At 39.8% G+C, this 144,179-nt stretch overlaps 1 protein-coding gene across 1 annotated transcript; it reads left to right on the top strand.

The window, feature by feature from the left end:
• The first annotated feature begins 27,424 nt into the window (after positions 1–27,424).
• LOC126485144 (Krueppel homolog 1-like) lies at positions 27,425–98,240 on the top strand. The gene is made up of 7 exons (XM_050108807.1): positions 27,425–27,552; positions 56,625–56,837; positions 59,685–60,219; positions 67,669–67,989; positions 75,928–76,290; positions 86,082–86,537; positions 96,627–98,240. Exons 2-7 carry the CDS (start codon positions 56,827–56,829, stop codon positions 96,969–96,971), a joined length of 2,031 nt encoding a protein of 676 aa, XP_049964764.1. The 5' UTR covers positions 27,425–27,552; positions 56,625–56,826; the 3' UTR covers positions 96,972–98,240.
• The last annotated feature ends 45,939 nt before the right edge of the window (positions 98,241–144,179 follow it).

Below are 144,179 nucleotides of genomic sequence, written 5' to 3'. Positions count from 1 at the left end.
CACTTGTATTCACCAAGGCATTATTCCCCGGCGTCACCGACAATGTCTGCTGCGATTCTTCAACTGGGGTCTTGCAGCTGGTGTTGCCAGTTCCCTTAGGCCGTGAAGTTTTCGATGCCTTACACAACCTTGCATACACAGGCATTCGTGCCTCTACCTGGCTCATTACCGAGCACTTTACCTGGAAAGATATAAAAAGAGAATGCCACATGTAGGCCCACAATTGTATCCCTTGTCAGCACAATAAAGTCGGCCACCATACTGTTGACCCACTGGGTAAATTTTGCATTCCTCCAGGATGTTTCCGGCACATCCATATTGATCTCATCAGCCCCCTTCTGCCATCAGAAGGTTTTAGATAAACCTTGTCTTATACTGATCACTTGTCCCAATTTGTGGAAGCCATACCTTTGCCAAACATCACAGCCAAGACAGTTGCCAAAAGTTTCATCTCCTCTTGTATCATCCGGTTCGGCTGCCCAGCCACAATCACAACTGACCAATGCCAGCAATTCGAGTCATCCCTTTCACTTTGCTGTGACGCATGTGTAGTATCCACAAAATCCACGCCATCTTGTACCACCCCCAGAGCAATGGTTTGGTAGAACGGTGGCACCGCACTTTATAAAGACTGCCCTCAGATGCCATAACTGCCTTTGGTCAGAAGCTCTACCTTGGGTCCTTTTAGGGTTGAGATCAACGCACAAACCAGACATCCAGGTGGTGGTGGTTTATGGGGAAAACCCCATCCTGCCAGGTCAACTATTCCAGCCTATGGTTCAGAATGATTTCCCCCTCCCTCCCTCCTCCCAGACTTCAGTGGCCACTTGCGCACGCATTTCATGCACATATGCCTCTATCCATGGGTTAGCCACACCCCACTGATCTCCTACATGCCTACTTCTCTTTGAGACTGTTGCCACATTAAAGGATGACACCATACACCAACCTTTACAGCCCCCCTACCAGGGCCACTTCAAGGTTCTGCAACATGGGATTCAACATCCAGCATTCTTGTCAAGAACACCCTACAGTCAGTTTCACTGCATTGGGTCAAACCTGCATTTGTGGACTCTGATGCTCTGGCATCAGGCTCTCCCGACATGACTGATGACCTAGGCCCTGCCATGTTTTGGACTCCTTGAATGATATGGTACAAGTCACTCAAGCCCATGGTCCCTCACCAGTGTCCAGCCCTAGCAACTCTCGTTTTGCTGGTTTCCCAGATAGTTCAAGTGACTCTCCTTTTGCAGGTTTTCCAAACCACGCCGCCCACGCTGAGGTCAAAACTCCTAAAATCGCATTTCACGCTTCAGTTCCACCACATCGTGTACAAGACATCTCACTGATAGCAGATAACGGCCATGTCCTCATCCTTCTGATGGACTCGAACTCTCCGTTATCAGACGAGCACCTGGAAGTCGAGGTACTACAGTGTTTTGCCCTCCCTCAAAACTGCTACCCAAACCTCCTATGTGCTGTCATCTTTCCACTCGGTGAGATTCGAATTCTCTCTACACACTTAGGTTCTTCTCCATACTTCAGCCCACTGGCTTTCTCTCGAGCCGGCTGTCACCTCGCCCGATCACGCCATCTGCAGGACTTCGTGATGGACCTATGACTTCATGTTCCACCACCAACTTCATCACCGGACGTCATGTAGGTACCAATCATCCAGCTTCCGGACCCCAGGATGTCCTTGAATACGATGCAGACACTATCCCCCTCCTCCCCCCAGGACTAATCACAAGTTCTCCGTACTGTAGGGGAGGGGAGAGGAGAGAGAGTGGGTTGTGTGGCATCGATATAAGCATCAATATGCAAATGAGGACTCTCTCTCTGCTCGTGATTTCTTTGGACAAAAAGTTTGAGATGATTCAGTCTGTTTATGTGACTTGTTGTATATACACATGTAGATGATTGTACTTAAATATACAACTGTTTCGAAATATAAAGTGGAAGGGCTTGAGTTCGGGATAGTAACCCATCACATTCCTACTATCTGACTATGACGATCTTAGGGCAGTAATAAACCATCTTCATTAACCATGTTTAGTTAAAGAAGAGAGAAAGCCCAGTTAATCAGAATTGTAAATGCTGATTCAGCTATACCATTCAGATGGAATTTACTACATGAACAATGGAAGGAAGTTTATTAAGAACACACAGGAGGTGAGAGTTTAATGTCTTTCCAGAAAATTATTCTTACAATGCTAAAAAATCCACTTTTCCTTTAAAACACTCCAGAGATAACAAAAGTGAAAACATAGAAAAAGTTGCCAGCAGATTTTCAGCACTCAAAGAAATCAGGCAGAATATCATAAATCCAAAGATGTGCCTTACAAGACACTTCCATATTTTATCAAGAGTCTTTGGACTCAGGTATGTAACTTAAAATTCACATTATTGCTCATATCAACCAGTTTTTTATTCCAGAATGTAAACAGATGACAGTGATCTCTAAAATGAGTGAGGTTACATAAGTGCTTAGCATGAAGTAGTAGATAAAAACAGCAGCTGGAATTACAAAAGGGATGCAGTGATTTTTTTTTTTTTTAAAAAACCATCTACTTTTCTCCTGCAATAATTTATTATTTGTACAATTCACATAAGCAGCCTACAGTGCCTGCTTCTGGCTGCTAATGTACATCTTGACTTGGCCAGCAGAATGAGATTTATGGAACATGATGTATCAATGAACGAATAAAGACAATAACAAAAAGCACACAGAAAATTCCTTAAAATACAGCAACATAAGAAAACCAGTCACAAAATCTGCTCACATCACAGCAAGGTTTGTAGGAGCTGCAGCAGACCCAATGAACTCTGCTATGGAACTTTATATAAAAAAAAGTCTATAATCAACCAGCTATTTCCTGGCATTCTAATTATGTATCCACAAAAATAGTAATAAATAAGGATACATTAAGTGCCTTTCAAACATCACTATTAGCTGTAGAATGGCAGCCTGGATTACAGGAATCTGGTGAATTTCAAGGGTTCTTTCAGACCATTAAAACCAAATTTGACTACATATGTCCACAGAACACCAAAAAATGGCATAGAAGCATGTCACAACAGAGGTAAAATTAGTGAAAGAAAAAATGTAAAATTAAACAATGGAAAATTCCGTATGGAATAATGACAATATAATGAAAAGGAACGATTGTTACTCACCATATGGCGGAGATGGTGAGTTGCAGACAGGAACAACTAAAAGTCTACTAAACGCGTAAGCTTTCGGTCAGAAGGCCTTCTTCTGAAATCAATGACACACACACACACACACACATATTCATGCAAATGCAGCTAACACATCTGACCACTGTCTTGGGCTGTCTGGGCCAAACTGTGTACTGTGAGCAACTATGCATGATGGGAGCAGCAATCTGAGTGGTGGGGCTAGGAAGGAGGCTGTGGTAGGGAGGGGGAGAGAGATCAAGGTATGGGTGGGGGACGATAAAGTGCTGTTCGTGACAGCCTACAGAGATAAGGTGGAGAGAGGGTAGGGCAGTTAGGTGCAGTAGGGACATTAGATGGTGGGTGGTGGTGGGGAGGGAGGAGCACAAACAGGAGAAGAGTAAAAGAGACTGTAAGTCCACTTGTGGAGTTTGACAGGAAAGGGGACAAGTGGGTAAAGGACAATGACTAATGAAGGTTAAGACCAGGAGGGTTTCGGGAACATAGGATATATTGCAGGGAAAGTTCCCACTTGCACAATTCAGAAAAGCTGTTGTTGGTGGGAAGGATCCATATAGCACAGGCTATGAAGCAGTCACTGAACTGAAGGATGTCATGTTTGGCAGCGTGCTCAGCAACAGGCAGGGTGATCCACTTGTTTCTTGGCCACAGTTTGTCAGTGGCCATTCATGTGGACAGACAGCTTATTAGTTGTCATCCCCAAATAGAATGCAGCACAGCAGTTGCAGCTTAGCTTGTAGATCACACAACTGGTTTCACAGATAGCCCTGCCTTTGATGGGGCAGTTGATGTTTCTGACAGGAATGGAGTAGGTGGTGGTGAGAGGATGTATGGGTCTTGCATCTAGGTCTATTACAAGGGTATGAGCCATGAGGTAAGGGGTTGGGAGCAGGGTTTGTGTAGGGATGGACGAGTATACTGTGTAGGTTCGGTGGATGGCGGAATACCACTGTGGGAGGGGAGGGAAGGATAGGGGGCAGGACATTTTTCATTTCAGGGCATGATGAGAGATATTAAAAACCCTGGTGGAGAACATGATTCAGTTGCTCCAGTCCTCGGTGGTACATGTTATGAGGGGATTGCTCCTCTGTAGCTGGACGTTGCGACTTTCAGAATTGGTGGGTGACTGAAGTACAAGGCACAGGTTGGTTGGTTGGTTGGTTGGTTTAAAAGTGGGAGAAGGGACCAAACTACTAGGTCATTGGTCCCTTGTTCCTAATAAAACAATGCCACAAGTGTGAGAATAAAATGGACGAAAGATATAACACAAAACAGAAAGAAATGAAAAGCCACAAGAACGAAGGGAAGGCAATGAACACCAAAAGGAACAAAAGAGGACAAGAAAACAGCAGAGAGACGCTAGAAACAGAAGAGAGTAAAACATGAAAGCAGATTACAGTGGCTAGCCAAACACGAGAATAAAAAGGGAAAGCCAGCCACTCTGCAACACATTAAAACCTCCACCCTAAAAGCACTAGGGTGAAGGACACAGAGGGACAAAGGACATGCACTAAAACCTACATAGAAGTATAAAACCCACTCAGGGATAAAATGTAAAACTAAAGCTGCTGTGGAGGCATTGTCACCCATCACCAAAGGAAGGGTGCTGGGAAAGTTAAAAGTCTGTCGCACAGCGGCTAAAAGTGGGCAGTCCAGCAAGAGGTGGACAACTATCATTTGTGAGCCACAGCGACACTGAGGTGGATCCTCATGACGGAGCAGGTAACCACACATTAGCCATGTATGGCCAATGCGGAGCCAGCAGAGGACAACTGATTCCCTGCAAGAGGCCTGCATGGAAGACTTCCACACATTCATAGTCTCCTTAATGACATGCAGTTTGTTGTGTGTGCTGTTATGCCATTCTGTCTCCCAAAGCCAGAAATCCCTGCGGTGTAAGACAGAATGCAGGTCAGCTTCGGAGATGCCTACCTCTAGAAGCGGTTTCCGTGTCGCCTGTTTGGCCAGCCTGTTGGCAAGTTCGTTGCTGGGGATTCCAACATATCCTAGGATCCACACAAACACCACAGAACGGCAGGACTGTTCCAGGGCATAGATGGACTCCTTGATGGATGCTACCAAAGGGTGGCAAGGGTAGCACAGGTTGATAGCTTGTAAGCTACTCAATGAGTCAGTACACAGGAGAAATGACTTGCCAGGGCATGAGCAGATGTACTCAAGAGCACAAGATATGGCCGCCAGCTCTGCAGTGAAAACATTACAGCCAACTGGCAAGGAGTGCTTCTCAATATGTCCTCCATGAACATATGCGAAGCCTACATGACCATCAGCCATTGAGCCGTCAGTGTAAACTGCTTCAGAGACCCGGAACACGTCAAGAATCGAGAGGAAGTGACAGCGGAGAGTGACGAGGTTAACGGAATCCTTAGGGCCATGCAAAAGGGCCAGACAAAGCTGCGGCCAAGGTGTACACCATGGAGCCATACATGAACGGACAGCAAATAGAGGTGGTAAAACGAAGAACTGCAGTTCAGAGAGAAGGGACCGCACGTGAACCGCAATCATTAGCCCCGATCTGGGCCGCCGATGTGGGAGATGGACTGCTGCAGGTGGGAAAACGAGATGGTAATTCGGATGCTCAGGGGAACTATGAATGTGTGCTGCGTAACTGGCAAGCAGTTGTGAACGTCTGATCTGCAATGGAGGGACACCAGCCTCCACCAGTATACTGGTAACCGAACTCATCCTAAAAGCTCCTGTCACTAATCGAACCCCACAGTGGTGCACAGGGTCGACTAAACGCAATGCTGAAGGCACTGCCGAACCATAAACCACACTCCCACAGTCAATTCAGGATTGGAAAAGGGCTCTGTAGAGCTGCAGCAGTGTACAGCGATCTGCACCCCAATTGGTGTTGCTCAGGCAACGGAGGGCATTGAGGTGCTGCCAGCACTTCTGCTTAAGCTGATGAAAATGAGGGAACCAAGTCAATCGGGCATTGAAAACCAGCTCTAGGAACTGATATGTCTCTACTACACTGAGTGGATCGTCATCAAGGTAAAGTGCGAGTTCCGGATGAGCGGTAGGACACAAGTGCATGACACACGACTTTGCAGCTGAAAACTGGAAGCTGTGGTCTAGAGCCCATGACTGTGCCTTGTGGATGGCTCCCTGGAGGCGCTGTTCAGCAACAACAATACTGGAGCAGCAGTACGAAATGCAGAAGCCATCTGCACACAGACAAGGTTGGATGGAGGGTCTGACAGCTGCTGCTAGACCATTAATTGCCACTAAAAATAGAGAGACACTCAATACAGAGCCCTGCAGGACTCCATTCTCCTGGATATGGATGGAACTATGGGAGTCACCAACTTGGACACAGAAGGTACAGAGCGACAGAAAGTTTTGGATAGAAATCGGGAGTGGTCCCCAGAGACCCCACTCATACAATTTGGCAAGGATATGATGTCGCCAAGTTGTGTCATATGCCTTACCTAAGTTAAAAAAGACGGCAATCAGGTGTTGCCGTCTGGAAAAGGGTGTTTGGATGGCAGACTCATTGGACACAAGATTATCAGTTGTAGAGCGACCTTGGCAGAAGCTGCCCTGACATGGAGCCAGCAAGCCACGTGACTCCAGGACCTAACCCAACAGCCAACATACCATAGGATCCAGCAGCTTACAAAGAACGTTGGTGAGGCTGATGGGCCGATAGCTATCACATCAAGCAGGTTTTTACTGGGTTTGAGCACCGGAATGATGGTGCTCTCCTGCCATTGCGATGGAAAGACACCACTGGATCAGATCTGGTTGACGATGACGAGAAGATATTGCTTGTAGTCAGATGAGAGATGTTTAATCATCTGGCTGTGGATGTGATCTGGCTGTGGATGTGGCTGTGTGATGTGTCAGGGCAATGTGCAAGGGCACTGAGGAGCTCCCACTCTGTAAATGGGGTGTTATAGGATTCACTACAGCATGTAGTGAATGAGAGGACACTCCCTTCCAGCCGCCGTTTGAGTGTATGAAAGGCTGGGGGGTAATTCTCTAATGCAGAGGCTCAACCAAAGTGCTCAGCAAAGTGCTTGGCAATCACGTTTGCGTCAGTACATAACTCACCATTTATGGTAACACCAGGGACAGCTGTTGGGGCCTGGTACCTGAAAAGACGTTTGATCTTTGCCCAGACTTGGGAAGGTGATGTGTGGCACCAATGGTGGAGACGTATCTCTCCCAACACTCCTTCTTCCGCTGTTTGATAAGGTAGCGAACACGGGCACAAAGCCGTTTAAACGTTATGAGGTGCTCCAGGGAAGGGTGCTGCTTATGCCACTGTCGAGCTCACCAACATTCCTTAATTGCTTCAGCGACTTCCGGCAACCACCAAGGGACTGCCTTATGCCTTGGGCACCCTAAAGAGCAAGGGATTGCATTTTCTCCTGCAGAAACAATTGTGCTAGTAACCTGTTCAACCATCACATCGATGTTACCGTGTGGGGGAGATTCAGCGGTGACAGCAGAGGTGAAAGTTCCCCAGTCTGCCTTGTTCAAAGCCCATCTGGGCAGGCGTCTGTGTGCCTGACAGTGTGGCAGTGACAGGAAGATGGGGAAGTGGTCACTACCACACAGGTTGTCATGAGCTCTCCATTGGATAGATGGGAGAAGTCCTGGACTGCAAATTGATAAATCAATGGCTGAGTAACTACCATGAGCCACAATTAAATGTGTGGCAACCCCAGTATTTAAGAGGCAGAGGTCGAATTGCGACAGTAAAGTTTCAACATATCTGCCTTGGCCAGTAAGCATGATACCGCCCCACAAGGGGTTATGGGCATTAAAATCTCCCAGAAATAGGAAAGGTTTAGGGAGTTGATAAATCAGTGCAGCTAATACATTGAGGGGTACTGCACCATCTGGAGGAAGACATACATTGCAGACAATTATTTCCTGCGTCGTCCTTATTCTGACAGCTACAGCTTCGAGAGGGGTTTGAAGGGGCACATGTTCACTACAGACCGAGTTTAGGACATAAACGCAAACTGCACCTGACACTTGATTATAGTCACTATGGTTCCTGTAATATCCCTTATAGCCAGGGAGAGCAGGGGTCTGCATAGCTGGGAACCAGGTTTCCTGAAGGGCAATGCAGATAGCAGATGTAAAGCTTAACAGTTGCCATAGCTCAGCCAGGTGGTGGAAAAAACTGCCACAATTCCACTGAAGTATGACATCGTGAGACTGGGAAGGCATGCAACATTCGGTGAGGTAGTTTATGCCTCAGAGTCACCTGCTGCCACCAATTTATTGCCTGAGCAGCCTATATCCATTGTGTCTGAAGGTCTGGCGAGATCTAGGTGTTCAGCAGATGCCAAAATCTCCACCCCATCCTCAGCCACAGAGCTTGTAGGTAGCGGTGGTGTGGGTGCCACCGCAATTTACTTGGTCTTAGGGATTTTCTTTTTGGATTTCTCTCACTGCTTCTTGGGTTTCCCTGGCTGGGAGGACTTCACTGGCACAATCTCCAGGACTGAGGATGAGCATGAAGCTCTACGACCAGCTGCTTTTGGACTCTTCAGCCACTGGCGGATGTCATCTTTCCCACTAGAAAAAACCTGGGGAGTGACCCAAGGGACCCCTTCCTAGCGAGAGAAGCCGAAGAAGACTTATGCTTCTCCAGCTTAGAAGTGGGGATCGATGACCCCAATGCTTTGGAGGGGGGGGGGGGGGGGGGGGTTGCTCCAAAAGTAGGTGGTGCAGGAGCAACAGGGAGGGATATGGCCCCCACCATCAAGGTGTCAGATGTAGTCTTCCGGCTCTGAGAGGTGACTGGGTTGGTAGAGCTGATGGTGCCAGAACTGTTGTAGCAGCAGCGTACGATGATGTCATACGCACAGGATGCAGGCGTTCAAATTTTCTCTTAGCCTTAGTGTAGGTCAGTCGGTCCAGGGTCTTGTACTCCATGATTTTCCTTTCTTTCTGGAGAATCCTGCAGTCAGGCGAGCAAGGCGAATTGTGCTATCCGTAGTTGACACAGATGGGAGGTGGGGCTCATGGAGTATTGGGATGTGATGGGCATCCGCAATCTCGGCATGTGACGCTGGAAGTACAGCGGGATGAGATATGGCCGAACTTCCAGCACTTAAAGCACTGCATTGGGGGAGGCATATAGGGCTTTACATCACAGTGGCAGACCATCATCTTGACCTTCTCGGGCAATGTATCACCCTCAGAGGCCAAGATGAAGGCAAATTGATTGTCCTTCGGACTCTGGTGGACATGCTGGGTGAAATGTACACCTCGCTGCTCGAAATTGGCCCGCAGCTCATTGGCGGACTGCAAACGAAGGTCTCTGTGAAATATGATACCATGGACCATATTTAAGCTCTTATGGGCCATGATGGTTACAGAAACATCCCCCAGCTCGTCACAAGCAAGTAACTACCATGACTGGGCAAAGGATGCTGTTATGATCAAGACTGACCCAGATCTCATTTTGGACAAGCCCTCCACCTCCCCGAATTTGTCCTCTAAATGCTTAACAAAATACTGAGGCTTCATCGTCATGAAAGATTCCCCATCAGCTCTCGAACATACAAGGTACCGGGGCGAATAAGAACCGCTTCCATCCTTAGCCTGATGTTCCTCCCTTGGTGTGGCCTGGGAGGGGAACAATTTGGGGTCATACTTCTGTGCACTGAATTAAGCTCATGATTGCTTAGACACTGCTGGTGTTTCACCACCAGCAAAAGATGATGGACTACGCTTCATCGTGTGTCATCCACCCTGATGCCACCCACTCTGACCAGGGGCCCTCCCCACGGGTACCACCCAGCCGCATCAAAGGCCACCTGGCAGGATGGGCACTGCCGGGAGTCCTGATGCCCCAGGGGGATGGGCATCTACCCCTTGGCATGCATGGGGAGTTAATGGCACAGGCATCAGCAGAGTGATCCATGCTGGATATCAGGTGCAAAGCAGTCCACAGTCATCGTCGATGCAGAAATCGACACTGCACAGTGCATGGTGGAAAACACACCCAGGAAGGTGTCCTCACCCAAGAGATGGAGAAAGGGCAGGACTGCAATGCAATGACGAGAAAGTGGGCAAAAGATCTCAATGCACGATGGACACGATGCACCTCGTAAGGCGCCCTTCCCCAGTTGGCTTGCTCTTCAGGAAAATTTTGAAGAATGGAGGTCAAACCCTACAGGGAACGATCACATAAAGGCCAAAACGTGTGAAACTCCTTTTAGTTGCCTCGTACGACAGGCAGGAATACCTCGGATGTATTCTAAGCCCTGGATCCGCAGGGGGAAAAGGCACAGGAGATCTGTTTCTGTCCAAGATTTGGAGGCCCGATCTCTGAAGGCCTTAGTGAGAACCTTGGTATATTTTGAAAGGACTGCTTGTCACTGGAGATATGGTGGCCATGGGTGGACTTCTTTATATGGAGTAGATGGCAGATGTTGAAGTGGAGGTATTGCTGGTGGTTGGTATCGTTGATATGGACAGAGGTATTGATGTAGCCATCTTTGAGGTGGAGGTCGATATCGAGATAGGTGGTTTACTGGGTTGAGGAGTACCAGGTGAAGCAAATGGGGGTAAGGTGTTGACGTTCTGGAGGAATGTGGACAGGGTATCCTCATCATGATCATCCAGATCATGAAGATGTCATCAATGAATCTGAACCAGGTAAGGGGTTTGGTATTCTTAGTGGTTAGGAAGGATCCCTATAGAAGGTTCATGAACAGGTTGGCATAGGATGGTGCCATGAGGTGGCGCAGTGCTGTACCCTGGATTTGTTTGTTGGTGATGCATTTGAAGGAGAAGAAATTGAGGGCGAGGATGTAGCTGGTCATAGTGACCAGAAACAAGATTGTAGGTTTGGAATCTGTAGTGTATTGGGAAAGCTAGTGTTCAATAGCAGCTAAGCCATGGGTATTAGCGATGTTAGTGTAAAGGGAGGTGTCATTAATCATGACAAGCAGGACACCTTTTGGTAAAGGACCAGGAACTGTGGAGAGTTTGTGGAGGAAATGGTTGGTATATTTAATATAGGAGTATAGGTTGTGGGTGACAGGCTCAAGATGTTTTGTCTATGAGTGTAGAGATTCTCTCAGGGGGGGCACATTTACTGACCACGATGAAGTGTCTTGGGTGGTTGAGTTTATAGACTTTAGGAAGCATGCACAAGGTAGGAGTGCGGGGAGTGGTAGGGGTGAGGAGAGAGAGAGAGACTCGGGGAAGAGGTTCTAGGATGGCCTAAGGGTTTGAGGAGAGACTACAGATCCTACTGGATTTCTGGATTAGAATCACAGTAGCAGGGTTTGTAGGTGAATGAATCTGACAGCAGTTCAAAAACAACACTGGTGTAGCACTTCTCAGCAGGTAGTATAATAAGGTCAGGATCAGATTTTTAAGTGGCAGATCGTGGTTCTTTCTGTGGGTGTAATATTAGTTTGCATGTTGAGGGATTTGGAGACTGATGGTGAGGCAAGGTTCGATGATAGGAAATTCTGGAAGTTAACAGGGGGTGATTGGGTGTCTGGGGGGGGGGGGGGGGGGGGTGGATCACGGTTGGAAGAAGGAGTCAACTGAGTTAGGCAGGGTTCAACACTGGTGTTCAGTCGAGTCTGATTGGTAGGGTTGGTGGCAAAAAAGTGTTTCCATTTTAGGGACTGGGATAAGGGGAGAAGGTCTTTTACGACTGCAGCATGATTGAATTTTGGAATGGGGCAAAAAGTACGACCTTTGGAAAGGACTGATATGTTTTTTCGAGGAAAGGTTCATGACTGTTTTGGGTCTGTTTATGTTCTGGATTCTGTATGGTGGTGGGATGGAGTTTTTGAGGGTAGGATAACTATAGTAGCTCTGAGAGACAGGGAATTGTCAGTTGTGAGGGGATGTGGGGAGATGGATAGTGGTAGTCCAAGGTGGGAGTAGGAAGCAAGAGGGTGGAGAGTTTTTGAGGTGGCATAGTGCATGTTGCTCTATTTCATGGAGGGAAAGGGTTCCTATGTGTGATATGGGATCCAGGAACTTGGGATTGCAGGAGAATTTTAGAGATGAAGAGGAGGTACTGCAAGGAGATTTGGGTCTGATTGACATGGTTTTGCAGGACTATGTCGGTGAGGGTTAAGGAATGGCAGAATCTGAACAGATGAAGGTCATTGTGGAAGGAGGGGTTGCAGCTGGAAATGGGTAATTTGGTGGCAAAGCCATTTGGGGTGGGGGGGATATTCAATAAGCCAAGCGACAATGCAGGAACAGTATGTGGGACTAGGCTCTGGCTAGGGATAAGGAAAATTTTCTCTACTGATGTAGTTGAAAGGAGCAAGTATCCACTGTGGAGGATAAAAACTTGCAAAATTGCATAAATAATGCAAACATATATGCAAAAAAATGGGAAAAATCGCAAAAATACGCCAAAATACATGGGAAAAATCACAAAAAGGATGGAATATGGGGAAACAAGAAAAAATGTAGTATACTAGTGAATCGAAAAAATTAAAATGCAGTATACAGCAATCACATGATCGCTTCAAAGCACCACCTGGTTCAAGTTCAAATGAAACGTTTTACAGAAAATATTCGCAGGCAAAAGAATTTTTAGGATGGATGTAGAAGAAGCTGAGAAGCACAGCAATGATAGCTTCAGTGAAGGATTTTGCAAACAATACAAAGAAGTCAGTTCTTTAGAAGCTTTACTGGAAGATGCAAATGAAAATGAATTGTGCTTGGATGAGGCATTAACATGTTTATAGATTCCATCATGAATCTGTAGGCGCCTGGAGAAATAATTTGCACAAGAGAGGAAAACAGCGAGTCCTCTGGTTAGTACCTTAGTCTGTGACCACTACTCATAAGATGTACTTGAGGCTTTAAAAGCCAAGATAAAGTCTTTATCATGAAAGCTTTCAATAATCATATCCAAAATATCTTGTATCATCTCAAATAAGTGATGTTTATCTTCAAAATCTGGAGATGCACAGTTTTCAACAGACTTCAGTATACTTTCAGCATTATGAAAATTACTTACTTTCATAGGAAATTTGTATATATTTGACACATTATTTACTAAAGTTCCCTCATAAAAAACTAGAACTTCCAACTTTCCATTAAATACTATAGCATGACACAACTGAGGTACACATCCTGATGTGTCTACGTTAGCAAAAATTACACAAAAATTACACTATCTGTCTTGCTGATGACTGTCAGAATGAGGAAAATTTGATTTTATTCCCCCTGCTATCTGACATATACTTGAAATTTTATTTTCACTTTCACATTGATCAGTAGATTTCACACTTTCATTAATGGCTTGCTAAAGTTGTGCTCCTTCCAGATGCTTTCACTTTTCATCAGGTGTTTGTCATAAAGCCAGTTGCAATGATGGATATGCAACCAGAAAATATTGATGGAACTCGTCCTTGTTTTATCCTCGGTTATTTGAGATTGGCAATTAAAATGCATCCTGTTTTCTCGTAACAGTAGCTTGCTGTCCAAACAATACTTTCCAGTTGGAAATGCTTGTGACAAATCTGTAACAGCACAACAAAAATCACTATTACTATCTTTTGTCAAAACATTTACATTAATGACTAATACTCTACAACCAGTTTCTTACTAATCTTGTCCGTTGTGATGCACAATAAAAAACAAATGACACTGGTATTTTATACAGAGCTGATTTTAAAAATAACTGATCAATGTGGTTCAGTCAAAATAAATAACACATTACAGATTTATCACCATTTACTTACTTGATGTGAAGGTCCAAAATCCTTTTCGGGTATTGCAGCAAGCCAGTCATTTCTCAGCTTCAATTTGGAAAATTGGAACATGTGCACTTTCATTTCTTCTTGGGATTTAAAATTTTCTTGGCAGCAGGGAACACAACACTTGCATCCCATATTCAAAACAGAACAACAGGCTTATACTGTATGAAATACATCACTTTCCACACAACACACTTACAAACTGAAACTCTGCACAACAAACAGTCCACTTTCAGTGATATCATGTTCCAATATTGCCATTGTGCATTCACCTGTGTATGTGGAAGGCATCGCGGTGGACCACATGACTTGTGCACATGGCACAGAATCTGCTGTGCTGTCCACCAGAACCTCCTCTTTATAAGTGCAGTGCAGCAGGCACTCGCTCTCATACGTGTTCATAATTATTGTCAGCAACTGCTTGTATCAGTTCCTATGTTTGTGTCTATGTTCCCAGCTGTTGTTTGCTTGTATGTAAAAGAAGAGTAAACTTTGGTTTATTATGGCCATGCTGTTGTTTGTGTCTTCCAGTATCATACAGTACGTACACAAATGAGAAAAGAAAATTATAAGGTAAATTGCCGTAACTGCCAATTTTGTGTGTGCACCGCTTCATAGTTTGTGCGTGGAGTTTGTGCTTGATTTAGCCACTAGGGGCTATGCAGTCTGCTAATACAACAGCAGTTTCATACACAGCCTGCCAGCTGTCCCTCCCTGTTGGAACTAAATGCTATATAGGGTGGAGTGCAAGGCTCTGCCAGCCATGTGCGTATGGTTAATTGCATTGGACCTTGTCTTCCATGTGCTTGTACTATTCAAGCAATAAGTTACAGAGTTCTTGGGTTAGAAAATATATCTTCAGTGTTGATGGTCATGTTTATTTGATTAGCAGCTAATTGGGGCTTCTGCTATACACTGAGTGACTGTGTTAGTGTTGAGCTACAGATGAGGTACCTAACTAATTCCAAATTCATGTGACTGATTGGATAATATTGACCAGACAAGTTGACAAAATGGAGATGAGAGACAAGAGGTAGACAGAATAAAGGACATATAATAGGACAAAATATTTTAAACCATATGTCAAGTTTGTTAGTTGTCCTGCACCAATGTATTTCAGTTACTAAACACTGGAGTAGCATTGAAACTAAAAACTTAGGGCACTGAACCTACTTATTATCAGTATTCAAACCTCTCATAAGAGATGTGAAGAAGGAAGCTTGGGTGTTGCAGAACAAGTGTTTCAAGAATCGTTGCTGCTTGGTGTTGAATATATCACTTTGTTCCACTTGCACCATTACATTTGCATGAAGAGTATGTTCTAAATTTTTTCTGCAGATAGAGGTGAGTGATACAGGATGGCACGTCTGTCGATCAGATTTTCTCCTTTTATTTGAACTGTGTTCTCTTCCAATCAATGAAAGCATTCTCTGCCCAAGGTATGTGTTCAAAATTCCATTGGGGTACTGACACTTACAGCACTTTCCTCTGCTTTCAATATTATTAGTAGTGATACTTACATCTCTCACCTTTAGTGATGCAGCAATATAACAATGATAAAATTCTTAAACATACCTTCTTAAAGGACATTTGAAGCCAGAATTCAACTTTTTGGATTTTATTGCACAACTGTCCATTTTGATTCCTGTGTGGAGATGCAAATTTTCACACCATCAGCAGCCTTAATATATAACTTAAATTTGTTTGGGTTTTGAGTAAGCTCTATTATGAAAATTCTTTAAGTGTTCCATTCCTTGGATTTTGAATGGGACCTACTAAGTTAATTATTTAAGTGTTCCATTCAATGGGTTGTTGAGTGGATCCGGTATGGTAATTATGTTAAGTGTTCCATCTGATAGCAACAGTTTAGTGTTGTACCTACTGTGCAGTAACTTTGTTCTTTAAGAAATATCCTATTATTGTTTGATTATTAAGGGTCATCCTTTCACGAATCATGCACCTTGCTGTGGTGGTACGGCTTTCATTACAGTTGCACTGTTCGTACGACCACACCAGTTTCTGAAGAGAGGCTAGCCAATGTGTGGCTCCTGAAGACAGACAAACGTCTTTTCAGTAGGGGCAAGGGTAATAGTCTGGATGGTTGGTTGCCATTGCAACAACAGCCTATATGGCTATAGTATGTTGGTATGTTGCTGAACATACATTGAACATACCTGCAGACTGAAAACTGAAGACTTTTTCTAGAAAGAGAGAAATTTAAAAAGATGGACTGTGGATAAGAATTAGTAGGCAATTTCAAGGGGAACACTAGGCACTGACTGACTGATTGACTGACTGGTATAGGTGAAAAGAATATCAGTGGTTCACTTTCAAAGATGAAATAGTGAAGATAGCAGAAGAATTAGTAAGCAAAACAAAAAGACCCAGTAAAATCACTGAATAATGCATGGGATATTGAATTTTCTGATAAAAGGACAAAATATAAATATCCAACAAATAAAGCATGTAAGAGGGAATACCAATGTCTACAAAATGAGATAGACAACAAGTGCAAAAGACACAGTAGGTATTGCTAGAAGATAAATGCAAAAGTCGTAGAATCCACCATGACTAGGGGTAAAATATTAAGATGGTGCATAAATTCACACCGTTTTTGTTTTGAAAGATGGTATTCCAACTTCTAAGGGTTTATTTATCAACTGTCATTTTTTACTTGTAGTTCACTGTAGCTGTTTTGAGTTTATATACTGTCATTTGGATTTAGTGAATGGAGCTGTGAATGCCAGAAAATGGAGTGTGATGTAAAGAAATTGGAATATTTCCAACACATTCTTCTGTTTGAGTTCAATAGAGGGGTCACAGCAGTGGAGGCAGCCAGAAATATTTTTGCCATGTATGAGGAAATCCCACTAGACAGAGCATGGCAAGAAAATGGTTTTCTCTTTTTAAGGAGGATTGTTTTGACATTAGAGACTCTACACATTCATAAAGATCTTTGGGATTTGGTGATTGTTTGAACACATTAAACCACAACGAACCAACTCAGGGCACTCGAGAACTGACAAACGTGATGAACTGTGATTATTCCACCACATATGACATTTGCATGCAATGTGGAAGGTTCAAAAATCAGGTGTCTCGGCACCACATGCTCAAAGACAAAAGCACAAAAATCAGCAGGTGGCCATATGTGCATCTTTGCTTGCGTGTCATCATCAACTGGCTCATGAATGACACTGACCATTCCTATCCTGGCAACGAGAAATAACTTATGTCTGCTAACGTAAGGAAGAGGAAGGAATGGTTGAGCTCAAACAAAGCAGCAATTCCCTGTACAAAGACATGTGTGTATCCACCATGTGGTGGAACAGCAATGATGTGGTGTGCTATGAATTGCTTCTCCGAGATGTAACCTTCACTGCTGACATTTTCTATAAAACAACTAAGATGTCTTGCAGGTGCAAGCCAAGAACAGCAACCAGGAAAACTGCATGAAGTAATGCTTCTCCATGATAACACCTGCTCCCATTATGCTAGACTGACAAAAAAACACTATACAGGAGTTAGGTCATGAAGTCATTCCCCACCCATCTTATTTACTTGCTCTTGCGTTATCAATTTTTCACATTTTCTGCTCTATACTGAGCGATCTTCAAGAAACTGTCTTTGCAGAAGAAAATGCACTTCAAACATGGCTTGATGAGTTCTTCTGTCTCACAACCATGTGATTTCTCCAGTTGTGGAATCGAAAAGTTACCCCCAGCATTGGATGACTAAAGTCTCTGTTTCATACATCTGTTGTGTTTATTAAACTTATGGAAAAGCGATACAAACTTATGCACCAATCTAACAGAAGAGCTATACACTGGATATGAACTAGAAGACAGTATTATTGAAAGGGAAGAGGAATTAGATGAAAATGAGAGGGGAGATCTGATACGGCACTGAATTTGACACAGCATTGACAGACCTAAGTCAAAACAAGGCACTAGGGGTGTACACATTCCCTTAGACTTATTAACACCCTCTGGAAAACCAAGCACGATGAAATTGTTTCACTTGGTATTCAAGATATACGAAACAGGTGAAATATCACCACATTTCATGAATAATCTTGATTTCAAAGCAGCAGGTCAGTCAGCCATGGTTGCAATACACTATTGCAAATGATTTACAAAAGAACAGAAAGACTGGTAAAGCTGAACTCAGTGAGGATTAAGCCAGGTTCTGGAGAAATATAAGAACACATGAGGTTATACTTATCATATGATTTACCTTAGCAGATAGGTTTACAGGGGCCTTCAAACATTTACAGAATTTGTAGATTTAGAGAAAGATTTGACAATGTTGACTGGAATACTCTGCTTGAAATTCTGAAGGTACCAGGGATAATATAAAGGGAGTAAACGGTCATCATAAACTTTTACTTAAGTCAGACTGCAGTTGTTAAAGTGAAAGATATAAAAGGAAAGCAGTAGTTGAGAAGAGAGTAAGACAGGATTATAGTTGATCCCCAGTTTTTTTCCATCTGTACACTGAGAACAAAGTAAAAGCCACCATGGAGAAATTCTGAAAGGGAATCAAAGTTCAGGTAAATTAAATGAAAACATTAAAATTGATTACATAGTAAATAATTCTGTCACGAACTGCAGGGCTTTGATGACCAGTTGAATGGATAGTGTGTAATAAAATGGAACACCTAGAGCCATACTTATGACATTATCTATTATATGGTTACCAGTTTTGGTGCTCCGTACATCATCTTCAGGCATTAAATGACACATAGGGGGTTAATTCCAATCATATAAACAATTCATCAATGGCCAACATCTATGAACTGGCTTTTACAGACTACCTGTAATGACGACATTGTGTCTCCAACTATCAACTACCAAGTCGGTAGTCAATGGTTGAGATACAACATCATCATTACAGGTAGTCAGTGACAACCATCAACTACCAAGTTGGCAGTTGATAGCTGGAGACACAATATCATTGTTACAGGTAGTCTGCAAAAACCAGTTTACAGATGTTGGCCACTGATGAATCATCTATACAATTGGTGTTAACCCCCTCAGTTTCAGTTAATGCCTGAAAATGGTGTACTGAAGTACCAAAAATGGTAGCCATATAGTAAATAACATCATAAGGATGGCAGTAGGTGTTTCATTTTATTACATAAGTGAATGGAAGTAAGGGAATGTAGACATATTAAATCAGGTGATGCGAGGGGCTTAGATCAGAAAATGAGACACTAAAATAGTAAATGAGTGTTGCTACTTGGCAGCAAAATAACGTGATAGCAGAAGTTGAGAGAACATAAAACACAGATCAGCAGTAGCATAAAAGCATTTCAGAAAATGAGAAATTTGATAACATGAAATACAAATTTAAGTGTTAGGATGTCTATTCTGAAGGTATTTGTTGGAAAATAGCTATGTACAGAGGTGAAACATGGATCATAAATAGAATTTTTTGAAATGCAGTGCTGCAGAGGTATGTTAAAGATTAAGTGGGTAGATCGAACAACAAACAAAGTACAGAATTGAACTAGGGAGAAAAGAAATTTATATCCAACTTGCCTTAAAGATGGATCAGTTGATGATTCATTTCTGTCACCTGTCAAAACAACTACTTTATTGATTATAGTGGTGATTGTTTTTATTTTTTTTTTTAATTTCTCCAAAATAAGGTCTTCACTTACAACAAGGTTAGTGAACTGAACATTCTCAGGGCCATCATCAAAATTCTCTCTTGTATTCAGCACCCTTTGGCACATTTGTGCCCCCCCCCCCCCCTGTGTGTGTGTGTGTGTGTGTGTGTGTGTGTGAGAGAGAGAGAGAGAGAGAGAGAGAGAGAGAGAGAGAGAGAGAAAGAGAGAGAGAGAAACATAGGTGTGGAACAGAGATACATGGTTAGTAGACGTTGGTCAGTAAGTACTGTTTCCAGTCAACATATTACTGTTTTTTTGCGTACATATCAGAGTATCTATTCACAAAAGTTTGCTATCTATTACAAAAATTTTTAGATGTAAGTAAGGTGGAAAACACTATTGTTGTGATGATACCTCATAGACATGACTTGATCTATAATTCATGTGATAACAAAGAGATTCGTAAAACAAATATTAAAATCAAACAACTATGTTCCACTTATGCTAAATGCAATGTAGTGGATATTAGCAGACTTGAAAGAAATTTGCACACTGAACATGGTGAGCATCTAAATTACCATGGTAAAAAAGTTTTGTGTCAGGAGATAAACAAAGTTGTAAATGAAATACGAGCACGCAGCAACCTTGTCTTAAAAGACAGTCCCACAGGGCATGACTGTACACCTCCTTTTTTAGAGAAAACGAAATTGCGGATGAAGGAAAGTTATAAACCACATTAAGTGGAAACTGCAGCAGTCTAATTCATTCAGATAATTGTGCAACCCTAGATCATGTAGCGAAAATAAATGAAAACAGAAAGTTCTGTGAAAGTAGAATACCATTATGTAGCAGTGACAGTTTCCTCCTCCTTCATATAAATGTACAATCTCTTAGGGGTAAAATCAATTAATTACAACACTGGCTAGATAAAATCAACTGCAGTGTTCTATGCATCAATGAACACTGGATGAAAGACACTGAAATAGACTTGTGTGTTCCTCCTGGATATTCGTTAGTTACAAGCTACTGCAGAAAAAGTATTACACATGGTGGGGTTTCAACTTATGTCAAAAGTAACCTTGAATTGCATTACTCAGTTATAGACCTTAGTAGAATATGCCTTGAAGCTACAATAGAAGTAGCCGGTGTTGTAATGCACGAACAAAAAACTGTAATTGTCTCAATCTATCGAATCCCAGGCTCTGATGAGATAGTATTTATAGAAAAAATTAATACTTTAATATTGTTGTTGTCAAAATATAAACAGCATAGAATTGTAATTGTAGGTGATATTAACATAGATATAAGGGCAAAGAGAAAAAATGTAATTCATATGATTAACACTCTGAAGTCATTAAACTATTACTGTCTCAATGAAAAACGTACTAGACTGAACGCATGCCTCGATAACATAATTAGCAATGTACAAAGAGACTCCATACAATGTGATGTAATCGAATTAGGTATATCAGATCATGCAGGGCTATGGCTTCAAATAGAAAAGTCAGCCTTCAGTTCTACAGAGAGAGAAGTGACATATAGAATTCTAGGTGAATCCAATGTAAACAAAATGATAAACCAGTTAAAAGAAATTGATTGGACTCATGTAATGGATAACAAGAAAACGATTAATAAATGTTTTTCCATTTTCCTGACAGAGATCAAGCATATAGTAGAAATGACATGCCCCTTGGTAACCAAAAGGTACCAGAGTAATATTACTCATAAGCAACAAAATACTAACAAGTGGTACACCCCACAACTTAACAAACTCAGAATACTACTGATGATTATGAAAGACAAATCTCATAACAGTGATAGGGACAAGGAAAATTACATTAAAATGAGAAACCTTTACAGATTAGAAATAAAAAATGCTAAGTGCTGTGCAAATGATGAATATACTTTAAATTCTAAAAATAAATGTAAAGCTGCCTGGACTGTCATTAAAAGGGAAATTAATAATACCAATAAAGAAAGGAGTATCCCTATTGACTGCAATATTCTCAATGAATATTTTGTAAATAGCGTCACCACCCCACCCATCAATTCTGCCTCTGATGCAGAAGCATTGCTCACTTGTGCAAAACAGACAAGAAGTGAGAAGTTCACTTGGACCCAAATCACATTAAATGATATTCATAAGTCAATAAACAAATTAAGTAATTCCAAAACAGAAGATTATTATGGACTCAGTAATCTCATCATTAAATGTATAGCAAAAGAAGTTGAAATGCCACTTCTTTCACTATCAAACAGAGTACTTGATGAAGGAATATTCCCCGACTGTCTTAAGCTCACAGTTACATTGCCTGTGCATAAAAAAGGTGAAAGAAACCTCCCAAATAACTACAGACCCATTTCAATAGTACCAATCATATCCAAGTTAGTAGAAAATTGTGTGCATAAGCAGGTATACAGGTATTTTGAAACCAACAAAATTTTAAATGAACAACAGTTTGGCTTCAGGTCACACCTGTCAACTGTAAAAGCAGTAGAAGCTTTGGTAAGCAATGTTTATGAAGGGTATGAAAAAAGGGTATCGATGTCTGGAACACTTATTGACCTAAGTAAAGCTTTTGACTCGGTGTCACATGACATACTCATCAAAAAGTTAAAATACTATGGCATTGAAGATGACACACTCTGACTATTCAGATCTTATCTAAGCAATAGGTTACAACTTGTATATGCAAATAAGCAGAGGTCAGAAATACTCCCTATAGAAAGAGGAATGCCCCAAGGCTCTGTTCTTGGACCTTTTCTGTTCATTGTCTATGTTAATGACTTCTCGAATTACATACCGTGTAAGAACATACTATATGCTGATGATATGACATTAATAAGTACAGGAGAGAACTTACAGAGTGTACTGGGAAAAAATAGAGAAATGATGCAAATGGCTAATTACTGGTCTCAGGCTAACCAACTGTGCATAAATCAAACAAAAACAGAAGAAATAATATTTAATCTCAAAGTAACTAAAAATGAAAACAAAACAGTGAAATTACTTGGACTAATCATAGACGAAAAGCTCTCATGGGAAGGACACACCAATTATCTATATAGTGAACTAGCACGAGTACTTTTATTATTGTATAAATTAAGAAACAGTGTGAGCAAGCATTTGCTACTCCACTCATACTATGCCTTTTTTCATTCCCAACTGCAATATGGAAAATTGCTTTGGGGTAACTCCCCAGGGGCTGAATGTATTTTCAGAAAGCAGAAGAAAGCAATCAGGTGCATGGAGGGGTTAGCACTCAGAGAGTCCTGCAGAAATTATTTTAAATCTCTTGGTGTAATGACAGTGCCAAGCATATATATATATATATATATATATATAAAAGATGAGGTGACTTACCGATCGAAAGTGCTGGCAGGTCGATAGACACACAAACAAACATACACACAAAATTCAAGCTTTCGCAACCAACGGTTGCCCCATCAGGAAAGAGGAAAGGTGAAGGAAAGACGAAAGGATGTGGGTTTTAAGGGAGAGGGTAAGGAGTCATTCCAATCCCGGGAGCGGAAAGACTTACCTTAGGGGGAAAAAGGGACGGGTATACACTCGCACACACACACATATCCATCCACACATACAGACACAAGCAGACACATTTAAAGACAAAGAGTTTGGGCAGAGATGTCAGTCGAGGCGGAACTGTAGAGGCAAAGAAGTAGTTGAAAGACAGGTGAGGTATGAGTGGCGGCAACTTGAAATTAGCGGAGATTGAGGCCTGGCGGATAACGAGAAGAGAGGATATACTGAAGGGCAAGTTCCCATCTCCGGAGTTCGGATAGGTTGGTGTTGGTGGGAAGTATCCAGATAACCCGGACAGTGTAACACTGTGCCAAGATGTGCTGGTTGTGCACCAAGGCATGTTTACCCACAGGGTGATCCTCATTACCAACAAACACTGTCTGCCTGTGTCCATTCATGCGAATGGACAGTTTGTTGCTGGTCATTCCCACATAGAATGCATCACAGTGTAGGCAGGTCAGTTGGTAAATCACGTGGGTGCTTTCACAGGTGGCTCTGCCTTTGATCGAGTACACCTTCCGGGTTACAGGACTGGAGTAGGTGGTGGTGGGGGGGTGCATGGGACAGGTTTTGCACCGGGGGCGGTTACAAGGATAGGAGCCAGAGGGTAGGGAAGGTGGTTTGGGGATTTCATAGGGATGAACTAACAGGTTACGAAGGTTAGGTGGACGGCGGAAAGACACTCTTGGTGGAGTGGGGAGGATTTCATGAAGGATGGATCTCATTTCAGGGCAGGATTTGCTGCCTGCTGGAGAGCCACATTCAGAGTCTGGTCCAGTCCCGGAAAGTATCCTGTCACAAGTGGGGCACTTTTGTGGTTCTTCTGTGGGGGATTCTGGGTTTGAGGGGATGAGGAAGTGGCTCTGGTTATTTGCTTCTGTACCAGGTCGGGAGGGTAGTTGCGGGATGCGAAAGCTGTTGTCAGGTTGTTGGTGTAATGATTCAGGGATTCCGGACTGGAGCAGATTCGTTTGCCACGAAGACCTAGGCTGTAGGGAAGGGACCGTTTGATGTGGAATGGGTGGCAGCTGTCATAATGGAGGTACTGTTGCTTGTTGGTGGGTTTGATGTGGACGGACGTGTGAAGTTGGCCATTGGACAGGTGGAGGTCAACGTCAAGGAAAGTGGCATGGGATTTGGAGTAGGACCAGGTGAATCTGATGGAACCAAAGGAGTTGAGGTTGGAGAGGAAATTCTGGAGTTCTTCTTCACTGTGAGTCCAGAAAATGAAGATGTCATCAATAAATCTGTACCAAACTTTGGGTTGGCAGACCTGGGTAACCAAGAAGGCTTCCTCAAGCGACCCATGAATAGGTTGGCGTATGAGGGGGCCATCCTGGTACCCATGGCTGTTCCCTTTAATTGTTGGTATGTCTGGCCTTCAAAAGTGAAGAAGTTGTGGTTCAGGATGAAGCTGGCTAAGGTAATGAGGAAAGAGGTTTTAGGTAGGGTGGCAGGTGATCGGCGTGAAAGGAAATGCTCCATCACAGCGAGGCCCTGGACATGCAGAATATTTGTGTATAAGGAAGTGGCATCAATGGTTACAAGGATGGTTTCCGGGGGTAACAGATTGGGTAAGGATTCCAGGCGTTCAAGGAAGTGGTTGGTGTCTTTGATGAAAGATGGGAGACTGCATGTAATGGGTTGAAGGTGTTGATCTACGTAGGCAGAGATACGTTCTGTGGGGGCTTGGTAACCAGCTACAATGGGGCGGCCAGGGTGATCGGGTTTGTGGATTTTAGGAAGAAGGTAGAAGGTAGGGGTGCGGGGTGTCGGTGGGGTCAGGAGGTTGATGGAGTCAGGTGAAAGGTTTTGCAGGGGGCCTAAGGTTCTGAGGATTCCTTGAAGCTCCGCCTGGACATCGGGAATGGGGTTACCTTGGCAAACTTTGTATGTGGTGATGTCTGAAAGCTGACGCAGTCCCTCAGCCACATACTCCCGACGATCAAGTACCACGGTCGTGGAACCCTTGTCCGCCGGAAGAATAACGATGGATCGGTCAGCCTTCAGATCGCGGATAGCCTGGGCTTCAGCAGTGGTGATGTTGGGTGTAGGATTAAGGTTTTTTAAGAAGGATTGAGATGCAAGGCTGGAAGTCAGAAACCTAAGTTATGAAGAAAATGTTTTGATATTATATAAGCTAGTTATTTACTGTGATTCTTTTATTATGTGTGTATTTAATTACTGTATAAAACATTGTTTTACATAATGCTGAAGAAAAGATCTTTAATTCCTTTTTTCCCCTTTCTGTAACTATTTGAATAGTTTGATGAAGCCAACTGTATGAAAAATACTGAAAGGCTAATAAAAATATTCTATTCTATTCAACTTCACAGTGTCTTCATGATTCAGGTGCATGTGTTAGCTGAGCTGTATACCGTACCATGAGTTTTTCCTTAATTTATTTTGATCTTATTTGAGAGGTACCAATGCTCAGTCTTTCCACAAAGAATGTCCAGTTCCAGTACCGGCTGGGTACAATTACTTCCTTTGGTCATCAGGAACTTGTAGTGTGTGACCATCTACATCTATGTCTATTCTCTGCAAACCACTGTGAAGTGTATGGCAGGGGGTACAGCCCATTGTACCACTTATTGGGGTTTGTCCCAATCCCATTCACATATGGAATGTGGGAAGAATGACTGTTTAAATGCCTCTGCGCATGCTGTAATCAGTATAATCTTGTCCTCATGATCCCTATGTGAGCGACACATAGGAGGTTGTAGTATACTCCTTGAGTCATCATTTAAAGCCTGTTCTTGAAATTATGTAAGTAGGACGCCTCAGTATAATTTATGTCTATCTTCAAGAGTCTGCTAGTTCAGTTTCTTCAGCATCTTTGTGACACTCTCCCACAGGTCAGACCATCCTATAACCATTCATGCTGTCATTCTCTACATGTTTTCAATATCCCTTGTTATTTCCATGTGGTACGTGTCCCATATGCTTGAGCAATATTCTAGGATGGGTCTCACAAGTTATTTAGATTGATTGCATTTTCCCAGTATATTACTAATATACCCTAGCAGATCACTAGCTTTACACACGACTGGGCCTATGTGATCGTTCCATTTCATACAACTACATAGTGTGATATCAACATATTTTTAGAAGTTGGCCGATTCCCGCAGAGACTCAATGACACTATGGTCATAGGATATTATGTTTTTCCATTGTATGAAAACGTTTCTGAACATTCAAATCAAGCTTCCAGTCTTTGCACCACTTTGATAGCCTATCAAGATCTGACTGAATATTTATGCACCTTCTTTCAGATATTGCTTCATTATAGATATCTGCATCATTTGCAAAAATCTTAGGTTACTATTAATATTGTCTGCAAAGTCTTTAATATGCAACATGAACAGCAAGGCTACCGGCAAACTTCCGTGCAGCATAAAGTTACATCTACATCTTGATTTAAATCATTTACAAAACTGAGTGAAAGAGATGCACTATGGCAGATGGCAGTCCACGTTGTATGTTCTAGTTCTGAAATTTTGCTTTGGACTGAAACATTGTTTCTTAAGTACAGAACGCATCCTACTCTATAACAGTTGATTATGTAGAGATGAAGTCTTACACAAGGAAGACTAGCACAAAGTGCTTCATCTGGCCAACCTTCGGACTATAGACCACAACAGCAATGGCAATATTAAAGGATGACTACTGAAATGCGTATTACCAATTTATTTTATATTCATCAGACAAACACGTTTCGCATAGTTATATTGCATTTGCCTGTTACGAAGTTATGATTCTCGTAACTAATTGTAGAATAGCTAACAACTCTTAAGAGCTTGACTAGCGAACGTACTAATCAGGCTCTCAGATCTGTGGGTATGGCTTGTGGTATTTTAGCCTGCCGGCGATCTTTAATGTTGCCCGGACCGTTCTATTGGGAGATGTAATTTATGTCCATGGATTAAAGCTTCTTGGATACTTTGAAAACGCGTTAATTTCTGTAAACACTACAGCTCTGGAATCAACAGAACATTTAGTGTTCTACATGAATATTCAAATTCAATTCAGTTACACTAGGGATATACATCCGTCCTCTCCTTGGGAGACGTTGCATCTTTCAAAGAAACCGCCACATAAGAATCAATATCTTTGAAATAACAAGCTGTTGAAGGAAGAGACGCCATTAGAAATGTGTAACTTTTTTTACACTTCTTGCAACTCTTCTAAATATTCAGAACGAAGTTTTCGCTGCGCTGATCCAAAGATCTTTCAATTCCTGTAGGCAAAATATATCTTCTTAAAGTACAGTAGAGCATTGGTTGGCTACAGCAATCAGCTTTCTCCGGTATGTTGGTTACCCTGTGGTGTTGAAGACCGTGCCCGTTTGTCGCAGCTTCGCAACTATTTTGTTTCGATCTTCTTTTGTGCAATATATACTTCCACAAAAGACAATTGAGCATCATATCAACGTATTTATAAAAACACAAGTAAGTACATATGTGAAAAAGAGAACCCAACATGTATGTCCCGCAATTTCAGTAAGATGGGCTATTGAACAGCGCCACATCTTTAAAGTTAATTACGTTTCCTGCGATACACGTAGGAAGTAACATTCCTCTTATAATTCACCACAATGCTGAGAAGGCCCATAAATAAATTGCATTAGGACATGGAAGAGCTATTGATTCTCTACCTGCCTGATATCCAGTTTTAAAACAAAGAACGTAATGTGAACGGTATAATATGCCATGATTTTTAACGGTCAAATTCCGAAATGCAAAATAAAAAACTTGAAAGGGGGTATAAAAACGTTATATTTCAATGAACTAAGGCTAATATGATGATGTAGATAGTAAACCCAAACGTAATTTAAAACGCAGTTTGCAGGGTGATGAAATTATTTTGCATAATTCTCACTTCCACTACAGTTTGTATTTCCTCCTACAGAACAAATGACGAACATGTTTATTTGTTGGACTTGCGAATGTGTTTTGTTGCACTGGATACCGAAATGCGGCCTTTTGAAGTTTCTGAAGAACGGACATCGTTGCTGAAAAGTATTGACTGATAATAAGACTCATTATGTTTTACGTAGTGGAACGCACTGAGCGTTGCAATACTGGAAACGTGCTACCCATGGTGAACATCACTCCAAAACACTACAGCCTTTCCCTTGCATAATACGATGATTTGTTTCTGCGCACTGTTTACGGCTGAGAAAATACTTTTGACTACTGGTTTAGTTGCAACCATGGTTTAATTGATACGCCATGGTCAGCACAAAACAGCATGTCTATCATTAAATATTGATTCCGTCTTCATATTTCCACCTATAAAACCCATGATTAAACATTATAGTCTATTTGTCGCACTGATTGTTCATACTACCAATCATCGAAACTTTTAGTAACCATAAATAAAAGTTTGCATTTCAATAGCTTAAAAGACTAATCCATCGTTCCTAGTCATTAACTTATAGTCCCGTCTTGAGAAAGATATGATGTGGGAAAAGTCAGGTATGCAGCCACTACAAAACAATATAATTGAACACACTGGAAACACTAGGCAGAGACCCGGGTTCGAATTCCGGCCTTGGTGCAAATTTTCATTCGTCACTGCAGTCAGCAAATGTATACATCATAATGTCATAGATGTTTGAGACTTGAAAAGTCCTCTGGAACCATATACTTTCATTTGATTAGTTAAAAGACTGGAAAAATATGACCATACACTACTTAGACATGAGCGCCTTTGCAATTACTACTATTACCTATAATGTGATTAAATACTTTGTTAAAAGTTAGCTGTCTAGACTCCAAATATGGAGCGAAAATATGCAAGTATGCTTTTTGTGTGGAGATTTCATCAGATCGAGCAAATTATATTTTTGTCAGTAGTCAACATTGGTTCAATTCTAATGTGCTGCTCATTTGGGCATCAATACATTTTACAACTGAACTTTTATGTACTCACAGATGTGTAAATTATTAATTTGTAGTTATATAATTTGTATTGTATAGAATTGACAGTTGAGCTGTTGGCTGCAAAGCAGTTTTAAGCCTTTTGTATGACTAGTGTTACATTTCAGAAACAGTAACGCTGTCCAACAGCTAACGTGACTTTCTGAAAAGTTCAAGATCTTTTGTGTTTTATTTCTTTAAGTAAAAGAAGGGAGCATATCAGTTAACAAACCATATAGGTTCTCACTGACCAATGTTTTATTCAATTAGACATGCATGTAATCACAGTCATAAAATATGAATAGTACCGTCTTGTTTTTCATTTAGTTCAGCAAATTAATATCCCTCATAACTTCATTAGCTGAATCTACTCAAAGAATGAGCTGTAGTCACACATGAAAAAGAAGTTAAAGTGCATGGCAGTGTATGTGGTGGTGTTCTGAATTTAGAAGAGTTTGTAGTAGTCTACCATGCCCAACAATCATACTAGCTGCTGTTTAAAACAATCATGCTATAGTGGGGTGCATGTAAGGAGGCGGCAGTGTGATGCATTCTGCCCAGAGAGAGACTGAAAATACTTTGTGGCGGTGCCAGTGTGCTCTCTGTGGGCGGTGCCAGTCTGATCGCTGTGTCTTTCTCATGCCTCACACTCCAGCTGTTGCCTACCCTGATAACCTTCAATTCAGGGATGAGTGCTACACCCTGCCATTGTTTCTGCTAGCAGAATTTATCTGCTTGAAAACTATCACTGTCACTTTTTAATGCAGTATCACTTTGTAACCCAGTGGCTCAATAACCTCTCAATGCATGAACTAAAATGAACAAGTGTAAATGTTCTACATGCATCTGCATGTGCTACAAGCAGATGCAGCAGAGTGGCACTACTGGCTGGAGCATCAGGTGCTATTATGTTCGTTACCACTGCGCATTGCCCTTCCACCTGTCTTGTGTACAAACTGCTATAGCTGATATGTATTAAATCTGGTTTTACAGCAACCAGTAGGGTATTTAAATATGATATCATTGGGTTAAGTGGACTGAAAGTAGACCTGATCATGGAGGTGCCAGAATTACTGTAATTTTATTTGTTGAAAATTCTTCAACATGGGTCTGAAAACAAGATTGCACAATGAACAATATTAAATTCACACACAGAAGCTTATCAAAATTATTTGTTAGAACATACACAGGCCTAATGCTTCTTTGATAGTTAAGAATGAGCTTACAACATAAAGACTGATTCCCTGCCCTGTGTCAGATGAATGGCTGATGCAGTTGCTGTTAAACAGGTTCATATTGTCTGTTGAAAAGTTTCATAACTGACTGGTTGGGCTGTTAGGCCAGTGTCAGAATTTTTAGCTGATTAAATAAAAGTTTATGTGAATTTCATGAATTTATCACAGCAAGTACTTTCTGTAAGGCTTGCTTTTGAATTACAAGTATTCTTCATGATGTTGTAGGGCTGACACGTTCAGCTGTATTTATATGGTTTTGTTTTATAGGCAATCAATTTTGTAGTTAAATTGTACCATCTTCAGGCTCCTGAATTCAGTAAACGTATTTTGTCATAACTGTACAAAACTCACTATCAGTAGTTACTTTTAAAACTGATTGTAAATTGATTCCATTAAACTAAAACAATTCCGGTTTTAGAGTGTACAAGTGACTAGCAAAAGTGTTAAAACTTTAGCAAAACAAAAGAGCTATGTATAGTGTGTTACCAATGACAGTGCAGTGTACTCTAGGTGCTCGGTTATGAAGATATCCTTCATTTGTGGAGTGCTATGTATACAGGTTTACTCTCACTTGTTACTTGTTCACTTACTAGGTTATTGAGGTAAAGTGGGTGGAACATGGTAAATAGCTGTATGCAATCTATTACACTACAAATATTGACTTTACCACACACTGATAATTTAACTCTCTCTCTCTCTCTCTCTCTCTCTCTCTCTCTCTCTCTCTCTCTCTCTCTCTCTCTCTCTGTGTGTGTGTGTGTGTGTGTGTGTGTGTGTGTGTGTGAACTACAAAAGAAGCAAGGGTGGCAGGTAGTTGTCTCCTTTCAGCTTTCAGTTTCAACATGAAAAAGATAAATATGCACTGTACTATAACACCATTTCAGTTCTAGATTATATTTCCAAATTTAATATATTAACTCTTCACAGTACATAATACTTGGATTCTTGAGGTTAACACCTTCTCTCTTCGTTTTTATCCTCATTTATATTCATATGTCTTAATGGAAAACTAGATTCAAATTGATGTAATAATGTATTCAAAGAGGAATGGTCATGTACAATATCTGCATGCTTCGTGGATATCTCTCCACTGTATAGTAATTTTAACATATTATACCACAGTTCACGATATTTTTACGCACTTTTGATAGCAATTTTAGCATTTTATACTGCAGTTCATGATATTTTTAAGCAGTTTTCAGTATAACTGTTAATATTACATAAACAATCTGTAGTCATGGAAAATTTGAATAAAGAGTTGGGCATTTCAGCTTTTGCTTTCCTGCCTTCAATTTCAGTTCCTGTCTCATTCACTAGGCACTGGATACTAACTTTGGTGCCACTAACAGCCTTTATATACGACCACAATTTCTTTGTGTTTTGTGAAATATCATTTGACGGTATTCAGTTATGGAAGTCATTGAAGGCATTACATATTGCTCTCTTGACACCCAAACGTGTTTCAGTCACCTTCTCTTTATGTATAGTCCTACACTTGTTTTACACTTATTATGCACTAATCTCTGTTTCTTTAGAAGTTTCTTTACAATTCCTCTACACCATGGAGGATCTCTCCCATTATGAAATGTTCCGCTGGGCATATATCTGTCCAGTGCATGGTCAATAATCTTAAGACATAGTTCCTCTGCATACTCCTGCCCTGTGCTGAAAGTGTAAAATTCCTCTATGAGCTATGACACTACTGTGTTTTTTTATCTAGTTTGTTGAACATATATATATCTTTCTGCTTGTTTTAGCTGTCCTTTGTACTTTGGTAATTATTGGTGCCACAATCACGTCATGGTCACTGATCCCAGTTTCGATGTGGATGTCCTAAGAGAGGTACAATATATTTCTATCATGAGTAGGGTTCCTAACTATCTGTTCAAGGTAGGTTACAGAGTTTCACAGGATGTATTATAACACCCACCACGATCAACTACCTGGTCTAGTTAGGTAGTTTTCAAAGAAGGTATTTAGTAATGTTACACAGGATGTCTTCTCGTGCTCACCACTAACAAAACTGTAAATTTCCCCAATTAACTGTTGGATGATTAAAGTGTCCAATGGTGATAATAGTATGTTGGGGGAACTTATGTTCAAGTGAACTGAGGTTTTCTCTAAAGTTTTTGGTTACATCAGGAGATGAGTCTGGTGGGTGATGGAAGAATCCAATTATCGTTTTACGCCTATCCTCATGCTGAGTTTTGCGCAGTGTCACAGGCAGCTTCAACTTCTATCATGATGGATTTGAGTTTCCTGTCTACTGCAACAAATACACTGTCTTTGTTTCCCATTTGCCTATACTTTCGATATACACATAAATTTTTCCCAAAAATCTCACAGCTATCAAATTTCATGAGAACTTCAAACCCTGGCACTTCGTTGCGAATGCTTCAGTAGTTTCCTATTAGGATGTTAATAGTGTCAGCTGTGGGAGGCATTTCTTTTGGTCTTACACGGATACTTCTGGATTTACTACAGCTATCATTATCTGGATTGGATGGAGAGTCGCCTAATCTAAAAAAGCCTTGTGTCCACCCCACACATAGTCAGCTACCTGAGTGGCAACTGATGAGTAGTCCACACCTGACCTATTCAAGAGGACTCTACAGTTCTCCACCTTATGCCGCAAACACAGCACAGGCAAATCTTAAATATGTGAAGGACTATCAAAGTACTGTAGACAGAATGGACATTCCTGGTGTACAAGTATTTCCTGTTTGAAGCAAAGTGTCATTTTCAGGTGGTGCACACAGATTTTGGTGGTTACTATAGAGACTCCAAACTGTGTACCCTACAAGCTATTTTCTGGAACTGTTAAACAACAACACAAACTACCAAAGTTATAAAAAAACCATTCACTGAAAAACCTGTTAATAGGTATTTATCAGTGAACAGAGGGAGACAGCGCTGAGGTATTTTCTGGCATGATTTAAGTAATCTGAATTGATGTGTTCCCTCTTTCCTGATGAGGCAACAGTTTGTTGCGAAAGCTTGAATTTTGTGTGTATGTTTGTGTTTCTGTCGACCTGCCAGCAGTTTCATTTGGTAAATTATACACACACACACACACACACACACACACACAGAAAGTCTTCTCTTGTTTTTTTCCATCTTTTTTCAATTTTTTTTATTTTATTTTAATTTTTTTCCCCCCCCCAACATATGGCATGCTACATTTTCAGGGAATGTGAGATGGATACCCATTTTTTCTGAGATCCAATCAGTTTTCATAAAACACAGTAAGTCTTTCAATTTTACTGGAGGGATCGATATGGGACCTACATTTGAGATAATTTTTTCAGAGTTTTCTTCTGACCTTCCCAGAAATGGTACCAGTATACAGAACGTATGCAATTCTAGCTACGTCTTCACTGGTATCGATTAACTGTTCTTTTTCAAAGCTTCCTTTGGGTGTCTGAGTTCTAAAAGGAATTTCTCCATGATTGTTAATGATGGCCTGTAGCATAAACATGGATGGACTTCTTGCATACTAAATTTTATGATTTAAAATAGATCCATCCAAGTACAAAATTCATGAAGGAAAGAACAAGTGGGTTAGCTAGCTGTTCTCAGTGGTTTGGTTGAGCAGCGGATAGGTTCCTGGGACATTGTGTACTTTTCCGCTGTTTAGATCAAATAGGCTGCTCTACTGAATTTTATCTTTGTAGCCACCTCCTATCAGAAATCATAAAATATTTTCAATTGGGAAAAATAGAACCAATATACAGGGTGTATTAAAACACATACAATGAATTTTATTTTTTGATGAACAGGAGACCCAAAAAAATTGTGTGTGTGTGTGTGTGTGTGTGTGTGTGTGTGTGTGTGTGTGTGTGTGTGTGTGTGTTCAATATACCCCCTTTTTTGTTCTCACACCAAAGCGAGCATGTCTTGAGTTACAGCTTCCACAGCTGCTGTTATGCGATGTTGCAGTTCATTCATTGTTTTTGGTAACGAAGGCACATCAACAGTCTTTTATAAACCTCCACAAAAAATAATCACATACAGTGAGATCGGGTGACCATGGAGCCCAGTAATGTAAGGATGAATCATTTGGTCCAGTGTGACTGATCCATTGTTCAGTAATCCTTTGATTTAAAAATTCCCATACTTGCAGAGGCCAATGTGGCGGTGCCCCATGCTGGTGATAAATGAAGTCATTCAAATCAGTCTCCAACTCATATCGGCCTGTGTACTTCCTGTAACAATGTTCTCGACAAAGGGAAAAAATGGGCCATGCACCTTTTCCCATGATACTGCAGGAAACACACAATATTTTGGAGAGTCCCCTCTTGTGTTGTACAACTTCATGTGGTTGTTCTGTACCCCATATTCTCACACTATGATAGTTCACCTTTCCATTTAAATGGAATGTTGTCTCTTCACTAAATACTGAGCATGGAAGAAAACTGTCATCCTCCATCTTGCTGAGAATGGAATTACATAACTCCACACACTGTTGTTTGTCACCTCCACAAAGATCTTGCAGCTGAATTTTGTATGGTTTCATCAATGCTACACACACCAGATGGACATCGAGGGCATGTTGAGCTGCATGATGAACAGCTTTCTGTGGACTCCTTGTAAAAATATGGTGCATGCATTCGGCATCTGTGTCAGACACTTGGGGACAGCCCGGCGATTTGCTTTTACACAAACAACATGTTTGCCATTGTCTAATGCTTTGTGCTGTAGGAGGATCCACATCATAACTAATACAAACATCATGCAGAACAGTTATTACTAACCTGCACTGTGCAAAATGTAGAACGCAAAACGCTTTCTGTTGTCTCGACAACATTTTTAATAGAACTGAAGTTGACACACACTGCTGCTACCTAACAGGAACCATGTAAAACTCGAGATTTTGCTCTTTCCAACAGTACGATGTTCACGCACGTATCTCAAATAATGTAATAGTTATGATTTTTTAAAATTGGATGATTCTTTTTGATACACCCTACATGTCTGTTCAGACTGTGTAGCAGCATGGTCATAAAAATGAAAGACGTGCACAGTATTGAAAGCGTTTACTTTCTATATTCGGAACAATAAATCATTTTGGTAAGTTTCATAACTGACACAGCTTAATTCAAATATCTTTGAATTAACTGTATCAACTGGATGTTAGAGAATTTGCTGTTGCCTCCAATTTCTGGAGAATGATTGACAGTCAGCTGCTGATAAGAAAAGATACAAGCAGCAGTGTGAGATTTTAAAAATATATTATTATATAAAGTGAAATGTGGACAGTAAATAACACAGAGACGAAAATAGAAGCTTTTGAAGTGTAATGTTACAGGAGAATGCTGAAGATAAAATGGTTAGATTGTGTAATAATGGAAAAGGTATTTCATGAAATAAAGCAGATCTTTATGGCTCAAGTTGACAAAATGTTTCTGAAGAATAGTTCATTTCATTATGGAGGTAAGCCGGGGGGAGGTAAAAACTGAAGCCAGACCAAGTAAGCAGTGTATGTAAGTCGCAGAACATAATGAAGAGGTTTGCAAAGGAGGGACTAGTATTGAGTCACATCAAATGAGTGTTCTAACTGAAAAAAGACTACATCAAATAACAATTTAGTTTCCATTGAAACAAACAGAACACATTTTATTTTTTTAAATAGTGTTATTATTAAACCAACAACTATGAGTCAATCACAAGGTTTCAACTTGTTATTTTTAATGATGTTTTATATATTTAGTTTTGTGTTGGGCATTGAATATTGTAAATTATGCTCTAAATTCATTCAGTGCTTAACTTTTATTTCCACGGCTCAAATGGTTCAACCATGCAGGGCCCAAGAATTAGGAGGTAATTTTACAACTATCACTTGGAATGTTAAATTTTACAGATAAATTGGAAAAAAAGTAAGGCGTTACTGAAATAACTGTTAATTTTAATACAAATGTAATGTGATGAAATATATTTCCATTGTGACACGACTACATGGCTACTGGTGTGTTACAAAGAAAACGATCACTGCTTCGGAGTGAAGGGTACCAAAGACCATGGTAGGGATTTGCACTCATAATTCTCATTGTTAGTATATGGATATTGCTCATCCATAAATTATGAGGTATGCAGTACATTATCTCTAAGTGCCCCTCCATGCCTGCAACTCACTGTTGTGGCTAACAATCAGATGTTACATTCATTGGTCAACGGGTGCCTCTCACAGAATTGTTCATTGTCATGACTTTAAATGTATGTTCCAGTTCACACCATTTGATGTGCTGTGTGTGCGTTCTGTGTTAAGATATAGCGTTTTTCCTGCACTGTGAAGTTCAAAGTGCTGACAAGGCAATGTCGTGTGAGAGTGACTGATTTAGGAATATGATTCACATGCTCAAAAGAACAAATAACAACTACATCATGAGCAGTTCTTGAACTAATGAAAAAAGGCACTTATGAAAAGTTTCGTAGACTAACATCTCACAAATTAAGAATCAAACAGAAGTATGCTTAAATGGTGATGGCATTAATATAGCCTTTCATCATGTGTTGCTTGAGATAAAAATGAAAATTAAATAGTGAATGTGAACCTCCTGCTAGCACACATTCAGGTAGGCCTACTAGTAACAATCATGACATAATTGTTAATCATACCCAGGGTCTTGGCCTAATACATTAACATGGTTATAGATGGTAGATGAAATTGTACAGAAAGCCTTTACCAAAATTGTAAATTTTTATTATCCTTTAAATGTGAACAGAAGAAAATTGCAACTAATTTTTAAATAAGAACTTTACCAAATGGAGAAAAAAGGCATTGTGTATTCAAAATCACCTGACAAAGCTTTTTGTTATTGTTGTAAACTTTTGAGATCTCCTTGAAACGAGCTGTCAAGTGATGGACTCTATGATTGGGTTCATTTAGGAAATTGGCTTCAAGAGCATGAACAACCGTTTAATCACATAGAGTATACAAAGAATGGACAGAATGTAAGATACGGTTGAAACAAAAAAGTTAAATTGATCAATTTAACTTTGTACTATAAAAATACAAGATACATTGGCATCAGCTTCTAAAGAAAATTATAATTACCATCAGGTACCTGGCTCAATATGAACTTAAGAGGGACCAGCAACAAGATCTACCCAGATAATAATAGTAATTTCCTGGGTTTGATTGAAATGATAGCATACTTCGACCCTGTTTTGCAGGGAAAATTTTGTAAAAGAAACTAAATATCTTTCAGTCATACTTGACTGTACTCTTGACAAGCCACAATGTACAAATGATACTTATTGTTAAGTTTGTAAACTTATCAGAAGACGCAGTGACTTTCTTGACTTTCTGTGAATAACTTCGAAACCCTTTTGTTGAGACTAGACCAACTAGGTCTCGATACTCATGACTGCAGAGGCAAAAGTTATGATTATGGCACAAATGTGAAAGGTCACTGAAGCGATATTCAAGCCCAAATCCTAAAGTGTAATCCCAGAGCCTTTTGTATTCCAGGTGCTAGCCACAGTCTTAATTGTTTGTTATGAGATGCGTCAAAATCTCCGACAAAAGCAGTAATATTTTTTTGTGTAATTTAAAGAATGTACATTGTTTTTGTTGCATCCACTCAGGGATGTGATATTTTATTGAACAGGGTACCACCTTTAACAGTGAAGAAGCTTTCAGGTACTTCTTGGGAAAGTATGGTGAAGAGTGTCAAAGCTCTCAGGTACCAGGCAAGAGAAGTAAGAGATATCCTACTTGAGATAAGCAACTGCACTGTGCACTGATGAATCGAAAACAAAGAGTGAAACACACTTACTTGCTGTAGATGATAAGAAAACTTCAAGTTTATTGTAAGCATTGCCACATGGTATGATCTTCTCTTTGCCATTAACACAGCAAATGAGGCACTTCAAGCAGAAAACATGGATGTGAAAGTAGCGACTAAATCCTTCAGAGGTTTAGTGAAGTTTATTGAAAATATCTGTGAAGAAGCTTTTGTTAAAATGCAGATAACTGTGGAAAAGGTAGCTGAAAGTTTACAGATTGGGCAAAAATTTCAAGAAAACAGAATTAACAACAGGATAAAGCAATTCCATTATGAAAGTGACAACAGGGTTTGGCGGGCACAACTTCCAGAGGAGAAATACAAAATTGATTTTTTCTACACATTGTTGATACAGTATTAAAATATTTGTTTTCTTCAGAAAGTTTAAGACACATGCAGGATGAAGAACTGAAAATGCCATGTAAAAAAAACTTTGAGAAAGAGCTAAGCGTAAACCACTAGTGGTGAATGTTCAGAAGATATTGCTGCATCACAACTTTTGACAGAAATCGAAATGTTCAGATAAATGGTGCCCAAAGATACAAAAGCTTCAGTGCTAAAATTGAAATACTTAAATGAAATTAGATGCCCATTTCCTAACATTTCTACTACCTACAAAATTTTGCTAACCGTGCCAGTGATGTGATCTCTGCTGGAAGGAGCTTTGGACATTTCAAGCTGATCAAGAATTATTTCAGAGCAACATCTCACAAGAACACCCATGTTCTCTTGCCATGTTGTCAGTGAGCATGAAAAGCAGAAAAACCAGTGTCCATAACTTACAAATCATATAATTTCATTTTAATCCAAAGCACAGTGAAGTGATGAATACATTTAAGGGCTTATCCTAAACAATGTCTGTGAACCTTATTTGAATTTGAGTTTCATTAAATTCCAAGAATACTCATAGGTGAACTTTTTATTTATAATATTTTATTGATTATCATACCTATTAAGATTCCTTCCACTGAGAATATTTTTCTATCACAACAGTAGGTCTGCTGTATTAATAAGTCTTTTGATATATTGGTTGTAAGTCAACGGCGAAACTTAAAATTCTTTTATAGGCCTACGTTGCAATTGTGTTTCATCTGTGTTGGGGGAATAAATGATAGATATGGAAGAGCCCCGTGGAGAAGTCTTGCACAGGGCCCTGTGCCAGCTAAGGCCAGCTCTGGTGTACAAAATCAATATTCTTTAGGTTAATAATATATAATCACTACCAACCTTTCATTTAAATGTTACTTTTTCTTTTTTGTAAAAATCAATTTCACTATCTTAAAATATTCCTTTAGCCACTGAAAATGGTCCTATAATTTATAGTTGTTTTTCCAATCTCGATAATAGTTGTGTATAAAACTTTATAATTAATGATATGGATATAATAGAGGGAAACAATCCACGTGGGAAAAATATATCTAAAAACTTACGAAACAAAAGTGCTGGCAGGTCGATAGACACACAAACAAACACAAATATACACACAAAATTCAAGCTTTCGCAACCAACGGTTGCTTCATCAGGAAAGAAGGAAGGAGAGGGAAAGACAAAAGGATGTGGGCTTTACATCCTTTCGGTCTTTCCCTCTCCTTCCCTGTTTCCTGATGAAGCAACCATTGGTTGCGAAAGCTTGAATTTTGTGTGTATGTTTGTGTTTGTTTGTGTGTCTATCGACCTGCCAGCACTTTCGTTTGGTAAGTCACATCATCTTTGTTTTTAGATAAACTTTATAATTAATTACATTTAATGACTATTGTGACTGGATGGACAACATAATAAATAAAGGGAAAAGTAATGCTGGCCTGGAGTATTTAATAAACTAAATTGTACAATGTGTAAAACCAAAAGTGTGGCTTTACAGAAAGTTGGGATTGATCAGGCAGACCCCACTAATTCACAGCCGGTCTTGACTCTCTGTCACCTATTCAAGTAATTGGAAAAAAGGTATACTGAACAAAATATTCGAAATGTAGACTATATCATCATTAAACAGGATTTTGCTCCAGAAAATTATGCTGTGTGTGGGAGAATGGTTACAAGTGAGGACAAATTACAGGTCATTATTGCTTACTACACTTCATCCAATGTCTACTGCAAAATAGGTGATTTGTAGTCACCTGACAAACTTGTAAATTCAATGCAGAATTCAGAAGAAGGGTCTTCATCAAGACAGTGTGCTAACTCCATGGCTGTACAGTATCTACACTGATGACAATCCAGTTAAAATGAACTCAAGAGCTTCAGTTTATGTCAAAGGCACAACATTCCTGCTCAAGGAAGTATGTTTGAGGATGTGAAGAAGAAATGTTGGCTACAGCCCTCGAAGACCTGGCAGACCACCATGATAACAATCACCTAAAACCTAATCCAACCAAAACAGAGCTGTGCGTTTCACCTGAGTAATGGACAAGCTAGAAGGAAGTTGGATGTAATGTGGAGAGGAAAACAAGTGGAACATTGTGACATTCCTAAGTATTTCAAGAGTAACACAGTGCCACACATCACTTTCAAAGTCAGTATGAGAACATTAAACTCAAAGTCTGCAGCTGAAATAATATTAACAGAAGCTTACCAACAGTACACTGGCGGAACAACCAAATGTTGTATGTACATCTGCTCCAACTCAATGCTTTTCCCTGGCAGAATACAATATGTGAGAACTCCGCACATGTCATATAGGTTGACACTGCTCTCGTGAGGTAGACTGCATCTTAACAGATTGCCTATGAACAATACTAGGTTACTAACTCTACCATCTTGTACACACAGTATCACCTAATGTTAAACAATCAGTGGCAAAGCTAAATAAGAGAAAGTAGATTGATCAGCCCAGACATTCCACATTTGAAAGTGAGCACAACTTCCAACTGCATCATTTCCTTTCACTTGTTAAACAGAACTCTGGTAAAACAAGACACCTGGAAGATGTATTCAGAGCCTAAGGGAAGAGCCTGCTGCTGTTTCCAACAACCTTACCAGACGTGAAAGACCTTGAATAGCCTGTAAACCGAAATATGTCATTTCTGTGACATGTTGGGAAACATTACTCAAGATGCAATCTTTGAATGTGGAAAGCTTAAATATGTAGTACATCTATTGGTCTGTTTGAAGATACCTGTATTTTAGGAATCAAGACTTACAAATTCTGCACCTCAAAATCAATACATCATGTAGAAGCCACCTGTAAACGTATTGTAAATACTCTGTAAATAACTTTTTGTACTGTCCGGGGTACAAAAATAAACACAAAAAACTGAAAGTTTACAATCACTGTACAGTACCAGCTTTGACTTATAGCAGCAATATATCGACTTTAAATGTGGAAACCATTCAGAAACTGACAGATCCTCAGTGGCAATGGAGAGCTGCGTAATGGAAATTATTTGGGGATAGGGGAAAACAAACAAATAGATCAGAGAACAGATGAGAATGTAAGATATGATGAGGACTGTAATGCAAATGAATTGGAGATGGGTGGAATATGTAGCCAGTTAAACAGTTGGTATGTTGGTGAAGAAATTTATTTGGTGAATTCCAAGTAACAAGGGGATCCTAGGCAACAGCTTAATGGAACCAAGTTTATTCCTAGAGAAAATATTGGGGACCAGTGCGGATATGTGTAGCAGGAGAACATAATGTATGGAAAAGCATAGGGGAAGCTTGACAATCATGATCTAATAGATACTCGAGTCTTATGAATTAGTGACAATGGGGATTATTTTTAACAATAATTTACTCATAACTAAACCATTATTGAATCACTTTGATTTTTACCCCCTTCAGGAGGTAATTGCCTCCATATTGGGAACAATGTTCAGCACAATGAGTGAGTGGCAGTATTTTAGGTTATTCATAAACAATGAAGTTTCAGGCACCTCTTTAAGGAGTTAAGCACTTTAACTTCCAACCAATTTTTGGTCCATACATTCTATAATGAACTTCTTATAACTATTCCATCACAGTTCAAATGAAAGTATCCATAATTGTTGTGCTAGCTTGTTGCTCAGAAAGGTGATGTAATGTGTACTTTTTTCTTTTTAAGTTGGTCTGGGAGCTTAGTTAACTTTAAAACCAAGTTCCACAAATCAGTTAGTGCTGTTATTAAAGTAAAGTCACTTTTACTACTCTATACGAACAATGGAAAATAGTCAACATGTTTCCATGGTTGTAAAAATGGGTTATGTTCAGCAACTAGGACACTGAATCATTTCTCACCACATTACACTTTCGTACTTAAAGCAATTGGCTATGGAACATATAACTTAGATTGATGACACCTTTGTCCACTCAGAAATGTCTTTTGCTAATACCACACACAAAATATACTTTTGTAAAATGTACCATCCAATCTCACCACTATCAGTACATTTCACTGAAGGTTTATCAAAAATATAAATAAAATTAGCTTTGATTCATGAAACTGTGGCTATTGGGTCCGTTACATAATTTAAAATTTAGGCATGTCATTATTTACAACAGATGGAAAATAATTACCATTTCTATAGTCAGTTGAAATACTGAAATGTTTTAAGATGGGCACATCTTGTGTATGCAGAAAATGTCATACATGGGGCAACCACAGCTATGACTAGTCATTACAGTTTTGTATAGTTTATGAAACAAGTAAATTGTACAGATGCAATAATTTCAAGTGATCAAAGACTGATAAGATACAGGAAAAAAGTGCACACAAAGATAGAAAGAAACAATATCTTCATACAGGAAATCGTAAATGTAGATTTTGATAATTTATTTATGAATAGAGCTGTTGTACACCAGCTTAAATTTAGGAAATTATGCTTACACCAACAGAGAAGAATCGGGTCAAAATTTGACAAAGATGGGATCAGGTGCAAATGTAACTAAAAAAAAAAAAAACGAATGGAACAAACTAACAATTAAAAGGCAACTGAGGTTTGTTCAGTAAACATAAACTGGAGCATTGCAAAATATGTAAAACTGAATGCAAAAATTCTGGCCTGTGTCTGTGAGGTTCTGAGCAGGTATAATGAAAACAATAAGAATATGATTGAAACAAAATAGAGACTTACGTTTAGTAGACATCGCATTTGATACATTAAAACAGCAGGTGGTACAGTAACTAATAATGGATACAAAAGCATTTGGTGATTTCATTAAATGTTTATGTAGTGCAAGATAAAAATCAAAAACCCAGGTAATTAATAATTAAAACAATGACATTTCAGAGGAAATTGCATACGAGATGTGTAAAGCCGTTACAGGAAAGGCACCGGTGGATGATAGTGCTTCTATTAGAAATGATTAAGGATCAAGAAAAGAACAAACTAGCTTTAGAAGTGGATATAGGCCAACAGACTGTTTGCTAGTTCCAGTTAAATAGGACAGCTTGTGTGTTCTACAATACAAACACTTCAGTGCTATTCATCTTCAAGTGTTTCTAGTCTACAACATCCTGTTTCTACAACATCCTGTTCTAAATGTAAATGCTGCTATAGTTGTATATGAAATTTCTAATTTTAGGGCTATTTTAAAACAAGGAGAATCATTCCTTGTCTCTCAAGTTTGTCTTAAAAAATAGTCGAGTGAACACATTTCCTTGGTGATAAACACACAGCCAGTTGTCAAAATATCGCTGTACTATAAGATTCACGTTAATATTTGGGCAATGAATGAAAATTGTAATATGAACAGGTCAAGGTTTTTAAGTGCAAATTTAAAAGATGCTTTTGGTGAAGGTGACTGAAAGTTTCAGGTCATCTGATTGATGGTTGTTATATTTTCTTTTCTTTTAAAAAGGAAGACATCATAAGTTCTGCATGCTGTTTGAACTGACCAGATAAAGCGGTATTTTTCGTTAAAAGTACTTAAAAATTTTACCAAAATAGTTTGCAATTCTGTGGAAGTAAAAGGGGGGGGGGGGGGGGGGGTGAGGGGACAGAGTCTGCAGAACAGCATTTATTGCTGTCCAGTATTATTTATCGCAAAGTGTCGGAAAGTGATTGAATTTGATTGGCTATATAACTAATTCAGATCAATGCAACAAATGTTTTTATGCTATGTTTTTGATATTTTACTCCACAGAAAACTTTTTAACTGGGAATTTTGGAATTACTGATTCATTTCTGTGTTAAAATTATTGAAGAAACCTACAACACATCTAAGAAAACATGTAAACACATTTGTCAAAAAGTTCAATTTTTTTTTGTCAGCATATGTGGATCAACAACCCAAGAAATGTTCATGAAAGAAATCAATGGAAGTGAAGTATTATGCTGATTCACTGATGAGACTACTGACAACTCTTGGAATACAGTATATCAAAGCAAATACTGATGTTAGCTTTACAATAAAAGAATAATTCATAGACTTCGTTAGGTAAATTAATTTTATGCAGAAAGAGTGGTAGAAACTTACTGGTTTAGGCTTTGAATGGGTTCAGGCTGTTTGGTAAAAGACACAAAAGGTGCATATTTTTGTTGTGCTCCCAGCTAATAAAGATAGTATTTTGTGCTCTCACCAGTATGCCAAAAATGACGAATACTATCTAAACAACAAAGCAGGTAATCATTTTGAGGGGACAATCCCAGTGCTAAAAGGAATGAGTTCTAAACATTCCAGGTCTGAAACAAAATTATCTTAAAAATACACGACTATGTAATTGTTTTATAAAAATTGTGTACATCAAGGAACCTCAAAGTATTCTTTCCACTGACAAGAAAAACTGGAAAGAGTTACCCATAGCAACATAACCACTAATGTTCATCAGGTATGTGTATCATACCCCAATATTGTTGACATCTTGAGCAATTTGTAACTTGATTTTTTTTTCCATGTGCTCAGCGGAATCAGAAGGCAGATTTTCTGAAATTTCCAAAAAGTTTTTTTGTGGGTTGTATTCCAATGCAAAAAACGCCTGCCAAGACAAATTCTGGTTTCTAGCACATTTATGGCTGCTCCTCCTGCATACTACAGAGTAGCTTTTCATCATGATGAAATTGAAAATGTCAAAAGCCTATGTAGTAATAAAGAAGTCAAACATGAAGGGGTAATAATAATGAAGTAGTACTGACAAATATCAAGGATCGATTTGACCAAGCTCTGCATGATCTGATGGGGGAAGGGGGGAGGAGAAGATAGATATTGACAATATACTAGCAGAATTAATAAAAAATGTTTGACAAAATGTGAAGAATTCCTAGTTTAGCATTATTGTACACTATTGTGAGAAAGAAAAAATTCATGAAAACTTCTATAAGGATAAACCAATTGGCTTTCTGAACAACTGAAAAGTGATGGAATATATGTGAAAAGGGAAATGCAATGCCCAGTCTCCATAAAGGGAGGGTTAGTGAAAGAAATGGAAAAAAATAACAATATCAGGTCAGATGAACAGAGGGTAATTTCACTAACAGCAGAAATTGAGTAATGCTAGTAGAATTCATCAGAGACAGGAAAGTAGAGTAAGGGATTAAGTTACTATGAAAAGTTCAGAAAGGTAGTGTGAGTAATCCACTAAATTACAGGCCCATATTGTTAACGTCGATATGTAGCAGGATTTTGGAACATATCTTGTGTTCAAACATTTTGAATTACCTCGAAGAAAACTGACTATTGACACACAGTCAACATGGCTTTAGAAAACATTGTTCCTGTGAAACACAACTAGCTCTTTACTGACATGAAGTGTGGAGTGCTACTGACAAGGGATTTCAGATCGATTCCATATTTCTGGATTTCCAGAAGGCTTTTGACACTGTACCACACAATCGGCTCGTATTGAAATTGCGTGCTTATGGAATATCGTCTCAGTTATGTGACTGGATTTGTGATTTCCTGTCAGAGAGGTCACAGTTCGTAGTAATTGACTGAAAGTCATCGAGCAAAACAGAAGTGATTTCTGGCATTCCCCAAGGTAGTGTTATAGGTCCTTTGCTGTTCCTTACCTATAAAAACGATTTGGGAGACAATCTGAGCAGCCGTCTTCGGTTGTTTGCAGATGATGCTGTCATTTATCGACTAATAAAGTCATCAGAAGATCAAAACAAAGTGCAAAACGATTTAGAATAAATATCTGAATGGTGCGAAAAGTGGCAGTTGACCCTGAATAACGAAAAGTGTGAGGTCATCCACATGAGTGCTAAAAGGAACTCATTAAACTTTGGTTACATGATAAATCAGTCTAATCTAAAAGCTGTAAATTCAACTAAATACCTAGGTATTACAATTACAAACAACTTAAATTGGAAGGAGCACATAGAAAATGTTGTGGGGAAGGCTAACCAAAGACTGCATTTTATTGGCAGGACACTTAGAAAATGTAACAGACTTACTAAGGAGACTGCCTACACTACGCTTATCCGTCCTCTTTTAGAATACTATTGTGCGGTGTGGGATCCTTACCAGATAGGACTGACGGAGTATATCGAAAAAGTTCAAAGAAAGGCAGCACGTTTTGTATTATTGCGAAATATGGGAAAGATTGTTACATAAATGATACAGGATTTGGGCTGGAAATCGTTAAAAGAAAGGCGTTATTCATTGCGACGGAATCTTCTCACGAAATTCCAATCACCAACTTTCTCCTCCGAATGTGAAAATATTTTGTTGACACCGACCTACATAGGGAGGAACGATCACCACGATAAAATAAGGGAAATAAGAGCTCGTACGGAAAGGTATAGGTGTTCATTCTTTCTGCGTGCTATACGAGACTGGAATAATAGAGAATTGTGAAGGTGGTTCGATGAACCCTCTGCCAGGCACTTAAATGTGATTTGCAGAGTATCCATGTAGATGTAGATAGATAAGATTATTCTAATCAGAATCAACAATTTATCATCATCAGTAGTTGAGGTATTTAATGTCATAATCAGAAGATGAAGAGACAGAGAAAATATGTGGGTATATTGGTGAATAATTCTGTACGGAAAGAGAAATGATAATGTAATATTCAAGGAGCATTGGAACACGGTAGTAGAGGAAGGAAAGAAGAAAGAGATATGGGACAGTATGGGCTTTGTAGTATCTACCACAAAATATCTAGTAGCAACTATCCAGAGCAGCCTTTAGTGGAACGACCATATAAAACAAACAGTAGAAAAAGCAGATGCCAGACTGAGAGTCATTGGAAGAATTGTAAGGAAATGTAGCTAATCCATGAAGGAAGTGGCTTAAAACGTACTTGTTCAAGTGATCCTTGAGTATTGTTCGTCAATATAGGATCTTTCCCAGGAATGATAGCAGGGACAGGAAGATCCAACAGAGGGTGGTGTATTTTGTCATGGGATCATTTCGTCAGCGCAAGAGTGTTACCAACCAACCAATCAACCAACCAAGTGCCATTGGTAGATGTTACAAGACCGACATTGGGCATCACGAAGAGGTTTACTACTGAAACTTAGAGAGAGAATCTTACAGGAAGAATCAGACAGCATATTACTTACTCCCACATACATATAATGTAATGACTGCACTGAGAAAATCTGACAGCAGAGCCAATAAAGAGGCTGACTCACAATCTTTCTCCCCATGTGCCATTCACGGGTGAAAAAGGACGGGGGGATCAGTTAGTTGTGCGAGAAGTACCCTCCACCACACACTGTTAGGTGGCTTGTGGAGTGTGATGTAGTTGTAGAAAGAATGAAATACAGGATGTGCAGGGAAACTAAGATGAAATAGCTGCAGGAAAATGCAAAGAAATCAAGAAAGAAATCGTTGTTCGAAGGACTTATTCGACAAACGAGAGCATAGAGACAATGAAACAACCTTCAGTAAAATTCAAAGAAAAGGTGTCAATATGATCAATATCAAGAGTGCAAGAGGAATTCCATTGTTAAACGCAGAGGAGAGAGTAGACAGGTGAAAGGGTGTACTGAAAGCCCATGAGAGGAAGGAACTACCTACTGACGTGATAGAAGAGAAAATGGGGGTCGATATGGATGGCATAGGGGTTCCAGTGCAGAGCTTTACAGAGCTGTGGAAGGCATGCAATCAAATAAGACAGAAGGCATAGATAATACTGCTTTGAAATTTTGGAAGTCATTGGGGTATGTGGCGACAAAATGGGTATTCAAGTTGGTTTGTAGAATCTATGAGCTTGGAGGTGTATTGTCAAACTCCAGAAATTATCATCCACCCCATACTAAAGATCAAGGGCAGATAAGTGGAGCAACTATTGCACAATCAGCTTAACAGCTCATTCACCCAAGTTGCGAACGAGAATAATGTACACAAGAATTGAAAATAAAGTTGAGGATAAGCTAGGTGATGATCAGTTTTAGTAAAGGTAAAGGCACCAGAATGGCAGCCCTGAAACTTAAGAAAAAGCAAGACACAGTAGGATTTGTTGACCTCAAAAAAGTGTTTGACAGTATGAAATGGTGCAAGATGTTCAAACTTCTCATAAAATAGATTTTAGCTATACGGAAACAGAGACAATATACAATGTACAAGAACAAAGAGGAATCAATAAGAAGGAAGACCAAGAATGAGGTGCCCAAATTAAAATGATTGTACAGCAGGGGTGCAATATTTCTCCCCAACTGTTAAATCTGTGTGTCGAAGAAATGTGTTGGAAATAAGAAAAAGGTTGTGGATAGGGATTAAAATTCAGGGTGAAATGACATCAGTGACAAGATTCACTGATGACATTGCTGGAAGCAAGCAAGGAAGAATTGCAGGATGTACTGAATATAATGAACAATTTCCTGAGCACAGAATATGGATTGAGAATAAATCAAAGAAAGACAAAAGTAATGAAGAGTAGCAGAAATGAAGTCAGTGAGAAAGTTACCATCAAAATTGGGGACCATGGAGAAGATGAAGTAACTCTTCTATCTTGGAAGCAAAATAACATAACGTGAAGCAAGGATGGCATAAAAATCAGGTTGGGATGACAGATGGTGATATGGAAGAGACATGCCATTTGCTAGAAGAGGGACGCAGTAGGGGAAGTTGGAAAATCTCATACCTGCTTTGAACAAGTTGGTGAATCAGTGGGCTGCTAGTAGAAATGTAGAGAAAATACGAGGTGCATTCAAGTTCTAAGGCCTCCGATTTTTTTTCTAATTAACTACTCACCCGAAATCAATGAAACTGGTGTTACTTCTCGACGTAATCACCCTGCAGACGTACACATTTTTCACAATGCTGACGCCATGATTCCATGGCAGCGGCAAAGGCTTCTTTAGGAGTCTGTTTTGACCACTGGAAAATCGCTGAGGCAATAGCAGCACGGCTGGTGAATGCGCGGCCACGGAGAATGTCTTTCATTGTTGGAAAAAGCCAAAAGTCACTAGGAGCCAGGTCAGGTGAGTAGGGAGCATGAGAAATCACTTCAAAGTTGTTATCACGAAGAAACTGTTGCGTAACGTTAGCTCGATGTGGGGGTGCGTTGTCTTGGTGAAACAGCACATGCGCAGCCCTTCCCGGACGTTTTTGTTGCAGTGCAGGAAGGAATTTGTTCTTCAAAACATTTTCGTAGGATGCACCTGTTACCGTAGTGCCCTTTGGAATGCAGTGGGTAAGGATTACGCTCTCACTGTCCCAAAACATGGACACCATCATTTTTTCAGCACTGGTGGTTACCCGAAATTTTTTTGGTGGCGGTGAATCTGTGTGCTTCCATTGAGCTGACTGGCACTTTGTTTCTGGATTGAAAAATGGCATCCACGTCTCATCCATTGTCACAACCGACAAAAAGAAAGTCCCATTCATGCTGTCGTTGCACGTCAACATTGCTTGGCAACATGCCACACGGGCAGCCATGTGGTCGTCCGTCAGCATTCGTGGCACCCACCTGGATGACACATTTCGCATTTTCAGGTCGTCATGCAGGATTGTGTGCACAGAACCCACAGAAATGCCAACTCTGGAGGCGATCTGTTCAACAGTCATTCGGCGATCCCCCAGAACAATTCTCTCCACTTTCTCGATCATGTCATCAGACCGGCTTGTGCGAGCCCAAGGTTGTTTCGGTTTGTTGTCACACGATGTTCTGCCTTCATTAAACTGTCGCACCCACGAACGCACTTTCGGCACATCCATAACTCCATCACCACATGTCACCATTTTAAGTATTTAAAACAGTTCTCATTCTCGCCACTGGCGGTAAAATTCCATCTGCCGTACGGTGCTGCCATCTCTGGGACGTATTGACAATGAACGCGGCCTCATTTTAAAACAATGTGCATGTTTCTATCTCTTTCCAGTCCGGAGAAAAAAAAATCGGTGGCCTTAGAACTTGAATGCACCTCGTAGTACAGGACAAAGGTGGAATGGGATGGGAATGGCAAATGGCAAGAGGGAGATGGAGGACAGGCATAAGAGAAGAGATTTGTTGCAGGGAGAGGTTCCACAAGAGCAATTCAGAAAAGCTGGTCCTGAGATATTTCGTACTCCATCAGTGGAACAAACAACCACAGGACTTAAAGACAGCTGCACGTTACTTTCTCCATCTCAAAATAATGACTTTTCTCCTGCATTTCTCCTACAGAACCTTTCCTTCCGTGTTTCCCTCTTATTCCTCTCACCTTTCTCCTCTGTTTCTTCTGCAGCACACTACCTTTTCTCTGTGCATGCATCTTTTTTTTTCACACTGGAATGAACTTGTCTAATACCCTCCCCTGCTCCACCTCATGCCTATTGTAATCAATGATCCAATTCTTTTCAGAAGAGTGTTAAGTTTAAAGGTTACATTTATGCATATTATGAAAAAAAAATTCAGACACAGTATATTTCATGGATCAATGATAAAGATGACAGTTATCAGGTGAACACATTGAAGATACCACACAGAATCAGATTTCTTGGTTTACAATGAAACATCTAAGCAATGGAGACTATCAGACAGATCAGAGTTCTGATAACCACACATCTCCAAAAGCTGATGCTTTTCAAAACAATCGCTTAAAGTATATCTGGCTTTACTGTGATAAGAAAGGAGCACAAAAACAATAAAATGAAAGATCAGAAAAGTCTATAAATGGCTCACTTTAGTGGAGGTAGTTACTGACAGTGTGGAGATGGTACCACTCTATGTAGTTAGAAAAACATATTTACATATACAGTTGTTGGTCAAAATTGTGTTTACCAGTCACAGAACAGGACTGAGAACATTGCTTCAACTTGTTTTGCACTTATTCAGACACCACTAATATATAAATAGCACAATCCTCATACCATTTGAACAACAAGACCTTAGACAACTGTATGATTTTTGCCAGAAAGTCTTCATCCACTTTGAAGTCAAAATATTTTACATTAAAACATGACTACCCCAGCTGAAGGGATTAGACAGTAAGCCAGGAAACTGTAATAATCAGCAAGTGAACAACAAGTCAGGTAGTATTTGCTAAAATATTTTCTGAACCCAAACTGGAAGTGACCAAGAAGTTGCCATGATTCAAAAGACCAGACAAGACACTGGTTAACTAATCATTTCATGGTCTTTCCTACTCAGCTCTGAATGGCAACACAGCAATAATCACTTGGCAGCCCTCTGCTGATTTCAGAAAGGAAATGAGGAATGTAGTCAAAGAGATGAGGAAGGCTGTACCTCACAAGAGATTGAACATGGCAAGGAGGATTGTGTTGAATTCTCTGCAAGGTGCAGCAATGTGGTGTATCTGATTTGGTGGTGACCGGTATTATGTCATATCTACAGCAGTGCTGCTGATTCCAGTTCCCACAGAGAGAAGGAACAGTTATGTTGTTTATTGTTGCTCTAGCAAGTGTCAACTGCCCCTCTCAGCAATAGATCTGTGGTGGTGTAATGCCAAATCTTGCATATTGGTTGTGGTTTCTTCTGTGAAAGTGTGTGGTGCTCTGTAGACTTCCACTGTGCATTAAACCTATAATGGGACAACTTCCCCTTTTCTTATTACCTGATTTGAGAGGTGAAGGATGAAATGATTGATCAAATTCAGAAATCCATGTCACAATCTGTACTTATTCTGTTTATCATCTCGCTACTTGAAGGGATGCACTTGAAACCTTGCAGAGTAGGACAGCTGATGCTGATTGCTTTGTGGTGAACTTCATTTAAGCAAGGACAGGCAGTAGTATTTTTTGGTGTCCAGAAGACTCTGGACTGTGATAAATCCATTCATGGGCTGTTCAAACACAGTGATGTGGCTCTACAGCATCTAATTAACCTTTCTGTGGACACATTTTGGCAGCTTTATTTCCTTGATCTGCTTCATGTATCCAGAATGGAGAGTAGTTATGTGAATGCAAATCAACTAACTCAATTAGGCAAGCTTTCTCCCCATCTGCTCCATGCTCTATGTATGATATTTGTGCCACCTTGCTATGAAGTGGAACATGTCAGCAGGTTTACAAATAGGACAAATTTTTTTGTGAAAGGAAGACTACATGGTGATGATATATGTAGCTGCATATCTTTATGTCTTAAACTACAATAATAACTTGATAAATTAAAACCAACCACATACACTCCTGGAAATTGAAATAAGAACACCGTGAATTCATTGTCCCAGGAAGGGGAAACTTTATTGACACATTCCTGGGGTCAGATACATCACATGATCACACTGACAGAACCACAGGCACATAGACACAGGCAACAGAGCATGCACAATGTCGGCACTAGTACAGTGTATATCCACCTTTCGCAGCAATGCAGGCTGCTATTCTCCCATGGAGACGATCGTAGAGATGCTGGATGTAGTCCTGTGGAACGGCTTGCCATGCCATTTCCACCTGGCGCCTCAGTTGGACCAGCGTTCGTGCTGGATGTGCAGACCGCGTGAGACGACACTTCATCCAGTCCAAAACATGCTCAATGGGGGACAGATCCGGAGATCTTGCTGGCCGGGGTAGTTGACTTACACCTTCTAGAGCACGTTGGGTGGCACGGGATACATGTGGACGTGCATTGTCCTGTTGGAACAGCAAGTTCCCTTGCCGGTCTAGGAATGGTAGAACGATGGGTTCGATGACGGTTTGGATGTACCGTGCACTATTCAGCGTCCCCTCGACGATCACCAGTGGTGTACGGCCAGTGTAGGAGATCGCTCCCCACACCATGATGCCGGGTGTTGGCCCTGTGTGCCTCGATCGTATGCAGTCCTGATTGTGGCGCTCACCTGCACGGCGCCAAACACGCATACGACCATCATTGGCACCAAGGCAGAAGCGACTCTCATCGCTGAAGACGACACGTCTCCATTCGTCCCTCCATTCACGCCTGTCGCGACACCACTGGAGGCGGGCTGCACGATGTTGGGGCGTGAGCGGAAGACGGCCTAACGGTGTGCGGGACCATAGCCCAGCTTCATGGAGACGGTTGCGAATGGTCCTCGCCGATACCCCAGGAGCAACAGTGTCCCTAATTTGCTGGGAAGTGGCGGTGCGGTCCCCTACGGCACTGCGTAGGATCCTACGGTCTTGGCGTGCATCCGTGCGTCGCTGCGGTCCGGTCCCAGGTCGACGGGCACGTGCACCTTCCGCCGACCACTGGCGACAACATCGATGTACTGTGGAGACCTCACGCCCCACGTGTTGAGCAATTCGGCGGTACGTCCACCCGGCCTCCCGCATGCCCACTATACGCCCTCGCTCAAAGTCCGTCAGCTGCACATACGGTTCACGTCCACGCTGTCGCGGCATGCTACCAGTGTTAAAGACTGCGATGGAGCTCCGTATGCCACGGCAAACTGGCTGACACTGACGGCGGCGGTGCACAAATGCTGCGCAGCTAGCGCCATTCGACGGCCAACACCGCGGTTCCTGGTGTGTCCGCTGTGCCGTGCATGTGATCATTGCTTGTACAGCCCTCTCGCAGTGTCCGGAGCAAGTATGGTGGGTCTGACACACCGGTGTCAATGTGTTCTTTTTTCCATTTCCAGGAGTGTACATACTATCTACTTGAAAATCTATCTTTGGAGTAGGAGTTGTTAAGCAAAAATGATTCACTGTTAAAAGCTGAAGAGCACATCAGGATTTTGGTGACTAATTCCTCTGTAATGCTGAAATGTGTCTCAGCCACACATTAAGCTTACACATTTATCAGGCTGTCAGACTCTTGGGGTTGGTGGTTAATAGGGCCCCACACCACATTATTTGCCTTAAAATCCACACAAAGGAGGAGTGGAAGGAAGAGCTATTTGATGAAGCATTGCAGCAACTGCTTGCATGATTGTAATGATGAAGAGAGGTGAGGAGTAGTATATGCCTGTAATGAATATTGACACACCACCTGTAACCCTCTCCTCACTGAGAAAACCATTTCTGTCAAGGTGTAACTGCCTTTCAAATGAGGTTCTTGAATACAGACACACAAGGGTCACAGTTACTCTTCCCAAATACTAAACCCATTTATTTTCTACTGTACTAGATTAACCATCTTATTGGTGTGATTTGGTTGTGTTGTGATTCTCGTCTTTCCACCTGCCTGACATGACACTGATGATGTGTGGAGTGTTGACTGAGGGGCCATACAGTTTCTTTGGATAGACTTCAGTGTCCCTGTACCCTTTTATTTGGTCCTCATCTGATCTCACTGACACAGCCGGAGAAACATTATCAGGTGGATTTAAATCAGTCTTTTTGTTTTTATACAACTTTATAACAGATTACTCCTTCAAAGCAGATGTTGATGGCTTCATTGTGGCAGAAGCAATGCTTAGTAAGAATGTAATCTTTGGTTGTGGTGTACACCTTTTCTGTAGATTTTGCTGATTGTTTAGAGGATATTTTTTTCATTTCTGTGCACCCGTTATTGCATTTCCAGAGGCAGGTGTTCATGCCCATTTGCTAGTGTCTGTGTTGAAGAATATTTTTCGACAATATGTTTTAGGGATCTGCTGCAAATGATAACAGAAACAATAGTTTTTGTGTGATAAGTTTTTCTCTCTTCTGGATGTAGAGGGGCATGTGTGAGTTACTAAAAACCACAGACACAAGCCATATCCTTTCTCAAAACATGAGACACACATGTTTTACATGCAAATGTGACATAAATAACATGGTTACTGCAGTTAATCACAGTCTTATTATGTGATAGAACCCTAAATGTGTGTAGTTTCTTTACTGCAGTTTTCTCTTGTATCTATTATCATGTATCTGCCAGAGAAAGGTACCTATTTACATTACACATAGTAGAAGAGAGCAAGCTTGATGCTGCTAGTTAGTGAGAAGGGTAGCAAAGGCATGGAAGCAACTAGCAACGGCACAGAGTCTTCAGTGATAATATTTGAAGTTTCACATGCTATTTATCTGTGACTTGGCATGACACGTCATGGTGCTGTCAGGTGCATTTCAATACCAGCTTGAAAGAGTATACAAAGAGTATATGATGTATGTGCTGTAAACATGTCAGGAATATGAGATTGTGCTGCGGCATACATAACAGTTGAATATACAGAACTTTCATTCCTTGCTAATTGATATAAGACCACACAGTGACAGAAGTTTAACTCTCTGAAATCCACAGTGGAAATAAAATTAAATTGTGACAAATTACAATAATTTGTAATTTCAATCAATATGCATAACAGTCATGGAAAAGCCTGTCATAATATGTATGTATTTAAAGCCATTGAGTCCTCAAGAGTAGTGAGTTCACCGGTATGATTTTATTACTAGCACTAAAAGTAAGGTGAAATTGAAATTTTGTTGAGATTTGCGTTCTATTAAAAAGATTAAACCCAGCGTAATGGTTTGTTAGTGTATTAAATTATTCTAGTGATGATACAATTTCTAAGTAATTCAAAAGGAGATGTATTGCTGTCGCTTAAATAGCCCTTTATAATGACTCTCTGGAGGTATGAATATAGTCTGGGGGTACATATCACACCAATAAATGTAGAAACAGGGCTGTGACAGATTGCTGGAAAAGTTTATTCGTGACATACTTCAGTTTGAGTCTTTTGTAAACTACAGGAAAATATGTCTATCTTATGCTGAACTTCTTTTTTCGCCCTACATTTGAAGTGAGAATTGTAAAAGAACCTAACCTTGCTCCGTGATAACAGTAGCATTCAAACTCTTTTGTACATTTTTTTAAGTACAGTGGAAAATAAAAGAAAAGCAATATTAGTTATGCTTTAATATTGGTAAGAGTAAATCCCAATTCAATAAATACTTACTTATCAAGAGAGCTTCTAACGCTGTGCAAAATTATGTTCAGTATAGCTGTGGGTCGTGGTCTAAGCACCACCTCAGGCACAGCAAGCATGGTGTCCACTTGTAGGAAAGCTACATTCCCAGAAAGCATTGCTCTGAAGCTCTCTAAGTTGTGCACCACAAGCCTGGAAAAAGTATTATGTTCATCAGTGTGATAAAATATTGTTAGGGCTTATAATTAAAACAGCAACCAGCCACAAATGTGGTTTGAAAATATTTATTTGAATCAAACCAGGACCAGTTTTGGATTGCTTACAAGTCCAACTGAGGATGGATTTGTAAGAAATCCAAATCCTCTGGAAGATGGATTTGTAAGAAACCTGAAACTGGTCATGTTTTGATTCAAAGAAACTATACTTATGGGTGGTTGCTCTTTCAATCATAAAACTTATCGTATTACAGCCACTGTTCTTAAAATGTCAATTTTCGATAAAAATTGTTATTTTAGGTTCAACAAGCAGCAAGACACAGCTATGGCTCTCTCTTTTTCTTGGATGCATCACCTGAGCTGCAACTAGGATGCGAGGTGTACATCATGCTAAAATTTGCTGCTCAAATTCGTGTTTACTTACAACATAGTACTTATGTGATCAGCAACATCCCACTGCAAAACTCGTGAACAGAATAACTCCAAGCTTTGATAAGTCAAGATGTACCGAAGGTATGGTAAATAATAATATTACTCCAAAAATAATGTTACAGTTTATTTTTATCTTATTTGAATGCAAGCAAATAAATATAAGATCTATTTGAAAAGTAAGGGTTGTTTCCATATATTTAAATTTTGCCTGCTCAGAACAAAGTTCCACAAATGCATTGCCGTCTTTTGATTGTTTATAAAGCCACAGAAGTTATTTTTTTGATTCAGTAGTTATTTAATCATGGGTGAAAGGCAAACAACAATGACTTTGAAAAGGATTGCTGCTGCTAGTTGTGAAGCATGTGGTGTAATTTGATTTCTGTTAGCTAATGGAACAGTTGCTCAGATTCATTGAGAGTTGTGCCTTGTTTATGGCCATACAGCAGTTATTGAAGGGAAGGTTAGACAAAGATGTCAAGGCTTTAAAAGCAGCCACACAAATGGTTATGATTAAGAGTGGTGTGTCAGGCCTTGTATCAGGACCAATTAAATCATGCAACAGGTGGACCATAACTGTGATCTGCTCAACAATTGGTGATCTGAATTGATTGATGAATTACTTCATGTTGGACACATCACTATTTACATGATTGTCACAAAGAGCACTGATGGACACCAAGAATGCTTACAAACCAACAAAAAGAGCAAAGAATCTTTGGGAGATGAGTATTTTTGGACTGATATTGACAAGATAAAACTGATTTGTTTCCCCACATTGTTACTGGCAACAAGGTGTGAATGTTCCATGTGAATGCAGAATGAAAACAATAGTCAATTTGGAGGTGTCATTAGACTTCGCCAAAACAAATCATTTCAAGCCATGTCTTTACTCAAGTCGAAAAATAATGGCTAATACTTTCTGGGCACAAAAAGGGCATTCCTTTGCTTGATTTCAGGAGCATGAGTCAACAATTGCAGATTCAAGTGTTTTGTGAAGTGTTTCCAAACAGACGGGTTATCCATAATTGATGGGGTTGGAAATTATTGTCTGGGAGAATCCTGCATGTCAGTGTGCACCCACACACTACTGTGCTCACACAAAAGACAAGATGAAGTATTTCTGTTCCCAGCTTTACAACCATCCACACTACAGCCCCAACCTCACACCTAGTGTGTTCATTAATTTGAAACAATAGCCTGTTGGGCAACAGTTTGAAGATGACTTGGAAGTTGAGACCACTTTTGTCAACTAGTTCATTTCCCAGAGGAGAACTTGTCTGTATAGTTACTGAAGAAGCTAATGTAACTTTAAAAAGTGCGTTGAAGTGAATGAAAATTACAAGGAAAAGTCAAGTAGTTTGTAGGAAACTAAAACCACCAATAAGAACATATATTTTGGTATGACAATACAGCCTTTATTTTTCAAATTTCCCTCATAAATCACATGTTTGAGGAAGTATAGCATGTTGTTTGTTGTTGTTGTTGTCTTCAGTCCTGAGACTGGTTTGATGCAGCTCTCCATGCTACTCTATCCTGTGCAAGCTTCTTCATCTCCCAGTACTTACTGCAACCTACATCCTTCTGAATCTGCTTAGTGTATTCATCTCTTGGTCTCCCTCTACGATTTTTACCCTTCACGCTGCCCTCCAATGCTAAATTTGTGATCCCTTGATGCCTCAGAACATGTCCTACCAACCGGTCCCTTCTTCTTGTCAAGTTGTGCCACAAACTCCTCCTCTCCCCAATTCTATTCAATACCTCCTCATTAGTTATGTGATCTGCCCATCTAATCTTCAGCATTCTTCTGTAGCACCACATTTCGAAAGCTTCTATTCTCTTCTTGTCCAAACTATTTATCGTCCATGTTTCACTTCCATACATGGCTACACTCCATACAAATACTTTCAGAAACGACTTCCTGACACTTAAATCTATACCCGATGTTAATAAATTTCTCTTCTTCAGAAACGCTTTCCTTGCCATTGCCAGTCTACATTTTTTATCGTCTCTACTTCGACCATCATCAGTTATTTTGCTCCCCAAATAGCAAAACTCCTTTACTACTTTAAGTGTCTCATTTCCTAATCTAATTCCCTCTGCATCACCTGACTTAATTCAACTACATTCCATTATCCTCGTTTTGCTTTTGTTGATGTTCATCTTATATCCTCCATGGCCAAGTAAAATGCATGCCTAGTGATGAAGTTGCTGTCTTGTCTTTTGGTGTGCAAGAGGCATATCTAGTTGGGTACTCAGTTCAAATAGAACAATATCAATAACTTATCTTTGACAGTTTTATTCTACATTATCACAAAAGTGTACAAGTGTTTAAGGAAGAAAGATATTCTGCAAAGACTGAAGATACTTGTAGTAAAGTTAAGTGTTTTGTTCTTGTTGCTTTCCATCTGTTTCTGTTGCTGCATTCATGCAATTCTAATTGTTTGGCACAGTTGACGATACTGGCCTGTATAGAACACCTAGATGAAATATTACTACATTTGCTCAGGTGCACACTGTACATGATCAGACTATAAGAACAGCTGTATGGCAATTACTCCTTGCAACGATGTATGTTCTCTCAGAGTTGTTGGTGTCAACATAATTAATTTTAAGTGCTAAGATATCCTCAACGGTAGTTACTACTCTTAGGAGTAATGTGTGATTTTGCACAATTGAAGTGTGTTTAGTAATAAATTATCATTTTAGTTATCTGCAGAACTCATAAAAAAAACTCTGTAAAAACATGAAAGGAGCAGAGCTTCTCAGTTTTCTTTATAACTATTGTTTGCATTCTGCTAAGAACTTAAAACACTATTTTGCATGTGGGCATGGTATATTGTTTCCTGAGACAAGAAGAAAATAAAACAATTTATTTGTTTACCATCAACAAACCATAACTACTTTCTTTCTGTCTTTATGCATTAATAGCAGAGATGGTGTGCTGGAGCTCGTCGTGCGTGAACGAACAGTGAAGACAGAGGAAGTAGTAGCATCAGACCAATTATTCATCAAAACAGAAGATGATGTGCCATCACCGGATACTGAGGGAACACCGGGTTCTGAGCCAGAGTATACATCGTTGCAATCATCAGGTCGATACATGGGTGCACGGCGAGGTCAAATCCGATTCAAAGTGGTTAGTGAAGAGGATGTAGAAGCAGAAAGAGAAAGACAACGTCAGAATGACTCTAGAGATCCAACCACTCCTCGAACTCACTTTGTACGTTATGCCCGTGTTGGTGATAAGACTGTCAAACTTTGGGAGTGTGGCTATTGTGGGAAAGAGTTCCGTCATCAGTACACTCTAACACGTCACCTGCCAACACATACAGGTGAACGCAACTTTCGATGTGAAGCCTGTGGAAAAGCATTCCGTCAGTTGAGTACCTTGTCACAACACCGTGCCATACATACAGATGCCCGGCCATATGTTTGTGAGATGTGTGAGAAGACGTTTAACAGGGTAAGCAAGTAGTCCATAATCTTGCTAGTAACTCTTTTATTGAATTACTATCCAAATAATAGTGAAGATACCTCCACCACCCACCCCCAAATAGATTTTTTAGTTCATAATAGTTAAATGAGACCTCTGATTTGTAGGGATTATTGGTGATTGCATGTTTCTGTAGTTGACCAATTTTTTTTTAATACTTTGACAAAATCAAACAATGGAATATCCAGGGTGGAATAACATCAGATGAAAATGATATATTGCTACTCACCACATAGAGGCAGCATTGAGTCGCAGAAGTCACAATGAAAAACAATATTAGATATCTTCAGCTATCGGAATAAGCCCTTCAAGAACACTTGCAGACATTCAAATGAGCACAACTTATACACACAAAGTGACTGTCATCTCCAGACACTAAGGCCTTTAGCACCTGGCGATGACAGTGGATATGTGTGTGACTTGTCCTTGTGTGAATGTGCATGTGTTTGCTATTCTGATCAAGGCATTAGTCAGAATGTAGAATATATGTAGCATTCTTTTACATTGTGCCTGTATGTGACTCAGTACTTTTGCTAAGCGGTGAATAGAATCTATCTGCATATTGTTCAATAATAGAAAGTTCAGGTTAGAATATCAACAGTATTATGATAATGATAGCCTGCTATATACTGTAAAGACAACACATCATGTTGCAAGTAGGTACAAGAATTACTCAATATCTCCATTAGATTTCAGAAAACAGAAATCATGAGTCCTTACCACAGCAACTGCGTGGAGTGTGTGCTTCATAAACATATCTCTCACATAAGTCATACAGGCTAAAAGGCAATATCTGATCTTTAGCAATATTAATTTACTCAAACTATTTCTCAGTCTTCATCAGCAAATAAAAAGATGCATACAAACAAATGGGGGGAGAGAGAGAAGGCATGTTCAGTTGCAGACAGGTACAATGAAAAGACTGTTATACATTGAGCTACTGGCCAAAGCGTTCTTCAGAAAAGGAGACACATCCACACAAGCAGGCATACTTCATGCACACATGATCGTTATCTCAGCTGCGCAGCCAGAATGCAGTTCCCACCTTTAACGAAAGCAACAGTTCAGCGTGGGGCGGGAAATGGGGAGAGATAGCAGTGGTAGGGAAGAGCACTGTTTGGTGGAGTGTGGAGGGACCAGATGGCAGGAGGACAAGGCTATGAGGTGCATCATTGGGAGACTGTAGAGAAGGGAGGAGGAGGAAATGGGTAGCAGAAAAGGAGAGGGCAGAAAGGAGAAAAATTAGAGGGTGTGTTGCCAGAGTGGTGCATAATAAGGGTGATGAGCTGCAAATTGGGAGAGGGCGATGGGACAGAGGAGGTGGTAGCTGATGGGTGGAGAGTGTATGCACAGTAGATTATTGTAGGTTGAGACCGTGATAATTTCGGAAGTGAAAGCAGAATGAGTTATGAGGATAGTTCCCATCTGCACAGTTCAGAAAAGATGGTGGAGGGGAAGGTCCAGATGACCTGGGCTGTGAAGCAGCCATTGTGTTATCCTCAGCTACATATTGTGCCACAGGGTGGTCTACTTTGCTTTTGGCCACAGTTTGGTGATAAAAAGCTGTAAAATGTTTGCAGCAGAGCTTTCATAAGTGGTCTAGCCTCTGATGGGGACCCCCCTGTGGCACAATATGCAGCTGAACATGACATGATTAAGTTCAATGGCTGCTTCACAACCCAGGTCATCTGGATTCTCCCATACACCACCAGCTTTTCTGAACTGAGCACATGTGAGTGTTTATTACAACACATTCTTCACTTCTCACATTTTCCCAGCCACGACCTATGATGACCCGCTGTCCCCGCATGCTTCACCCAACAGTTTCTGTCCCCTCTGTCCTATCACTCCCTCCCAGTTCATGTCCCCTCACCCTCACTGTTCACCACTCTCAAACAATTTGCCCACTGATTTTTTCCTCTTCTCTGCTCCTCTCCTGTTCCATGCCCTCCCATTCCTCACCACCTCCCGACACTGCACCCATCAGCCTCGTTCTGCTACCATCTAGTCTCTGCAGGCTCTGCCAGACAGCACTCTTCTTTCTCCCAACCTGTACCCTGCTATCCTCCCCCTTCCTTACCAGGCTCTGAAGTGTTGCTTCCGATCAATGCCAGAATTGTACTGTGGCCGCTGCTGCTGCAGATAGCAGTGCTACGTGTGTGAGAGTTGTGATTGCTTGTGTACATTTGTCTTCTTTTCTGAAGAAGGCTTTGACCAAAAGCTCAATGTATAACAGTCTTTTCATTGTACCTGTCTGCAACTGAACATGCCTTTTCTCTCTCCCCCCCATATGTTTGTATGCATCTTTTTATTTGCTGATGAAGACTGAGAAATAGTTTTAGTAAATTAGTATCACTAAAGATCAGATATTGCCTTTTAGCCTGTATGACTTATGTGAGAGATATGTTTATGAAGCACACACACCACGCAGTTGCTGTGATAAGGATTCAGCATGATTTCTATTTTCTGAAATCTAATGGAAATATTGAGTAATTCTTGGGAATCAAATGAGAACACACAAAGAGAATACATATATTGGGAATGTGGGTACATATACATTTGCAGCCTCATCATGTCTCTTGAATGATATGTTCAGATATTCAGCACATTAAAGCAAGGAAGACAAAGTTATAAGTTAGAGCTAGAATAAAATAATTGTTTTTTTTATGATAAGTGACAGAAAGTTGTACAATAGTGTGTTGAAAAGTAATGTCTCCGAATTTTTTATCTGAAAACTCTTAAAGCTTTTTAAATAAAACAAGCTTTATAAAATTCTGCTTTTTTTTCCATCGTGTCTACAGACTGGAAACCCGTTATTGCTAGAGGGCTCTGAAAGGTAGTTTGTGACATGGTGGTGTGTAACCTAACTGAATCAGTTTGTTAGAAACAGCATGCTGTAATCAAACTCATCAGCACATAGAGCACTCTCTCCTTCGGCTTGACAATGCCAGACCACACATGAGTGCTGTGACATCTGCAACAGTCTGACACTTGGGTTCACTGTTATTGATCACCCTCCATACAGTCCCAACTGGGCCCCATCCAATTTTCATCTGTTTTCAAAACTTGAAGAACAGCTTTGATGACTACACTTTGATGTGTTGAAGGGGTGCAAGGACAGGTAAGATTGTGGACATTCCATAGTGACAGTATCAAAAAATTGGATTCTCATTGGGAGGAATGGGTACGTCACCCGGTAACTATTTTGAGAAATAAATATGTAGAGATGAAGTATAAAGATGTAGAACATTAATCAAATTTATTTTATTCAAAAACTTTTAAGAGTTTTCACATAAAAAATTTGGAGGCATTAACTTTTCAGTATGCCCTCGTATATGCCCATTTTTTGCTTCATTTTAAATCGTTCACAAGAGCAGTTGTACTCCATGTCTCACTGTAGCACACTACCTAAGTATGTTGGTGGATAACACACATTATTGTTTGTCTACCATAGTTTTTTAAAAAAGAAATGAAACCTAGAGTAACAGCTTCCAGAACGTGTTGTAAATTGTGTTCCTGTGTGTATTGGCTGGAAATTTGTTTCCACATTATCCATTAAATGTCATAACAGAAGACAACAAAAGTCAGTTTTTAAAGTTTTAGGTGGTGTCTGTAAATGAGGGTCATATTGCATCCTCATCTCTTAGGCATCACACTGGCTGAAATAATATTAATAACTGGAGTATTAAAGCACCAGAACTTCAACAAAACCTTGTAAGTAGCACAGAATGTAGGAGGACGTTCTTATTCTCCCCTAGGACTGTCTAGAGAAAACCAGAACAACACAACTTACATGTGGGTCAAGCTGAGTAACAGGAACTTAAAAAGATGAAATATCATTGATACTAGAATGAATTTTTCACTCAGTATCAATATGTGGTCCGTTGAAAAACTGACATATTGCATGTTGGCTTTTGTATAGATCTTCGACAGATATTTGTTTAATGTTTTTTCTGATTTTTTTTTGTCAGCACAAGTGGTTGTAATGGTCAAAGATTCACACTCTGTTGTTGGTGACCACCAGTAACAATGGGTGGCCACTAACATTGGAGAGTAAATCTTGAGTGAATTGTCAAACAAATATCAGCCAAAGATCCTGATACAAAAGCCTCAAAAATTTTGTTGTGGAACTGGAATCTGGACATTAACTTTTCATGGTCAGTGCTTTTATTGGTGAGTTATCTAAGTTTAAATCACATTTTGCCCACACAGTTTTTTCAATCCTCATTGCTGGAGTAGTCTCTCTTGCATATGTTGCCAAACTAGAGTTCTTTGAAGAAAGGATTTAATGGAGAAATTGTACTCGCAGATTAGGTATTGTTAGCAGGAGGAATCTTTCAAGCTGCATCAAAATGTGCATTTTTGTGAAGCTTTGCAACTAAAGTCAAGGGTAAATAGTCTTTGCAGGTTTGCCACCGGACCACATTGTGCAAATTCCACAGTATTTCCTCGGAGCAACTGTCCTACATCTTCAGGTGGTTCAGCCTTGCTGGTGGCTGGGTACGACTATGATGTACCTAGTCACCAGCAAGGTTGAACCACCTGAAGATGTAGAACAGTTGCTCTGGGGAAATACTGTGGAATTTGCACAATGTGATCCAGTGGTAAACCCATGAAGACTATTTACAACATATCCGCTGGGAAAGCTTGAACAGTCACAAAGTCAAGAATGTTGGTTTGAATCTTGATCCAGGACGCAATTGTAAATTGTCGGGTAATCTCGCAGCAGCATACTTTACACTCCAGAGGAGATGACTAATTCTGGAAACAAACCACAGACAGTAGTTGAGCCATTTCTCTGCTACAGTTTTTTTGCCTAGGAATGCTCACACTGTAAGAAATGTAAAATAGTTTCTGAGTAGTTTGCATAGTATAATGAAAATACAGAAAAACTAATGCTGCATTGCAGGTCACATGAATGGGCAGCTCAGCCAACAAGAACATTTCCTGCAGATGGCAGGTATCTGGGATTGGTTCCTGGTCTTCAACACAGGAAGTTTTACAACAGTGTACACTCAACAGTAGAGCAAAAGATTCACTCTAGAAACAATCCACTTATCTGACTTCTTGTATTCAACTGATTAATTATCTAAGTACAATCATTATGGACAGGAGTTTTCATAAGAAATGCGCTATCGCTTTTTCTGTAATAATGCATGACAAGATCAGTATGAACACAAGATTAGAATAACTGCAGCATGCATGGAGGCATACAAGCTAGCATTCTTCCCGGGCTCCATAAACGAATGAAGCAGGAGGAAAGACTAATTCACAGTGCAATGGGAAGTATCAGTGCCATGCACTTCACAGTGGTTTGCAGTGATAGATGTACGCTCATAGGAACACCTTGAATGACTAGAGATAGGACATTCATATTCACAGGACATGTACGTTAGTATGTTCTGCAGAAATGATTAGCTTTTCAGTCACCTTGGTTCAGCATACATCCTGCTGTCTAGTAGGCACATGGTCTGCCATGGCCCCTGATATCTTGTTCCATGTGCGATGGCATCGGCACCTATAAGGCATGAATGGCATCCTGTGGTATAAGCATCCATGCTGCATTCACCTGGTTCCAAAGTTCATCTGTGATGGTTAGCGCTTGGTATTGCTGCCCCTGTCATTTCACCATGCACCTGTCGTTTCATCATATTCTTGACTGGCACAAGTCTGGTGATCTGGCAGGCCAGGACAAAAGGCTGACATCCTGTGACACCAATAAGGTATGTGTTTGTGCAACAACATGTGGTCATTGTCTTGCTGAGAAATGGTGTCTGGGGTGTTGTGCAGAAAGTATATGGCTACGGTTTGCAGGATGTCATTCACATTAGTCACAGGGTCCTGGACATGCACCAGCTGTGATTTGTGGTAGTAGCCAATAGCACCACATACAATAAGGCCCCAAGTTGTCACTGTATGTCTTGTGCGAGTGCAATCACTGTGATGCTGGGATGTCTGCAGCGAACCAAAATGCGGCCATCGTTTTCAAACAAACAGAACCTGCATTTGACCGAAAACATTATCTGATGCCATTCCTGTCCCAAGTGACACCATTCCGTACACCATTGCGGTCTAGCATGTTTCTGCACATTCATCAAAGGTAGGCAGAGTAGTGTATAATGCGCACATAGCCTATACCATAATAAACAGTGACGGACTGTCACCCATATAGTGTATGATGTGTTACACTGTTCCATTGTTGCGCCACAGCCAAGGAGGACACAGACCTGTCCGGCAATGCCATTCGGATGAGGGATGAGATGTCGATCGTGCTGCAGGTGTTCTGGGTGGTGGTGCAACCTGACCCCTCTCTTTGTGTTCTAAGGCTTTCCACGAACCATTCTGCATGGATTCGTTCCACTGCCAAAACACTTTGTCCCACAGGAGAAGCAGTTTCCTGGATGGATGCACTACTTTCTCTCGTGCCAATAATGCACCCCTATTTCAAACACACTGTTTTGATGATACAGTTCACGCCTATGTCAGGGAGGCACATTGCACCATCTGCTCAAGTAACACTGATCCATTACCTTCAGTTTATAGTGACAACGAGAGCTGCAGGCACATTTTACTGGTAGGTGCTGCGCCGCGAAATCGACGTTGACCTTGAATCTGCGGGCCTACAAGGTTCAAAACCTAATCATTTATGCAGAACATGTACATGTCCTGTGAATACGAATGCCCTATCTTGTCATTCAAGGTATTCTGGTTTTCTTGAACATGAGTGTAGATGTAGATATGTTCTGATAAGGGGTATAATTTGCGGGCAACCTGGAAACTGACAGCAATGAAGTCCAGAAAGCAGAATAATAATGAATTTTTCATTGTGTGTGACATCTTGTGTATTGAAATGTTTCAGTACAATATTTGTTTATGCAGACCCCACTCCACATCTTACTTATAGTCAGCTTAGTTTGGCAGATCAGGTGTAGTATCCAACTTCCTCTCTTTCTGTTATGCATTCTGATTGATTGCCCAGTGTAATAAATAATAATAATAATAATAATAATACCATATCAAATGAAAAGGAATACTTATTAACCTTGTGACAAGTATTTCTAATAGGCTAATGTAAAGGTATTTGTAGTGGACAGCACCGTTTCACAGCATTGAGAAGCCTACGTGATTAATGATGTTCACGTACATCTTTAAAAAATAGTTTTTGAGGTGAGACAATTCCAATTTGTATGAGGTCCATTTTATCTCAGCACACTCTCACGTTGCCATGCTATTTGATAATGATAATGGTCTCTCAAAGAAATGTGTTTACTGTTACTGTTTGTGATTTTGTTGATAACTGCACATCTTTATTGTGGAGAATTTTAATGCATTATGTTGATGCATGTTTATGTTAACTTAGTGAAATATTAACCCTTCATATTTGCCCATCTTTGATTACAATATTTTATATTTTTTCAGGTATCAACACTTATATCACACAGGAAAACTCATTCTGATTATAAGCCCCATCGTTGTCCAACTTGTGGGAAAGGCTTCCACCAAAAAGGCAATCTCAGAAACCATGTGTTCACACACACCAATGAAAGACCATACAAGTGTGAACTCTGTGGAAAGGGTTTTAATCAAATGTCAAATCTTGTGTGTCATCGTGCTCACTCACACGGTGATCGTGCACGTTATACTTGTTACATCTGTGACCTAGAATTTACACGGAAAGGTGCATTACGTGCTCATGAAGAATATAAACATGGTGTGCGTTTTCGTGGGCCTCATCCTCGGGTGAGCATATATCAGATTCAGCCCTAAAATTGTTGTAGGTAATAGTATAAGTCTGTTGTACTTTGGGAGGAAAATTTATGCAGATGTTGTCAAAGAATAGAGTTCTGAATAAGTCACCTACAACAAATGTGGAAACATCTGCAGCAATAAGAGAACATTGTAAAACACCAGAATGTAACATTCTGCAAATATCGTGTAGTTCGATCATCACAGCAGAGTGCCATTTTGGTGGCCGAGATAGCAGCCTTTCTGAACACATAAAAATCAGCATATATAGAAATAAAACCACCTTCAACTGAGAGTTTGGTTTGAGTGCTACAGCACTTCATTAGATGTGTATTTATTGGAAATTATATGTACTTGCCTTCCTCTGACCTTATTGTCGGCACATTCACCTAATCAAGCAGGTTTCTATAGTTCTCTGTGCAAAACACTAGTACTAGATTTTTCTCACGCAAATAAAATTTGCTGAAGATAATGATAATTTGATGTGCCAGAGTAAATCTTAGTTTCAACTGGGAATGAAATCCTAGATCTCTGGATTTTAGTCTGGTGCCTATCCACACAGGCTACATTTTAGTTACATAATGAAGGGCAACACTGACAGAACCTCCATAGCATAGAAGTGGCAAAGACAACCTGCCCATTTTTATGTCCAGATTTCTTTCAATGTTGAAAAAGTTAAAAACAATTATGAATCATCTTTCTCCACATACTACACAGAGAAGCACACTCAAGTTTCCACATTAAGGTAACTACCCACAGCTAGACATTTCAAATTTGTCTTCAAATATGTCTGCTTGTGTCTGTATATGTGTGGATGGATATGTGTGTGTGTGCGAGTGTATACCCGTCCTTTTTTCCCCCTAAGGTAAGTCTTTCCGCTCCCGGGATTGGAATGACTCCTTACCCTCTCCCTCAAAACCCACATCCTTTCGTTTTTCCCTCTCCTTCCCTCTTTCCTGATGAGGCAACAGTTTGTTGCGAAAGCTTGAATTTTGTGTGTATGTTTGTGTTTGTTTGTGTGTCTGTCGACCTGCCAGCACTTTCATTTGGTAAGTCACATCATCTTTGTTTTTAGATATATATTTCCTACGTGGAATGTTTCCCTCTATTATAACCATATATATATATATATATATATATATATATATATATATATATATATATATATATATAGACACACACACACACACACACACACACACACACACACACACACACACTGATTTAAGCATAGTATAAGGATTAGCAAGTTACAAAATATAATAATACTAAAGTTTCAGTACAATTTCCTCTTAATGACAACTCACATGTTTGGAAGTAGGTAGGCAGATGTGAATGTAGCCAGAGAAAACATAAAGTATAGAACCCCCTCCCCATACTAGACACTGATTCACAAGATGGATCAATTAATGAATGTCAGCTCCTGTCTCAGGTGTGACTTTTGGCAAGAAAATGTCCAGTGGCTATGTCCAGCTTTATATGCTATATAGCAAGGTAAAATCTTCAAGAGATAGTTAAATTCTTTGGCAGATGGTGAAGATGGTATTTTAGGCTGTTTTTCAACATAGTCCTCATTATCGTCAACAAATGTTGTGCAGAATCCTTTCAGTTAGTGGGTTTCATCTCTGAAGAGTTATTTGGAAGGTGTGTAAAATATCTGTTGACTAATACCACAACCTCATCATCATTAGACTGAAAATATTTTCCAGTCACAAAATCTCTCAGTGTGCTAGCAGATGGAAATCAGAGGATACAACATCTGGTGAATGGGATGGATATTCCAACAGATTATACTTCAGTTTTCCCATTACCAAAGGATGCTTGTTGGCAGGTGCATTGTCCTGATTAAAGATGATTCATTTCTTCAACAATTCTGGTTTCTTGTCATGTATTTTTTAGTCCACTTGGTCCAAATGACCTGTTAAATATTTGCAAGTAACTGTTTTGTTGTAGGCAAGGTGAACAGTAAGATGAATTATAAATATTGACCAAGCCATCCAGGAGGTGAGTTTGACCCCTCTCACTGCCCACTGCCACTGCTTTGATTTTTGTTTCATTTGTGGGCTGAAGTAGTGGATTGACATTTATACACAGTACTGCTTAGTGCATAAAATCAATTGGTTTAAAACATTCTAAACACTGTTCAACATTCTCTTGTCTCCGTTGTCATATTGGGTTTACAGTTATATTTCTGGCTTTTGATGATTTCCTTTGTCTCAAGAGGTGACAGCTGTTAGCAAGTGCTGTGCTGGAATTTTTTAACTCCTACTGTGCTCATATTTCAACTGGAACAATGCTGATATTTTATATGTACCAGTCAGTCAAGGTGTTTATACAGGTAAAATTACATAACACTTGCACTGCAAATATCACAGAAATGGAAAGTGCTGTTGATGTGCAGTTTCCACAGAATGGATTGGTAGTCAAGGACTAGTATTGTTAGCCAATAAACAGAGTTTAATAATTCTTAGAAAGTGTATTTTCTTCTGTAAACATACACTTCTTTAAATGGAACAATGCCTATTGACATTAACAAAATAAACGAAGTATAAGAGAGATTTATACTTACTGTAAAGAAGACATGTCAACAGACAAGCACAGTTAAAATACACTCATAAAAAGCTTTCAGCCATAGTCTTCATCAGTAAAAGAAAGACACACACACACCTTGCACACACAAAAAAGCAAGCACACCTCACACACACGACCATCAACTCCAGCATCTTGGGCCGGAATGCAGCATCATATGGGATGCGAGCAGCAATCTGGTATGGGCGGGGAAGGGGAAGGGATAGTGGTGTATGGGTGGAGAGAAAGATGAACACTGTCTGTTGGAGCATTCTGGGACTAGACTGCCAGCATGCACAGCATTTCGAGGTTGTGGCCAGGGAAGAGAGTGTGTGTGTGTGTGTGTGTGTGTGTGTGTGTGTGTGTGTGTGTGTGTGGAGAGTGTGTGTGTGTGTGTGTGTGTGTGTGTGTGTGTGTGTGTGTGTGTGGGTGGGTGGGTGGGGGGGGGGGAGGAACAGTGAGAGTCAGGTTGATGCATTGGCAGGAATAGTAAAGTGTATGCATTGGCAGAGGGCTGCAAATACACAGGTTGGGAGATGTGAGTGCAGAGATGGTAGGACAGAGGGGGTGTAAACTGTTGGGAGGAGGGTGAGAGGACAGTATGTTACCACAGGTTCAGGCTGCGATAATTACGGGAGTGGAGAATGTGTCGTAAGGATAACTCCCATCTGTGCAGTTCAGAAAATCTGGTGGTGGTGGGAAGGGTCCAGATGGTTCGGGTAGTGAAGCAGCCATTGAAATCAATTATATTATGTTCCACCACATGTTGTTCCACAAGGTGGCCTACTTTACTCTTGACCACAGTTTGGCGGTGGTCATTCATTGTGGTGGACAGCTGGTTGGTAGTCATACCAATATAAAAAGCTGTGTAGTGATTGTAGCAGAACTGGTAAATGGCATAGCTGCTTTCACAGGAGGCATGGGTCCTGATGGGGAAGGATTAACCTGTGACAGGAATGGAATAGGAAGTGCTGGGTAGTGGATTGGGCAGGTTGTGCACCTGAGTTTTCCACATAGATATGATCCTTGGGGTCAGGGTTTGAGATTCGGAGTGGCATAGGAATGAGCTAGGATGTTGTGGAGGTTGACCGGGCAGCAAACACCACTTTAGGACGGGTGGGAATTATCTCGGATAGGATGTCCCTCATTTCCGGGTGTGATGACCCTGTTGGCAGACTAGTCCCTGCGCACTCCAGTAGACAGCGTTCGTCTCTCTCCCCATCCGTACACTACTATCTCTTCCCAGCCCCCTCCAAATTGCTGCTTGCATCCCATGTGATGTTGCATTCCAGCCTGAGATGCTGGAGCTGGCAGTCGTGTGTGCATGAGGTTTGCTTGCTTGCGTCTTCCTACGTTCTTGATATGCCTACCTGGAGTTTCCATTATTTGATAGAATTAGGGTAAATCAGAATGTCAGTGGTGTCTGTCACAGGTGTCTAGTGTGTCGTTTATGAGATATTGTATTGTGCAAAGTTTCCACACTGATACTTGTTTGTGCCGTTCAGCCTGTGTGGTTGCTAGGTATAATGTTTTTATGTTTGCTTACAGTGTGCTTGTATGTTCATTGAGAACACTGTGACTTGCTAGTCTTAGTGTGTGACAGTCCAAGCTGTACGTCATGAGCGGACAGTGGAATTTACCAGTGCAGAAAAAGCTGATATGCTCAAAGTGTATGGAGAGTGTAGGAAGAATGCATTTCGTTCTTGCACAATGTATGTGGCAAGGTTTTCCAATAGATATCAACCATCTCGGCAGTTATTTAGCAGCCTCTTCCACCAGTTACGTGAAAGTGGTAGCATAACACCTAGATAACATAACAGAAGGAAACAGTGATGACAGAGAAGGAGAAATTAATATTTTTGCAGTTTATCCACACACTAGCACACACGCAATTGCAGGAGGAAGTGGCATCAGTCAGGCAAGTGTCCTATGCATTCTCCATCAACATAGTTTCCATCTCTGCCCGTCACGACCTGCATGGAAACAATTATGAGAGACACATTAACTTCTGTACATGTGCATTACAATAAAACAGGATGCTCCAGATATGTCATGTATCTTTTAGTGACAAGCCACATTTACCAGTCATGGCCAGTTAAACTGCTAAGATATGCTGTATTGGCCTGTTGATAATCCCCATTGGCTTCGTCATGTGGAACATCAGCATCTGTGGAGTTTAAACATGTACTGTGGGATACTAAACCATCAGTTCTTAAGCCCATTTTTGCTCGAAGTACTACAGCATGTCTTCGCAAATTGTTTCCAAATAGTTGGATTGGACACAACGGACCTGTACTTTGGCCAGCAAGTTCCCCAGATTTTACACCTTAGACTTTTTTCTGTGGAAAAAGCTGAAAGGAGCTGTCTACAAGGACATTATGACAACACCCAATGCTATTCAATGACACATTATTGCAGCCTGCTCAGACGTCTCTGCTGCAATGCAAGCACGTGTTCAGCAGTTGTTCCATACCAGTCTGGAAGCATGTATTACAGCTGCCAGTGGTCATATTGAACACAACGTGTGATAGTTGTCTCATTACTGGTCAGAATCCACATAACTAGTGTATGCACTTTATCTTTTAAAATGACTCGCAATAATATCCTCCAACAAGCACCAATGGCATTCTAAATTACCCTACTTGTAGTTTGTTATATCACTATGCATTGCTCCATTTAAAAAATGTGTGTATTCACAAAAATATGGGTTCTAAGTAGTATTACAAGCTATTTATTGGCTAACAATACGAGCCCCTGACTATCAAGCCATTCTGTGAAAACAGCACCTCAATAGCACTTTCCATTTCCGCAAGTGCAAGTTTTAGGTGATTCACCCTGTATATGCTACCAATGGAGTAACGCTAATGTGGCCACTGCTCTCATTGAGAAGTAAGCATGGTGGCATATTTCTCTGTAAACTCAAGCAGCATGCACACACTTCCATGTAGCATTAACAGCATATACACTGTGCCAGTTAAACTTAATTTTCCATAATTTGATCTCAGTGGCTTCCTTGATAGCAAAATCCCAATAGGGTGATACATTGTACTAATTATTCTCTCGTTGAATGTAGTTGTGTGATTGTTTGCAAGACAGTGCTTAGTATCTGCTGATTTGCCAAAGTCACAATATTTAACGTGGCATCAAGCTTATGAAACTAAATATATGGTCTGAGTAGTAAATTATATGTAACCCTGAACAAAAGGAAGGCAGATATTTTGACTTTCAGGTGGTTCTCATCGGGTATATTGTAGCTCAATGTACCAATTATTTAAAACAGATCTATTCTAATCTGAATAATGAAAGTTAGTATAATTTGGCTTGTAGTATGTATAATGAAACAAATCAGAATTTACTCGTACAAAATTGTGTTCGATGTGGAGATCAGTCAGGACATTGTCTCTTTGTTCCCAAAAGTGTCAGTGGAAAATATGCTGAAGCTGTTGACAGTCAGTCTCCTTAGACTATCAAACTGTACTCCATATAGTATTGTATTGTATATATACTTTTATGACAGCTATTTACTTTGTCTTGTGGAAAAATTTTCTGAAATGAAATGACTGACATTTTTAATATGGCCATATCTCATCAAAGCTCTTTAGCACTTCATGAATCATAGTGTGCAACGTAATATCATGTTTGCAACTGGTCTGAGTTGAATGCGAAAAGTTCCATATTTAGATGCTTTACTTGAATACAAATAAAGTTGTTGTGCCTAGTTTATGTGGCTACACCAATGAGTGAAGGAAAAAATAGACAGTGATGTTGAGACTTTAAAAGTGGTGATACAAATATGCATAACGAAAAGCAGAGTGGCTGGCTCAGTATGCAAACCAATAAAATTATGAAACAAGGGGACTACAAATTATGATGTGATTGATGATTAGTGTTCTGGCTGATGAATTTCTTCATGTTGGATGAACCACTATTTACATGATTATCAACAAAAAAAACTCTGCTATTGCACATTTGTTCGATATGGATACCAAAAATGGTTACCAAACAACACAAAAAGCCCAAGAGGATGAGCAATTTTGGAGCTCTGTCAACACAGTGATGAGGGTTTATTTTCCCACAGTATTATGACCACTGAGACATGGATATCCTTCACCAATGCAGGAAAAAATGCCACTCAATGCAGTTGTGCCATTAAAAATTGCAAAATAATAATAAGAATAAAAAAAAAACCAAAATGGCCACTACTAAGGATGTTGGTCTGCTTGATTTCATGGAACACTGAACAACAGTTACAGCTGATGTGAATTGCGAAACGCTCACCAAACTGAAACATCTCATCCAAAACTCACGGTGTGGAAAACTGTCGTCCAGGATGGTCCTCTGCCACAACAGCATGCTTCCATGGTTCATTACTCATAGGAAAGATAAGATTCAGTACGCCCATTGAGAACTTTTTGATCGTCTTCCCTGCAGTACTCAACTCACATACAGCAAGTATCATTTCCTTTTGCAACTGAAACAGTAGTTTGGCGCACAGCATTTTGAAGATGATGATGAGCAACGCAAGAATACAGTTGTCAACTAGTTCAGTTACCAGGCAGAGAACTTGTATAAAGTATGAGTGGAAGAATTTGGTACAGTTCCAACATTGTGAATGGCAGTTACATGTAAAAGTGATGTAGTTTTGTGGGAACTTGCAAACGCCAATAATAGTTGTTTCTAATAAATATATATATTTTTAATGGCACAGCAGGAGACTCCTTGTAATTTGAGGCACAACAAGTGAGAGAGGGAGAAAAAAAAAGACACCTGATGATAAATATATAAATTTTAATTTTTTATGTCAACCATTTTTACTTCGTCTTTGTATTGTAATTTTTAATCTGTGGGAATGTGAGGCATATTTCTTCTCTAAAGGCTAAGCCAACAATAAATAAAGAACTACTTCCATCATCAGCTCCATCTCTGTAAAATTCAACCTTAGGATTTGAGTAGCATTATCTTGATATTACACTCCCTCGTAGTTTACTTGCTTTCTTTACCAGACCTGTAAATATTGCAATCTGTTTACATGTTGTTATGCCAGTATCTCTTAGATTAGTGTAAGCATCAGCCAACAAGCACATAAAAATGATGAAACTTGTAGCTATGGAGCTGTACTTTGTCTAGCTGTAATGTGTGTGTGTGTGTGTGTGTGTGTGTGTGTGTGTGTGTGTTTAGCGTTTTTGCTCGAAAGCAGGTCACTGTCCAAAAGCTTTGCTAGTATGATCATGTTTATGTGCCTGTTGATCACTCACTACTACAGCTATATTGTGTGTGGTTACCTTTACTCCTTCCAGTGTATGCAGTCGACCCAGGACTTAACACTATCAGTTTATCTTACAATAATATGTTGTTTTACTTTAGGTATCTGGAAACAGCTCTTCTAGTAACAGTGCAAATGTTGTTAACACTCAAAGTGACCCAAAAACAGCAGGTGGTGTTCTTATTGATCCTATCAGAACTCGTGCCATGCAGGTGGCAGAACGTGAGGGTCAGACTCCATTTGCACTGCTTAAACCAGCAAGAGGTATCCCTGTTTTAGTTAAGGTGCACCCTGCACCTGGTCCTGGACGACGTCAGATGTTAGTGCCAGCTACTGCAGAGGATCTGCGACAGGCAGGCAAAATAACTGTTGCTCAAGGAGAAGGTGGTGGAGCTCACCGCTCACCTGGTGCAAAAGTTAAAGCTGTGCAAATAAAGGTTCCTGTTGTTGCTACTGTTGTACAGGTGGGTTAAGTTATTATATTTATTTGTTGGGGTTTACTGAAGCCATGTTAAGCCTTCTTGTATTTGCTGGTGAACTGAACTTCACTTTCTTAAAGGCTCAAAATCCATCCATTATTTGTGAATGAACTTGTTTATGCTCTCTGTCAAGGGGAGACTGTGTATTGTTTTGGTTGCTTTTCATTTATCCAGTTAAATAATTATAAAATGAGGTCCCCATACAAGTTTCTAATTTATGTAGATATTTTTGACAACTTACGAGTAGCATGTGAGACATCATTATAAATCGCTCTTGTGAATTCATTCTTAGTAAACAAATAATGGCATATGAGGTTGTACCTACTCCTGATGGTCCATGCTATTCCTTGATCACAATATACTGTGATACTGACATCAGGAAAACTACGAATGAAAACATTACACTGACTGATAGAAGTAACCAACATTGTGTAGAACACACAATAATTGAATAAAGAACATGGTTCCTCATGTACAAGCAGATATTCCTATCGCACATTACAAAGGTAATTGCTAGAACGTTTAAAAAACTAAGTTTTAGTATCTCCTGCACTGAGATTAAAATATTCTTTGCAACTGAAACCCTTTCCCTTTAGGATGAGTGATATTCATGAAAGGGTGAAGTAGTCTCAAAGTTATGTTTTATACTTTGGCTTATATAAGGAATTATACATGTGTTACACCAATAAACATACAAATGTATGGGCTTATCACTAGCATGTCCGTCTTGCTGACAGTCAGAACACTGCTTTCTTGAAATCCAGCTCTCAGCTTAAAATAATTGATCACATCTCACTAGAGTCAGAACTCAACAGTTTAGGCTAAGCAATGTTTCTGTAGGTTTAAAAGCCATTTCTCGTGGGGCTTCTCTGGTTACCTATATAATTTCATATAACTTCTGCAACTCTCGCAATAAATTGGTAGGCTATGAAGTCTTTTCATTCTTTTATACAATTCTTGTTTCACATCACTCATAGCAAATCAAATGATAGTTGAGGTAAGTACATAGTAAGGCACATGCAGTGTAATTGGTCTACAGGTGACTGTAATTCAAATTATATTGAGGAGGAGGGGGTGGGTGGAATTGGCACCATAAAATGCCACTCATGCCTATGGGGGGCAGCTAATTCTCCCTTACTGTGTGATGTAAAGAATTGAAATGGATAGTAGAATTAACCTCAAACACAAACTGGAATCATATTTGCTTGACAACTCCTAGTTGAGAGATGAAATTCTGAATATGTAGAGAGAGAGAGAGAGAGAGAGAGAGAGAGAGAGAGAGAGAGAGTGTTTGCTCGCTGAATTACAGTTGAAAACTTTCCCACTATGACAATGATTTTCATAACAGTACTGTAAAGTGTCCTTTTCCTTGAACTCATTTCAATATCTTTTTATTTAATTTTGTGTCCAGTATTACTTAAGATAATTTTAAAGCCTATTACATGGCATATCTCCCTCCTTTTTTTATCACATTTGATAAAGCCTGCAAGATCCAGACAATCAGAGGATGGGATTACTGATAGTTGGGAGCTCCAACGCTAGGTGTGTTATTTGGCCGCTTAGGGACATGGCTGCCAAGAAGGAAAAGAAAACCAGTATGCACTTCGTGTCCTTATTGGATGAAGTCATTCCAGATGTGGAACAGGCACTCCTGGATGCCATGAAGAGCACAGGGTGCAGCCAACTGCAGGTGGTTGCTCACATCGGCAACAATGAAGTGTGTCACTTTAGATCAGAAGAGATCCTCTCTGATTTTGAGCATCTAACAGAAGTGATAAAGGCTGCCAGTCTTGCTTGCAAGATGATAGTAGAGCTGACCATTTGCAGCATAGTCAACAGGACTGATTGCGGACCTCTGGTACAGAGCCAAGTGGAGGGTCTGAATCAGAGGCTCAGACGGTTCTGTGACTGTGTAGGCTGCCGATTCCTCGACCCAAAGGGTGGTTGGGTTTCGGGTTCCGCTGAATAGGTCAGGTGTCAACTATACACAGGAGGTGGCTACATGGATAGCAGGGGCTGTGTGGTGTGAACTGGGCAGTTTTTTAGGTTAGAGGCTCTTGGGAAAACACAAGAAGGCCTTCAGTCACAAAGTATGCATGCCAAACACAGGAAGAACGTAGATACAGGAACCACATTGGTGTAACAGTTGTAAATTGTCGTAGCTGTGTTGGGAAAGTATCAGGGCTCCAAGTGCTGATAGAAAGCATTGATGCTCAAATCATTATAGGCAAAGAAAGCTGGCTAAAGCCAGAGATAAGCTCAGCCGAAATTTTTGCGAAGAACCTAATGGTGTTCCGAAAGTTTATCTTGTCACGAAATTGAAGTAGATAGTTCCTGTCTGTTAGCATGGGCAGAGGTCATTGTTTGCAACTGGAATAAAATAATAATTGTATCATTTTATCAACCTCCCAATTCAGATGAAACGTTCAAAGCAAACTTGAGATTGATTTCAAACATGTTCCTGACTCATATGATGATAGTTGGTGGTGACTTTAATTTACCCTCAATATGTTGGCAAAAATATACATTTAGTTCTGGAGGTATGCATAAAGAATCATCCAAAATTGTGCTAAAAGCGTTCTCTAAAAAGTATTTTGAGCAGTTAATTCATGAGCCCACGTGAATAGTAAAAGCTTGTGAAAACACACTTGACCACTTAGCAACAAGTAATCCTGAGTTAATAACAAACATTTAAATTCACTTGACACCTTCCTGTGAGACAATCTCCACTCTTTCCAAATTGATAATAGAAGTGTAGACCAGATGTGGCTTGAATTCAGAGAAATAGTATCAGTAGCAATGGAGAGATTTATACCAAATAAATTAACAAACAACGAAACTGATCCTCCTTGGTACACAAAATGGGTCAGAACGCTGTTGCAGAAACAACGAAACAAATATGCATGCCAAATTTAAACAGACGCAAAATCCCCAAGATTGGCGATCTTTCACAGGAGCTCAAAATTTAGTATGGACTTTAATGCGGGATGCTTTGCTTTTAACAGTTTCCACAACACAAAACCTGGCAGAAACTCCAAAGAGATTCTGGTCATATGTGAAGTATGTTAGCAACAAGAAACAATCAATGCCTTCCCTGCGCGATAGCAATGGAGATACTATCAAAGACAGTGCTGCCAAAGCAGAGTTAGTAAACAAAGCATTCCGAAGTGCCTTCACAGTAGAAGGCAAAGTAAATATTCCAGAATTCGAATCAAGAACAGTTGCCAACATGAGTAAGTAGAAGTAAATATCCTCGGAGTAGTGAAGCAACTTAAATTGCTTAATAAAAGCAAGTCTTCTGGTCCCGACTCTATACCAGTTAGGTTCCTTTCAGAGTATGCTGATGCATTAGCTGCTTACTTAACAATCATATACCACCATTCGCTCAACAAAAGATCGGTACCCAAAGACTGGAAAGTTGTACAGGTCACACCAATATTCATGAAAAATAGTAGGAATAATCCACTTAATTACAGGCCCATATCATTAATGTCGATATGCAGCAGGATTCTGGAACATATATTGTGTTCAAACATTATGAATTACCTTGAAGAAAATGGTCTATTGACACACAGTCAGCATGGGTTTAGAAAACATCGTTCTTGTGAAACACAAGTAGCTCTTTACTCTCAAGAAGTGTTGAGTGCTAGACAAGGGATTTCAGACCAATTCCGTGTTTCTGGATTTCCGGAAGGCATTTGACACTGTGCCACACAAGCGGCTTGTAGAGGAAATTGCGTGCTTATGGGATATCATCTCAGTTATGTGACTGGATTTGTGACTGCCTGTCAGAGATGTCACAGTTCTTAGTAATTGACGGAAAGTCATCGAGTAAAACAGAAGTGATTTTTGGCTTTCCTCAAGGTAGTGTTATAGGCCCTTTGCTGTTCCTTACCTATTCCTTACCTATATTAACGATTTGGGAGACAATCTGAGTAGCCGTCTTAGGTTGTTTGCAGGTGATCCTGTCGTTTATCAACTGATAAAGTCATCAGAAGATCAAAACAAATTGCAAAACTATTTAGAAAAGATATCTGAATGTTGCAAAAATTGGCAGTTGACCCTAAATAACGAAAAGTCTGAGGGCATGCACATGAGTGCTAAAAGGAATTCGTTAAACTTATGTTACACTATAAATCAGTCAAATCTGAAGGCCTTAAATTCAACTAAATACCTAGGAATTACAGTTACGAACAACTTAAATTGGAAGGAACACACAGAAAATGTTGTGAGGGAGGCTAACCAAAGACCGAGTTTTATTGGCAGGACACTTAGAAATTGTAACAGATCTACTAAAGAGACTGCCTACACTATGCTTGTCCGTCCTCTTTTAGAATACCGCTGCGCAGTGTGGAATCCTTACCAGATAGGACTGACGGAGTACATCACTGATTGTGGTATCCCGGTTAATGAAACATGTAGTTTCACATTCTGGTTTAGTGACAAACAAACTACAATATCAACAACTGTCACCAAGAAACTAATATTGAAGTGTGTAACAGAAATTCAGCACCCAGATCAGTAATCACTATCTACAAACACTAGTTCATTATATGATTTGCCTATATGGGTGTCAGTACTGTGAACTGAAAGTTCCAGCACAGTAGCTGCTGTGTAGGACAATCACCGCAAGCTGCTCTGTGCTGTATCATAATGCTGAATCAACAGACTTGTTTTTGTTTCTGTGCCATTAATTAGCCAATGATTCATTAACCGGTGTCATATCTTGATTTCCTTTTTCCCATTAATGCCTAAATGAAGACCTACATCTACATACATTCTCCACAAGCCACCATATGAAGGTTGGAAGAGGGTACCTTGTACCTTGCTTCTAAATTATTTCAATCTTTTCCTTTAATCTGACCTGGTGGGAACCTCAAACACTACTCAAGAACAGGTCGCACAAGTGTGTGTGGTTGTGTGTGTGTGTGTGTGTGTGTGTGTGTGTGTGTGTGTGTGTCATCTGTCTTTGACAAAGGCCTTGTTGGAGAAAGCTTATTTTGTGATAGTCTTTTTGTTCTGCCTTAGTCTTTCTGTTGTGCCAATTTGTGACTCAGCAACTCCGCTATATGGTGAGTAGCAACTATCCTTTTCATATTGTTACATTTCATACTCGATTTTCCATTGTTTGAAGTTGACTGTCCGTCTTGCCTGCTACCATCCTCACATGCTTGTTCCATTTCACATCACTTTGCAGTGTTTCACTGAGATATTTAATAATGTGACTTTTTCAAACAGCACAACTCTAATATTGTATTTGAACATTACTGGATTGTTTTTCCTACTCTTTTGGAGTAACTTACATTTTTCTGCATTTAGAGTAAGCTGCTATTCCTCAGACCAAATAAAAATTCTATCTAAGTCATCTTGTATCCTTTTACAGTCACTCAACAGCAATGCTTTCCCCTATACTACAGCCTCATCAGCAGCCACAACCACATCCTATCCATCATATCGTTATAGAGAACTATAGTGGTTCTACCACACTTCCCCAGGGCACTCCTGATGATACCCTTGGCTCTGATGATTACTTACCATTGAGGAGAATGTACTGCGTTCTATTACTTAAGAAGTCTTCAAGTCACTTACATATCTGGGAACCTGTTTCGTAGAAGTACCTTCGTTAACAGACTGCAGTGGGTCACTGTGTCAGATGGTTCAAAGAAATCAAGGAATATAGAATCTGCCTATTGCCCTTCATCCATGGTTTGCAGTCTAGCATGTGAGAAATGGGATGCTGAGTTTCACACAGCTGATGCTTTCTACGTCCTTGCTGTTTTGTGGACAGAAGCTTTTCTGTCTCAAGGAAATGTACATGTGTTGGATAAAAAGTAGTGGAAACACTTTCAAAACGTGAAGTACATGCATCCATGACATTTCTGCTGTCTGTAACTGATAATAGAAGGTCAAAGTAGTGCAGTTAGCTGCAATGGTTTGAGTCAGTTGCTGTATGTACTGTATGAAAGTGCGAAAGGTCAGTTTGAGTGCCCTAACAGTATGTTTAGGAAGCACGAACAACATGTGGATCAAGATTGAAGTGCCATGTGGTCAGAGGGCACAACAATGTTTTCTTCTGGCACTGCATCCTACCATCCTTCAAGAGCACACACAGTCCCACAGGGTGAACCCGGTGCAGGAACTCCTGCGTACATGGGGTAGGCTATACTGGAACATCCACTGTATTCATATGATATGAGTCTGTGCAATTACGACCTGTTTGCCAAAATGGAGGAAGCTCTTTGTGGCAGGTGCTACAACACACACAAAAAAAAAAAAAAAAAAATCATCTGTGCCTTAGGCCAGTCCTTGCAAGACATCAACAGAGTTGGATACACTGGCAGTGTATGATGCCTTCCTTCTCTGTGGGGGAAGGTGATTGAGACAAGGGATGATTACATTGACAACCTGTAATATGGTGAACATAACATCTGGTATGAAATACTACTGTGTTGCCAATACTTTTTAGCCAACCCATGTATTATATTTGAATTTAGAATACATTCAAAATTCTGCACATATTGATATTATGGATGTAGGTTTGTCATTTTATGGGCCCATTCTTTTACCAGTCTCATATATTGCAGTCACTTGCAACTTTGCACTGGTCGAGAGACTTGCAATAAATGCAAGCTGTTGGCCAATGCTGCAGAGTACTCTCTGTACAACTGAACTGGGATTCCATCCAGGCCTGACGACTTATTTGTTTTCAACTCTTTCAGTTGCTTCTCAATGCAAGGATGCTTATTTTCATGTCCTCCATATGAGAGTCTGTGCAGAAGTCAAACATTTGGAGCTGTGTGACCTGCCTGAATGATTTTTTTTAAATGCAAAATTTAAGAGTTGAGATTTTGTTTTGATGTCTCCTGTTGCCACAGCAGACTGGTCAATTAGTGACTGTATAGAAGCCTTTGATTCGCATTGTAATTTTACATAGAGAAAATTTTCTCAGATTCTGGGCAACATTGTTTTCTAAAGTGTTACAGTGGAAGTTGCAGTATATGTTATATACTTACATCAGTCTTTTTATAGACACACGAATTTCTACTAACTTTTGCCTGCCGAGATTTCCACAGTCTTTTTTAAGCCAAGAGTACAACAGTCTCTGCTTCCTCAGCATTGTCCAAATTTCCTTATTACACTATAGTGGGTCTTCCCCACCATTAATCCACCAACCTGGCAGATACTTCTCCAGAGTGGGATTTATAATCAATTTAAATTTTGCCCATAATTCCTCTGCATGCACCATACCTTAAGTAAATGATGTCCATTCACTGTCTAAGTAGGATGCTAACAACTATGTATCTGTCCTTTCCAGCGTAAGTACTCTACTAGCCTTTTTACTGGATATATTAACTTTAATAAGCAACTAAGCTATGACATCACAATCACTGATCTCTATACTGACACTATCAATAAGGTCTGTATTCCTAGATTTCTGTGAAGGGTTTGACACTGTGCCCCACAGCAGCCTGGTAATGGAAGTACATGCATATGAAAAAAAAATGCACCCAAATATGTGAGTGACTTGAAGAATTCCTAGGTAATAGAATGCAGTACGTAACTGTTTATTAGGGACAAGGGTTTCATCAGGACCACCCAGGTGAAGTGTGGTAGACCACTCTAGTTCTCTACAAGGTCTAAAATATTTCCGTTTCATGTGGGTCATTGATCTAGCAGGTTAGCAGCTCAATATAGTTTCTGGAAGATGCGTTCATCACTACTTCACAGCTCAATATAGTTTCTGGAAGATGCGTTCATCACTACTTCACAGCTCAATATAGTTTCTGGAAGATGCGTTCATCACTACTTCACACAACTGTCTGTCCATTCCACCTGCAGTGAATCCAGTAACGTCCTTGTCTGTACTCTGTAGGTTAAAATAGAGTCCAACTTTTCTGCACTACTGAGCACAGACTTTCATTGAACAATTTTATAACTGTCATGGCAGAATCCAATGATTAATTTGAGTTCAGTTAGGATAGTTACTCGTGTCCTGGTAACTTCACAGTTAACACTTGATTTCAATCTCTACATAGACAGTATATTTGTTGAAAGCAATACACACCTTTCTGATACATTCCATTGGTGTTACATTGATACGTTCCATGTCTCGTTAAATATTTCAGGGCTTCTGGCTTCGGGTTTTATACAACTCTCGGTTCTGAGATTAATTTGAGTGCAACAAATTTCCTAGAGGGCAGTAAATCCAGGAATTTTGTTATGAATGCTTCAGCAGTTTACTGTTAACATTCTGACAGCCAAAGTGTCTTTACCCTGTATGTGAAGTGGTTTCCCTCTCTGTGTATTGACCATATAATATACCCAATCTTATGTGAAATTAATGCATCAGTAACTCAAGGCATTTTTTTCCAGAGAAACTGAAATATGCAGTTTTAAGCTCCTTTTTAAGAAAGATGATAAGAGAGAAGTGAAATTTTATCAATCCGTTTCACTGCTGATATCGTTTTCCAAAATTTTTGAGAATGTGATATATTCTGGAATAGTATCTCACCCTATCAACAATAACATCCTCAGAAAATCACAGTTCGGGTTTCAGAGAAGTTGCTCTACTGAGAAGAATGCCATTTTCATGTTCACTCACCAGATTTTACAAGCATTGAATAATAAAATAGTGTCAGTCGTTATTTTCTGCAACCGATCCAAGGCATTTGAGTGTGTGAATCACAGTATTTTCCCAGATAAATTGAAGTTTTAAGAAGTTGATGGTATAGCCAACCAATGGATAATGTCATATCTAACCAAAAGAATGCAAAGGGTTGTATTTAGTAATTCAATCAATATAGTCTGGAAACTTAATTCTAAATGGGGACAAATCATGTATGGTGTTCCACTCAGTGTTGCGTCCACTATTGTTCCTTATATATATGCAAGCGATCTTCCACCCAGTACACAATGAGCAGAAGTAGTTCTTTTTGCAGATGACACTAGTATTGCAATCAATCCAAGCATACATACAGAAACAAAAGAAGTGGTAAAAACGGTTCTTACAAGCATCATTACTGGTTTTCTGTGAATGTCTCACCCTCAAATCCCCCCCCCCCCCCCCCCCCCCCTTCATATTCAGTTCTGCAGACCTAGGGGTACTACACTAAAGTAGATGTAACACTTGTTGAGGAAATAATAAATGGGGTGGAAACTTCATATGTGATAATCACCATGTAGACATCTGTATAAGCACTGTGCATTCTGCTACTGCTTCACGAAGTTTCTTGTAAATAATACACTACAGTTCAAAAGGAACAATGATGTAGATAATTACAATACTAGCAGGAAAAATGACATTCATTACTCCACATTAAGGTTCTCTTTAGCATAATGCTGCAACAAAAAATTTTTACTGCTTGCCAAGTGATATAAAATATCACTGAGAAAGTTGCAAAATGGTCCATCGAACATAAAACAAACAAACTAACTCACTAACAAATTAACTGGTAAGTGTTCATCAGAGAACCTCAAACCTGTACTTTTATTATTAGTTAAGTGTGGGCTTCTTAGCTGAATCATTGTTTTTTATAGTATTCTCAGCTACTGTATTACATTCAAAATGTAACAGCTTTTGGTTAGTTTTTTAAAATCATCATTAATACAGTATTTTCCTGCCTTGTATTGTACCCTAAAGCACCCTTGCTGATAAATAATACTTACGTTTAGAGTACATTCTTTTTTTCTCCCTTAGATTTGTCTCATAACAATTAGTTTCTATTTTGTATCATTTGTGATTTTAAATTCCACTAAATGCACCCGATGATTTGCAGGTGATTGCACCAGATGGCTCTCTGAGGATTCAAGTTGAACCACCAGCACCAGAGTATGATCTCGGTTCTGATGGTGGCCGAACATTGGAGACAGCCACGGATGATACAGAAACTGATTCCATAGATAGGAAATTAGATCATGACGATGGAGAGACACAAACTATACAACATGTGTCACACTCCCATACGCAACCTGAAAGTGATCAAGTTTGTACTCCGAGAGATGAAATTCAGGCAGAAGAAGAAAGAAATGAGCACATGGAAGTAGAAACTGAAACGGAACCCAGATCTATGGTAGAAGTAGAAATGAGTGAAGAACCACAACAGGATCTCTTGCGTATGGCACGTGCTGGTGACATTCAGTTTGTTAAGGATGCAGGAGATGGCACATATCAAGTGCTCTCGGAGCAGGAAGCTGCCGAAATAATCAGACATCCTTCAGCAGCTGCTGTAGAGGTCAGTATATCATTAAAACTGAGTTCTTTCCATTAGTGGCACTTGGCTGAAACACATTTTTTGACAAGCTGACATCGTTTCACAACCATTACAGAAAATAAACTTGATCAAAGCTGATCCCAATAGCTACTAATTTTTTGACAGTTTCTGTCATGTCAGCTTGTACCATATATAACATTTTCCTTTATATTTTCCCTTCAGTGGTTACATCAGTATATAGTATCCTTGTACATGCAAATAATAACAGTGGTAGTACTGATACAGCAATGATTACATCCTACAGTTCTCTTCCATACAATTCACAAATATAAAAACAGATTTTTCAGAGAGGTGAAGCCAGAAGTATACCATGGTTTCAGAATTTGCTTTTTACTGTGACAAGCATTATAATGCATCAAGCAACTGTTGTTGTTGTTGTCTTCAGTCCTGAGACTGGTTTGATGCAGCTCTCCATGCTGCGCTATCCTGTGCAAGCTTCTTCATCTACCAGTACCTACTGCAGACTACATCTTTCTGAATCTGCTTAGTGTATTCATGTCTTGGTCTCCCTTTACGATTTTTACCCTCCATGCTGCCCTCCAGTACTAAATTGGTGATCCCTTGATGCCTCAGAACATGTCCTACCAACCGATCCCTTCTTCTAGTCAAGTTGTGCCACAAACTCCTCTTTTCCCCAATTCTATTCCACACCTTCTCATTAGTTATGTGATCTACCCATTTAATCTTCAGCATTCTTCTGTAGCACCACATTCGAAATCTTCTATTCTCTTCTTGTCTGAACTATTTATCATCCATGTTTCACTTCCATACATGGCTACACTCCATACAAATGCTTTCAGAAACGACTTCCTGACACTTAAATCAATACTCGATAATAACAAATTTCTCTTCTTCAGAAACGCTCTCCTTGCCATTGCCAGTCTACATTTTATATCCTCTCTACTTCGACCATCATCAGTTATTTTGCTCCCCAAATAGCAAAACTCCTTTACTACTTTAAGTGTCTTTTTTCCTAATCTAATTCTCTCAGCATCACCCGACTTAATTCAAATACATTCCATTATCGTCGTTTTCCTTTTGTCGATGTTCATCTTATATCCTCCTTTCAAGACACTGTCCATTCCGTTCAACTGCTCTTGCAAGTTCTTTGCTGTCTCTGACAGAATTACAATGTCATCGGCGAACCTCAAAGTTTTTATTTCTTCTCCATGGATTTTCAATGCCTACTCCGAACTTTTCTTTTGTTTCCTTTACTGCTTGCTCAATATACAGATTGAATAACCTCGGGGATAGGCTACAAACCTGTCTAACTCCCTTCCCAACCACTGCTTCCCTTTCATGTCCCTCGACTCTTATAACTGCCATCTGGTTTCTGTACAAATTGTAAATAGCCTTTCGCTCCCTGTATTTTACCCCTGCCACCTTCAGAATTTGAAAGAGAGTATTCCAGTAAACATTGTCAAAAACTTTTTCTAAGTCTACAAATGCTAGAAACGTAGGCTTGCCTTTCCTTAATCTTTCTTCTAAGATAAGTCCTAGGATCAGTATTGCCTCACGTGTTCCAAAATTTCTACGGAATCCAAACTGATCTTCCCAAAGTTGGCTTCTACCAGTTTTTCCATTCGTCTGTAAAGAATTCGCATTAGTATTTTGCAGCTGTGACTTATTAAACTGATAGTTCGGTAATTTTCACATCTGTGAACACCTGCTTTCTTTGGGATCATACATCTTGCTCACCAGATGGTAGAGTTTTGTCAAGACTGGCTCTCCCAAGGCTGTCAGTAGTTCTAATGGAATGTTGTCTACTCCCAGGGCCTTGTTTCGACTTAGGTCTTTCAGTGCTCTGTCAAACTCTTCACACAGTATCGTATCTCCCATTTCATCTTCATCTACATCCCCTTCCTTTTCCATAATATTGTCCTCAAGAACATCGCCCCTGTATAGACCCTCTATATACTCCTTCCACCTTTCTGCTTTCCCTTCTTTGCTTAGAACTGTGTTTCCATCTGAGCTCTTGATATTCATGCAAGTGGTTCTCTTTTCTCCAAAGGTCTCTTTAATTTTCCTGTAGGCAGTATCTATCTTATCCCTAGTGAGATAAGCCTCTACATCCTTACATTTGTCCTCTAGCCATCCCTGCTTAGCCATTTTGCACTTCCTGTCAATCTCATTTTTGAGACGTTTGTATTCCTTTTTGCCTGCTTCATTTTTTGCATTTTTGTATTTTCTCCTTTCTTCAATTACATTCAGTATCTCTTCTGTTACCCAAGGATTTCTACTAGCCCTCGTCTTTTTACCTACTTGATCCTCTGCTGCCTTCACTATTTCATCCCTCAAAGCTACCCATTCTTCTTCTACGGTATTTCTTTCCCCCATTTCTGTCAATTGTTCCCTTATGCTCTCCCCGAAACTCTGTACAACCTCTGGTTCTTTCAGTTTATCCAGGTCCCATCTCCTTAAATTCCCACCTTTTTGCATTTTCTTCAGTTTTAATCTACAGTTCATAACCAATAGATTGTGGTCAGAGTCCACACCTGCCCCCGGAAATGTCTTACAATTTAAAACCTGGTTCCTAAATCTCCGTCTTACCATTATATAATGTATCTGAAACCTTCTAGCATCTCCAGGGTTCTTCCATGTATTCAACCTTCTTTCATGATTCTTGAACTAAGTGTTAGCTAAGATTAAGTTATGCTCTGTGCAAAATTCTACCAGGCAGCTTCCTCTTTCATTTCTTAGCCCTAATCCATATTCTCCTACTACGTTTCCTTCTCTTCCTTTTCCTACTGTTGAATTTCAGTCACCCATGACTATTAAATTTTCGTCTCCCTTCACTACCTGAATAATTTCTATTATCTCATCATACATTTCATCAATTTCTTCATCAACTGCAGAGCTAGTTAGCATATAAACTTGTACTACAGTAGTAGGGGTGGGCTTCGTATCCATCTTGGCCACAATAATGCGTTCATTATGCTGTTTGTAGTGGCTTACCCACACTCCTATTTTTTTATTCATTATTAAACCTTCTCCTGCATTACCCCTATTTGATTTTGTATTTATAACTCCATATTCACCTGACCAAAAGTCTTGTTCTTCCTGCCACTAAACTTCACTAATTCCCACTACATCTAACTTTGACCTATCCATTTCCCTTTTTAAATTTTCTAACCTACCTGCCGGATTAAGGGATCTGACATTCCATGCTCCGATCCATAGAACACCAGTTTTCTTTCTCCTGATAACGACGTCCAACTACAGGATGATAAATAGTTGACTGACAATTTTCTCACTCTAATGACAATTGAAGAGAAAAAACAGTTTATTACACTTTATTGGTGGGCAATGTAGTATAATTTCCAAATGAATGCAATCCTTTCCTAAACACTGCAGCTTTTAATCAGTTTCAACTGTAGTACACACATATAATTGGTGGAGTTTTTACAACAATGCGTGCTTCATATTTTTTTACAATAATGCATGCTTCATGATACACAGCACAGTGTGCACTTCCTGCTGTATCATGTCTTAACCAATAACATTTCATTAAACTCCAAAGAATATAGTGATTATGTGCTTATACTGTTAAACACACCAAAACGGAATTTCCCCTCCAGTGACATTACATTACTTGAGGCAAATTTTCAGAGCACATTGGTAAAAAGCTTTGTAAAGATTGTTGTTCCGGCTTTCTTGGCAATGTTAGCTGTGAAGACTGATTCCACGGTGATGAAGTTTTAAAGTGTGGAATGTTCTTAAAAATACTGTGTTGCACAAAGTCAGCAGTAGGGCTGTTGTTTCATTCTTCAAAGGAAAAAATACCTTTTATCCCCAATTGTGCTAAAATCCACCAGAAATTGGTACAAGGCCTATGAAGTGCAACAGTTGGGAGTCTGATAATTATTATAATCAGTGGCGGCTCATGAGTATGCATTCTGGGTGTTCACAAATTTTCGGATTCAGATAAATTTGAGAGTGCAAAATCAACAGTACCCATTGTATAACAGTTATGTTTATCAACAAATTTATACAACTAAAGCCACTGCCAATAACAGTAACAACATAATAAGATGGCAAAAGGAAGAAATGCTCCTGTGGAAATTTTGTTGTTTTCTACATAATTAAGTACAGTTTAGGGCAATAATGAAATAATGTGTAAGCTTTCACAACTCTCCCTTTTGCATTTTTGTGTAATTTGGAGTTTTCATGCTTTTCCAGTTTTTTGAACAAATGTACTAGATCCCTAAGAGATGTATTAGTTCACGAATTTACTTCCAGATTGAAAATCTGATACAGTACAACCCTTTTTCCCAGAATTAACATTTCCCCGCCGTTAATGACATTTTTCATCAGTCCCGTCAAATATCCTATGCCCACAATGTTAATTTTCACCTGATTTTGTGTCAGCATATTTATAATTTACCGAGATTCACGCATTACAAAAAAAATTTTGTGGAGGAAAAATGATGTTGGGCATCCAGTAGTGTTTACAAACATTACATGGTTAATGTTTATTGACACCAGAGCACTCTACTCAGCAAATTTGAACCAGTAAACGTCTAAAAGTGGGAACAATTTGTGCTGTTTTTCCCACCACTGCCAGGCTCTACTTGGCGTGGTGGCTGATGTGAGTAACTAGGTTCGTTCAAATGAAGATATCATGACCAATTACAAGCATTTCCAAACTGTCTCTGCTGCGCAAACACAGTTTAATAATTGTTGTGATCATTGTGACACCTTTGTCGAACCATATCTAGTGTGTTTCGGCATATGGCAACATGGAGCGTTGCTCAAATGTTTTTAGTTTAAGCACAGTGCTGGTTACTTATTTCATTCATGCTGAGCAAAACGTGTTTTGAGAATAAATCCTCATTCAAAAACCCAAAATATAGGCTTACTATCAGTACAAATTTAACATATACCAACATCCAATCAATTTTACTACAATATATAGTGAGTAATTTAGCATATCTGAGGAATGTGCAGGATTTATGCTGAGTGAACATAGATAAAAGTCTGCCACAGTGTGCTACCACCTGGTGGCACTGACATAAACTTCTAGTTGAGTGGCACATTGTGAACTGTGTACATTGTGTATCAAATCTATATGTACTTGGGCCATAAGGCAATTATGTCACATGAGTTGTGCATGCACAAGAGCTCCTTAAACCGTGCACAACTAAAGGTGTGCTCGCAACCCTGTTGCCAAGTTTCACCGAGTCATAGAAGCAGTAGCATGGTAAATATGTGTCTTTCAGATTGCAGAATCTATGTTACGTTTAACAGCATTCAAAGAAAAATAACCAATAAATTCAAAAGGCGTCAAAAGTTAGGGTGCTCCAGTGCTCTTACACAGTAGCCACCACTGATTACAATGATAGGTCTGGTTCAGTGACTTCATTATGGTTTCATTGTTGAAGGATCTTCAAAATAATTTATTAATTACTATTGTGTCTACTATGTGAAACAAGGTTCTATGATGTATAACCAGTAATTACATTTTGCAAAATAGATAACAAGATGTAATTGTGATTTGTCATCATTAGCTTTGTGATATAGTAATCTGCAGTTGTTCACCATCTTTCTTGCGAATCATTCTTGTTTGCCTTAGAAACTGCTTTTTCTTCCTGACTGGACGTATCGGGAAAATTGGAGGGGGTTGGATAAAGGGGCTTCTCAAAGGGAAATTGAATTTTCATCTAACCATGACTATTGATAGAAGCATGGCGCACACACTAACCAAACAATGGAAAATCCAGGATGGAATGTAACAATATTACGAACAGTAACGTTGCTACTTACAATATAGCGCAGATGCCGAGTCGCAGATAGGCACAACAAAAAGACACTCACAATTAAAGCTTTCAGCTGTTGACCTTTGACAATAGACGACACACACACACACACACACACACACACACACACACAAAAAAAAAATCTCATCCAAATGCAACTCACTCGTACGACTGCAGTCTCAGACAACTGAAACCACACTGCGAGCAGCAGCACCACTGCACGATGGGAGTGGTTCCAGGCCCTTCCCTGTTCCCATTCCAGCACTACAAAGCTGTCATTCCACCACCACACCCAGTCTTTTTATTTCTCTCCTTTTTCACTATCCCCCCCACCTCTCTCTGTCCTCTATCTAACCTGCAGCACTTCACTGTCCACCATCTCCACCAAACCATCCCTCCCTCTCTCCGCACAAGCCCCCTCCTTACCCCCGCCCAGTCGCCACTCGCTGCTGCTCACAGTGCGGTTTCAGTTGTCTGAGACTGCAGTCGTGTGTGTGATTTGCATTTGTGTGTGTGTGTGTGTGTGTGTGTGTGTGTGTGTATGTGTGTGTGAGAGAGAGAGAGAGAGTCTTTTTGTTGTGCCTATCTGCTATATGGTGAGTAACAACTTTACTGTTAAATTATTGTTACAAGGTATCACACTAAATATTTTTAATTGAAAAAGAAAATAATATACAGGATCTATCTGCATTTGACATAGTGACCACTTTTCGCTACCTGCAGGGATAAAGTATTTCCGTACCTGCAGGGATCAAGTATTCAGTGGCATTGCAACAGAATCCCAAGTTTGTTGTTCTGATTTCTAGGCATCTTGTTGCTTTAATATTTGAAACGATGCCAAGCAGCTACAGCAGACTGTTTGCAACCAAATTTTTGTATTAGGCTGAATAGAACAAAGATGATTTTAGAAATTATAAATTAATTCAAAATTGTCACGAAGGGACAGAATGATGGATAATAGCTTCACATACAAAAAGGTATCAAAATCAGTCTAATCTGTACTATTTTGCATGGTATGTGGACATAACTAAATCTTATTGGAGTAAACTCCATGGCCTCTTTTCCCCACGTCCATGCCCATGTTTTCCAATGAGATGCTTTGTTGAGATTATGGATTCACAGATGGAACTATCAAACTAAAATAAATAACAAGGAACTATATTTGTAGACCAACACTGGTATTGCAAAAAAAGTATTAGGTAACAAAAATAAAATAAATATTTTCTATTACATCAGATGACGGCAAATCCGAAAAGTTTTGGTTACAAAATGAAGTAACAAGCTTCCTCTTTCAAACTCACTACTAACAACAATAGTGGTGTATGTTAGAACTAAATCACTTAGACAGCAGTACTGTTCATGGCAAAAAATAGGCTATGAACACTTTTCCCATCCTGACCATTTTACCCCACCTTCTACTAAATGTAATATCATATCTGCTCTTTTAAAGTAACAATAAATGATTTCATTAAAGTGTTTCATCAGATTACCTTATGAGTCAAGTTATAAAGAGGATATCCAATAGTGAAAAAAATGTACAGGTTTAGAAGGAATAAAGTAAAAGTATTTTTTCATCATGAAGTAGACTTCAGACAGTGTGAAAGAAAATGGTGGTTGATACCACTGGTGAGAGAATTAAAATCTACTCCTATTCATTGAGTGTACCCCACCCCATCCCTCCTCTCTGTATCTGCAATTTGATTTTTGTAATTTAACCCGGCACCCCCCCCCCCCCCCCCCCCCCAAAAAAAAGGGGGAGAGAGTGTCTTTTTTAATCATCATCATCATCATCCTTGGCTTCTCCTCTCATTCTTTCAACAAGTTCATTCCATTTTCTTCTATTTTATTGAGGATGTTAAATATGTTCACGGCCCCCCTAATTTCCAAATTCTGAAATCTGTCGACTCTTTTGGATCCCTTACTACTCTTAGAAACCCCATCTCCATTGCTTGTATGTGACTTTCTTGACATTTACTGGTAACCCACAATTCACTTTCGTAAACTTTGTTTACTGCCATTGTCTTAAAAAATTACAATCTTGTTTCTTTGATGTTTCTCCTCTGATGGTTCATTGCAGTAGTTAAGATAAAGCTTCTTGTTTTTTGCTTATAACTTTATCTAATTCTGATATCAAAGTTTTTAACCCTTTCATCCTTCTTAGCTTTTTCATTTTTCCTGAGACTTCTTCAGCAGATTTCTCAACTGTATTTTCTATGTTTTTCCATTCTCTCTTTATTTCTTCCGCTTCTGCTTTACTTCTTGATTAAGTCTCTTCTGATACAGATCTTGTATGTTTTCTGGTACAGATCGTGTATGCTTTGCGCATTTAGTAGATATACTTTATAGATTTTTCCCTTCATCTTTTCGCCTGTCAACTTTTTTTTCTTTCTCCATTTCGTGTACGTATCTATGGTATTTGAGATATTACCAAGGTATGGTCAGAACCCATGTTGTATCCCCTGTACACTCTTGTGTCTTGTACTTTTCCATGTAATTTTTAATTAATGATAATGTACTCAGTAAGAGTCTTAAATCCGCAAGCTGAGCATGTATACTTACGGATATCTTTTTTTGCGGAACACTGTATAGGTTATCTTTAGTTTGTTAAAATAAACAAAATCTCTAAGCAATCTTACATTCTTATTTATGGTGTTTTCTGCCATCGTTTCCACAATCTGTGGGATAGCCTTATTCCCCACCCTTGTGTTTAAATCTCCAATCAATATTACTTGATGCTTATTGTTATACTTATCCAAAACCGATTCCACTTGGTCATAGAAATCTATAAACTACTCTTTCTTCCCTCCGTCAGGTGCGTAAACAGCAACAATAGTTAAGATTTCTCTCTCTTCTTTGACATTTCAAACTATATTTTTTTTTTTTTTTTTCATTTAAAAGTATATAGCTGTATCCTATAATTCTTTTTTCTTGCATTTTATGTATGTAAATTGCTATCCCTGTGTTTCCTCTCTACCTTTTTTATGTTCTGCTATATAAACTCAATTATTGTCCTACTAACTTGTTACTCTGTAGCTTTTTCTTTGTTTGCTAAACTTCTGACATTCCATGTTGCTACCTTTCTCTTCGCCGGATTCATCATTGGTTATCTGATCTCAATCCGAGGCTGTTTCAGGTACTAGGAGTAATTAGGGAAATTCACCTGGGCACCTTATGAGGGCTGTGCAAGTGTAGCTGGATAGCAGGGCTGCCACTTTGTGACTTTTCAAGCTGTCTAATTTTGTTTTAAGGGTTTACTCCCCTAGGGAGGCTGGCTTCCTTATGCCGGAGTGTCCTCCCTAAAGTTTACTTGTAATGGGAGATGGCAGGGAAAGGGGCATCGGAAGAACAGACTTAGGATAGGAGAAAGGTCACCAATAGGTTGTTGTGGGACACACTTTGTCTGGCTCATCCTCTTCAGCCTGTTTGGCTTGGGTAATCCTTCTGGCAGCTAAATTACTGACAGCCTAGCCTTCCAGATCCAGAGTGTGCAAACTTCCTTGCCCACACAGACAGTGCTATGTTAAGTAGTGTCCTCTGAGGTGGGGGATTTTTTTTTAACTATATGTAATTGTAAAAATTTAATTAACATACAAAATGTTCCATAGTTAGCCTTATACAAATTAAAAAGAGCCATCACTTTTATTGAAGGCAAATATTTGCTGTCAATTATTTATTTTATTAATGTTGTTTTTTAACTTTTCTTGCAATATAATAGCACAGTTAAATAACATTTATACTTCCAGAAAACAAACTTTAACTTTATGTAGTATTGTAATGACTATAAATTACAGTTTACTTTATATGCAGAAATTTATAGATCTTCATTAATTTCTTGGATCTCTTCTCTCCTAAATTATTTCTTAATTTTAACCAAGCAAGACTGCAGGTGGAGAAGATTCTCTCAATGAATGCAATGGCAGGGCAAGAGATTAGGTACTAATAAAGTAGTTGTAAGGATGGGTTAATGTTTTAAATCAATAAATCATAGGAATTTAAATTGAACTACTAAATCATCAGTATGGGGGCGGGGGCAATAAAACCCAATTTTACCCACTGGGTTAGATTTTTTTAAAGAAATGCCCAGGTTTTTCTCAACTGTGATCTGCAAGTATTTATGCAACTGAAGTATAAGTTATTAGAATACTATAACTAATATAAACAAACCTGCTAATCATTCTCCTCCTCCTCCTCCTCCTTAATTTTACAGATTAATGCAGTGTTAAGATTTTGACTTGATTTATGCAATGATATGAATTAAAATGTCATATGAGTCAATGAATGCTTTCTCTTTCAGGTGCTGGATGCAGAGGTTGAAGTAGATCCATCTGAAGTCGCAACAGAAGAAATACAGGCTACCACAGAGGCAGCAGAAGGGACATCTTTAGGAGCTCTAGTGGAAGCTATAAGATCTGCAGGCTACTGTGTGCACGAGGATGGCGAGCGCATAGTCATCACTTCAGAATTAGGGGATGTTGACGAAGGAGTGATTGAAGTGGAACCTCAACAAGTGGTCCATCAGGAAATTGTTTACCGGGAAGAAGGAGACTGTGAGGTTGCATCACCCCCATATGTCCTGCTTGAGGAGACAGCAGAGGTGGTCACAGAAGTTGCTACTGAGATAGTATCATCTGATTCTTGAGGTCAGTGTAGCCACCTGCCAGCTGCTCCTCAGCATTATGTTCTGCTTGAGGAGACTGGCAGAGTGGTATCTAGTGCCATGGAAACAATCTCATGAAGCACTCACATTGAACTCAGCCACACAACTCAGGGAACAAGGTTAATGTAATGTGTGGCATGCAACTTTAACTATTGTGGCTTTTGACGAGAGTGCACAGTAATTTAAAATGAAATAATCAAAATATTAATGTACAGAATTCTAATTAATTAATAAAAATGTTTTACAGTAACCTCCAGCAGTTGCAGCTTGTTGACATTTGCTTAATTTATTATTATTATTTATTTTTGAAACATGCTCAGATTCGCAGCAGAAAAAATTATCCTAATTGTATAATGATTTTTCCATGTTGTTGTTCTTGTCTTGGCGGTGTGCTGGAATACCCCTTTATTCCTTCTTATTCCTTAGCACTGCTAAGACAGTAACACCATTGAAAAAATTTTATATAACTGGTACAATAAATGTTTGTCTATTGTCAAAATTGCCTGGCAGTTAGGTTTATGTCTTGAAACTCATATTTAAAAAATAATTTGAAAATTAAACAAGATACAAGTACCAACTAATTATGACTGGCAGTGGTTACTGTGAAAACACATGATAATTTTAGTAAAATTCCACTATAGATAAAAACACATAACATGGCTATAAATTATTCCCATTAATGCAGTATTGTCAAATTTGTACGAGTTTGTTTTGTCACGCACATCTCTATTACATATTGTTCTCTCAGATATTGTTGCTTAACAGAGTGTCTTCTACAAAGGTCTGTTAGTTGTGCCTGTTCCTTTTGTATATTATATTAAGAAGAGGCGTGGTGAAAGTGTTTTGAACACCGGAACCTGTGGCAATCAACAATCTTATAATTACATACTATGTAAATAACAATGTTGCACTTTCTGAAATATTGTATTATATTCCAATCCTTGAGCATTTATGATCTTGTCATTTTATGCCTGGAATATAATTTACAGGTTATCTGATATGGTAAATTGCTGTTTAACCCTATAGTATGATTTGACATTATGATGTCATGACTGAGTATTGTGTACAATTTTAAAACATAGCAAGTGTCCACAGTTAACTGTGGATTCATAGGTGGAACAACATACATTTTTATTTGAGTGTTAGACTTAAAATGTATCAGATGAACACTTACTTTGTTTTTATGACTTTTTATTTCCTTCGAAAACTGAGCACTTTGTTTTAAAACAAGTTATGTAAGGAAAAATAGAAGTGTGTGTGTGTGTGGGGGGGGGGGGGGGGGGGGGTGAGATGTTACTGTTGATGTAATGTTGATGACAATTATGAAAGAAAGAAGTGAACTGTTCTTCACTTTCTACCAGTCATAACTGGAGCTTGATGGTATTTTTGTGAAGCTAGTCAAGCATACAACGATGTCATCATGCAGATGAATATTTTAATACACACAAAGATTATGTATAGTCTCAAAAAATGAGAAACCTACAATATCTAAAGTCACCATAGAGTACAATTTTGTAGCATTAAATTATCTGTGATATTGTAAATAAAATTTTGTTATTTGTTAAAGCAGGCTGACTTCAGTGTTTGCCCCTGCCTTTGTGTGCTAGTCATGTACTAATTTTTCAATTGCGTTCATTAAATGAATAACATAGTCTCACGATACGTTCTCTATGTAAACTTAAAATTTCTCCTGATGATAAGAAATACTATAGTGGTGAGATATTTCACATTTATATAATTCAGTCCAAAGAGAGTCTCTGTTGTTTGATCCATGAAAACCAGAAACATCAATGAAAGACAAAAGAAACCTGAAACTTCTGCGAGATCTTACATTGCTGTAGCACACAGTAGCAGCAAATTCTTGAGAAATACCCATTTCTATCTATAAATATGTCTATGACTTCTCAACATGTAATGCATGATTTATGCAGTTGCATGTATGCAACAAAAAGGGATGGAAGGTAAATGCATGACACCTTAAAAATGAGCTCTGTCGACTAAGGGAGAGAACCCATACAGAAGACAAGTTGGGAAACCTTGATATTGCGGCTCCTCTTATAGGGGACTATTTTATACACAGAGCTGGTATCATGGTTGGTGTACCAGCAGAGAAATGGACAAGGAGAAACTTTAATTGTAGACATATGACGTGTTGAAGGTTTACGATCAGAAGAAGGGAAATTGATTAATATTCTTGAAGAATAATAAGTAAATATTGCATTAGTGCCCTATGTAGCATTGGAATGGAAAATACGTCTTGTAGGTATTAAAAACTTAGTACAGGTTTTAATGTCGTACAGTGAAACACGAGCACTGAGCAAACTGTAGTATTTCCATATTAATAGGTGGAAAAATTACAAAATCTTACTAGGGAACATACTTTTATGAATGAAAGAATGCTATCAGTATAATATAAGTATGCTTCAGTTGAAGGAAAGTACAAAAATAAGTGACCAGAATTACAACAAACTTCAGGAATAGCTTTGAAAATCAAGTAACACAGATTATCAATGACTGTAGGTGACCTAATTGCTAGAACTTGGTAGGCAAACTGTGGGAAAAACTAAAAATTAAAGGAGAGGAACACCTCTATGGAAATCGAGATAAGAGTTTTTTATTATCAGTTAACTAAAAGTGGAATATACAATCTTCTGAAAAAGAGATGTACTCAAAGTTATGTGGTTATCCATTTACTATTGATCATATAATAGGAAATAAAAAGTTAACTTTAAATTTACCGTACATTTCAAGGCGAGATGCTTATAATAGTTTTCACAACAAAACTTTAGTCTCAAAACCTGGCAGAAAATCCAGAGAGGCTCTGGTTGTATGTAAAGTGTGCTGGTGGGAGTTACTAAACACAGCTTTTCAAAATTCATTCACCAAAGAAGACAAAGTAAATATTCCAGAATTCAAATTGAAAACAGCTGCCAACATGAGTAACTTAGAAGTAGATATCCTTGGATTAGTGAAGCAACTTCAGTCACTTAATAAAAGCAAGTCTTCCGGTCCAGACCGTTTACCAGTTAGGTTCCTTCCAGAGTACACCGATACAATAGCTCCATACTTAACAACATATACAACTGCTCACTAAACAAAAGATCTGTACCCAAGACTGTAAACTTGAGATAATCTGAGCAGCCATTTTAGGTTGCCTGCAGACGATGCTGTCGTTTATCGTCCAGTGAAGTCAGCAGAAGATCAAAACAAACTGCAAAACGATTTAGAAAAAATATCTGTATGGTGCGAAAATTGACAACTGACCCTAAATAACGAAAATTATGAGGTCATCCAAATAAGTTCTAAAAGGAGTCCGGTAAACTTTGGTTACATAATAAATCAGTCAAATCTAAAGGCTGTAAATTAAACTAAATACCCAGGAATTACAATTGTGAACAACTTAAATCGGAAATAACACATAGAAAATGTTGTGGGGAAGGCAAAACCAAAGACAGAGTTTTATTGGCAAACCACTCAGAAAATGTAGCAGACCCAGTAAAGATACTGCCTACGCTACACTTGTCTGTCCTCTTTTGGAGTACTGCTGCACAGTCTGGGAGCCTTACCAGATAGGAATAATGGATTACACTGAGAAAGTTCAATGAAGAGGAGTACATTTTGTATTATCCTGATATAGGGGGGAGTACATCATGGACATGATGCAAGATTTGTGATGGACGTCATTAAAACAAAGGTGATTTTCCATGCAGCGGAATCTTCTCGCAAAATTTCTTTCACCAGCTTTCTCCCCCGTCTGCAAAAATATTTTGTTGGTACTGACCTACACAGGGAGAAACAAACATCATACAAAATAAGGGAAATGAGAGGTTGCACAGAAAGATATACCTGAGCCCTTTTCAGGGCCACAGTTAATGATTATATACAGAGTGTCCCATTTATGTTGATCACCCTAAATAACTGTTTGTCCAGATGCAAATTACAAAATGTTTCAAGCAAATGTTCTTTAGCCATCAGGGGACATCAATCAGCATGACTGCCTTCGTGGTAGCTTTGTTTTTTTTACAAAGATACGAACAACGGTATGACTTTTTTAAATGGCACCCTGTATTTTTATTCGGTAATTCATTTCCTCTCCTAAAGACCTATTCAAACATGTATCACAGTGTACCATTCACCGAAACACAATGTCATTAATTACATAACACAACACCGACTTCGAGCCTGGGATAACAAACTCATCCACCTGCTGGAGTTGTCAGAAAACAAATGAAAACCAAGTAAAAACATAACACAAAATTGACTTTGACTCTCCTGTACCATTGCCCAGGAGTAGAACATTCAAAGGTGCTCAGAGTGGTGACCCTAGACATTGATACAGTGATGCACTTGTGGAATGAAAGAATTATTCACTGCTTCCAGTGTTGCTTGCTGAAGAGAATTACAAGCAAGCACGGTACTTTCCTGCATGTCCTCCGGAGTTGTTGGAATATTGCGATAGACAACATCTTCAATGCATCCCTAAAGGAAAAAGTCCAGAGGATTTAAATCAGGAGACCTAGCAGGCCAAGTAACTGTTCCTTCTTGACCAATCTGTCTGGCAAGATACCTTCAGTTCAGAACACGACTTGCACATCCATCGTGTTGATACCACATAAGCATTCTGGTTCTTCACCAGAAGAGGAGGAAGAATTCATCTGAGGAAGTTGGTATACACTGTGATGTTTAGACAACCATTGATGAAATAAGAGCGAATAATTGTAGTACCAAGCATCCCACACCATACGTAACTCTCCATTGAGACTGATGTTCCACCTGTCTAAGCCATCATGGGTTGTCGCTGGACCAATAATGCATGTTCCTTGTATTTACCTGTCCTTTGTTGAGAAGGAACATTCAGCAGTAAATAGAACATTGGAAAAGTAGTTCGGGTTGGTGAGGATTTGCCACTGTGCCCACAGACAGAACTGTACACGATTCTGGAAATCATTCCCATGCAATTCTTGATGTAGGTGTACATGCTAAGGATGGAACCGGTGATGTGTAAGAATGCCAATCTCGAGTTCAAGCTGTCATGTGCTCACATGTGGATTCCTAGCAACAGAAGTGAGACCAGTAACTTCGGCAGCTTTGTCTGTACGAGTGCTATGACGATTGCATTGTCATGGGTTGAAACTTCCCGTTTCCTGAAGCGTCGCAACAAGATCAGAAAAAAGCTGTCGGGAAAGTAGGTTCTTGTCAGGATATCGCTTTCTGTACAGTTCTGCTGCCTGCATAGCATTTCGCCTATCTTCAACAACAACAATAAAAGAAACGTTATGCCGATGCAGTTTGTAGGAAGGACAGCTTTTTCCGTATGCCTACTGTACACAATAGTGTTTAAAAGGACTAAACTACTGTACTAAATGTACCCGCACATAAGAAAACAGTATCGCAATTACTGTTCTGCTGCCTTACATTCCCCATAGATGAGTAGCATTTCTATCTTCTCCTTCTTCTCCTACTTATGTTTACATTTGTCCTCTATCAGTGTCAGCACACGAACGTGTTCCATTACCTCAAGTACCTGCACTAAGCACTGAGAGTGTCAATGTTAGTGTTGTGTTATGTAATTAATAACGTCGTGTTTCAGTGAATGGTACACTTTGATACATTTTTGAATAGGTCTTTAGGAGAGGAAATTAATTACTGAAGAAAAAATACAGGGTGCTATTTAAAAAAGTCATACCACTGTTCATCTTTTTAAAAAACAAAGCTACAACGAAGGCAATCATGCTGATTGATGTCCCCCTGATCACTAAAGAACATTTGCTTGAAACATTTTGTAATTTGCATCTGGACAAACAGTTATTTAGGGTGGTCAAGATAAATGGGACACTCTGTATATTAACATACAAGGCATAACACCAGCCAAAGAAGAAGTGCTACAAGAACTATACAATCAGCAGCAGTGGCATATACTGTGCATACAGGAGACACACAGAAGTTGTGACATGCACGGACCAAAACTAGACGGAATGTGTCTCGCCATTGAAAGACCACATGATAAATATGTAAGTGCTATCTTTGTTCATCCAGGTCCACGGCATTAACAGAGGAAAACAAAATTGAAATTCTTACTCTAGAAACAGTTAATTGCACCATAAAATTTCTTTATAAACCACCTGATGCTGAACTCATTGTTAACAAACCACCCAATTTTCTAAATAAAGTGCAGATTGTGATTGGTGATTTCAACGGTCATAGTACCATTTGGGTCTATGATCATGAAGATGAGAATGGGACAGCAATACACGTATGGGCAGAAGCAAGTCACCTGACTTTAATCCATGATGTAACTGCTTTGATCTTTTAACAGCAGCAGGTGGAGGCGAGCTTACAATCCTGACCTAATTTTTGGTAGCAGCAGTATCAGCCAACAATCTATCTGCTCCCTAATACCCAACTCGCAGCATAGACCAATATTATGTCAATTATTTGCTGCTATAAGATGACAGAAGGTATCTTTTCAGAGAAGGTTTAATTTTAAGAAGGCTGATTGGTCAGGTTTTGCGGAATTTCTGGGCATCAAAGTATCTTATATAAAACTAATACCTGAATGCTATGGTACCTATGTGGTGGCTGTAAAGAGATGTTCGAGAATATCTATCCCTCATGGATGCTGAACATCTTATATCCCCAGGCTTACTTCAGACCAAGCCACCCTACTAGCAGAATACAGCTTTGTATTTGAAGAAAACCCTTTCAGTGAAGCAACTGTGGAAGCAGGGAACAAGCTTATTTCCTCAATAAGGGACACGAAATGGGATAAGTGGATAAAAACTATAGAAACTTGGATCTGAAAAGAGACAGCCATAAGGCTTGGAGACTTGTGATGCACCTAAAGAATGATCCAACTAAGACCATTAAACATCATAATATCACTCCCAGTCAAATAGCACATCAGTTACTGATGAACGGGAAGCCAACACACATATCACAAAAACCAAAATTGCAAAGGGAAGAGCAAGAGGAGAGTAATGACCTTACATCATCATTCAGCATGGAAGAACTGCAGAAGACTATCAAACAAAGTAAAAAAGGCAAATCAGCTGGCTTGGATGATATATGAACCGAGCAAAGCAAAAACTTCGGTTTAAATACAAAGAAATGGATTCTCCAACATTTTGATAACTGTGTAAGCAGAAACCAAATTCCAAAGATATGGCACAAGTGATTGTTTTGCTGAAACCAGGCAAAGAAGGAAATGATCCAAAGAATTTTAGACCAGTTGCAGTACTATGTCATCTTTACAAATTGCTGGAAAGACTGATTTTACATTGCCTCTCACCTGCAATTGACTCCTCACTTATACCTCAGCAATCTGGATTTCATCCAGATAGAAGCTGTACTGGAAAATTGCTAAATCTCACACAGTTTATAGAAGATGGCTTTAAAGCTTAACACATGACTGGAGTGGCATTTGTCGACTTATCAGTGGCTTTATGATACAGTCAGTCACCAGATACTACCAGTCAAGATCTACAGTCTGACCAAAGATTTAGGTCAAACCAGACCCACTGCCTCCCTTCTGCAGAATTGCAGGTTCTTCGTAGACTCAAGGACAGCGTAGTCGATGGAGTCTGCAGAAGAATGGCCTCCCACAAGGAAGTGTTTTGGCACCAGTTCCATTTAATAGGTACATGAATGACCAACCTATAGCCCCAAACATGAGGAGCTTCTTATATGCTGATGACCTCACTCTAGCCACCCAGAGTACAGATTTTGAATCAGTGGAGAACAACCTCACGAATGCCCTTGAAGATCTGTCCAGATCCAACAACACAAACCAGCTTAAACCAAACCCTTCAAAGACCGAAGTGTGTGTTTTCCATCTGACAAATAAGGAAGGCACTTGCAAGTTGAAAATAGTATGGTCAGGTGTCAAACTGGAACTCTATGAGACTCCAAAATACCTGCGAGTGACACTTGACAGATCTCTCATTTTCAAAAAGCACAGCATGAAATGCAAGTTGAAAGTTGCCACCAGGAACAATCTCCTACGGAAACTGGCCCGATCACAGTGGGGTAGACGACCTGAAACAAATGAACATCTGCAATGGCACTATGCTATTCTGCAGCAGTGTATGCCTGTCCTGTTTGGTATAATTCAACTCATGCCAAACAGGTGGATGAAGCTCTCAATGAAACCTGCAGAATTATAACAGGCTGATTGAAATCCACTCCAGGCGAATGGCTTTACCACCTCGCAGGAATAGCACCACCACCTGTTCGAAGAGAGATAGCTGCGAACAAGGAAAGAAAGGCAGTGGAACAGGATATTACCCATCCTCTGTAAGGGCATGAACTGCATCCGCAATGACTGAAGTCAAGGAAGGGTTTCCTTAGGATATCAAAGGAACTTAGAACTACTGCTGAAAAAGCCAGGTTACAACTGTGGAGGACTACGACCTACTTACCCCTGGTTGGAAAAAGAGTTGTTGAAGCTTTACCTCCAGGCCATGACAGGGATTGGAAGTCCCTGAATAGACTAAGATCCAGAGTTGGAAGACAAAAGTTATCTTGGCAAGATGGGAATACAAGATCCAAATGATATTCAGTGTGACTGTGGAGAAGAACAGACAGTTCGGCACGTGCTTCTCTGTTGATAGTGCCCAGTCTCCTGCACAGAACATGATCTGCAACAAGCAACAGAAAATTCACTGGAAGTGGCCAAGTTGTGGTCAAAAGTAATGTAACCATAACTGTGTAAAATGTATGTTTCTGACATGAGAATAATGATAACAGAAAGATATAGGTGTTCCTTTTTTCTACACACTGTTTGAGATTGCAATAACAGAGAATTATTGTGAAGGTGGTTCAATGATCCATCTGCCAGCCACTTAAGTCTGATTTGCAGAGTATTGATGTAGATGAAACTCCAAGAGAATTTGACACACATATATACCAGCCAAGAAATGTTGGGAAGGATCATAACTTTGTTAAATTTTGACAAGATGTTGAGTAGATCGAAAAGTGAGAAAAGAAATTAAGTCTCAGTGCACAAATTTCAAGAACAATGCAGACTTTCTGTAGAAATAGCAAAAGTACCAGCCAAAGAAAAAACAGAATGAAAGAACTTTGGAGACACACAGCAGATTCAGCCTATGATGTTTATGTACAAAATTTCAGAAAGAAAGGAAAAGAGAACTATAAATGAAGACTATTGAGATAAAGTAAGACATTGATGAGAGAAGCAGGACACACAGAAATTACTTATTGCAGTGTATTGTAACGCAAAAATATCATTTAACAAGAAATAAAGGAAAATTAATGATAAAAAGAGCATAAAATTTATTGCATGGAAATGTTTACAAGCAAAATCAAAACGGAGAATGATATAATTTGTTCAAAAGTCATATTGCACCACTGTCACGACTTGCGTAGGAGCATGTAGAGGAACTGTGACCGAAGTTTAAAAGAGTAGCTGACTATGTACTTATATATCTGGTAGAACAGTTCATGTTGGGGGGACCCTGCATAGTATACAATCTCTGAAGGGACCTTCTAAAGGAACAGTAGCTATTAAAAAGTAAATGAAAAATGAACCACAGTCCCATAAATAGATAAATGCTAAACCAAATATCTGTAGCAGAACCTAATCAAAAGACTTTAATTTATCCATTTTACTTGTAGTTGAGTTGGCTATGGATTATAATATTTTAAGAAAGACCTCACAAAACCAAAAGAAATTGTGTTCATATATAAAGACCGTCAGTGGCATCACAGTTAAAAACCTTATACTCATGGATGGCATAGGCACTGAAGCTGAAGGTAATAAAGCAAAAGTAAGAGTGCTGATTTCGGTTCTCAAACGTTCATTTACTAACAAGGGGAGGTCACGGCGCTGAGATCACGGATTTACTTCAAAATTTGTACACCTTTAGTAGGCTATTAAAACAATATAATGTGCAAGTAGAAATGTCCACTACTCTGGCAATTCTGAGAAAATCGCAAGAAAAGTTTTATGCCTCTGTTATGTGGCTTATGTATCTGTGCGTAGGTGCCGGACATTAGAGTCCATGGTGGTTAAGTTATTAGCATTTGAGCTTTGTGAGTTGAATGTGTATGAGGTGACCATTCAACTCCCCCCTGAACTGAATTATTAATCCTCCCTCCCCTCCCCCATCACTGGTCAATTTATTTGATTTATATGACATTTAAGGGGCAATGCAATAATAAAAAAACACATGTATTTGCATGAAGTTTCAATTTATGTTTTCCATGTCTGCATGACAAATACCATCTTGGAAAATGTGATGCCGACAGCACATCTGACAAGAAATTTCACATTATCCTTGTGTTCTGATTGTCAGTAACGTCATTCTCATCATTTTTTATCAAGGTTTGACTTGGGATTTCAAAGCCTATCCCTTGTCCTTGAAAATTTAATTAGAAATAGTAAATAGTCAAATAACAAATGAAATTCACTACAACTTCATGTAAACACATATGGTCTGTTTTTGTTTTTTGTCATTATATTACCTCTCAAATGTCATAAGTTAAATAATGTGACCAGTGATGAAAAAAATTGATTAAAAAGTAAGTATTACCAGGATTCAAACTGCCACTTCATCCATAACTCACTCGCAGAGCGCAAACGCTACCATTTGACCACAATGATTCCTGACATCTGGCAGGTTCGCACAGCTACAACGGTCACATCATACATGCATAAAACTTCTCTCGTGATTTTCTCAGGATTGGCAGAGTAGTGCATCTTACTACTTGCACACTATGGAGTTTTCGTGGCCTACTAAAGGTGAACAAAGTTGGAAGTAAAACCATGACCCCAACGTCATGGCGTCCCCTTGTCAGTAAAATACAGAATCACTGCTCCAGTTAATTTCCACTTCATTGTAAAGATGAGTTATATTAAACAATGGAAAGTCCAGGTTGGAATATCAACAATGTTATGAAAATGATAGACTGCCACTCATCATAAAGATCACATGTTGAGTTGCAGACAGGAATGATGAAAAAAACTGTACATGAGAGCTTTTGGTCAAACTGTACACGAGAGCTTTTGGTCAAAGCCTCCTTCATAAATGATAACACACACACACACACACACACACACACACACACACACACACACACACACACACACACACACACACATATGACTGCAATCTTTGGCCTCTCGGGCTAGAATGCCAGCATTCTTTACCGTAGAAGGCTTTGTCATATTTATGCTGGGTAGCAATCTTTTCTTTTTGTAATATTGTTTGTATTAATATCAGTGGCATAAGTACTGAAAAAATTAAACAAAGCTCCAGGGCCCAATGAAATCTCTATCAGATTCTAAACAAAACATTTTCTGAGTTGGCCTCTCATTTAACTATGATGTCCCATAGACCCCTATAACATGAACCTGTCTCTTGTAGTTGGAAGAATGTAAACAGCACCTGTCTTCAAGAAGCTTCCTAAAACCACTGTCCAATATCTTTTACACCCATCTGTTGAAGAATCTTAGAACGTATTCTGAACCCTCAAATATAATGAGGTACCTAAATCATAATAATTTCCACCATGCCAACGACCATGAACTCTGAAAACATTGATCACATGAAACCCAAATAAAGCATTTGACTTGGTAACAAACCAGTATTTATTAACAAAGTATCATTAAATAGGGCACCAAACAAAATTTGTGACTGGATTGAGGATTTCTTGGTAGGCAGGATACAGCATGTTACATTGGTTGGAGAGTTATTGACAGAACTAGAAGTAACTTCCAGTGTGCTCCAGAAAAATGTGTTATGATGTGTTGTGATTCTTGTTCTTCACATTGTACATTAATGAGCTGCAGCAGTATTAATACTAACCTCCAACTTTTTGCAGTTGAAGCACAGCATGATCACTGCCTGAAGAAATCTGCACAGATATTCAGTCAAATTTTGATAGGATTTCAAGGATGTGAAAACCGAGCGAGGTGGCGCAGTGATTAGCACACTGGACTCACATTCGGAAGGACGACGGTTCAATCCCGCGTCCGGCCATCCTGATTTAGGTTTTCCGTGATATCCCTATATCACTTCAGGCAAATGCCGGGATGGTTCCTTTGAAAGGGCACGGCCGATTTCCTTCCCCATCCTTCCCCAACTCGAGCTTGTGCTCCGTCTCTAATGACCTCGTTGTCGATGGGACGTTAAACACTAATCTCCTCCTCCTCTCCTCAAGGATGTGAAAAGATTAGCTTCTTGCTTTAAATGTATAGAAAAGTAAACTTGTGCACTTACAGAGTGAGTCACAATTGGAATCAGTCAAATCATACAAATAATGGATGACAGTTTTGTAGATATATGAAATGGAATGATCACATAGCTTCCATTCCAGTAAGCAGGTAGTAGACATCCGTTCATTTGTAGAATACTGTATAGAACTCTCCGGGGATATTTTAACATATTCAAAGAGGGTCAATATGTATGGTCAAAGGTTTGTTTGATTCTTAGGAAACTGAAAAAGCTGAACTGGCAGATGCAAGAAGATAGACACTAAGTATCCCATGAAAAATTGCTCACACAGTTTTAATAAACAGGTATAAGAGCTAAATCTTGAAAAATACTGCAACCTTTTTTGTATTGCTCTCATACAGACCACAAAGACAAAATTAGAGCGCAAAGGCATTTAAGCAATCATTATTCCCACACTCATACACAGAAGGAATGAGAAGAAACCCTAGTAATTGGTATAATGGGACACACTCTCTATCCCATACTTTTTAGTGGTTTGCAGAAGGTAGAAGTAGATGGACAAAACGCAATATTACATGACAGCAGTTGATTCCTTAAGAGCTAAATTTCTTTTTCCATAGGTTCCGCCTTGAGCAAACACATTTTTTCTTATTTTCTATTCATTTTTTCTTATTTTCTATTCAAACATGTTTCAGTGAAATTACAGCTTCATCAGTAGGATTTTCATTTGCTTTATTGTAAACACACTATCATTTCTGAGCTTTTAGTATATGTTAAGAACAAAGGAAATAAACAAAACCCACTGATGATGCTGTAACTTCTGTGAAACAAGTGTGGAGAGAACAGAAGAAAAAATTGTGTTTCCTCAAGACAGTACCTGTGCAAAAACAAACTTATTTGTAAGCAAACATGGACACAAGAGTAAGCTTCAATGTCCAGATGAGTGCTGTAAGAGACTTTTCACTATTTGACAACAGTGATGAATTTCTGGATTTTATTATTTGACTCCACTGATTTTATTTCCTGATGAAGTAAATGTTCGTATAAAACTGACAATTCTCTATGGACCGAAACAGGTAGTTGAATAAAGCAACTGTGTCAGCGCTCTTGGAGGTAAGTCATGATGTTCTTCAATGAAAGATACTCTAAAAATAATTAACAGCAAAGTATTAGACTCTTGAATTTCAAAACAGGTTATCTGACACACACAGTTTCACACATTTAAAAAATCAGAAATTGGCGTATAAGCGTAAATAGATATGTTAAGGGCATAGATTTTGCATTTAAACTGTGTTGTTACATTACATTATCATGCCAAAGAGTCAACTGTATAAAGTTCTGTGAATTTTGTCACAACTAAAGTTATAAACAGTCATCAATGTAATTAGGCCAGACACCTTGAAGTCTTTGCAGACTGATGACCTACTTTGTAATTATAATGAATCTTCTTATCAGTAAGTTTATCGCCATGAGAGTTTTTAGAGACAATAAACTTGCATTTATTGAAAAACTTACAACATTGAAAGTGTCATACTGATTATTTAAAATTTCTCTAAGCACCTATCAGTTCAACCAATGGACAAAAAAGGAAAACATTCACCGAGGCAATTAAAGTGAGTAATCTTACAGATCATCATGACAAATTTAGTCTGTAGAAGTGTAAACAGACAGAAAATCTTATTGTATTCAATGCTATTGGTCAACTATTATGGAATTGGAGTTCACATCTCCTGGCAATGTAATGACAACGCTGTGTCATTAGAGAAAGTGAATTTTGGTAGTGACTAATTTTAGAATTCTTTTGAAGACATGTTTTATGGGTAGTGTCTCTGATTGGTAACCAAAATGTCCTGAGTCCCGGGTTCAAACCCACCCACTGTTTAAGTTTTGAATAAATTAATCAACAATGGAAGCCAAGGCTCTCAGTATAAGGAATTACCAACATTCTACTAAAGGGCTTGTCAAAGTGGACAGAGTTTCATAGCAACCTGCTGCCCTTGGGGTGGAAAAACTGCCTATCAAACATGAAATTATCAGCAATGATCAATAGCATGAAGATACAGAAGACAATGGAAACCATAGCATTAAAGATGCACAATATGTACAGTGGCCTGTAACTGAAAAAGTGTCATCATGGTCTCTCGATTGGTGAAAGGTTAATGGTTAGTCCCACATTAAGACCTCTGGAACGGGACTGTCCCCACAGAGGTAAGCATGAGAAAAGGATTGAAAACCAATCACAAAATGTCAGAAATTTAAACATAGTAGGGAAGCTAGAAATTCTGAAAAGGGAGCTGCAAAAGCCCAGTCTAGATATAGAGTGGTCAATGAAGCAAAATAGAAAGAAGAAGGATTTTTGGTCAGACAGATATAGGGTAATGACAATAGTATCAGAAAGTGGTATAACGAGTGTAGGATTTGTTATGAACGGGAAACTAGGGCAGAGAGTAAGTCACTGTAAACAGTTTAGTGTGTTGTTCTTTTTTCAATTGCATGTTCAATTTGTTCTGTGAAAAAGGAGCTAACTCATAGAAAGATTTAACTGTAATCTCTTCGTCATTGATGCTATGAAAATAATCAAGTTTTTCTTTTGCTGTTGTATAATATACTGCAGTAAAATTTTGCTCAATGTAGTTAATTAACAAGTCTTATTACTTTTGTTATAACTTTCTCCAGTCTATATAGGAAAAAAATTATTGTTAAACAAAGAGAATCACAGAGCTCGCCCTGTCTAAATCTTTGGAATGTGACGGGTGCCAGAGAAGTTACACAGTGTAAGGAATGGCACTTCAAAAAGGAGTAAGCTATAGGAAAACATGATTAATAAACAATATGCACAGAAACAAGCATGGCACAGTAAGAATGGAAGACCAAGAATGAAGCGCTACGATTAAAACAGGTGTATGACTGGAATGTAGTCTTTCAATCCATTGTTGCAAATCTATGCACTGAAAATGCAACATCATTAGTGAATTTGTTGATTCTCTTACAAGTGATAACTTGAGCCATAACACTTCATTTTGGTGACCAAGGTGAAGGATGTGGCACTAAAAAGAGGTATTTTGCAATAAACAAAAGAATTTTCCAGAAATAACAGAAGAATATATGATGCTACCGAGAGCAACCCAGGCAAGCAGGCAAAGAAGATACAGGCAAGCATGTGCTGTAGTGTCAACCAATGTAATTACAATATTTAAGAAGAATTAATTCTATGATTTGGGAAAAACCTAGTAAGTGTGAATTATCACAACAGAAGAAGTAAAAGAGATCAGCTGACTATAGCAACCAGGTCAACAGTGGGAAACATTTATGTGTTGAAATATCCATCAGCACGTTAGTCAAAAAACATTACATCAATGAGACAGACGATTTCAGCATGCTGATTCTGAGACCACGAATGCAGAAGCGATCTCTGAGAGTGAAGAGTGACTCTGCAGCACCCGACCAATGCAGGAGTGTCACAGCTTTACTGCTCAGGGTGACCACTTACTACAAGATAACTACACAGCAGCATATCACGACACTGCTTCGCCAACACATGGTGCAGCAGCAGCATGCAGTATGCTCAATTAGGTGAACTGTAGACAGCCCCAAGATTTTTTTTTTCCAATATACATTCTGCTAATCCTTTGTGTTGGTATCACAACAGAATCAAAGGATTTCAGTGTTCTTGAGTATACATACATATTCTTGTCATTATTGTATGTCATCTACCACCAAAAACATAGGAAGCAGTCAAGCCAAAATAACAGAAAAATTGAAAAAATGGAAAATCTAGACAAATTATCAAAGAGTATCACAAATCTAAAAACACAAGATGAGGAGTTAGATATAAAATTAGACTGTTCAAATAGTAAATTTTCCAATATAAATGCAACCTTAGATTGGCTAAGAGTTGCGCACTGAAATAGGAAAACAATGAAATTTAGTACAGGAGGAGGTGGAATAGCAGTTTAAAGAGGTAAAGGATAGATTTAAGACATCAAATGACCAAATCTCAGATACACATGGCTGGGTAAAGGTGTCAGAAAATAGTAAAGAATTGGTTACAGTAAATAGTGACACAAATCTTTAATTAGTGTGGGAGGACAGGTACAGTAATTTGTGGAGCTGAAAGTACAAGAAAAAGCAGATTTTGTCAGCACTGCAACTAACTCTGTGGGCAAAACAGTATCATTAATAAACTACCACATATTTCTATAGGACTGACTCCCCCCCCTCTTGGAAGTTATGGATAATAATTTTACTGGAGGACTGCTATTAAAATTATTCACATTGCTACCCATAAAAGAACTGGAGGAATTACACAATATGGTTGATGAAAGTCTGCACAGACAAGCAAAATTAAGGGTGAAGAAATATAGCAAAAGTGCAAATACATCTTCATTTAATGTAGATGAATTAGTACTAGTTAAGGATTATCAGCCAAGTTCAAATACAAAGAAAGTGATTATTTAATGTAGATGAATTAGTAATAGTTAAGGATTATCAGCCAAGTTCAAATACAAAGAAAGTGATTATTTAATGTAGATGAATTAGTATTAGTTAAGGATTATCAGCCAAGTTCAAATATAAAGAAAGTGATGAGTAAATTTTTTCCAAGATATTGTGGAACATTTCAAATAGTGAGTATTCCACACCCTAAAGCAGTGTTTTTGGTGGACCCCAAAGCAGAGCCAGAAAAAGGATTGTATAATGTTAATATGATACAGAAATTTGAATCCTCAGAAGAGATGGCAAACTCAGCAGAGTAATGTCCATCGACAGTCCCTGCTAATTGTTTCATTACTTCACATTTAGTTTTCCATGGAGCAATTTCTTCCTCTTTAACCATTCTACTGCTATAACTTACATCCCTCTTTTACTGTCTCTGTAATTTGAGTATGAAGAACATACATTATTAACTAAAAATCATAAGCTCTATCTGAGTACAAGGAAAGTAATCTTGCATTTTGGCAGCCACATTGAAAAATAGATATGCCATAGTTACAGACAGCATGAGCTAGCTGTGCTCAGCAGCCACCAGCATGCCCATAGATTTATTGTTAGGCAAAAGTTTGGCAATGATGCAACACTCATGAGCACCCACAAGACAAAGCGGAGACCAGTCCAAGCATAGCAACAGAATGGTGTAGATGCTTCTCCATCCATGAGTCTGATTCTGCTTGTCATGGGCCACATGAGTCAAGCTCAACATGAGCTTGCCACAATGCATATGGGGTTATTATTCATCCATCTCGTTACACTGCAACTGCAAAGTACACAGCATCCTAAGAGTTGGGAAGATGGTTATTGATTTCGTCTGCTCGTGCGTCCATTGCTTTACCATAGTTACATGATCGGACAAAGTGCTCGATCACTGAGAAGTGTACATTGCCCAGGAAAAGTGTTGGAGCACACCTATTCTGCAATGCCCATTACTGTGGTCAAGTGGCTGCCAGAGGACAGACTTTCCTTATTCAGGGTGTATATGTGGAAAAGGGAAGAAAATTCCCAGATTTTTCCCGGATTTCCCAGTTAAAAATACACTTTCTCCTGGATGAAAACACACTTTTTCCGTGTTATTAAGTGAATGTAAATTTTCCCTCAGAACTTATCAATCCTTCGAATGGTTATGTTTTTATACACGGGCGTAGAATTTCTCAGCACTTTAGAAAACGAAACTCAGGGAAGAAAACTCCTTTTGGAAAGATTTCTGACGTGCAGCAACAAGTACGCTGCATATTTTCATATTACGAAAATACACATTCGAATTCCACCTAACACCGCATGCTACTTTCCAAACCATTGTAATCGAGATTGTGATGCACTTTGTAAGCCAGTCGTATATCACATGATCCCGCCAGCCAATGGCAGCGGGTATTCAGACCACAGGACACATGATGTAGTCAGCTAATAGCAACATCACTGTTAAACAGTGCGGACATAAAAAAGGTAAGGCTAATGTTTTAAATTAATATAGATAGTGTTGCTACAAGAAAAGCAAAGCTTTTACATATAATATTGGTCTCTAAGGTTAATAAGCTGCAAGAAAAGCTAAGCTTTCACATATAATGTTGAAATTTTTTGCGTGTGCTACACTTTAAGATATATCTTAAAAAGGTGCCAGTAAAATTTTTAGCCGAGTCCAGTGACTTGTCCTCAAAGTTTTCCACGAATAAATTAACTACCGCAGAGGAGAGAGAGCTACCCGTAGCACGACATCAATTTGCTCATAATAACGACATGAATGTCTGATCTTCTGGGCTTGAAATACTTCTAAATGGCTCGTCATCAAATGCTCTGTGATTTAAGAAATTCATCGTACATTCTCACACATAGATCAACTTGCGTAAAAGGAAATTTACTTTGAAAGTAACGCTTTTCAAGCCACCATTCGCAATATTTTCCCGCAACCTGTTAGAAATAAGTTCGTTTCAATAATCGTCAGAGCGCCAGATATCAGGCATCACCGCGCTTTGGTAGCTGCTATGATGCAGGAAGCCCATATGTTCATATGTGTAAAACATTAAAAGATCTTACATTATGTCATAAAAGAGAAAAGACATCAGAGGATACTCCAAGAGCATTGGAATTTCGTGAACCATACTAAAATGGCACATTTAAAGTGCATACTTAAAGAGCACATTCGTATGTCCAGATTCCCAATGAAGTAGGCCTCGATCTGATATTAAGCTTTCAGTGTGGGTTTCGGGATGTAAATTTTCTTGGAGTACCACTAACTCATTTTTGATTCTTTATTATGGCATAATGCCATACGTGCTAGAAGATGAAAACATGCACTTGAAATGCAGCGAGCAGTTGAAATTAGCCAATAGTGTGGGACTAAACACTTTGTTTCAAACACATTGACTGCCTCAGTGAAAAGATTAATAAAAACCAAATTTCTTTAGTAAACCGACAAAAATAACTTCATTGTTCTACAAGGCGATTATTGCATGGCTGTCAGAAAAGTGGAAATAAAATAAAATCTGAAACTAATAACGTATATTAACCTTCCGTAATTATGTGAATGTATTTTAATTCACTTGATAGCTCCTGGCCACAGAAATACATTTTGTTTTCATTTGACGTGAGAACAGTAGATGAAGAGGAAACAGCAAAATCACTAAATGTAAACATGGGTCATGCGGAGACTACACACTTCCCCACTGTAACTCAGACTGCTCTGGGCATCAGCCTCGGATCTACGATATTTCCGAACCGGAGCAATACTAAGATAGTCACCTCCCCCCTCCCTCGTGCATTTGAGATAAGATGTCAAAAATTTTGAAAAATCAAATTTTCAAAAACATGTTCATTTTGTAGCGAACATGTTTCTGAAGGGTCTGATACATAAAACATATATGTTCAAGGAAATGTATGACATGTTATTTGGTCTTAAATATGCCAGAGTGCAGTGCCACCTCTCTTCACACAGCATTCTTCTATCGCATGTCACTGTATTTTGCTCCGTGGAATTGAAACATGTATATTTTGTTCTGGGGATGCCATCAAGCTATATACAGGACAGTGGCGGCGGCGGTGGGGGAGGGGGGGGGGGGGGGGCAAAGAAAAAAAAGAAATACTGGATGGAATTATTTGTAATCGGGAGAACAAGAACTCTTCAGGAAATTTGTGCAGTCTTTATTGCCTGTTAGCTAATAACTTTCTGTTTTGGGTGACATAAAAAGGAATATAGGATACATAAAACCAGTAAAGACAAGAGACAAGCTATACAGCACACATTTCTTCAATCCTTAGCTGCTAGCATTGTTTTCTCTCTAATCTCGCTGCAGCTTTACATGGCGTGCTTTCCTTTCTTGGCAAGAATCTATTACCTCATCAAAGTTCGTCAAATGTTTTGCTACATGAAAAATCGAAATATCATTATCTAATACTGCGTAAGCTGTTAATACAAATAGTTCCCAAGACTGGTGTGGTTTCTCAATCTGATTATGTCTATTTTGTCACTGTCTGCTAGATAAAACAAAATAGGCCTTTCAAACACTGCAGAAATTGTAACACACACCCAAACAAACGAGACTGTTTTGGCACAAATGGTCGTTTTTATAACAGGACAGAATATAATTCATGAAGACCAACATAAAATGCCTATTACGCCTACAACAAGCAAAAAGCTTTATGTTCGAAAATATTTTCTCATTTCATTCAGTTTCTCGAGCCTGAGATCGAAAAGTAGTAGTTAAGAGATTTTTATATAAATTTGGAATTATCATATTCTTCTCTAATTTGTGTGATGTCCCATTTCTTCTCCTTCCTCATTCTAACAATCTTGTCATGACTGATTCTGAAACTATTCCTACCTTTGTCAAAACTTATTCACCGGTTAACTTCACTAACCGTGCCAAATTCACCAGTTTAGTTATCCCTAATTATTCTCCAGTTAGGTGGTGCCAAGTTGCCTCAGACTGAACAGCTTATCATCCATTCAGAAATCAACTTACAAGTGTGTTCAAAAACCAACAGGGATGGGCATCAAAATCATATGAGTAATCGATAGACCAACGTGTGCTGGATGCTAGGCGCTTTGTGAAACAAAGTTTTTTCTCCTCATAAATATGAATTTGGCTCCCCCCCCCCTCCCCCCCATAGATCCGGGCCCACTGCACATGCGTGAATCTGGCAGCTTGGGTGCGGTAGTAAAATGTTGCCGGTTGCATCTAGCTGCTTGCTGCGACTGCTTACACAGCCAACAGCCACATTTCTGTAGCCAGACATGGGAGAAGGTACTACTGATACCCCACTCAACTGAGCATATGCATGAATCCGTAACAGGTAAAACCAGTCTAATGTAAACAGTTGTGATGTCACGCTCATCGGAGGCAATTTGTTGTTATGCCATACTACATAGTCTTCCTAACGCCTTTCATACATTTTGCTGTTGGCAAACGCTTGTATGAGCACTGTGTTTTGTTGTTGTATATGGCACATTTCCTTTGCAATTTATGTTTTATATATATATATATATATATATATATATATATATATATATATATATATATATATATATATATATATATATATATATATATATGTCTAAAAAGAAAGATGATGAAACTTACCAAACAAAAGCGCTGGCAGGTCGATAGACACACAAACAAACACAAACATACACACAAAATTCTAGCTTTCGCAACCAATGGTTGCCTCGTCAGGAAAGAGGGAAGGAGAAGGAAAGACAAAAGGATATGGGTTTTAAGGGAGAGGGTAAGGAGTCATTCCAATCCCGGGAGCGGAAAGACTTACCTTAGGGGGAAAAAAGGACAGGTATACACTCGCACACACACACATATCCATCCACACATACACAGACACAAGCAGACATTTGTAAAGGCAAAGAGTTTGGGCAGAGATCTCTGCCCAAACTCTTTGCCTTTACAAATGTCTGCTTGTGTCTGTGTATGTGTGGATGGATATGTGTGTGTGTGCGAGTGTATACCTGTCCTTTTTTCCCCCTAAGGTAAGTCTTTCCGCTCCCGGGATTGGAATGACTCCTTACCCTCTCCCTTAAAACCCATATCCTTTTGTCTTTCCTTCTCCTTCCCTCTTTCCTGACGAGGCAACCATTGGTTGCGAAAGCTAGAATTTTGTGTGTATGTTTGTGTTTGTTTGTGTGTCTATCGACCTGCCAGCGCTTTTGTTTGGTAAGTTTCATCATCTTTCTTTTTAGACATATTTTTCCCACGTGGAATGTTTCCCTCTATTATATATATATATATATATATATATAAAATTAATTTTTTTTCCCCCCTCGTTCAAGTTTTATTGTTGCAGTATTATCCTGAAGTATTGAGATACAGTAATATCCTTTTTTAGAGTATTGATTCTTACCAGTCAAAATTACAAAAATTTACCTGAAAACTAAAACAATGAGAAACTCCCGAAATTCTACAAAATTCCCGGTTTTTCCCAGGTTTTCTCCTGGATGAAAAAATTCGCGGGTTTTTCCTGGATCTCCCGGTTGTCCTGGGTCGTATACACACTGATTTGGAAAACATTGTTAATCGATTGTGCATTCCTTTTTTGTGACTAAATATATCATTGTGCTGATGTAAATTCTCTTTGTCAATTACTGTCAATACATCCTAGGTCCTGAGCACAGAGTGTGGATGCATCAGTAAATCTGGCCCACTGCACCACTAAGTTGTAGGCAGCAATCCACGCATTCCCACTTCACTGGTGACCCCAGTGTGATCAGTAGTATAAACATTTGGCAACAAACTCTCATCAGCTTGTGCGATGCAGAACCACAAGTGGAGAGGCATTGACATCCTCTTGTGTAAACAGTTCCTGATAGGCGAATAAACAATTCTGTGCTTGTCCATGAAAATATTTGTACTCTGAACATTTATCACTATCTTTATGTGTGTCTTTTGTGTTGAGCTGTTTTTATTGTGTATGTTTCCCTTGTGAGAGAATCTGACCCAAAGCAAAGACGATAATCTTAGAGGAACTGCAAAAGACTTTAGAAGATCTGCTGGTGTGCAACCTGAGGCTGGAGGGCGAGTTACAGGCACACCCTGCATGCATGGACTCTGCACACCCAGAGACAGCGCAAGGAGATTTTAGCATGCAAAGCAGTTGCAATGGTGCCTCCCAATGTCTCTGAAGCGGCGACAAAGGGAGGCAGACTGACCAACATCCACCCAGTGCTTGTCACTGCACTTAATGGGTGTTGGTCAGGCTGCCTCCCTTTTGGCCCTGTGAACCATTCCTGTGGTTCAGCCAAGTAGAAGTGGTCTTCTTGAATAAAAACCACCTCACCAAATTTGGGCACATTGTGAGCCAGATTGACCAGAACTACACTGCCTAAGTTCGGGACATAATTACTGCCCCTCCTATGCAGACCCCATGTTAAAGGAACAGTTGACCTGTCACTTTTAATCATTGCAAGAGTAAGAAGTACACCAGTTGCTGTGCCAACAGGAATGCAGTGACAGAAGGCCATCTCCAGTCCTGCACTATCTGCAGAGTCTAGCAAAATACAACATGGTTCCGGACTTGCTGTCGCATGCTACCTGGTTGTGCATCCTCCCAGTATTTGTGTAAGCTGTGATAGCCATGCAGACTGACATTCAGCTGGACGCTGTTGCAGACTTGGCCAATTGAGTGCACAATGTTCTGACAATGGTGCCCTGTATCGCAGTCGCAATAGCCTATGACACTGTTCCTCCACCTCTATCCCAGCAGGCACCTCCAGCACCCACTGTATTGGCCACCGATCTGCACCAACTAGTTCAGAACTGGGCCACACAGGTGATAGCACTCAGCACGCAGGTCAATTGGTTGGTGTTCTCGCATATAGTGGGCAGCAAGCATCATAGCAGCAGCCAATCCAGCTGCACCAACTGCCCTAGTGGTACCTTATCAGTGTCAGATCAGCTGCCAAATGACTTCTGCTGATACTACGCCCATCTTGGCAATGACGTGACGGAGTGCTGGCTGCCCTGCTTGCTTCCAAAGCCAGCTGCAACCAGGCTTAGACACACCTAACTGCAGTGAGATATCTAAATCAAAGTATCTCTTCATGGCAGAACAGGCCGACTGTGGCTGATACCTGGTAGACATGGGTCCTGACCTCTCAGCTTAGGAACTGCAGGACGACCATGGTGCTATCTCCCATGGTTTCGAATAATTTGACACTAAAAACATAGCACACATCAACAAAATTTGGACCTTGGACTATGTTTCACATTCATGTGGACCTAAAACGTGGCTGACATTAATGAGCCAATCCTGGGTGCGGATTTCCTTGGACACTACAAGTTGCTTGCTGATATCACAAGTGCCCAGCTAATAGATGCAACCCATGTCTGAAGATAGCAGGACAGAGGCAGCAGACCACTTTCTTCAGTGTGAAACCAGTCAAGTACCGTGGAGTTTACACCAACATGTCTGGAGATTACAGGACCACCTGATTCTCCAAGAGTCCTTGAAACATTTGATGGTCTACTGCATCATAACTATACCCAGTCCTCCCATTTCCTGCTGTCCAAGTCAACTCGCACCTGGTCGGTTCACTGCAGTGAAGGCCACATTCGAGGCCATGCAGCAACAAGGCTTTGACTGATCATCGAGCAGCTCATGGTCCTCTGTCTTGAACTTCGCCCCCAAAAAGAAAATTCGTGGTGCCAATGTGGGGACTATTATGCCCTGAATTCATGAATGGTGCGAGACTGGTATCTGGTGCCGCACATTCACGATTTTATCCACAACTTGGCGGGCTCAGTAATTTTCAGCAAAGCTGATGGTGTGAAGGTGTTCATGCAAATTCCAGTGGCCTTAGAAGACATTTAAAAAAAAATGGCACTGACACGTCATTTGGGCTCTTCGAGAGCAAGTATACGATGTTCAGCATTTGGAATGGTGCCCAGATTTGGCAGCGTTTCCTGGACCGCTTCTTGCAATGTTTACCGTGTTCTCTCACATATCTTGATGATGTCTTGGTCTTCTCAAACTCACCTGATCTCCACTGCCACCTCATAGCAACTGTCTCTCAGCACCTCAGTGAGGTCGGTATCATTATTAACCCCAGGAAGTGCACATCTGGTGCCACAGAAATAGTGTTTCTTGGGCACTTAATCATGCTGAGCAGATCCATATCAGTTCTTAACAAGATACAGGCAGTATTAAACATGCTGCACCCATAGGTGCATAAAGAGTTATGGCACTACCTCAGGATACTGAACTTTTATTGGGGCCACCTTCTTAATGCTGCCACTGTGCATGCGCTGCTGACAGCATCATAGGGAAGAGGCAGCAGACCACTGGGAAGAAACCAGGGAAACTAGGGAAGAACACCTGTGCACTAGATGAAAACAATGGAAAAAGCTTTATTAAAACCAAAAGAAACCTTGCAGAAGTGATACTGCTTGCACACCTAGTGTACACTGCTGAACTGACAATGACTGTGGATGCTAGCTGGACTGCCATAAGCACAGTGCTTCGACAGCAAATTGATAGTAGCTGACAACCAGTCGGCTTCTTGCTGTGGAAGCTATCAACATTGCAACACCCTTGGATTGCCTTTTAATGTGAAATGCTTGCAGTGTATGAGGCAATAAAATACTTCTGCCCATCAGAAGAAGCCCTTTTGCTCGATATTTGCACTCACCACAAGCCCATCATACATGCATTCCGGCAGTTGCAATACACGTTGCAGTTCTCCACAGACATTCACTATATTTCTGGAACAGACAGTTTGTCTTACACTTGTGCCATTGTTTCTCCTCCTGTGAACTTTGAGGACACTGCCCAAGAACAGTAGTGCAACAATCAACTGGACAGCCTCCACCACGATGCCTCCAGTGGCCTATGACTCAAACTAGTGCCCCATTCCCAGCTCCACCCATAAGATTTGGTGTGTCGTATCTACAGGCACCACCACCCATTTCTCCCAGAGAAATTCCTGTGCAGTGATTTTGACCACATCCATGGACTACCACACTGCAGTGTCAGCACTAACCTGACACTCATTGCTGCATGCTTCATTTGGCCAGGACTCTGTAAAGACTGCCATCAGCATGCTTCATTTGGCCAGGACTCTGTAAAGACTGTCATCAATGGGCATGCACCTGCATCACATGCCAATGGCCAAAGTCAAGAGGCACATCCGTACACCTGTTGCTGCCTTTTCCAATGCAACACACTGCTTTGCGCATGTCCATGTGGACATTGTGGGCCCATTTCCTTCTTCCCATGGCAAGTGGTACTTGCTAATAATGGAGGACCAGTTCACTCATTGGCCACTGGCAATGCCCATAGCTGACATCACCACTGAGACCATTGCCACAACCCCTGTTGACACCTAGCACACTTCGGACACCCCAGTCTCTACACAACAGACCAAGGATGCCAGTTTGACTGTGCATGCACTGTTCACTCCAAGTCAAACGACTGTGTAGTGTGCAGCTGCACAGAACAACTATCATTGTCACTCGATAGTAGTACTGCCATGATAAGCTTTTTGTGGTTGACAGTGCAGCTGGAGGAACAGGCTATGGTAACACAGTTATCACGTTCATTTATATTGCGAGTAATTTTCCCACATGCAAAAGGTCAATTGTACATGCTACTGGTGGATGCTATTATCAAACAGAATACCATTTCAGAGCTTTGTAAATTAATTCTTAAAGAAGGGATCAGAATCTGCTTGAAATAAAGTTTGATTAATGAATACTGTTTAAGGGTGCAAGGAGTACACAAGAATTTGACCCTGTACCTTGAAAATATTCACATTTTCTGTGCTGCCTTAAATTTAAATTGTGAGAACTTAAGGTTTTAAGCAAAATATGACTGTATGTTCGTCTTTAACAGTGCAGCTTTCCCTTTTGGACTTTATTTTTGTAAAATACTTTTATTATTTTAATAAACACTGGCCACAGTAGTTTTCCCTTTTTTTAATTTTTGGGTCAGTTGGCAAAATAAAATAAAAGTCATAAAGTCCACTAGAGCATTAACCCCCTTTACGTAATTAATGTTCTGTAAAAATTTTGCATATGCAAGAATGTAAATGGTATCTTGTTTGTGTTTTCAAATATTTGCTCTTCTGAGGTTGTCCCAATGTTACCTGCCCAATGGGTGGCTGCTGTGGATTCACGTTTATTGGACTTACGACACGCACTTGTGATTAATGTGAATGCTGATTTCAATTGTAGAATATTTTGATTATTTGTTGTAAATATTTAATTACAATAAAATGCTAGTTTGTAAAAGTGATGGCCTCCGGAGATCAGTTAGCTTCTAAACTTGTATGTACATTGTCATTCCCACTCTATTTCTATTATTCCCCCCCCCCCCCCCTCCCCTTTTCTCCCTAAAGGTATGTTTGTGATGTTTAAATACTTGCTACCTGACATTTATTTAAGAGAGTTTAAGTTCTAATGTGTGTGCTAGCAGAGTTGGACTGTTCACTCCTGCCTCTACTCTCTTGAGCATCAAGGATGGATTGAATGCCACACTGTATTTCCATGTTGGGTTGTGTCAGTGAACTCAGTAAACTATGAACGGCACAAATTTGTGATGCTTTGTTTCATGTTATTAGCTGCCAACCAGACTTTGTTAGGTGTTAGTGCCCTCCGAGATGAACCACATATGGCTTTGGCTTGTGCGCATCCTGCTGCTGCTGTCAACAGCCAGCTATGAGTAGACAGGCCCACTGTGCATTCTGCCAGCTCACATGCTGATGTCACTGGCTGCTGCCCAATCACCATGGCCCACCACTGTAGCATTCCCTGTGATGGCACCAGAAAATGTGCGAGCTTCAAATATTCTAGCCACAAACTGATTGCCAGCACCTTTTTATAGCTTTCAAGATCCTCTTTCCCTGGGGGTCTGTGCAGCAGCTGCACTGAGCCACAGTTACAGCCAGCACACAATAGCAGAACCCGAGATCCATCCTGAGCACAGTGCATGGGTACAGCAATAAAACTGGCCCACAGCACTCTAACTTGCCCACTCATTTCCACTACAGCATGTTTTGGACGTGGGATTTTCTATCTTCCCTTTCCTTTTATGAATAATGGTTGGGTTTTGTATAGATTTTATGTTGGAGGTTAAGGAATATTAAGATGTTAAGTAGGTACTGTACGTGATTAAGTACAGAGGTACTTATAATCAAATATGTACGTTTCACAGTGATGAAGTACTGTGAGCAACTACTGCTTACAGACTGACTAGTAAAAGACTGATTGCTACTGATAACTGACATGTCGTTCCCTAGTCTCTACTGGCTACTCACAGGGTAGTATGGAAATCTGTCTTTGGGATTCAATCTTCTTTATCTGTTCAGTTCTAACACACTTACTGTTCTATTTCCTTTCACTTTTCTCCAGCTAGAGCACCGGTTCTATCTTCCCTCTTTCCAGATTTATATGCCTCTTTTGCTGAAGCCTGTTTTCATAAGTAAAGCCATGAAATACAAGGTAACACACACACATGTATTCACACAGACAATTTCTTTTCATTATTATTATTATTATTATTATTATACATGAAAAGAACATTTATATTGTGATAAGGTGCACATGTTAGTGGCATAAATTGAACACAGGGGAAATGAAGGGAGCTAATGCAAGCCCTAAAAGCAGAAGGTGATATGCTAACATGTACTTGAAAATGGGATAACATGGCATGCAAATTGTTTGGCTGATTCTATGATAGATAGCATTAAAATTATCTCCAATAATAAAATGCTGATGACTTGTTTATTTGTTTGAATGCGATAAAAATATAATAATTATGAATACAATATGTCCTTTAATATAAAACTACCAAGTTAAAGGCATATTAAATAACTGTTTTGTATAGTATGAGTATTAAGAAAGATTACACAGAGAGTAACAGCAATTGTAGAAGTGTTCTCAGCAGAAAGTGAGAAGCTACTTTATCATATAGATGGATGATATTGGTATAAAGGTGTGAAGAAGAGATTACGTTCCAAGGGCACTCTTTCTGGTAGCTAGTATCTGTCCTCCTAGATTCCATCACAATAATCTAATAACAATAAATAAACCAGATGTGAAGAGCTTTTGACAAGATGCATAAGGATGTTAGGAAGGAGTCAGGAAACATCCACTTAAAACAGTAATTAGGATATGGAGAAATTTAGTCACTGGTACAGATAAAGATAGGTGCCATAAGCTGTGCATACAAATTCAGTTTTTAAGATGAGGTGGATCCAATTTTATGTAGGTATCAGAGAGAGGAAAGACTGATGAACCCAGAGAAGGGATGGTCTAGTCCTTGGTCAAGCGAAACCATATCAGTAAATGCAACTCAAACACTCGACCGCAGTCTCAGGCAACTGTAACCACAGTGTGAGCAGCAGCACCAGTTCATGATGGGAGTGGCGCCTGAGTGGGGTAAGGAGGCTGGATCAGGGAGGGAGAGGGATAGTATGGTAGGGGTGGCAGACAGTGACATGCTGCAGGTTAAACAGAGGGCGGAGTAGAGGTGGGGAGCAATAGCAGAAAAGGAAGGAAGTAAAAGGACGGTGGAATGATGGCTGTATAGTGCTGGAATGGGAACAGGGAAGGGGCTGAATGGGTGAGGATAGTGACTAACGAAGGTTGAGGATAGGAGGGTTATAGGAACGTAGGATGTATTGCAAGGAAAGTTCTCACCTGCGCAATTCAGAAAAGTTGGTGTTGGTAGGAAGGATCCATATGGCACAGGCTGTGAAGCAGTCATTGAAATGAAGGGTGTCCACTTGTTTCCTCGCCACAGTTTGTCGGTGGCCATTCATGCAGACAGACAGCTTGTTCGAAATTAGAATTATATATTAATACCTTCAGCCGCTGACGGGCGGTGATATATATCAACAGGGACAGGATGCCCATCAGCAGCTGAAGGTATTAATATATAATTCTAATTTCGTTCTTGACAGCTGCAGGTCATCAATGGTGTCTCTTCTTTCGGACATGTCCATATAAGTATATAGACATCTTGTTGGTTGTCATAGCACAGTAGCATAGTATAGCACAGTAGTTGCAGCTAAGCTTGTAGATCATATGACTGGTTTCACAGGTAGCCCTGCCTGTGATTAGATAGGTGATGTTTGTGCCTGGACTGGAGTAGGTGGTGGTGGGTGGAAGTGTGGGACAGGTCTTGTACCTAGATCTACAGGTATTACAGGGGTATGAGCCATGAGGTAAAGTTTTGGGAGTGGGAGTTGAGTAAGGATGAACAAGTATATTGTGTAGGTTTGGTGGACAGCAGAATACCACTGTGGATGGGGTGGGAAGGATAGTGGGAAGGACATTCCTCAATTCAGGTAGTCGAAACCCTGGCGGAGAATGTAATTCAGTTGTTCCAGCCCTGGATGGTACTGAGTTACGAGGGGAATGCTGCTCTGTGGCTGGACAGTGGGGCTTTTGGGAGATTGTGGCAGACTGGAAAGATAAGGCATGGGAGATTTGTTTTTGCGCAAGGTTGGGAGGATAATTATGGCCTGTGAAGGCTTCAGAAAGACCCTCAGTATATTTCAAGAAGGACCTATCATCACTGCAGATGCAACAACCATGGGTGGCTAGGCTATGGAACAGGTGGCAGCTGTCGAAGTGGAGGTATTGCTGGTGGTTAGTAGGTTTGACATGGACAGAGGTACTGATGTAGCCATCTTTGAGGTGGAGGTAAACATCTAGGAAAGTGGCTTGTTGGGTTGAGGAGGACTAGGTGAAGCAATTGGGGGAGAAGTTGTTGCAGTTTTGAAGGAATGTGGATAGCGTGTCCTCAGCCTTGAGCCAGATCGCAAAGATGTCATCAGTGAATCTGAACCAGGTGAGGTGTTCAGGATTCTGGGTGTTTAGGAAGGATTCCTCTAAATGGCCCATGAATAGGTTGGCATAGGATTGTGCCATGCAGGTGCTCATAGCCGTACCCTGGATTTGTTTGCAGGTAATGCCTGAAGCCTTCAAAGACTGTAATTATCCTCCCAACCTTGCACAAAAACAAATCTCCAATGCCTTATCTTTCCAGTCTCTCACAACCTCCTAAGCTCCCATCATTTGGCCACAGAAGAGCATTCCCTTCGTAACTCTGTACCACCCAGGACTGGAACAACTGAATTGCATTCTCAGGGTTTCAACTACCCCTTGTGCCCTGAAATGAGAAATTCCTGCCCACTATACTTCTCACCCCTCCCACAGTGGTATTCCACTTCTATGTGAGCATGACAACCAACAAGCTGTCTGTCTGCATGAATGGCCACTGACAACCTATGGCCAAGAAACAAGTGGCCCACCCTGTTGCTGACCAAGCTGCCAAACATGACATCTTTCATTTCAATGACTGCTTCACAGCCTGTGCCATATGGAAAAACCTGAATATCCAAAAACAGCTTGTAGGGTGAGGGTAGAGCCAACAAATGAGGGTGAAGTATTGAAAGTGATACAAAGCTTGAAACCCAAAATGTCAGCTGGCATAGATGAGGTGCCTGTGTCAATCACAACAAGGACAGCACCACAAATCGCAAAGCCCTTTGCACACATAGCCAATTTATCATTCAGTGATGGAGCTTTTGCAGAAAGGCTGAAAATTTCAAAAGTGAAGCCATGATTTAAACATGGCAACAAGTATAATGCAAAAAACTATCGCCCAATATCTCTCCTCCCAGCATTTTCAAAAATATTAGAAAAACTGATGAAACACCGAATCAACAAATATCTAAATGACCATAATTCACTAAACAGAAATCAGCATGGCTTCCAAGCACGTAAAAATACCGAAACAGTGGTAATGTGCTGCACTGAACAAATAATCAAAAATCTATAAAAAGATTACAGTGTAGTAGGAGTAAATTTAGACCTCTCCAAAGCTTTTGACACTGTGAACCAGGACATTCTTTTAGAAAAATTGGAAGGGTTGGGTATACATGGGATAGGAAAAAAATGGTTTGAATCATACCTAAAAAACAGAACACAAGTTGTATGACTGACATCACCTTACTCCAACCACAAAATAAATTCAGTATCAGAGGCAAAAAAAATGTAGAAATAGGAGTACCGTAAGGCAGCATCCTAGGGCCCATATTGTTTCTTGTCCATATAAATGATTTTCACACCTCAGATGATGCAGCCAAAGCAATAATATTTGCAGATGATACTAGTGCGATAATAAGTGCATCAAAGCAATTGCTACCAACAACTGCTTATAAAGTACTAAATTACATCCACTCTTGGTTCATTGCAAACAGGTTGACACTGAATGTAAATAAAACAAATTATATGCAGTTTGGGAAAAGATGTCAAAATGTAAATCCCGATCTAGTGTAGGGTGACAGAGCCTTAGACAGAGTGACATCCACAAAATTGCTGGGGATTCATGTGGATGAAAACTTAAATTTTAATGACCACGTAATAAAACTTGCACAGAAACTTAATTCAGCCTGTTTTGCCCTCAGAATTATTGCAAATGTTTGTACCTCAGAGGGTGCCAGAATGCCACATTTCGGCTATTTTCAATCCCCTGCCACATATGGAATAATATTTTGGGGTTCCGCAACAGGGCGCCTAAAACAAATTTTTTTGTCGCAGAAGAGGGCCATCCGAATAATAACTCATAGTCATCCACAGACACACTGCAAACCCATATTCAAAGAGCTTAGAATACTTACTATACCATCATTATACATATACAAATGTGTATTGTATGTCAGGACCCACATTGCAGATTTTCAGACAAATGCCGACTTTCATAACTACAACACCCGTAATAGCGCAGCACTCCATACTCAGCAAACAAAAAGAACGAATACACAAAGGCATGTCAGCCATATCAGTGCAAAACTGTACAATGCACTGCCAGTCAACATCAGGCAGTTAGAAGATGATAACAAATTTAAAACAGAATTTAAAAAATTTCTAGTAGAACAAAATGTTTTTATTCTGTAAATGACGATGTAGGTCAATAAATTTTTTCTGATGATATTTATAAAGGCAAAATGGAAAATACTCTATCTGTACCTAATCATTCATTACCTAATCATTCATTACATTTACATACTTAAAGGACAGCTGTTTTGTGATGTAAATATATACTTAAGCAGTGTTGTGTATATAAGGACTTGCCGTTTAGGGAGGACAAAACTAAAGCCTTATGAAAAACAGACTACGCAGTTAAAATAATAAGCAGGGATGTATATAGGCTATATTAATTTCTTTGTATTATTATTAACTTCATTGTATTATTTTGTTTTGTACTTTTTTACGTATATATTGTTTGTGTCCCATTTCTTTGAAATGGCTTACATGTACCCTTGACAACATCCATACAATATTTATTGTCAACGGATGGATAAATAAAATAAAATAAATAAAATAAGATCCTTCTCACCAACAGCTTTTCTGAATTGCACAGGTGGGAACTTTCCCTGCAATACATCCTTCATTCCCATAACCCTCGTGACCTCAACCTTCGTGAGACACTGCCCTCACCCATCCAGCCCTTCCCTGTTCCCATTCCAGCACTACACAGCCATCAATTCACCATCACACCCAGTCCTTTTACTTCTCCCCTTTTCTGCTGCTACTCCCCATCTCTCCCCTGTCGTCCATATAACCTGCAGCACTACACTGTCCATCATCCCTACCATACTGTTCCTCCCCCTTACTGCCACCTGGCTGACAGCTTTATTTGTGACAGTCTTTCTGTTCTGCCTATCTGCGACTCAGCGTCTCTGCTATGTGGTGAGTAGCAACTTTCCTTTTCTTAATTTCGTTACATTCCATCTTGTATTTTCCATTGTAAGAGTAAGGAGAGGAGCACCCATATCACAAAGACAAAAATAAATGTACACAGCATCTGTCCGAAGGATAAGGTGTAAGCACAGTTCTTACAAAGGCAGGAAACTGTAATGTGACTGTTAGTCACACTAAGAAAGTGTTCTCTAAAGTAGTCAGAGATTAACACATTGATTCTTGGTATTTTTGTTTCCACACATATTTGACTTATCACAAATCTGAGATACAAAATCCTGGAGAGTGGTGTAGATTAAAATGTCAGGATGTACCGTAACTCCTTGTGGTAAAGAAAGACTTACAACTTCAATATCTCAGTAAGTCTGAGGACCTAGCTTGCTACAGACAACAATTTAAAGACAGCTTAAAGCTGACTACCTTCAAATAAAAGTAATGAAATAATGATCAAGCCTTGTCAAATAGGACAAGTCTTTTATGGGTTTTCTTCATTTATGAAAATCTAACAATATGATTACAAAGAAGTTGGATAGGAAAAGTGGTTTAAGAAAATGAGAGAGGATAAAGAAATGAAGTTAAAAGGACTCTTTATCTTTTAATTAAGTAAGAATAAGCACATGCTAAAGACATAATCCAAAAGGGTACAGCAATCATTCAAAAAAATAATAATCACAAATTCAAAAGACTGAACTAAGAATACGCACATACAAATTATATATTGACAAGGAACAGAACTGACTTTGGACACAGTAAACCTTAAGTTTAATCATGATGACAAGTTAACAAAAGTTGGAAGTTACAAAATAATTGTAATCAGTTTGTAATCAGTTAAATAAGTAGTTCTACATGACATCTTTAATCTTACTGTGGACATCTGTTGTGAAATATGCTGTTCGTCGAGAATTCTCTCTTGTGTAAACACTTTTCATGTGGCATTTAGTCATGCACAGGTCACATTCACAAGTATTCACTTCTGATCTGCTGGGTATCAGTTTTAGAGAGAGACATCAGTGAAAGTTCATATCCTCGCTGCTTTGGTGCTAGCTTTGGTGACAGACACAGAGCATTCGCTTTGGTGCAATGTGCTGTTTCTCATGTATGAGCTGTTATTGGTATTGTTTATTGAGTTTTTTTGTGGTGGTGGAGTGGTTGGATAAGTATACTTCTGTTGATAGAAGAATACAGATCCAGCAGATCCTTGTGGGATCCTGAAGATCCACATCATAAAATGCTCAACAAATAAAATGATACTTCCCAAGAAATTGCCAAACTGCTGCCAGTGCCAAAAGAGCAAGTTAATTTGTTTCGTGTAATTTCTACAAGCGAAATAAATGTCATTTAAATTAAAATATAATGTAGATTAATGTAAAATAAAAATACATGAAAGATCTGACCATTCTTTTGGTTTAAATTCAAGATATCTGTCTTAATGGCAAATTTTAGCTACTATTGTATGAAATATAAATGCAGCAACAGAATAAGTGAAAATTGTTTCCTTCCCATAAAGATGTGGCTGGTTGTTCATATATTCTTGCATTATATCACTCACATCTAATGACTCTTGCATTTACCTTTACAAAACCAATGAGCATTTTTGCTTAGGGCACTACATACTTCAGGAATTATTTGAGAAACAGATGTGGTTGATATATGAAGTAGGTATTTCAGGGTAGTATAAATGTCATCTGTTCCTAATAATCACAGCGTTAGTTCTAGTCTCTCTATTGCTGACTTGGATCATCGATAATATGTGTCCTTCTTTAAAATCTTCAGTTCACTCAGAATCCCAAACCCCTTACCCGTTTCAGATTAATTGATGGCATCTTTGTGATCTGGATTGGAGGTGAGAACACGCTACCCATATTCCTCCAGAACTTCAACACCCTCTCCCCCATTCCCTTCACCTGGTCCTTCTCAATACAAGCCATCTTCCTCAATGTTGACCTCCACCTCAAAGATGGCTGTGTCGGTACCTCCATCCATATCAGACCTACTAACCATCAATACCTCCACTCCAACAGTTGCCACCCACTCCACGCCAAGAAGTTCCTTCCATATAGCATATCCACCCCTGGCCATTGCATCTTTCAGACCATAACTACCTTCCCAACATTGTACAGAAACAGATTTCCCATACCTTATCCCTCCAGTCACCCACCTCCCAGATTATCACCATTTGGCCATAGAGGAGCATTCCCTTCGTGATTCAGTATCACCAAGGACTTGAGCAACTGGATCACATTCTCTGCCAGGATTTTGACTACCTCTCATTGTGCCCTGAAATGAGAAATGTCCTACCCATTATCCTTCCCACCCCTCTGACAGTGGTATTTCGCCACCCACCAAACCTACAGAATATCCTCATCCATCCCTACACAGCCTCTGCTCCCAACCCCTTGCCTCATGGCTCACATCCCTTTAATAGACCTAGATGCAAGACTTGTCCCATACATCCTCTCACCATCATCACCTCATCCAGTCCAATCACAAGCATCACCTACCCCATCAAAGGCTGGGCTACCTGTGAAACCAGTTGTATGATCTACAAGCTAACCTGCATTCACAGTGGTGTATTCTATGAGGGCATGACAACCAACAAGCTGTCTGTCTGCATGAGCAGCCACTGATAAACTGTGGCCAAGAAACAGCTTGACCACCCCTTTGCTGAGCATGCTATCCAACATGACATTCTTCATTTCACTGCTTCATGGCCTGTGCCATCTGGATCCTTCTCAACAACACCAACTTTTCTGAATTGCACTGGTAAGAACTCTCCCTACAATATATCCTACGTTCCTGTAATCCTCCTGGCCTCAACGTTTGTTAGTCATTTTCCTTCCCCATCTAGCCTCTTCCCTGTTCTCATTCCAGCATTATACAGCCCTCTTATTTTCCACTAACACAACCCCCCCCCCCCCCCCCCTCCCCCGTCTAACCTCCTGACTGCACCTAGCTGCTAGCTACCCTACTCTCTCTCCACATCATCTCTGTGCGCCCTGCCCGCCCCAGCCACCTCCTTACCCCCACCATCTGGTTGCCTTTCCCATCATGCCCTGCTGCTCGCAGTATGGTGTTCGCCGCCAGATACTGTGGCCATATTTGTATGAGTTATGTTCATGTGTGCGCGCGCACGCGTTTGTGTGTGCGCGTGTGTGTTTTGTGTATTTCCAATGAATGCCATGTTGGGAAAAGGCTCACTTTCTGACAGTCTTATTAGTTTCTTAAGAATTTTTATCGTCTTTTTCATTGGTGTGCACATAGCAGAGTAAACATGCAGTGTTTGCATGTTGTTTTGTTATTTAGCTTCATGATCTTCCAAGGCTATTTGATCAAGTACTGTATGTTGAGATCTCTTGAATCTAATACTATATCCTAACTCAGCTTGACTTATTGTAATGTCTCCTGTTAAATGTTTACATTTATATTTGCCCTCTACACTCAATTATATTATTAAGTTAATTATGAGTTTTTCACATCTCCAGGCTAAATAGATGTGTGTATCTTTTCAGTTTCAACATTTTGTTGTCTGAGTTCGATTTTGACATGTCAGGAAGCTCATGTGTACCATATTGTGACAGTCATCCTGCGAACAAAAGCATGTATTGCTATTTTGATGTTTATTATTAAGATCAGGCACTTTCAGGATAGCCTCACTAGGGCAGGCTTGAAAATGAACCAGTTGGTTTGAAACTAGTCATGAAATAAATGTAATCCAACTGTTGACAGATTTGTTAATAAATGCTTCATGAACATGTGTGTGACAGAGATTGCTACATAATCCGATAGCACTTGACATATACCATTCACTATCACACTTCATTTAGTTCTGTAGTAATTTTTTAATGACTGATGTTAATTTTCAAAAATGCAAATTTTTATTAATCTTTATTCTGCTATTTAATTGTAGGTTGTAATGATGAGGTGTTTTCAATAGTAATTTCAGTGTCAAATTTCCTATTTAATAGTGTTCTTTGATTTTGGTTGGCTCTATTTGTTCTATCTGTTTCTTTTCATTCATTTTTAGTGCACATTTGGAGCTTTATTTCACCATCTTTCGTCATTTGACCAAAGTAGCTGTTGTTGATGTGTACTATAGTAGTGAGGCTGGGTTTTTCCAGGGTCAGGGCCATGTCCAAGTCCATTCACCTTCTTGAGATGACTGCTGTCATGATACCTGGACCATTCTACCATAAACCTCAGTGATATACCAGTTGAGTGACACCTGAGGATCTCAAGTCTCCAAACATGCACTTCCAAGCACACTTGCTGTGCATAATTCCACAGTATCCTCTTGTTCCACCTGAGGATCTCATGTCTCCAGACATGCCCTTCCAAGAACAACAGATTTTTGTAATGTCACAGTATCCTCTTGTCCAATGTGTCATGTTAAACGATTCAAATGGCTCTGAGCACTATGGGACTCAACTGCTGAGGTCATTAGTCCCCTAGAACTTAGAACTAGTTAAACCTAACTAACCTAAGGACATCACAAACATCCATGCCTGAGGCAGGATTCGAACCTGCGTCCATAGCAGTCTTGCGGTTCCAGACTGCAGCGCCTTTAACCACACGGCCACTTCGGCCGGCGTGTCATGTTAACTTCTTTTTCTGACCAGTTATTTGATGGTGTGTAACAAGGTGTGATGGCAGCATGGTGAGCTAGGGGCATCAAATGGTGCAAATTGTTTAATGGATTCCCAAAACTGCTGACTGGTTTGATGTATACAGCCATGAATTCCACCTCTGTTTCAGCCTTTTTCTCTCAGAGCATTACGTGCATCCTAATCCTCAATTATTTCATAGACATTTTCCAATATCTCTCTTCTCCTATAATTTTTACCCTCTACATCTCTCCTGAGTACCGCAGAAGGTATTGGCTGAAGTCTTGACACATTTTAAAATCGGTCCCCTCTTATCAGTGTTTTCCGCATATTCCTTTCCTCAGTGATTCTGTGGAGAACCTCCTCTTTCATTATCTTACCAATTTAGCTAATCTGCAACATCCTTCTATAGCATTTCATCTTAAATGCTTTGTTTTCTTCATTTCTGATTTTCCTAGTCAATGATCGACTACCATACATTATCGTGCTCCAAATGTACTTTCTCAAAAATTTGTTCCTCAATTAAGGCAGATGTTTGATAGTAGTGGACTTCTCTTGGCCAGGCGTGCCCTCTTTGCCTTTGTTAATCTGCTTTTTATGCACTTGCTTCATTCGCCATGTGTCATTTTGCATCAGAGATAACATAATTCTTTAACTTCATCTACTTTGTGGTTCCCAATTTTGCTATTAATTTTATCACTAATTTCATTTCTTGCTGCTCCATACAACTTTTGACTTTTCTCAGTTTACTTTCAATTCATATTCTGTACTCGCTAGACTGTTTATTCCATTCCACAAGTACTGCACTTCTTTTTGCTTTCACTGAGGATAGCAATATCCTTAGCAAATCTTATTATTGATATCCTCCCACCCTGAAGTTCACTTACACTCTTGAATGCCTCTTTTATTTCTGTTATTGCATTTACAATATGTAGATTGAACAATGGGAGTGAAAGACTACATTCCTGTCTTACACTCCATTCTTGGCCTTCCATTTTTATTTTTCCCTTTTGGTTCTTGTACATATTGTGTATTTACCATGTTTCATGGTGGATTACTCTTGATTTTTCTCAAAATTTGGAATATCTTGCACCATTTTACATAGTCAGTCACCTTTTACAGGCCAACAAATTCCATGAACATGTCTTGATTCTTTGTAAGTCTTGCTTCCATTACTGAATGTTATGGCGCAAGTTACGGGTTGTAACTGAGTCAACTACTTTACTAACAGTATATCACCATAATGCTTTTCATGATAACTTTTCCCTGATTATCTTTTTCCTATAGGGGCCCATGAATATGATGACATAGGATGGTGCCATGCAGGTGCCCATAACCATACACCAAATTTGTTTGTAGGTAATGCCTTCATAGGAGAAGTAATCATGGGTTACGATATTGGTGGCCATGGTGACTAGGAAGGAGATTCTCTCAGTGTGGCCACAGTAACCATCCATAATGGGGCAGCATGGGGGTTGAGTTTACGGACTTTAGAAAGCATGCAGAACGTAGGCATGCAGGCAGTGGTAGGGTGAGGAGAGGTTCCTGAATGGGCTTAAGGATTTGATGAGAGACTGAATATCCTGCTGGATTTCTGGAATGGAGTCACATTGGCAGTGTTTGTATGTGAGTGAGTCTACCAGCTGGTGGAGCCGTTCAGTCAGGTAATCCTTGTGGTTCAAAAGAATAGGGGTAAAGCTCTTCTCAGCAGGTAGAATTATAAGGTTGGGATCAGTTTTTAGGCGGTGGAATTTGGTTCTGTCTATGAATGTAATGTTAGTTTGCATCTTGTAGGCAAGGTTCGAGGTTAAGAAATTGTGAAAAGTTAACAGGGGTGATTTGATGGCAGTGGGGGTGAATCATGGTTGGATAGAGGAGTGAACTGAGTCAGGCATGGTTCAATATTGGTCTTTTGTTGAGTGTGATTGGTACAGTTCATGACAAAAAAGTGTTTCCACTGTAGGGACTGGGAGAAGGAGAGAAGGTCTTTAACAAGTCTTCCATGACTGAATTTGGGAGTGGAGCAGAAGGTGAGGCCTTTGGAAAGGACTGATACTTCTGTGGGGCTAAGGCTTTTGGAGGAAAGGTCCAAGACTGTGTTTCGGGTCTGTTTAGGTTCTAGATTCGGTATGGTGATGAGAGAGGGAATTTTCAAGGGTAGGGTAAATGTAGTAGGTCTGCGAGACAGAGTTTGTCAGCTAATAGGGGATATGGGGAGGTATGGAGGTTGTTGTAGAGGTAGTGGATAGTGGTAGTCCAAGGTGGGATAGGAAGTGAACATGGTGGAGAGTTTTTGAGGTGGTGTTGAGCATGTTGCTCTAGTTCCCGGAGAGCAAGAGTTTCCATGTGTGATATGTGATCCAGGAATTTGGGATTGCATAGCAGGAGAATTTTGCACATGGAGAGGAGGTATTGCAAGAGGTTTGGGCCTGACTGATACGGTTTTGCAGAACTAAGTTGGTGAGTTCGTGGATAGAGCCCTAGAATACCTTGCACACATAATGGGTGCCATCTTATAACACCAAAACTTCTATGACTTTTGGAAGGTGACCAAGGTACTGATGTTCAGGAAGACGACTCGCTCCCACAAAATCACTGACCCATCAATCTGCTGTGCTCGCTCAGCAAGTTTGTTGAGAAGGTAATACTTAAACACATCACTAGGCACTGCATCACCAATGGCACCCTAAGACTGGAGCAATTCGCCTTTAAGAATCACCACTCAACAACACAACAACTCCTTCGAGTAGTCGAACATATAACACATGGCTACAACACAAACAAAGCCACACAAGCCATGTTACTGGACATTAAAAATGCTTTCGATCATCCCTGGCACAATGGCCTTATAAGCAAACCAAGCAATGCTGGCTTCCCTGATGGACTTGTACATCTCATATGCTCATATCTCATGAACAGATGTTTTAACACCGACATGCAGGGCAAAAGATCGACACAACATGGTATCCAAGTTGGAGTACCTCAGAGAAACATCCTGGGGACCATCTTCTTAAACCTGTACATTAATGACTTCCCAGCAACAAAGAACATGACATTAGCCATCTACACGGATGACACAGCCATCCTTGCGCAAGATTGGAAACCATCAAAAATAAATTAACGAATACAGATGGCACTCAGAACTGCCGAGCCTTGGTTGTACCCAAGTAAACATTGAAAAGTGTGAAGCAGTTCTGTTCACATGCAGACCAAAGCTACCGTGCAAACATCAGCACTGTTGACAGGTAAAAACTACATACAATCCCAATACATTTCCAAGAGAAATTCAGATATCTCGATGTCTGACTGGACTGGAAAATTACACGGGGGAACCACACTAATTACATTGCCAACAGAGCACATGTGAGGCTCAAACAACTCTACCTAATGCTCAACAGGGAAAGTACATTGAGTAGGAGAGTGTCGAGGTCCATATACATAACAATGATTAGACCTCTGATGATGTATGCAAATCCCATCTGGGGTTATGCAGCTCCTACATGTCTGCACCGCCTACAGATCATACAGAACAAACTGCTACGCATCATTAGTAAAGCTACACACTACACACACACTGTGAATCTTCACAATGAATACCACCTTGAAACCCTCAAGGAAGAATTCAAGAAAACACCACATGACTATACACTTGAACAATCCTTTTGTGCTTACTCTGGGAAACTGTGATCACAACCATACATGGTAGCATAAGTGGCCAAAGGCATTACTAGCTAGGGCATAAACACCTGTGGCAAGCTAACATACATCCATAAACAACAACATTGACAAGCCCCTGCATAACAGCAATGTTGACTGGATATGCTGACTGCTATTAAAGCCGACCAACAGGTTACAGCAGGAAAACTGGCAAGTTCACACAGTGATGCACAAACAAACCACCAACATTACCCAGGGTGTATACGCGGACAAGGAAAAAATTTCCAGGTTTTTCCTGGATTTCCCTGTTAAAAAATACAATTTCTCCTGGGAAAAAAAATCGCTTTTTCCATGTTGAGTCACAGTGTGCTTTCCCTTTGGATCATGGAACTTATCAATCCTTTGAATTGTTAAGGTTTTATACACTGGTGTAGAACCTCCCACCACTATAGGAAACGAAGCCCAGAAAAAAATGCATTTTGGAAAGATCTTTGATTTGCAGCAACAAGTGTGCTGCATATTTTTGTATTACGAAAGTAAATAGTCAATTTCCACCAAACACATAACGTTAGTTTCCAAAGCACTGAAATCGAGATCGCCATGAACTTTTGTAACCCAGTCATAGCTCATATCGCGTGATTTCGCCAGCTGATGATAGCAGATATTCATTGCGTTTACATGGGGCTCCCAAAACCTGATTTCATAAATTGATCTCCCAATACTGCTCCTGGATAGTCAGGCAAACACTTCAAAATCAAATCTGGAAATCTGCTTTTGGTTGCCGGTTTTCCAATTCTGCAATTGATTTTCACTGCCATGTAAATGCAGCCGGTATTGAAGCATGCTTGGGCTGTCAGGTTTCATCTTGTTTTTAAAAATTTTGGCTAATATTGACAGAGTGGCTTTTTGAACCGAGAAGGATAAGTAGAAATATTAGACTGAAGATGTTTACACCTCATCTAACTGAAGAGAAATAGCGACTGTGCTGACTAAATCACAAATTACATTTGCTGTTTTCCAGGAACTGTAGTTAACTGGGTTATCAAATTCACTTCAGACCTTTAACATGTAAACACGACAGCGAAAAACAGTTTCTTAAATTCATTTTTCATCTTTCAGAGAATGTGTCGCGTGTAAAAGTAGTGATTCAGAGCATGTAGTCAGCCTACAGAAACATCACTGTTATGTAGCATGAACACACAAATAGGAAAAGTAATGGTTTAAATTAATGTACACAGTGTAGCTACAAGAAAAGCTAAGGTTTCACGTATAGTACTTGTCGTTTTGTGTGTGTTACACTTTGATATATCACACAAATGTGCCTGTAAAATTGTAAGTAATGGGATTCTGGCCTCGAAATTCTTCTAAGTGGCTGGCCCTCAGAGTGTTAAGCTTTAAATGAAAATCAAACACTCTGTGATTTAAGAAATTCAAAGGCACATCTGCACATGTAACATAACTCATACTGCATAAAATTAAAATGTATTTTCAAAGTAACACTTTTCAAACAAGCAATTGCAATATTTACCCGTGACCTGTTAGAATTCAGTTCAGCAGTTGTCAGAGAGTGCCAGAAAACGGCGTTACTGTGCCTGCGAAGCACTGATGATGTAGGTAGCCTGTATGTTCGTACGTATATGGCATTAAGAGGTCTTACATTACATCATAAATGAAACAGGGCATCAGAGGATACTCCAAAAGCATTGGAATTTTATAAACTGTACTAAAATCCATAATTCAACTTAAAGAGCACATTGGTATGTCCAGATTCACAAAGAAGTAGGCCCCAAGATGATATTACACTTTTCAGTGTGGTTTTCGGAATGCAAATTTTCTTTAAGTACCAGTGCTGTATTATCTCGTGTTTAGTTCTGTGGCATAATGCCTTACGTCACTAAAGATAAGAATGAGCACTTGACACTAGCCAATAGTGTTTCAAATAAATTAACAACCTCTGCAGAAAAGATTACTTAAACACATTTTTTTTTAGCAAACAGACAAAAATAACTTCATTGTTCTGCAAGGCAATCAATACCTAACTGCCAAAAACCTGGAAATAAAATAAATCAGAAAACTGAGACTAATAACATATTTTAGCCTTCCATAATTATGTTAAAATTTTAATTCACTTTATAGCTCCCGGCCACAGAAATCGGTTTTGTTTTTTGAGAGCTGCAAACCAAGAGGAAACACCAAAATCACTAAACATAAACACGGTTCACGTGGAGACTACCCCTCATCCCACTACAACTCAGATTGCTCTGTGCACGCGTGAATCTGGAAGCTTGGGTGCTCCAGAAAAATGTTTCCGGGTAGCATCCGACTGCTTGTTGCTGATGCAGCTGATAAAGCTCGTATCTAGCTACCTCGGATACAGCTAACAGCCTCACTTCAAGTAGCCAGAAGCGTGAGAAGGTATCGCTCATACTGTGCATACTCAACTGTGCATGTGCATAAGCCTGCTGGCAACTTCTCAGACAGATCTAATGTTAAACATTGTGATGTCACACCCATGAGGAACAGTTTGTTGTTATGAATTATTGCATAGTCTTCATCCTAAAGCCTTCGACACATTTTGCTGTTGGCAGGCACTTGCGTGTGCACTGTGTTTTGTTGCTGCAAATGGCGCATTTCCTTTGCAACTTAAGTTTTATTTATTTTTTCCTTGTTTATGTTTTATTGCTGCAGTATTATATTACAGTAACGGGCTAAAGCAAAATTCTTTGTTTGAGTGTCAGGTCTTACCAGTCAAAATTACAAAAATTTAACAGAAAACTAAAACAATGAAAAATTTCTGGAATTCTTAAAAATTCCCAGGTTTTTCCCCATTTTCTCCTGGATGAAAAAATTCCCAGGTTTTTCCCGGATTTCCCAGTTGTCCCGGAGCATATACGCCCTGTTACCCTACACCGTAAATCACCTATATGACCTATCAGACACAAAATGATGATGAACCTAACTTTTGCAGATATGCTGATGCTGACCGAGCAACCAACACCGGCATCCAGCGGCAGCCCCGAGGCAGCAAGAAAACCGCTGCTGTTCTTACAACCTGACCAAACTGTTGCAGAGGTTTTTTTCGTTGGCTCTTGCCTTGGCACTTTTTTTCCTCTACCCTTCAAACCGCTACCCTTCATTCAACTTTCAACCCAATCTATCTCCAGATGAATGTGTATTAATGTTTAACCTTAAGAAGATGTATGCAAACATCACAGTACCCACATCCTGCGAGACCTCACTTTAGTGATGGCAGTAGACCTTCTGTGTTAGCCATCATGCCGGTGTGGGTGTGGAGGAGTTCCACATCTTTTATTAAAAAAATAAAATAAAATAAAAGAGAGAGGAGGGGAGGGAGGGGGGGGGGGAGATTTGGTAAGGGTTAAGGATTGGCGGAATCTGAACAGATTGAGGTCATTGTGGAGGGAAGTGTGGCAGCCGAGATGGGTAATTTGATAGTAAGGCAATTTGGTGGGGATTCCATGGGCCAAGCAACACAAGAACAGTATGTGGGAGTGGGTTCTGGCTAGGGATAAGGAAACTTTTCTGTATTTATGCAGATGGAAGGAGCAAGGATCCATGGTGGTGGATAAAAACGCTTAAAAATACGTAAATAAAGCAGAAAAATGCCCAAAAAGGTCATAAAAATACACGTGGGAAGGATGAAACAGATGAGGTAAAGGAAAATGAGATGAAATCTGAGGGAGTAGGCCAATAGTGATGGGCAAAAACCAACTGAAAACAGCATGAAGCTGCAATGAGGTCAAAGAAAAAAGTAATGAAAAGATTGTAATGTGGATTGCAGGCCTGTGGATGGATAAGAGTGAAGAAGGGGTACGGCAGATATGGCTAAATTAGGTGAGGTTAGTATGTGCAAACTTGAATAGAGAGGAGAAGGAGCAGGGGTGGGAAGGGATGGGTAGGATGAGATACAAGCTCGTGTTCCACAGGAAGTCATGGGAAATAACATACAAAAATATGCGAGAGTGACACAGGAAGAGTAATGAATTTGGAGGTATAGGATTAATGATATTGATGGGAGTAATGTGGGCTGAGATGTTGCACCAACAATCAGTGCAGTCCTGTAGCTGTCCGTTGTGCATGGCCAATATGGTTGATACAGTGTGGCTTATAAGTAGAGCATGCAGTTTGGTTTCTGAGCAAAAAGAGAAACACAAGAAAGCAGAGAAAGAAGGGCAGACACTGATTATAGTAATGCATTAGAAAATAGTAACAAAGGAAAACAGCACTGGGTTACGGAATGGAAGAAGAGCCATTAGGCAAAATCAAACCATGTAAAATCCAGGATGGAATGTAACAATGTTATAAAAAGGGTAGCTGCTAATCGCCAAATAGCAGAGATTGCAGATAGGCACAACAATAAGACAGCAAGAAAGAGAGCTTTCAACCAACAAGCCCTTCATGGGAAATAAGACAAAACACACACACACACACACACACACACACACACACACACACACACACACACACACACACACATGCGTGCGCGCGCGCACGCACGCAAACACAGCATGCACACACATGACCACAGTAGTCTCTGTCAGCAGCATATGATGGGGGAGACAACAGGATGATGGGGGGTAAAGAGGAGTCAGGGATGGGCATGGGGAGGGATAGCACTGTAGGGGTAGGTGCTGCTAAAGTGCTGCTTGTGGGAACATTCAGAGGTAGGTGGAGAGAGGGTAGGGCAGCTAGGTGTGGTCAGGAGGTTAGATGGAGGGTGGGTGGGTTAGCAGAAATGGAGAGAAGTAAAAAGCATTGGTGCAATAGTGGGCTATGTAGTGCTGGAATGGGAACAACGAGGAGGCTAGATGAGTAAGAACAATGACAAATGAAGGTTGAGGCCAGGAGGGCTATGGGAACGTAGGATATACTGCAGGGAGAGTTCACACCTATGAAATTCAGAAAAGCTGGTGTTGGTGGGAAGGATCCAGATGGCACAGGCTGTGAAGCAGTCACTGAAATGAAGAACGTTGTGCTGGGTGGCGTACTCAGCAATGTGGTGGTCCAGCTGTTTCTTGGCCACAGTTTGTTGGTGGCCATTCATGCAGATAGACAGATTAATGTTCTCATGTCCTCAAAAATGCACCAGTGTTAGCTTGTAGATCACGTGACTTGTTTCATAGGTAGCCCTACCTTTGGTGGGATATATGATGCTTGTGACTGGAGTAGGTGGAGGTGGTGGTGGTGGTGGTGGCGGTGGTGGTGGCAGGATATATGGGATAAGTCTTTCATCAAGGTCTATTAAAGGGATATGAGCCATGAGGCAAGGGGTTGAGAGCAGGGGTTGTGTAGGGATGGATGAGGATATTGTTTAGGTTTGGTGGGCAGTGGTACACCACTGTCAGAGGGATGGGAAGGATAGTGAGTAGGGCATTTCTCATTTCAGGGCACAATGAGAGGTAGTCAAAACCCTGACAGAGAATGTGATTCAGTTGCTCAAGTCTTAGTTGGTCCTGAGCCACAAGGGGAACACTCCTCTGTGACCTATCCCATCAAAGGCAGGGCTATCTGTGAATCCAA

This window comes from Schistocerca serialis, chromosome 6 (genome assembly GCF_023864345.2).
Source record: "Schistocerca serialis cubense isolate TAMUIC-IGC-003099 chromosome 6, iqSchSeri2.2, whole genome shotgun sequence".
NCBI classification, from domain to species: Eukaryota; Metazoa; Arthropoda; class Insecta; order Orthoptera; family Acrididae; genus Schistocerca; species Schistocerca serialis.
The sequence above is the reverse complement of the archived record's forward strand: the minus strand, read 5'-3'. Positions and strand labels throughout refer to the sequence as shown.

What these genes read in the sequence shown, in the direction of transcription:
- LOC126485144 (XM_050108807.1), top strand. An exon ending in GTGAGAAGACGTTTAACAGG is followed by an intron (nt 60,220 to 67,668) that starts GTAAGCAAGTAG and finishes ATATTTTTTCAG; the next exon opens with GTATCAACACTTATATCACA. An exon ending in TTGTTGCTACTGTTGTACAG is followed by an intron (nt 76,291 to 86,081) that starts GTGGGTTAAGTT and finishes GATGATTTGCAG; the next exon opens with GTGATTGCACCAGATGGCTC.